Source organism: Sander vitreus, chromosome 5, assembly GCF_031162955.1.
Source record: "Sander vitreus isolate 19-12246 chromosome 5, sanVit1, whole genome shotgun sequence".
Taxonomy (NCBI): domain Eukaryota; kingdom Metazoa; phylum Chordata; class Actinopteri; order Perciformes; family Percidae; genus Sander; species Sander vitreus.
In genome coordinates this window covers 4,720,799-4,864,977 of record NC_135859.1, presented here as the reverse complement: position 1 = coordinate 4,864,977, position 144,179 = coordinate 4,720,799, and the positions used below count along the sequence as shown (strand labels likewise).

The following is a 144,179-nucleotide window of genomic DNA, read 5'->3' as shown; positions in this document are numbered from 1 at the left end:
GTTTTTAGTGTTTAATTGTGGGTGTTGACTGTTTATATGAAGCTCAGCGTAAATTCTTTCAGGAAGACTTCATTCACTTCTCTCTCTCTCTCTCTCTCTCTCTCTCTCTCTCTCTCTCTCTCTCTCTCTCTCTCTCTCTCTCTTCCTAAACTGATCAGCTGATTCGGGACGTTCACTTTTCAGTTAAACCAACCAGAATTGGCCATGAATTCCACGAGCCAATAATAGCATTGCATCCCTGCTTTAAATCTGTTCTCTGCTGCTGTCAGCTGTCATTTCCAAGGGGGTAAGCGTCTCCTCACAACCCAACCTCCTATGGCGCCATTTTGATGCTAATAAGCACTCACCCCCCCGTTAGCGTTCCATTGACTGCCATTCATTTTGACGTTACTTTGACAGCGAATAACTTTACATCTGAAGCGTTTAAAGACTTTATTTGTCCATTGTTTATTTCTAAAGAAACACGACAATGTATAAAAGGCTCCATTACCTTGTACCTCAGGTTATGCTCCCTAGCAGACGTTTTTGTAAAAATAGGCTAACAATTGTGTCATAACCACGGGACTTTCTGTCGCATAGTAGAGGAATTACCGTATGTACAGGAGAAGCTTGCAGACAGTTTGGACTTACATTAGCTATTTAATTTAAGTGTAATTACTAATGTTAACTAGCATTTTAGTTAGCAATAATTAGCCTGTGTCCATGTTATCTCCTTACATATACCTACGCTCTCCGTCTCTGCAAGATTGGGAATGATTGAGATTTCTCTCGGCACAGCTACCAGAAGACTTACAACTTACAGACAGGTTGCTCACGTCACATTTACGTCGTCTCTCTCAGTTGGAGGCTGCGCTCACCGGAAAAGTGCTTCTAATGGCCTTCACTGGTCTCCGTCCAGAGCAACGGGATCTGTTGGTCCATTCTTATATACTGTCTATGGTCATTTCAGGCAAAGCGTGCAACCCTCCTCCTCCCCTTTCACCTCCGGTCATCGTCATCCACGGCACCCTGGGTCCTCCTCCAGCGGACTGCTCCTGTCGGCTCCTTCCATCCGGTCTTCAGGCTCCTTCACCACCACCAGTGTCTAGACTCCATCGGGGGATATTGCCCACTCATGGCTTCTCTACCCCGTCTAAAATGATTTACATAGCGATGGAGTCTAATCACCAAAGACTTTGTACATTTCATATTGTGCACATGTAATACATTTGCAACGAAGTCTCTCCTGATTGAAATGGACATGTAGCTGAAAAGCAGTCATCGTTCATTTGTATGTTCAGTAGTTCACCCGCTTTAAAAGATGGCGTAAATTCAATGCAAACTCTTTATCATGCAATTAAATAAATGTTTTGACATAGAGTGAATACTAAAATCGACTGACTGGCCCCTTCTCACCATGTTTCTGCAGCCCTGTGTCACAATTACCTTCTGGGCCAAAGCATCAGTGTCCACCATCAAACGTTCTGGCCAACAAAACCCTGAAGTTTCTGCATTTAAATATGTTAAATCTAGGGCTGTCAGCATTAAGGCGTTAATCGCGATGCGATTAAGGGCCGAGCATAACGCATTCATTTTTTTTAAACGCATTAATCGCATGCCGCCATTTATTAATTTATTTTACACTTCACTCGGCTTCGCGTCCTGCCTAACAACGCCCCTTAGCTGTTCTAAAGCTACTATTTTGACCCTTTGCCGCACCTTTACTTATCATCAAGCTGCCATACTTCCTCGTAATACATCAAGCTTGAGCTACCACCTACAAGCTAAGCATAGTAGTACAGTTAACGTGACTCAGATTGATGCTAGCAATGCGTGACGCTGTTCAGTCGACTTTGCATGTGGAAATACGGATTAAACTGCAAATATGGGTAAACCTGCAATAAAGAAAAGTCTGTGCAGCAACAATAAACCAGGGAAGTAAAAAAGACGTGGGTTAAGCCCGTCAGCTGTGACTCAACAAAAGCCTTCTGTACTTTATGTCGCAGGGAATTTTCCGTTGGCAATGGAGGTGAGAATGACTAGACTCAACATGCTTCCAATGAAATGTACAAATTAACAAACTATTATTAAACCTACTGTATGTTTCCAAGGCACGAGTTGTGTATTAATATTGAATTAAAGTGCTCATATTGTGCTTTTTTGGCTTTTTCTCTTTCCTTTATTGTGGTATATATATATATCTTTTTGTGCATGTTACAGGTTTACAAAGTGAAAAAAGCACAAAGTCCACCCCAAAGGGACTTACCATCTCCAACAGAAAACACTGTTCACAAACTGCTCCAAACAGCTCTGTTGTAGTCCAGCCTTTACTTCAGAGACAAACGTGGTCACTTTGTAACACACGTTATAATGCTCGCCTAGCTGCTAGCATAGCACGCCCTCATACTCTGCTTCTGACTGGCTAGTAGTCCTTACCTAGGTACTGTCAGGGCACGCCCTCATACTCTGCTTCTGACTGGCTAATAGTCCTTACCTAGCTACTGCGCATGTGCGACTCCCAACAAAGATGGAATAGAAGTGTGATGCCTCACTCTGTAGTTACAACAGAGAGCTCAACACAATGGGTGAAAAGAGGAGCTGCAGCAATGTGCAGTACAACAAAAATATGGTGTTTTTTGAAAATTAAACCATGTAAACCTATTCTAAAATATAACCTCTAAATACAATTATGAACCTGAAAATGAGCATAATATGAGGTATTTAAGAGATTAGCTATCATTATGAGAAATGGCTTAAAACAATACACTGTATATTCCCACAAAACCATATACCCGCAATGCTTTTGTCCCCTTGTTCATAGTGACAAAGTTGGTAACTGTGTGTTACTGCACATATACTGAAACCAATGTTTTCAAAGCTCTAAACACATACGCTGTACATTGTGAATACAAATACATTTTCAATTTTACTCACTCATGGTATTAACAGTAAACATTGGTGAAGAGTTCACTATATACAGTTTATTAGCAGCACAGGTACACTTCTACAATCTAATCTAAAGCAATTGATGCAGTCTAATGCTAAGAAGAATACATTACAAAAATAAAGTTGAAGTACAGACAAAAAATAAACACTCTAAGCTTCACAAAGGTACAAGAGGATTTATTGCATGTATTATATTAGATTGTACATGTGGTCCTAATAAACTGATAGCTCGGTGTACATTAATATACTTTACAGACACAGAAGCACACACCTCTGCACGTCTCCTCTGTTACACCCGTCTGCCTGCTGTGCCCGGTGGATTGAAGATACTCTTGGGGGCTTCACATGCAGCCTTTAGCTTACAGCCAGGGCTGCATTTTTATTGGATGAAGTCATGCATGTGTCACAGCGAAAGAAGAAGTTTGATGTGAGCCGTAACGCTGTCAGGGAGTTGTCCTGCGATGATGAAGTCATCCATACACTTAGGTGAGACGCTTATTTTTCTTTAACATATCACTTGGCTCCTCAGGTTGTTCAACATCCTGTAAGTGAACCTAAGCCTCCTCGACCCCCAAACCCTCCCCACACACACACACACACACACACACACACACACACACACACACACACACACATTCCAAACTCACACATACTCTGCTGTCAAACAGTAACACAACACTGGCAGTTATTTGGGGTTTGTTTGTAATCTTTTCGGGCGCTTTGTCAGGCAGGCACAGTGATATTAGTGTGAGTGCACAAAAGCCCGCGAGTGGTGTCACGCACAATTAATGTCCCCAGGTAGCAACTCCATTAGTCTTATGAACTCAAGTCGCAGTGGGGAATGCTAATGGTGGAGGTGCCGTAGGGCATTAGGAAGGAGTGCAGCCAAAGCTACCACTTTACCCTTCGATTTGACCAGTGTGCACCTCCATCTCACTTTAGAGCCCAACTACCAACACCCCCCAACCTCGACACTTTAGCGAGACACACTGTCAAGTAGCAAGCAGCCTCTGAAGAGTCCACCGGCAATGTGTGCCACTCACTTACACAGCGGTGTGCCGTTCCTTTTAAATGATCATTTATACGGCATCTTATCCAAATGTCTCCAATTACATAACACCGATTACGGAGCCTTTTGAAAGTCCATATTTCAGTTCTATGTGACAAAACCCTTACGTGGCTAATCATTGTCAGCTTTCATAAATGTTGACTTCCATCTAAGCAGCCTCAAATCCCACACGGTGACGTGACCTCTTCCACCACAGATCCCCAGCCTGACCTTGCTGGTGTAGAAGCATGGAGCGGTTCATTTGATTTAACAGGCCTGCAGCTGAGCTAAAACCCAGCGGTGAGGCCTGCCTGCTCCCCTGCTCCATGCCCGCTCTAGCATGGATGTATTTAGGAAGGCTGGTAGCTACCTTTACATCACAGCTCAATAGCATCGTGTTGCCTGCCGAACCTACATGTCAATTCCGTGTCACACAGTCCGCGGAGCGAAAAAAGAGGTAGAGGTGGTCTGTGATAAAGAGCGAGCTGACAGAAAGCAGAGCGATAGAGAGAGAAGCGCCTGTAATTTTGGTAGAATGAACCCACATCGCCAAGCAACCCCCATCCAGGCATGAAAAACACAAGCCTGCCATGACAGTGACTGCAAACGGAGAGAAGTCACTCTGAGCCTATTCACAGCCTTCATTACATTATCAATTACAGATTATAAATGTACTCCACATGGTCTGGTTTTCCGTGCCTTACTCCATCATGTTGTGCCGTCATCACTCAAACTGAGGCCCACACGGTAAGGCCGGCGGAGCTCTCAGGTTCCTAGGCGCCCTCTCACCGTTGCTATGGAATGCAGTGGCTGTTTTATTGCTTGTGGCAGTAATTGCACTTACATTTGACGACCTTTTGTTGAGATAAACCCCACAGCTGGCTCTCTGTTAGACCCTGCTGGAAGCCAATAGAGTCACAATGCTCTTTAAACATGTGTCAACATACCAACCTAGCACCAAATGGACATGTTTTACCTCCTGTGTGTATGGTACAGATAATAGTTTGCTAGCATGTGTGTCCTTCTTTGAGTCAATGATTCCTCTGCGTTAAATAGTCTGCTGCAGTCATTTACTGGAAGGATCAGAAAGCAGCTGTTTGAAGTCCACATCTTTGATTTTACGGCCATCCTATGAATGAGACGAGCAAGTGTTCTTATTGATTTGCACATTAAATATATTAGTAATAAAACAACATCCTGCTGCAAACCAATTGTAAAATCAATAGTAATTGGAACCAAAATATTATGAGTTCTTGGTCTGCAGTCTTATTGTCTCTATAACTGACCAGTGAAATCCTGTACGTTTGCGTGATAAATGCGATAAATATTGATGACAATGTCAAATGAATGTATGGGTGTAATTCTGAGAGCCTAAATATAAATTGAATAAACTCTGGAAAGATAGTCTGTGATGGAAAATCAGGAGGTTAACAAACCAAACCAGAGCTGAACTTGTTGAACTTATACAGCTACTCTTATCGATCCACAGAAAATGAGAAAATTTAAGAGGGAAATACAGTTTGGAAATCAGATGAGCTCACACTTAATACGAACTGTTAGCACCTGAACATTATATTGTAAAACTTGATGTTATCGACTCCCGGGCTTAGCTCTGACAACATGGGAGACACTTTCTAAATATAATAACTTGTTCACATCCTCGGGTAAGAAAAAAATGCTAATATACATCCAGCACAGCTCATCCTTAGACATGCAATATCTGACTTTTTGGAAACTTGGAGGCATCAGAAACAAGTTGTGACTGTAACACTGACATGTTCTTACCCGTTAAGAGTTGCTTATTTACACATCCAGCACCAGCAGTTATGGGTTAACATTCATTTTCAGTTGTGTTTTAGGCCACATGCAAGTGTAATTCTCTCTCTTTTAGCTCTGTTTTTGGTCTCTACCAACTCCTTAGGTAAATATTTGGCTCTTTAGCTGCTAAATTGTTGTATTAGTTCATCAGATAGCTGCTAACTGTGTCTGTCTGCTGTGATGAGGTGCTGAGCTTTACATTTTGGGAGACAAGCTAATTCACTTTATTGCCAGAGTTGGCAGATTAATACTACCCTCACATCTCTTCATAAGCCTATCTGGAGGTATAGCAGTCTTGGCTTAGGTTAATTTAGCAGGGTTAGCTTAACAAGTTTGGAGCATAACCCTTGTAAAACCAGAAATAGTCTTTTAAAAAAAAAAGATATAAAATGTTAATTAGTGAGCTTTAGAGGTCCTGATAGGCTGATTTTGTTACTTTTGAACAGAGCTAAGCTGACTGTTTCCTTGTTTCTAGTTTTCATGCTATGCTAAGCTAACCGGATACTGGTGGGAGATTCATATTGTATTGTTCTTCTCATCCAAATTGAAAAAAAAGTTGAAGATTTCCTTTAACGCTGTGTGATACAAACTGCAGTATGCACTACCTGACTTTCTTGGATCTCTGTGTGATGAGCCTGAATTATGCACACATTTGTTAAACAAATTGTAGCCTGTCAGAATCTAGTCACCAGGAATTATCATTATGATTTGATACTTTTGAACACTTCTGGTAAAATAACTTTTTTACAGGCTATATTATTCCGCACATCAGAAACAGTGCATGAAAAGAAAAAAAAAGAAAAGGTTTCTTTACCTGAGAGAATGTGTGAACAGAGGTATATTTTTAATAGAAACAACTGAGACACTGCTCCTTTTATACTCTGGCTCTCCTCTGGTGTGGGATCCCGTGGAGCAGGAAAACAAAGCATGAGGTGTGTCTTATTCTCCATAGAGTGCCCTAGGGCCAAAGAAGTGAGCTTGCTGCCATCCTGGAGGCTTTGAGTGCTTTATAACAGCGTACACAAAGGACTAGCTTCCCACAGCCCAGTCATTAACAAGTGGGCAGCAGTGAAGGCAAAGCCGGAGAGGGGCCTTCCACCGTCCTGCCACCACACCTGCTTCCACATTCACAGAGCCAGACCGGCCCAGCATGAAGGATGACTTGTAGTGCGCTGAACTCCAGGGAAAGCAAGCCGCCTCTACTGTCTTGTTTGTTTGATAATTCAAGAGTTTCTGACAGCAGTCTACAGGTCAGGACCACAAAGAGTTGGATTCTGCAGCTTTGTCATCGTCAGTCCCATCAGTAAAGCAAGCAGGACTTTAACAAGGAGTTTTCTTTTATGCATCAATGCAATAGCAATTTAGTTTACAGTTTAGTACTGTACATTATATCACTGGTGAGTATTAAAGACGCAACTCTGATTTGGCTAAATCAGCCAGAGAGCTACTGTAACAATACAAATGTCACAGCCGTGTATTTCATAAACAAACTGTAGATAGAATAGCCTTATGGGTGTAACTTTGGTTTGAGAAGTTAGGGGGGGGGGGGGCACAAGACAGTTGGTCTGGGGGTCCTCTGCCAGAAAAGATGTTCTGATTTGAATCCCATTTCCTGCATTTCTACATACATTTATAAGGACTACGGTGATATATATAGAATCCAGGGAATAATGAAGAAGAATGAAATTATTCCAGAAAGAATAGTACTAAAGAAAAAAATGCCTTACTTTCTTTATTGCTTAAAATAGTAGCCAATCACCGTGACTTATAAATAAAATAATATCAAACTAATTAGAAAGTGGAGGGGGACAAAAACAGGATTTAATTTATTTTATTTAATGTGATCTTTATCTGGTGTTAGTTATTCACTATGCAGAATAACATACTGTAGATTGCTTTGTCTGTGAATTTTGGCAAACAACACAAACATATTTGTTCATGCATAGCCCACATTACATTTAAAACATGAAACACAAGGGATACACGTTTAATTTATTTATCTATTTTCCCTCTGTTAATGGGCACACATGAAAAAAAAACTATATAGTATATTGTGACAGTGACTTACATTGCATTTTTCTGAATGGCATCATGGTATACAGTATTTGAGGTAACACAATAAATAAACGCTACATTCCTCGTACAGACCTTCCTGTAACAAACGTGAATTTTTCTTCAGAATGACAGATGAGAATATGAAAGGCAACATTTATTTTTGTCCAGTTTGGATCAAATACCAAACCTGCTATTTACTCAGTGAACGCAGACACATCACAGACTGGACTGGACTAAATTTTGATGGATGTCAGTTGGGACTTCGACTTCAAGTGAAAGTGGACATGTGACATTTACTTACAGAGGCTGCTCGCCGGAAAGTCGCAGTGTTATGTAAATAGCACACCTGTCCGCTCTTTGACGTGCCTGGCTTATGAAAAATCTGTCTTTTAGGGTCGAAGTATTGTAAAACCATAGCATTTTGTACCATCTGTGAGAATATTCGGTAAGGGACTGTATGAAAATTATTAGGGGAAGGGAGGGGGGCTGAAATTTATGTTTCACTTAAAAAAAAAGCAAGGCACTTGACACTTAAATTGGAAAATAAACTGCAACACGGTATCTTACTGTAAATATATTTTATGAAATTCTATGGGAAACCCATCTGGTCTGACCACTTCTCATTTGCATGATTGCGTGTTCAATTTCTTTTAGCAATATAGGTCGATCAAGATCTTTTTCTCGTTCGCTAATAATTGGAAAGTCCAATTTATCCAGAAAATGATCTATTTCAGTTTGAACACTAGACTTTGAAGTGTAAAGTTCTTCCTAGGATTTCCTAAACTGCAACACAGTATCTTAACAAATAAAGTTAATTTGTATAATTCATTTCACAATAATAATCAAAAGAAGGCAAAGCAGACTAACATTGTATACCCTGATTTGAACCTTAATACACACATATAATAATAATGGTTACTTCATTCACCAGTGCACACTGGAACAGAAAACTGTCATTGACGCTCGATTTTTGAATAAAAAAAGATTCCAAATAAACTGTCACTGAATAATGTTAACTGCTAATTTATGAAACGCTCCGATGGGTCATAGAGGCTAGGAATAAATTACCAGTATTTCTGTATGGTTTGGAGGACTTGTTGGATATAACAGTAAAGTATATCCAAATCTTGCAACGTATCTCTTTATTCATTATCTTGCGGTTGACAGTATTTGCTGTGTAACATTCCATCAGTTCATCAGCCCTGATAGTACCTATGACAGCACTTGTGATTGACATATAACGACCTACAATGTCTAGTGGCACTGCTCGATTTTTATCCCTGCTCTGTATAGCTGTAATAATGTCTATTAGAATTCCAATATGCATTAACAAAGACAAATGCTGTCATTCTCCATCACAGTCAAGTTTTCATACTGAATACAATCACTCTCACTACCTTCTCCAGGTCCATCCTCTCTTTGAGGAACAGTGAAATATGAAAAATAGCTGACAAGGTGGTGATAGATCACAAAACCATCAATTGCATGATGGGTCCCTTCACAGGCAAGCCAGTCAGAGACATTTACATTGTTAATACCGCGTAATAATCTACAGCACAGGCATTGAATAGCAGTTAAAACAAGAATGGACTTTTTTACTTTTCCAGCCAGTGAAGCTGTATTGGCTTTACACAATAAACAATGAGCTCTCTTTGCTGTAATGGCTCTTAGGTGCCCCACTTGTGTCTCTCTAATTACTTTGGTTTCATCAGGTCCTACAGAAATCTCGTGAAGAGGAAAAACCCATACTCGATAACAATGAAAAATTCATATTGTTTTTTTTTCCATCCCTCTCTGTCTCTCTTTCTCTCCCCTCCTCTCACTCACTCACACCCTGCTCTCTCTCTCTCTCTCTCTCTCTCTCTCTCTTATTCTGTGATATATTTAAATGTTAATAACCATTCATTCCTGACACCCTATCTACCAAGCCCCAAGTTTAACAGGAAATCTATTTAATCTGAAGAATCTCATTACACGATCATGGCAGCAGCTAAAGCCCTGACTATTGTCGATAGATGGGAGGTAGGAGGGGGTGGCTTTTTTTTTTCGGGCGGTGGGTGGGTGGAGGGTGCTTGCAGAGAAAGAAGATGATGCGCAGAGAGAAGAAAAAAAAATGAATTCAGCAATGGATATTTAATTTGATCATTGTGCATGAAGCAACATAAAGGAAGCATAAAGAGTCTTGCTTCTTCCTTCATTTAGGAAGATAATGATTCAATGTTTTCTATTGTGCTGTACAGCTGAAAGCTTTAATCATTCCCAGAGTCATAGAAAAAAGCAGAAAAAGAAAAACATCACACCCTTAAGTGCATTTGACAGCATTCTAAATATGAACTTCTTTTAAGGCCATTAAAAGATTATCACTGATTTGACAAAATGTCTGTTCAGAGCATTAGCCACAGACGGTTCCCCCAAAACCCCTCAGAACATCATCCTCCGAGCTTCTATTATCTCATCCACCCAGCACTATTTAATTTCATTTCCATGAATATGCAATGAATTTAATTTTGAACACTATTTTCATCTGCTCCTGTAATCACAAAAAATGCCAGTGTAATTAGTTTCTAATTACTTGGTGTAATTGTTGTAGTAATCATTTTAATTACCTAAATGCAGAGACATTAGACGCTGAAAGGAAAATAATCTGCTTGTACCTCCTACTGGGTCTCTCATTCCTCCAGAGTTTGATATCTAGATTTTTGACATGGGCTGCTTCACAGTCAAATACAGAAGCAATAGAGGACTGCTGTGCGTGCATGTTTTACAGCGCATGATATGGAATGCTTGTACTGTATAGGAGGGAATGTGAGGGAGCGAGAGAGAGAGAGAGAGAGAGAGAGAGAGAGAGAGAGAGAGAGAGAGAGAGAGAGAGAGGGAGAGGGAGGGAGAGACAGAGGCAGACAGACGGGACCAGACTTACATTGTAGCATCTCTGCAATCTGCTCTGTGGAAATTTGCATGCCCCGAAAAGCCATTAAGTTAAAATATACAGTTATTGTACCTTTCTGGGACCAGCGCCATACAAATGCTTATTGCATGTGCTTATAGCTCAGTCTACCAGATGGTAAATCATGAAATTTTATGAAATTATTGCACCAGTGAGGTGTTTTGAAAAGGAGCAGCTGTGAGGGAGATGGGACATTATAAACACTCACAGGTGTTCTGTCTTTCCCCACCGCCAGCCACAACATAAAAAATTAAATTATAAACAAACCAGCAAATGTTGTAATCTCCTTCACAGATACACTGCTTACAGGAGAAATTGCTCAAACTAAGCTAAGAATTTAATTTTAATTTGCATAAAATATTTAGTGGCTAAAAAATGTCATAGCAGGGCCCACTCGTCTGCCAAGTTGGGAAACTGGCGAAATGTACATTCCACTAGCATCTCAGTGCCATGGATGAAGATCCATTAGGGAAGGCTCTAATGGGCACTTCACCCAAGCACATATGGGCAAGTACACCTAATAAGAGGGAGCTGGTCAGTGCCAAACACCACAACAAGCTTGTGTTTCTCATTAAGATTTTATTCCTTCCTTAGTATTTAATTAGCTAGTCTAGCACAGGGACCAAGGACGATAGCTTCACATTCACTATGTTGCCACCTTCCAAGTCTCCAGAATGTAAACTGGAGGTCTCCTGCTCCCTGGTTTACAAGTACTGTATCATATCAAGAGTACTTGTTGCTTGGAATAGAGTCTGATCCTCTGCAGAAACCCAGTGGCTCTGAGGTACAATGTGCAGACTTGGCTTCCCTCAAAATAAGCTGATTGCTACATTAACATACAGATGCATCTTCGCCTTGTGATCAAGTGGGGTTTGAGGCCATGGCTGACAGAAGGGAGACAGAGGGATGGTTGTAACAAAGGGATGGTTGTAACAGCACCACTTTCACCAAGAAGGGTTGAACTGAGAGTCATGCGATCAATTTCATGTATGACCACTTCCTTTCTGACCTTGCATGTGAAATTCCATAGCTGTATATAGAAGTTTGCAGATTTTACAGCCAAAACACAAGTGCTGATACTGTTGAAGTAAGAATTTTGTAACTTGGATTACTTCAAAGAGTAGTCTCTTAAGGTGCTTACACACCAACCAGACGGCCGACCGTCGGCAGAAAAGGCAGTTGGACTGATCAGTCGGGTCCAAAAAAATGCCTTAAAACACACTGAGGCGACGCCGACTTGAGCGTACGCTCTGCGTCTGCGCGAAACGTAATACGTCTCCATAGCAGCAGGCGGCGCCTCTCTGCATTTTTCCCAGAAAATGAAAACCGGCAGCTGATAGGACGAACGCGTCACGTGGGTCTTTTTTCTCCGGAAATTCACAGCCAGACTGTCATGGCGGCTTGTTCAGAATACGATCTCATATTGTACTAAAATAGTTCACCGAAACGTGTTTCTAAAAACATTTTAAACGAGAAATGCCGTGCAGTTGCTGAATCTGTCTTCATTTCAGATCGACAAAGGTTAGTTTAAAAGATTTTCATCAGATTTTGAGAGGCTCATCCGCTCACCATTTCCGGGTGAGTCCCGACTGCCCTGTCTCCAACTGAGCATGTTGGGTCTGCCAAAATGAAGGCCGACGGCTGCTCCGACGGATGACAGCACGAAACACACCGAAAGGCCGATTATCGGCTTGGTGTGTCAGCTCTCTTAGGTCAAATGTGAGGTATGTCATCTATGCTAATATCAAACCACCTTCTACAGCTAGCCAAACAATGGCTGACAGGGGTGGGGATAGTTGTAACTCCTTTTACAACTAACCCGCTAATGACACACATGCATATAGACATTCATATGTAGAGATCCATACATATAGTGCATTATGTTCTAGAAGAATGCTCTTTGAGTTTCTTTTGTTTGTTGACCACTTGGTGAAGTTGTGGTGTGGTCTCACCAATCGCCAAGCTATGTCCAAAGGTAACACAATTAGTCTATCAGCACTTCTAAATCTCACAAATGTGTTGGATTGTTTACTGTAAGTGTGAAAACAACATTTGCGGTTTTACAAAAGATGATGTGCCTAAAACAAGCTAAGCTAACCTAACTGCTCACGGTGGATTCATATAGTGTACAGATATAACAGTGGCATCCAGCTTCTCTTGGGAAGAAAGTGAATAAACCTACTTCCCAAAATGTTAATATTCAAGTGGCAGGGTTAGCTCTGTTGGTAGAGCAGGTGCACATATACATACATACATATATATACATACATATATATACATATACATATATACATATACATATATATATACATATATATATATATATATATATATATATATATATATATATATATATATATATATATATATATATATATATAGAGGTTTACTCCTCGACGCAGTGGCCGTGGGTTCGACCCCGACCTGTGGCCCTTTGCTGCATGTCATTCCCCCTCTCTCTCCCCTTTCATGTCTTCATCTGTCCTGTGGAAATAACGGCCTAAAAATGCCCCAAAAATAATCTAAAAATAAATAATTATATTCAAGACTATTTCTGTAACAGCAGGGATTCAACATTTCCAGACAAGTAGCTGAAAAACAAATGTTTTGGATGTTTAAGAACTCTCAAACGTCAAATTATACTTAAGTGCAATCATTCACATCTGTGCTCTAAGAACTTAATGTCACTCCGAGTTGTTTTTGGGGTACTTCACCATCATTTACCCATTAAAACATTTTCATGGACATGTATTTATTGTGTATGACAGGGCCTGTAACATATTCAAATGATATGCATGTGTATTCTTTCTCTGAAAAGGCTGGTGCCTGGACTCAGAGTAGTGCTGCAAGGGTAGCTGGGATAGTCATGCATATTCAAATTCACTGCTGGACATGGCTGCCCTAAATAGGCGAAGAGCGTGCAGCACTCAAGGGTGGTTTGTTTTCCATGTGTTTTTTTACTTCTTCTTCTTTTATCAAGCACTTCCAGCACATTATGATCAAGGCCCTTCCAGGCATTTATTTCACATTAGCTGTAGGCCCTGCATGCCCCTGCTACCTATCAGCATCACCGTTGAATGGAGCAGTGCTTGAAAATCAAAGAAGGGATTAAGCAACATAGACATTCCATCTATCTATCTATCTATCTATCTATCTATCTATCTATCTATCTATCTATCTATCTATCTATCTATCTATCTATCTATTTATCTATCTATATATCTATTTATCTATTAGAAATATAGAAATTAGAATCCAATATTTAAGGTCACACTACGTCTTCTCAAGCTTCAATGACTTTCTATGACACAGAATTTGCCAAAATGTAAACAAATAGGTTATAGGCTACAAGCATGGCGGTATAGACAATTTTAAGTTACTGTAATTTGTCATAAGTTTTCCCCAGAAAAGTTTTTCCGTTCAGAATGAAGCTTGCATGATGTTACACATGTGATTAATACTAAAGCAAAAAATAAATGTCATAAAAAAGTCTTAAAAAGCATTACATTTAAATGTACCATACACGTAGTCACTCTGTTACAACGCTAAATATGAGTAAACTGTTTGTGTTACTTGAAAATCAATGCTTCTTTTCATGTTTTGAGAGATAGAACCTTATTAATCCAAGCAGAAAGTAAGATTTTAGATTTAGAAGGTTGTAACTGCATTTGACCGGTTTCAAAGAAAACCATTTACAAATTTTCTAGGATTTTGACATTATACATTTAGAATACATTTAGGGTGTCGGTCATTTTCATGTATGAAAGACATTTAGACTCCACATATCAGTTTTGCTATTAGTAATACAAAACCTTAAAGCTCAGTATCTCATAACTGCTCAGAACGCAGATGGAACCATATCTTTCCAAGGTGGTGAGGTGTTATTTTTACCTCATGATCTAATATTGAAGAGAGCTTTTCAGATTTTCATTTTCAGACTTCAAACAATCCAGATTGTTTTGCCTACGTACACAACTCCCAGTTGTGAATGTCAATGTCAGTAGACATCCGGTACACATACATAAAGTTATTTTGCAATATAAACACATACAGATAGTAGTGAAGCATTATATACCTACTATCTATCTGTCTATCTATCTGTCTATCTATCTATCGATCTATCTATCTATCTATCTATCTATCTATCTATCTATCTATCTATCTATCTATCTATCTATCTGTCGATCTATCTGTCTATCTATCTATCTATCTATCTATCTATCTATCTATCTATCTATATGTTTTTGTTTTTTGATTTCAGCAACTTCAATTTCCCACATGAACATTTGTACCACTGGTATCTGATTAAATTGGGGGGGTGGGGTAAAAAACTAAACAAAATTAAAAATGTCGTCTTGAGTAAAACCAGAAGTTTAACAAGGTCTAACATCCAATGGTTACTCCATACGAATCCGAACCAACTCTAGACTTATTGTTCATTTAATTGCAGGAGCATTATTTTACTCCTGAGAGGATAAACAAGGACACAATTATTCTCTGAATAAACAAGTTGAAATGATGGATAGAATACAAGAGTGTGCGGCCGATCCTTTAGGAAGAGAAAAGCCCATTGTGGCATTTTGTTTATGAGGTTTGAAAACGGAGCAGCTTCTCACACCACCAAACAAAGCCTCTCTCCAGGAGAATCTCATTATGACTCGTAATGACAAATTCACCCTTTGCAATTATTTGCTGCCATTTCAAAGCTCTATCTTGTGGGGAGAGGGTTCAGTTTGTGCTTGGTTGGCCATAAACCTGGTGAGGTAGTGCGCCAGGCAGGACGGTGATATACTTTCTATTGGCAACATTGCTGACAAATGAAATGGTGTACATGGGACATCAGTGCTGTCCTTGTCTCGGCGTGTAGAAACCACTCTCTAACTGCAGACCTTTTAGAAGTGGTAGGCAGAAGTTTTCTTTAGCTCTTTTACGGTTCAAATATTAAGTGAGACGATAGAAATTCTCTCACGAATACGAATCTTAACAATACCCGTGCTACACGCTAATGGCGAATGCAGAATATGGTAATCAAATGTGCTTGCAAATTACCTCAAACTCATCAACAAGAGCTTTTAATGAAATAACATCCCTATATGAACAATGGGAGAGAGTGAAAAGTGAGCAATGGCTTTTCAGGGTAGTTTGAATTTTTAATTGCCTGTCGGGAGAATATTAGATAAAGCTTGATTAGAAATAAATTGAAAATCTCTGCTGAGTGCAGCTACTGATAGACACACTAAAGGACACAGGCAAGGAAGGCAGGACATCCATAAAAATAAAAAATAAAGCCTTGGAGGACATTGGAATTGATTGATTTACTATCTATTAGTGGTTTTATTTTCTTAATATCTTAATAACCAGCTTTCACACATGCACACCACAATTACAGAACAGTGTATATGCTCTATATGAAGTGATGGCTCCCTAATATCAGGTACATGCACTCAGATGCAAAGCCATTATACATTACAGTGTCCAAACGTCTAAAGTCTAACACTGTTGTAACCTGATGATTTGGCTGGACGTTGATGAGAGCTTCACTGGTCTGCTGCTCTCTTCCTGTACATATGTCTCTCTCATGCAGGTGTCTGACCTTTGACCTCTCATTCTGATTTATCCCGCATGTCCTGCAGTCATCATTGCTTCCTGGGCCACTGGTAATACTCAATTAAACCCAAAGGTCTACAGGATGAATCAGACTGGGGGGAATTTGAACTCCACTGTATTTAATTTCCACCTCTAATGGCCAATATCGATACTCCAATAACTTATATATTCATTTAACCTCTGATAAAAAGCAGTGAGTCACACCACATTTCTTCCTATTGACTGGATAACAGGAAGTTAACATAATCCATATCTCATGGCTGTTTGGTTCTAGGCATTTGATTTTGCTGCTCATTTCAAACTATAAACCTTACAATTATTGTGACATTTTATAAGGTAATAATTACTTTTGTTTGTCTTGGACGCTTATGAGGAAAATATTGTCTCAGTGACTTTCAAATATAGCTTTTCTTTCATTAAGACTCGATTTTTTAAATGTTTTTTTTAATGTAAATCAGAATTATTTACACTGATGGTCACTCATTTTTAAAGCAAAGCAAATGTTTTCCCTGCTTCTCAGGTTTGATTTCCATTCATTCAAATAAGTGGCTTTATTTTTTGTCAACATTACTTTATTGTGTGGTAATGCAGCTCAACGGTCAGAAGGATTTAGAGCCACCGCATTAAATCACAGAGCTTTCATGTTCTTTCTGCTGAGAAGCTTCAACACCCCAGATGGCGAGGGTCAAAGGCCAGAAAATGACACCCAAAGTCACACTGCAAGTAAACCTGGAGGTTAGGAGAACAGATAGTTTGCTAAACTTGTATACAATTAGCTTTAAAGTAGCATTCATGATGTACTGTCACAACAATAAGTGTGTGAATGAAAAATAAAAGACAAATTGAATGTTTTTTGGCCAAAGGTTGCTAACTTTCCCAAAGTAAAAAGGAATATGATACACGCTGTGATATTTTAATGTCAGTCTTTTACAGCTGGATAGAAATGAAATATAGCTCCTGCACACTGTCTTGCTTTCTGGCTTTCATTTAAAAGGTATCGGCCTATGATCTTCCTTAGGTAATATGGACATGCAGTACAATAAATATAGATGCGGAGTATATTATCCAATCACAAAATCACAAAAAAACAATCGGTGAATGAAACAATTTGACATGACACACATATTGCCATCCAGATGATATATTATATAGAATATAAACATAACATATCAAGAGCACTGTTACTGTTACTGTTACAGTAAATCAGTGAGTGCAATTGCAATTTTCCACTTTTGAAGTGGAGGAAAATATATAGTAGAATGTCTTTCTTTGGACATGAGCTTCAATTGCCATCTGCTGTCATAGTTGACTGTTAATGGATGTATATACGCAGGGTGCGATTTGTGAAAAAAGCAGGGGGGGGGGGTTTAAACATGCGCAACAAAACAAAACAAAGAATTAAATCCCCCTTTCAATACCATGGATATAGTGCCACTTGGCCAGCCATGCCAAACACTTAAATGTGCACTCCTATATTGAATGGAAAAAAATCTCAAAATGAAATAGCACAACATGGCGTCAACATAAAACACAGCGCTTTCAAGAGTTCACTTCGCGACCAAAACAAAATACTTTCACCCAGGAAACGCTCGTCCGTTTCTCGGGAGTGTTTTAATCCAAACCACAATCTTTTCCCTAAACTTAACGAGTCCTTTTGGTGCCTAAACGTAACTGTCATCGCCACATGACACTTTTCCTGGCTAAACTCCACTACCACGGCCCCTGAAAGGACCATCATCTGGTGGTGCCTGTAGCCGTCTCACAGTCACCTATTGGCGGCTAAACAACTGCCTGCAGCTCTGCAGCGGCTAAATACAACCAGCAACTGCCGCTCAGATTTTATCGTTCTATGGCACTATAGACTAATCACATTACAGTGCTTTACTTAGTTTAAAATACTTCTGTTTTAGGTATATAATGGTCTATTGGTGAAGTAGCATTGATCACTTTGGGGGGCGCGGGGGGGTACATTTTGTCCCCACCGGGGATACAAATAAGTCAGCAGAGGCAGGGATATAAAGACCAGAAAGGGGGAAAATCCCACACATTCCCCTCGGAAAATCTCACCCTTTATATACGGGTGCATAGACAATAAAAAACCTCTATATGAAGTCAAATATTGCATTTAAGTCCATTGCTCAAAACTCCTCCTGGGGTAATCTTTCTAATGATTATTTTCAATAAAAGAGCAGCAGTGAGGGAGACCATCTATATGAAATAACTGCTTCCAGATAACAGAGGCCATCACAGTGACAGGCGGGTCAAGAGGTCGGCAGACTGCAGAGCATGTGCATTGGGCTGTGTGAGATAAAGGACACAGGGGACACTGGGCTCGGCTCATCTGACCAGCCTCACAATATAGGCTGTTCTTTACTCACAGCACAGAACAACAGGATAAACAAACCTGGGATGAAAACACTGCATTTCACTGGATACAACATGGTGCATACACTGTTCTTGGTCAGGGCTTTGAAGCATTAAGAGTATGCAATAATTATCATTTTATTACAATAGTGGTTTTTTTTTTTTTTTTTTCATAATGAGCTGGAACTGTGCGACAAAAGGCACAGGCTTCAGAGCCATCACTGTTAGGCAGGTCTACTGAAAAGAAGGCAAGTGTTTTCATTTATTTGGATCACTCTTGGTACACTGTTTATTGCTTGTTTTTCATCTATATTGAATTCTGCCTGAATCCAGACAGCTGGGAAAAAAAGCTATTCAGAAAAACATCAAACTGCTTATTCAATCCTGAACATCGCAGCAGTTGCATGTACAGACATCGCAGCGAGCGTTGGTATGTGTGGCGAGAAGAAGAAAATAGATCTGTTGTTGAAATGTGTCTGTGTTGTTTCATATATCATTGATTAGACAAAATAAAAAAGCCATAACATTGGGTCAGGAGAACACAGGGCACGGGTGCTGACATTCTATCACAGCAGACACATATTGACTGGCGCTCTGAAAGTAGTCACTCACTCATCAGTGTGAGGCAGGCTGATTGAGTTGCCAGCAGCCACTAAATGAGGCCTCCATCCACTGTGGGTCGAAATGAACTGCAATCTTTTTAGACCTTGTTGCAGCCAAGAGACAAAGTGAGTGAGTGTGTGTGAGAGAGAGAGAGGGGAGGAAAGAGAGGGAGAGGTTTAAAACCCAGGGGGATTTCAAATAAGTTTACTGGGAATAAAAGGGAAGAAAACCATGAAAAGAAAGCAAGCAGACTTCTGAGCCAACATGCTCTGTGTGTATTATCCCAAAGTAACATATTGTGCTCTCCAGTGGTGGAAAAAGTATTCAGATCCTTACTCATAGGTGTGATTTGGGCGTAACGTGCAATAAACCAATCAGAGCATTATCTCCTGTTCCCTTTAAAAGCAGGCGCGCTTGTTCCATGGCGGATTGCTATTATAATGGCGGATTTGCTAGGCGCACGCTCTTAATACATCCATGGGCGCACGCCAGGAGCGGCTCACAGCCGAGGAGACCGACGTTTGCTATTGATTTTGCTTTTTGTCAAAATGTAAATAAAGAAATGTCACAAAAACATACTTTCCGATGTTTTGGGCTCACTCTCACTGAATCACGAGGTTATGAATGCATGGTGATATTGTTGCAATGTAGTCTAACGTTAGACCAAGATGACCTCACTATAGACGATGCAGCTCTTCTGTCTCTCCTCTCCCGTGCTGCTGCTGGGGCATTTGGGTTAAGTGGCATCGGCACATGCAGTTCAACATCACATCTCCTTGAGTCCTCTAATACTTCCTCATTTATGTCATCAACACATCCATGATTCAGGGAAATGTTGTGTAAAACAAGGTCATATTTTTCCTTGTATTTATGTATGCTTTGCAAAAAATGGGAACTGCTGGGTCCGTTAGATGAGAGAAGCAAAGTGTACGCACGGTGTGCACACTCTACATTACGGCCAAGCATGGGCCCTTAAAATAGCATCTGAATAACGGGCCACTGACTTTAGACTAGGTTTTTCCTGGTCTGTGGCGGAACTGTTTTCTGAAAATGCAAAATAGCACTAGGGAACATTTGCGCCGGAACACGCCTCCTCTTTTTGCTGAACCGCCCTCGGGAGCGCAAGTTCATTCCCTAATTTACCGAGGTGAGTCTGTTGAGGGAAAAGTCCGCTGTGCGTCGGGTACAAAATAGGAATGATACATGCGTCGGTGTACAAAGTCAATTTCGCTGGGTGCAAGATAGTGCCCAAAGTGGCTATATGTAACTTTTAGTTTGTGTTAATTCTAGCGGCCGCTTTGGACAAAAGTGGTAGTGTTTCTACCACATCTGCTGTCTTAAAGGTCTTTTCTTTAAGGTGCTGTATTACCCACTGTAGATTACTGAGTTAGCGTTACGGGGAGGTCATATAGTTGCGATGAATATTTTGCTCGGACAGAAAATCATTCATTTACAATAAGAGAATACGTTACAGATGCATCGTTGCAATTCAAGTATTGCGTACAGTAACTTAGCCTACTTTGGATGTCTCGTGAGCTAAACCGGTATCACTATCACTGTGTCACGAGCCAAAGCAATAAGAGTTTGTTGTAGCAACAAACGTGATAATAACTTAGATTCATATAGCGCATTTCATGAAATCCACCGACGCTTTACACAAGTAACGTTGCAGGGGGACAAGGGAAAAGAAAATAATAAAAAAATAACATCAAAAAGTTACGCACTAAAGCTTTAAGACCATTGTATGAAAAATGACACAAACATTGAAAAGTGACATATAGTCACTTTAAGTAAATATACTAATACCACACTGTAAAAATACTCTGTCACAAGTAATAGTCCTGCAGTGAAAATATTACTTAACTAAAAGTATGTAAATATCATCAGGAAAATGTACTTGAAGTATTTAAAGTAGGGCGGCTGGGTAGCTCACCTGGTAGAACGTGCGCCCATATATAGAGGTTTACTCCTTGACGCAGTGGCCGCAGGTTTGACTCCATCCCTTCGGCCCTTTGCTGCATGTCATTCCTCCTCTTTATCCCCTTTCATGTCTTCAGCTGTCCTATATAAATAAAGGCCTAAGATGCCCAAAAACATAAGAGTGACATGACACTGTCATGACACAGTCATGACACATGAATCCTAACCCTAACCATAACAATAACCATAACCATAACCATAACCATAACTTGTCATGACAAAACCGAATGATACTTACTAAAAGAAGTGTTATGTCATAAACGTTTATGACTTGTTTATAATGCTTTATGACATGTTCATGACAGTGTCATGTCACTCTTATGTAGATACCTTCAAGTAAATTGTAACCAATATTTCTCTAGTAGAAAGTGGCATGAAAAGAAAAGACTCGAGTAAAGTACAAGCCCCTCAAATTTGTACTTAAGTAGAATGCTTGAGTAAATGTACTTAGTTACAATCTATCCCTGGTGCTCTCTTTGTGATCGTACGGATTATTCTTAAACTTTCTCTCATCAAACCATGCAAAGACTGAAGAGGTCAGTATAAAAGGGACACTCTTGTTTCGCATGTCTGCACATCCTTACCCTGAGTGAGTCTCAACTTGAACTCTCTTGGCATTGCAAAGACAGAAAGCATGCAGTTAATTATGGCTAATGAAAGCTTGTTTGAGCAGTAGGGGAGGGGTGTACATTAGGGGGGAGAGAGTCAAGCGGCTTGAACCAGAGGGTTCCACGCACAATTTGTTTGAACCTGGGTCCTCCTCACTCTCTGCATGCTAATTTACCTTGGGGCTGCACCGCCTGTTTTTAAATATCGTTAATTGACTTAAGAGCTCATCAACGTGCTTCGTCTTCATTAGGTTAATGAAAAGGCCCAGTGTTTATTTTTCGTAACAGATTGTGGCAATGACATAATCTAATCGGTTACTTCCACTTCCTGAAGGATTGAGTCCTTCTGATGGGAGCTGTTGGAGCCGTTCAGATGTTCTATGTTTGTGGGTGTCTGTCTCTGACAAAACAGAGACGGGGGAGGAATTAGAATAAACACATTTAGCCCTTGGCATGAATCTATGTTGCCCTTCTCTAATCGACAGTGTGAACTAACAAGAACGTAATGGTAGTTTTGATGTGTGGGTTGTCGGGGAAGGCTGGGTGAAAAAGAGGGGACAGCCTCTGAAAATGGGAAGATTGCAGATTTGTCTCTGTAATCCTAATGGGTTGAAATAAATCAGCCACGGTGGAATGTCCATGACCCATCTCATGAACCTAAGGGGCCTTGTAGGATTCTGAGCAGAAAAAAATAAAATATTTCCAGCACTTCTATGGGCGAGTATGCACTCTAGCACTGTAGGGTACAATGAAATGAGAATACAACTGGTATAAATATTCATTTTGATATTCTAGACAACTCATCTAAGAGCCTGTTTTGTCACACGCTTGTGCTCTATGAATTTCAACGTTATTGCCAGACCAGAACGTTGATAAGCGATTATTCTGCAAATGTTCATTTTTATCTTTGTGCAAGGCAACTTAGAATCTCTAAGATTTTCATGAAATCAAACCCCATTTTTAAAACAATCTTTTTTTTAGCAGATCCAATCATTGTGTTTACTCTCAGTAATTACTACTCTACTGTATATAGTAGTACTGTTAGTGTCGGAGTCCGCCATTACCCTGGTGGATTCAAATTTCCTACCTGAGGACAAGGGATTGACATAAAACGTTGCACGCATGCATCCTGCATTACTGCTGGTAAAGAAGAAGAAGAAGACATACGTTTTTTTAATGATCCCTAAGGGGAAATTACATTTTTACACTCTCTTATTACACATTACACAGAGGCCCGAAATACACAAACACATGCACAAACAGGACCTTATACATGTACTAATGGAGCGATTTCAGAGTGTTATCTCATTATATTGGCCACACTGTTTACTGTTCAAGCTCCTGCAGCCGTATCAGAGCTGTACAGCAGGAGCGGACATTTTCTACCACTACTGCTACACATTTAACTGCCGAAAAAAAAAGGAGGTAGCTTTAATTGTGAAGCAGTCACAGGAAACGCAGTGTATTCATCACCACTGTTAGCGCTGACCACGATTCATAATAAATGATGAGCTTCAGATAACATTCTGCACATTTCCAACTCCTCTGCACGGAAACCAACTTACTGTGACCGGCTGTTGTGTGGAAAACTACCTGTGCCATGTGCAGCATGGAATCAGATCACAGTTGAAATTATTTTTGACTGACTTTGGAATGTGGGTTTGTTTGGCTGCACTGTAAACAGATAAATCTAGTTAGTTTTCTCTTTTGTTATATTTCAAAATAGCAGCACAAGGAGTGTTGGCTGCAGTATTAAAACTGCACTTGCTTTTACAACCAGTAACCACCTGTCTCGCTTTGGACATGAGTCTGAGACTGAGATTATTTCAAAGGATACTGGGCTGATGAATTAATAAATATCAATTCCTGTCAGCATTCATGTTAACAAATAAAAATACACATCAGTGACACAAGTAACTACGTTAAAAACTTGATGAAATGAAAGATAAAATTGTCACATTATTAGCATATAACCTACTTCTGCCCTCTCTCTTTTGTAATGACAAAGGATTTCAAGATATAAATGCAATGCTGTCATTTAACCTTTGACTTCCTTCATGCATCACTGGGATACACATAGTGTCAGCAGCCCGTAAATGGTGAACTCTGGCTGCTGCAAACATCCAAAGCCGGGAGTTGGTCTGAGCTGCTGTAACACTTAGGCAAAGCGTGCTGATCTTCCTCCTGAGGACAGTAACATTTGAGGCCATCTCTAGTGGTGTGGCCCATAAAGAGTGACATGGTGGTAAAATAAATCACTCCCTCGACCCCGGACCCCCCATACTCCCCACCCCTTGCCCCCCTACTCCCCCTGCTTCTTACTGTCTGGCCCATGTGACCATCAGAGGGCTGCAAAAGCTCGTCAGTGAGAACTTGGGAATCCTCCCAGGAGCTGTTCTGGGGTCAGCTCAGCCTCTCCACGCCATAAACAGCTCCCCATCTCAGTCAGGTTCATCACTAACTGTTTCCCCCCCCCCGCACTTTTGCTCACTGTCCATCCTTGCACTCCCTTTCCGTAGCGCCCGATAGCAGACGTTTCCAATAAATCATTTGACCCCTCCTCTTGCCTCTTGTCTAGGAGCGCCTGTCTGTCCCCGACTTGGCCCGAGATGATGCGTTCTGCTGAAGTCACTTAAATAAAAAGATCGCAGGGGGAGACATAATGTGTTAAAGTAATAAGATGGTCTCGGGCAGGTCACGGCCCCTTTCCCTGCTCCAGTGCTCCTGTGGAGGCTCTTTGAGTTAATGGGCTGTGGTCAGTGCACTGGTGAGCCATAAAGGCTGCCCTCTGAAACTACAGCCCTATTCAGAACAGAGGATCCTCCAAAAGCCACTAACTGGCCCATCTAGATAACAGCACATCCAGCACTATTTCCACAGTGCACCTGACACTCCCAGGCCCTGTAAATCTCTTGTATTTATCATCTCCTCTTGTAACTCTTACCCTGACTGCCACCCTTACACAACTGTCCTTCAGTGTCAGCTGTTGGCTGGATTTCACTGTTTGTCCGCTGAAAATACAGAGACATGTATTTCTTTCCCAGCACTTTTCCCGACGCGTCTAAATGTGCTCGTTGTGATTTGACCTGGATCCAAGCCACACATAATACCCTTTTCCATTTAAATCTTACAATCATTAAAATGGAAGTATTACGATTGGAAAACTGCAACAAATGATCCTGTTGCGTTTCTACGGCAGGTTATTTTTGTGACGGCTAGTGTGACTTCACTGGGCTGTGCAGGCTGGCAGAGCGGAGGGAGTGACCGTTAATGAATGTAGCTTAGGGGATTAATGAGAAGAAGCAGGGGACGTGTCATGGAGAAGTGTTCTGGCGTCATGACGACGACACCGCAGCCCCCCATCCTCGTCTCCACTTACAGTGATTACATGTGAGCCACTGTCATGTGCTATAAGTGGTTTTATGAAATTGTATTAAATGCCGTTGTTTATGCCTCACTTTTCACTTCCTCATTGGTCTTCCGCTTTCCTTGCCTGGACTTAGCACGCTTCATTTAAGTCTCACTTTAGGTTTCATCATCAAGGCGTTAGCATGTTAAGTCAAATTAACCAATTTTTCCTCATGGCACATTTGTGAGACCTCACTTTTTTTTTTAGACCATTGAATCCTTTTGCTTGTGAATGATTAATATATATGGTTCTCTATCAGTAGCAACAGCAGAGAATAACTAGCTTTGGACGGTAACCCATTTGCTGAAGCAGGTGGATTTACCCCAGCAAAAAAAGCTTTAGCACTAATAAGGTTTCTGGTCATTTAAGCCTGCAGAACAACCCAATAATTGTTTTTTTTTCTGGTGACATGCTTTAGAGCACAGAGAAAATAAGAACTAACACCAATATTTCTCAATGTGTGGCTCAAGAAAGCCCCCATGGCGGGCTGATGAAGAAAAGTCCAATGCATAGCAGACCCAAATCAAACTAACATTTAAAGCTTCACTCCGTCACAGGTCTGACCAATTACTGTTTCATTTTACATCAGTAAATCATTGCTCAAAATACACTTTTTGTGCTAAATGTCTAAATGCAATCTATGAAAAGTAAAAACATTGGTGAAAATGCATTCAACTTCAACTCACGGTTTGGAGATTTTACATCTTTCTTTAAAAATATTTACCTGGTGATGAAACACATCTGATGAATCTAAAAGTATATATATAAAAGTATACCCTGTTTTTGAGTAAAAATAAAATGAAACTATGAATTATTTTGACTTAATATTATTTTGACTATTTGACTTATCACAGAGTGGTATATGTCAAAGTTTAGTGAGGATGCTGTTTTTGAATCATTTGAATATTTTTAATGGCAGCCCATAATCACATCCATAATCACACCTGTTGTCCTCTGGGGTCAAATTTGACCCCATCTGGTTTTACTGTTATTTAAAGAATATTTAGCGGATACGTCACCTAATTCTGTATTACACCTTTAATTAACAACTTCATTAAAAACATATTAACACCATTTTTTTTTTTTATTCCATTTGAAATTTAAGGCCAATAAGACAGGTCAAAAGTGGACTTTATGTCATCAATTTGAGACCTTGCATATATGGTGGCTTGTCTCTCTCTTTGCTGTCAACATGCGTCGTCCGTCACTGGGAGGGATGGAAGACCAGATCAATGTTTCATCCTTTTTTTTTAAGATTATTTTTTTGGGCATTTTTAGGCCTTTATTGACAGGACAGCTGAAGACAAGAAAGGGGAGAGAGATGGGGGAATGACATGCAGCAAAGGGAGTCGAACCTGGGCCGGCTGCGTCGAGGAGTAAACCTCTATATATGGGCGTCCGCTCTACCAACTGAGCTATCCGGGCGCCGATGTTTCATTCTCTGACTGGAAATATTCTTCTATCTCAGCATTTATATTAAACAATATCTCGCAAGCCTCCTGTGCAGTATAGAGCTTCTGCCTCCTCACTGTGCTGCCTGTCTCTCTCAGACTAAAATGTGAAATGCCCCAACACCTGTGAGAAAAGACCTGTTTTGTTGTTTTTGTTGTTGTCCTAACCATTGCTTGACCTCACACATCAAACATCCATGATCAAAGATGTTTTGGCAAGCAGTATGGTGTGACAATTTGCTGCATTGAACCACTTTGTGCTGCGGGGACTTTTTGTCCCCAGAGGACAACAGAAATTATTAAATTCAGGGAAACACCGATAATTCAATCAAATTACTTAATAATTTAGAGCATAGTATTAAACAACTACCATTATTTTCAAACCATTTGATCAATAAAAAATATTTTGACGGCAAAAGATTTCATTTGGGGTCAAAATGACCCCCAGGACAACACGAGGGTTAAACCAATCACAATCAGTCATGGGCGGCGCTAAACGCCGAGCGGAGCCACGGTGCCGCTGCAAAATAGCCTCGGGAAGGAACTTGTTTCGGTATAATGTGTACGTTCAAAAGTTATTTTTGCCTTGCAACAGTAAGGTCAGATTGGACAGATAGTCTAGCTAGCTGTCTGGATTTACCCTGCAGAGATCTGAGGAGCAGTTAACCGTAGTCCTCACAAATCCACCGGTTTAAAATTCCAACACAAAGAAAGTGGAAGGTAATGGACATATGGCCGAAAGAAGGACATAGGGCGGAATTTCCGGTGGCAACGAAGCAATCCCGGAAGTGGAACGTTAAGGATCTAGACTACCTGAAACACAACTCTAATTCAACGCTAACGCTGGTCCGTAACTGTCCGTAACTGTTAGCTAACAAGTTCACCATGTCATCTTAAAAGATGATTGCAATCGCATATCAGTGTTGTGTTCAGCTTTTTTTATCATTTAATGCAAAAATCATTCACTTAATCATTTCCATGTACTTAATGGCAACAAAAATGAATAGCTTATATTTATTGAATTCAATCACTTTGTATCAACAGAAGGGTAGCAGTGTTTACATGTGTTCCCTAAACATTTTTGACTCAATATCTTCCCCTATCTGTGAAACATATAGACAAATACACAGAGAGAGAGAGAGAGCGAGAGCGAGAGCACAGCAGAGTAGACAGACGGGCTGCCTTCCCCCAGCATGCCTATAATAACCTCCTGGTGTTGGAGCAGACTCTCTGAGAGATATCCTTGAGCCTCACCTCCATCTCTCTAACAGGTCACGCCGAGATCCAGGAGATAGTGAGCTATAGTTAAGGTCCAGATCTGCTATCTAGACTTGAATGATGGAGGAAAGCATGTGGCGACATGTTTATTGTCACACAGATGGTCCACAATGCAGTGGCTCGGCAAGCCACATCCGTCCCTAATATAATTCATGGGGTGGCACCATTGTGGGGGTGACTGATAAGGCCTTCACTTTGCCCTGCACTGGTCACTTGTCTCAAGGAGACTCCAAAGAACCTTCACTGTGTACAAATGGTGGCCAAAGTATCCAATCCCACCAAGGGTTGCACTTTGGTGCTAAAACTCGTAGCGAGGTTACTGGGCTGAGAAAGGCCATTTATAATCGGAGAATTCTCTCTTTACCATTTGGCTCCTTGGACGAATTCTTATTTACAGAGAAAAAGCAATTCTGTGTGACAAAACAGTGCAGGAAATGTAGAGTAGATGAGAGAGACTAGAATAACTCAAGCCCACCCAGAGTGGGACTCGTAGGCAGTCGTGGCTGTCCACACTAAATTAGGCCCTCAGAGTCTTTCGCCTTGGCATGTCAAAACATTTTGGCACCTTCAACTTAAAGAATTTCACTCCGCAGTAAAAAGCTGAGAAAATGTTATTCTTACAAAATATTAAATTGCGGTGCGTTTCGGGGACACTTTGATAGCGAAGGACACCATCAAACACGCATTTCAGCAGGGAAGGTTAAATGGAACCAAATGCACAGAAGAGAGCAGCGTGGTCACTGATGAGTAAGATCATCAGCTTGGTGCTGCCGTGATTTCTCAAATGTGTTTCCCATCAAACCGTCGTGATTCAGATTCTCCCCAGACATTTCCTCTGACAAGGAAAATGTGTATAACTGCATAAAGATATTTAGAAATCTGGTCACCATTATCATCATTCTGTGACGTGAGTCATATATGTGTTATTTCCCATTGTTTGTGCTCTCAGACCTTCAAGCACTAAAAACACAATTGTCAATGCATGGCAAATTGTAGATTTTTTTTTCCCACCTGGGCATAAAAGACGATGAGAATAAAAATAACACTCTTTTATTCACTGCAGATTACAGCTTCTCAATAGATTGTAATAAAACCTCATGAAAATTAGCGTCGGCGTTTTTTCTAGTAAATGTTTTCATAATCACATGGCATTTTTACATTTTTAACTTACATTACAATGTAATTATTTAGTTTAGTGACTGTGATGTATTCATATTATCATCACGTGTAGCTCAAGAGTATGTATCCTCTAAGTATACTGTATCTTCAGTGCAGTATAAGGTAGAGGTATATGTATGGCTCAGTTAAACATTGTGTGTCTGTATCCATGAAGCCCTTCAAAGCCATCTCACATATTTTACCTGATAAATATTAATAATTTGTTATCACCCTTTCTCCCCTTCAGCCTTCACCTTTTCATTGTTTCCGAGCTATTGCAGCGTCAACAAAACACACTAAACACAACAGCAAAACACACTGAGCGACCTGAAAAATACCTGTTATGATGCAACCGAGTGCAATACAGAAGTCCTGCAATGAATACTTCCCTACTTGTTTGTGTATTGACTTAACTCTGTGGTACAATCTGAGGCAATATTTTGTGATGGTTTTACTTGTTGTTGAAATGTTTTTTTTGTGAAACTTCATTTACACAGATGCAGGAACAAAAAGATCTATTACAGCTGGCCCGTCAGAGATTAACTAAGGTAAAGAGTACACATTTGATGTACATCAATACATTGTGACCTCCATTCTTAACTAATTGAGTTTGTTGTGAAAAATAACAGGTGGTGTTAATAGGAGCTTACAACTTGCTCTCCTTTTGGTCTGCAGAGCAAAAAGTGTTGCTTGGAATTGAAATCCAGGCATTTTAATGAGAGAGTATGAAAGGAGTATGTAAACAAACTAATAGGTAACAGTATTTTATGAAAGGACACTGTTGCCAAACACAACAGGAACTGCTAGATCCGGCTTCCCTCGTCTTTATATGCAGTGCAAGTGTAAATACAAAGAGCCAGAGAACGATACAAATGCATTTACACAAACACAAACTGCGTTCATGCACTAAAAGATTCAATAGGCATTCATAAGTGAACGTCCAATCTACATCATCAGCCGGGGCTTATTTTTCAGCAAGACCAATAGCTGGAGTTGTGCCTATCGAAGCAGCATCTTTATTCGGATGGAAAATGAATCCTCAAGGAACATGGCCAGGCGCTTGATTGTGTATGCAGTGTGTGGCCAGGTTCAAATTGGCAATCAATTATCCAATTAAGACTGACAGAAATGCACATCAGGAATTCCAGCCCATCAGTCCAAGCTTCTGATTGGAACACGATTAGAGGGACTTAATTAAACCCTAGGTGCTGGGTGTTTAAACATCATTTGTGCGGCGTCGGAGGGCTTGGAAAATATAAATCTGGTTTCTGGATTCCCCAATTTTACCCCAGATACAGAACAGAAGAAAAAAAACGTGTGTCCCTTTGACTCCATGCTATATGGGACCGTGTTCTTTATTCAAAGAGGTGCAAGAGGCATGGAATTGTAAAATTAAAATACATGCCCTTGGGAAGATCAGAAGAAAGAGGTAAATATTTGTCAAAATTGCATGGTACAATGCAATAACAATAGCGACCATGATATTGTGCCACATTAGTCCTAAAACCATTCCCACGGTTTAGCAGGCTCTGAATAATTCAAGGACATACCAGACCATGGAGAGCCGTATAAGTGTGATGTGTAGAATGAAATGCAGCTTGCTTCTTAGATTCTAAGGGGCTATTTTCTTACTTGCCCAACCTCTTCTCCTCCTGGATGGTTGTTTAGTGCCTGTATTGATTTCTGAGCTGTTTCTTCCTCCTATGTCAGACAGTGTGAAATGGAAGGCACTGCATTTTAATATTGGGTTGTGAATTAATCATTTTTCCTGATAGCAAAGCTCAGCTCTGTCCCTGTAGGAGAACACCTTATCACAGCAAATAGGATTCAAAGGGAGAGGAGCAGTATAATCCACAGCTAATTGGATGAAATGGCTGTGCTCTCTCCCTCCTTCCAGGGGCTAGCGTCCATGCAGCCCCTTCCACAGGGATCTTGGAGCCACCGAAGAGGTTATTACAGTGTGTCCTAAGGGAGCATTAATACCTTAGCCCTTGTTCAGACATGCAAATAATCTAATTCAAGGTCTAGCTAATTAACAACTTAGCTACAGTAAAGATAAAGAGGCTCAATAATAAGCTGGAGCTTTTCGTAGGAGGGCAATGCACTACCTACCTCAGATACCCCAATTTCACAAAAACAGGAGGCGCACTTGGAAATTAGCAAACAACCTTGAGAAGAGGGCTTTGAGCAAAATGTAGAAGAATTGCCATGAAAGGCTGATGTGAAACTTGTCACTTATTAGGGACTGTATGAAAATTATTAAGGGAGGGGAGTCTCCTTTTTTTTAGGAGAGTGGGGGAGGGTATGTCAGTGATTGAATGTTATCTCTCCAGAGAGCACGTCATTTGTCACTATCTTTTAGCAGCGTCCACCTCCACTTTATTCTGCATCTTACTAACTGGAGGCAGTAAAGTAAAATGTGTCAAAAAAACGTAAACAGGATCCATCATTTTATTGTATTTGCCATAACTTGGCAACTGCTACTGATACTTTTGTTGTGCGATTTTGTGGCTATGTGAAACAAAAATTCCAATTGCAGTATACCATTTGTATTAAAGATATTTTTTAAAGTGCTCATATTATGCTCATTTTCAGGTTCATAATTGTATTTAGAGGTTACATCAGAAAAGGTCTACATGGTTTCATTTTCAGAAAACACCATATATTTGTTGTACTACACATTGCTGCAGCTCCTCTTTTCACCCTGTGTGTTGAGCTCTCTGTTTTAGCTACAGAGTGAGACATATCACTTCGGTACCATCTTTGTTGGGAGTCGCACATGCGCAGTAAGTACTGCTAGCTTGTCAGTTGCAGAGTATGAGGGGTGCCACGCTAGCAGCTAGGCGAGCATTATAACGTGTGTTACAAAGTGACGCCCGTGACGAAGTAAAGGCTGGACTACAATAGAGCTGTTTGGAACAGTGTTTTCTCTGGAAGATGGTAAGTCCCTTTGGGGTGGACTTTGGGCTTTTTACAGCTTAGAGGGAGACAGACAACATGCAGCAAAGGGCTCTGGGCGTGAACCCCCGGCCACTGCAAGGACTCGGCCTTGATACATGGTGCACCCGCTCTACCAGTAGAGCTACCGGAGTGCCCAGGAGTACACAATCCTATAGTCTTTGTGCACTTTTATCAATGGCAAAATTAGTTAAACATTTAATAGTGTTACCTTGCTTTAAGATATTTTCTCTAAGTCGAGGCGAGAGGCCAAAGGACTTAAAAATAAAGGTATTGCTTTTTAAAAGTGAGTGTAGCACAGTGTTTACCCCGCCCCCCTTCCCACCCCAATAAATTGTGTACAGTCCCTAACAACACAGAATGAAGTCCAGTAAGACTATAATAGAAGTATAAAGAGAGAGAGACTGTGCTCCTCCGAAAAACGCTCCAATAGGTCGTTTGTACAAACAATAATTACGATATACTGTATATTTACATTCATAGTGACGCTGCCAACTATTGCCCATAGTAATTATGACAGGAGGAAAGCAGGAAGTAAGGTGACAAAGTATAAGAGTGCCACATTTCCACATAAGGAGGCAGATTGGGGTGGTAGATGGTTCAAACACTTTCACCCAGGAGAGCGAGGGTTCGACTCCTGCTTGAAAATAAAAGTAAACTGCGAGTTTTTATTTAACTTCACGAACGTCACGTTCAGCGTCACAACGTTAAAGATGTGAAATTTTTACATTCAAAACCATGACTGACGTTCTTTGGTTTAGATATGAGAACGAAAATCGCTCCTGTGGGTCGCTTTATAGGGTAGGGACAAATGACCCGTATCGGCGTATGGTTTGGAGGACTTGTTCGACTGAAAACCTGCTGTTGTTTTACAGAATTGACACAGAAAAAGTGTCTTTTCTTTCAAAATAACTTCTCTAATATATTCATACACGTTTATTTATGCACATATCCTTCCTGTTTATTGAACACATGGTTAAGTTGTGTATGACCCTTGGCTGTTAACCCCTCGGATTCATATGCTCACAATATGTAAAGTGTGATGTTTTCAGCGAGTGATCAGATGGATATGTCAACATTTTTTTGACACTTAGCACGCTTAAGTCTAATAAGAGTTTCTCCTTGAGTGCTCATGCAGCATAGCATGGGCACTTATTTGAATAGCCTCTGTAGGCTGTTGTCTCATAATACGTAGCAGAAAAATGGAACATGTTTTAAGGCATCTCTGGCTTTTCCATGGTAAAATGTTAATCCAGCTTTAGCAAGGTTACATGGTCAAGGTTGCCAAATTACCAACAAGCACTAATCACCCCTGCCTGGGAGCGAGTCTGGCTCAGAAGCAAACACTGTGAAACATTGCTCCCAGCCCCCGCTGGAATGCTTCACCACACTGCCTTTCCTGTGTGTGAAATTGTGATTTACAACTTCAATTTACATCTGCCAATACCAAATAACTTTTCCTTTAAATACAGCAGGTTTTTGCTCCAAAGGGTCTGTGTTCTGCCGCTGAGGTTGTTTAAAACATAATGTATGTGTGTACATCAGACTTAAACAAACATAAAGATCGCTGACCTTTAGAAATTACAACATGACCGTCGAGAGAGGATCAGCATCAATTAAGACTGAAAGATTTCAGACTGGCGCATTTGCACATATTTACTTTGTTTAGATTATTTTTAAATTGACCATGAACAATTGTACAAATGTGCTCATGCAGAATAAGAGGATTGACATTTTGAGAAAGAAAAAAAGAAACAATATTCCAATTGATTTACTGCTGTCTTTGAAAGGTTCAAGAAAGAGCAGTATATTGCTACCTACCATAGATTCTGGGTTTTGTACATATGCGTAAATGCATGCATGTGTGTGTGTGTGTGTGTGTGTGTGTGTGTGTGTGTGTGTGTGTGTGTGTACCTGTGTGCATGTGCAACTCTAAGTTGTTCCCCTCTCATCCGTGGGATAACCATAAGGAAGGTATTATAAGGACCACTTATGTTCACCCTCTAGCAGTGTTCCTAACGACTGATGAGGATTGTAATTTGTTCAATATGTTGTTAAGTAACAACAAAAAGACAAACCTTGACTCACCTATTCACTGTTAAAGTAAAAGGTTGGTGATTTCTATATTTTCATCTTCAACAAATGCCAATTAAAGACCAAAACCAACAAATTATGAATTCATTATGTAATAATAATAATGGATGTACTGTAGGTATTGCTTGTGTAGTCAAAGCTTGATATATATTATTCCTGAGCTCATTTGTTGCACAGAACGTATTACAAACACATCAATGAGCCAATGAAGGAACTGTGTTAATGCTGTACTGTTAATCCTGCCGTAATGACAAATGTGTTGAAAATAGTCCCCAACAAATTCACTATTTACTGTTTTTACACTACAGTAGCCAGCTGTTTAAGAAAAGCAGATAACCTTTTATTAAAATGAAACTTTTAAAGCTTTACGTCTTCATTAGGAACCAATGGGCTTGGTGCTGAGTTGCTGAGTGCTACAGACAGGGTAGGGAAGTCAAAAGGTTGGCACTAATGCATTGTTGTTGGTTTTTTTAAAGATTATTTTTGGGGGCTTTTCCCTTTATTTGAAAGTGACATAGTAGTATATAGTAGTGCTATAGTAGTGCATAGACAGGAAAAGTGGGAGAGAGATGGACGATGACACGCAGCGAAGGGCCGCAGGTTGGACTCGAACCCGGGCCGCTGCAGAGGACTCAGCCTACATGGGGTGCATGCTCTTACTGGGTGACCTAGAGGTCGCCCCGGTTTTGGTCTTTTTATGGAATTTGGTGACAACAAGAATAATATAGAATAACATCACCATTAACCTTTAAAAACCTGAATTTCAACAAGATGTACCGCTGATGTGGTGATATCTTCTTGATATACATTTTATATAAAAGTACAACTTATCCTTCAGACACAAACAACATTCTGATTCATGATGAATCATTCACAAGTTGAAGGAGCTGATAGGATTACCTTTCAATGGAATTGTACCTGGTTTGAAAATTACAAATTGATTGAATGATTAATTGATTGAGGGATTGAAAGTATAAGAGCGCCAAATTCCATGTAAGAAGGCAGGTTGGTGGGTCAAACAAACAGGACTTTCACTCGGGGCGACAGGGGTTCTTTCCCATGTGAAACCAAAAGTCAACTTGTCATTTTGAAATGAATTGAAGTTTTATGTACAGCACCTTAGTCCGTGACACAATGACGTTCGTGACTTAACGTTACTAATTTTACACCAATCCCTGATGATTTACCAAACTGTACTGTTGCCTAAACTTAACGAGTTTTCAGAACTACATGTTCTGTGCCGTGCCACAATAAATAGGTGTTGCTTTGGAAGTCTTTGGAAATCGACCTGTGATGTCATTTAGGTATGATGATGTGTTGATTTAAGACAATATGCATAACATGCACATACTATGCATATTGTGCTTAGTAGTATGTCTATTAGTTCCTCTTATTAAAAAAGTTTTATTACAAAGGGTTAATGAAAGTATAGCATAAAATATGGTATACCAAGTGTAAGAGTCCAATCACTCTTTTTAATAGCTTTGTAGCGGCCAGAAAATCAAGTATTCATGAAGATTGAGGAAGATGATCCAGTGAACTTCAATTTAATTGGTGCAAATTAAAACAATCCATCTTTGCAGCTGTCTGTCTATCTGCTATCACCACTTCACTGCTCGTCTTGCACCTTGATTACAATTATCTTTTAATAGCAAAACTTGTCAGCAATTTCTCTCCCTTCTGATTTACGTCCCGGCCCAACACAGCGTTGTTCCACTCATATTATTCATGTTTTAGTGTAATGTGGAGTAGGCCTCCACTGGGCAGACGCAAGATGTATTGACACCGTCACCTCATATCTGCTGGGTGCTATGACATATGGCAAACTGTCTCTCTGCAGTATAGGCTGCAATCCTTCCCCCATTCATACAAAAAGAGCATGTTTGCATGCCTGGGGTTTGGTCCCTGAAGACTACGTTCAGAGTGAAGCACACCAATGGATTACAAAATAAATGCATATGCAGACACTATTTTTTGCAGTTTCCAATAATGGTTCCAGGCAATTAGACCGAAAGATGACACTCTGACTTTTAATTTGGGACAAAGTGATCTCTCTCGCTCCTCTTTCATCCTCCCCTGCCTCTCACCTGATATGCTGAGCTAAGGTCTTTCCAAAGATACATAGCCGCAGTCTTATTTTATCATAAAATGGGATCTTGCCATTTCCTTGCAATGACTGGAAGTTGAAATGCTCGTCTTAAGTGACTTAAAATTTCATAGATGACACTGGCGGTGGTGCTTCGGGAATGGAAGGCATCAATAGCTGTTGAGCTAAGCAGAACATAACGTATTTGCAAGATCCAAGCAAAACAGCAACTGAAAACACCATACAATACTGCGAGGTGGTGAAAACATGAGCTCTTTTGTATTCAGTGTACGCTACTGACTCCCTAAAGCCAAACCTAAGTATTCCTCTGCAATATAGTAGTAATAGTTTGTAACTTCCAAGTGAGGCCAAAGCGTTTGTCAGAGCAGCCTTCATCAGAAAAAAAATTATATTTTGTCTAAATCTCCCTTCCAAAGTATCAGCAGCAGACTCATTGTTGCGGCAATAAAATGTATCCAAGTCAAGAGTTTCAGCATTTGAAATTGCTGGACATTACAGCAAATGAGCCATGCATGAGCAATAATCAACACAGAGATGGAGGAAAAACAGAGCAAATATTCATACTTCATAAGACTTCATATCAAGATATGTGATCAATGGGAGAAAAACCTTTGCTCTCTAGTATTCTATTGCCAATAATTATTCACTTACCAAGCAATATAGATCCATCACTCTCTTACAATTCCTTATAAACTCAACAATTAAAAAAGGTACTTTAGGAAGGTAGAATAGATGAAAAATGAGAGTACAAATTTACAATGTTTATTGGATATCTCTTTTGGTGAACATTAGTGTCCCCCTCCCTTAAAAAAGAAAAAAGAAAAAAATATCTGTTGGTGCTTAAGGGAATTGTTCAGCCATTTCCAATGTGCCCCAAATAAACTTGGATTTTCTCCATCCATCAGGTGACTACATGGAGAGCTGACCTGTCATAAATCCACTCTGTGGGGATGATGACAGGGCCTGAGCCAATCTTCATGAAAGAATAAAAAAAATGGCCCTAGATTCCCATCCCCCCCACTCCCTGAGCCCCCTTCCAACCCCAACTCACCCGTTACCCTTAGTACTGGAGAACCCTCGCACCCTATCTTCCTGCCTATCTCTCTCTCTCTCTCTCTCTTTACACTTACCAGGCTTTCTCTCTCTCTCTCTCTCTCTCTCTCTCTCTCTCTCTCTCTCTCACCCCCTTTTCTCTCCATGGGTAAGCAGGTAATCATGAGCTGTCACAGAAAGGTGACCCATTAATGTGATGGATACGGTGTGAAAAACAAATGGTGTGAAACGTGTGGATTGCTGTCCTTACTGCACCTTGGCCTTTTGTTCTGTCATATCAATATCCACACAGGGCCTCATTACACCGCTGCACTACACAATGAGTGGAGCGCCAGGGTCAAGACTGCGCCACGCTCCCTTTGACTGGCTCCGACTGGGCTTTTCAGCTCAACCTCACCCCAGAGGACTCCCAGGTAAACAGGAAGAGGGGCCACTCTGGAGCCAGAGACAGCACACATCATCCCAGGCTAAATAAGCAACCCCCCCACCAGTCCTGTATCCATCAGGGGCCCTGACTCTGACACCTATACAGTATATCCAGTATGACTGCAGACATTCCTGACAATAATTGCATGAAGAAATCATTTTCAGTCAACTGATATTTTGGTCCACTTTAGGTCTATTTTCAATCTTTGGTCTTGGCAGCCTGGACATCACTTGCATGTCTAAAAAGTCAACTGTCTACAAGGTCAAAAACGTCTATTTATTGAACACATGCTCTTGGTGTCGATGTTTCACATATTTTCTTTATTTCTTTCTGCAAACTTCCAGGTTCCCTGGCTATAGATCACATTTTTCCCAGACAATGGCAGGTCACAAAGTGATAATTGAAACTCTACATTGCCAGACTGTGTGAACAGCAGCAAAATAATCAATAAGTTGGACTTATATGAATGTGTATGGACTCCTAAATTGCTTCAGGCATACTGTAAAATGGGCACTTAGATTTTCAAAGAGCCATACTGCCAGTCAAGGTCAGTAGGGGAGGCAGTGAGGAACTACTGTATCACAGTCCTGGCCTAACCCTGCACTGTCCATTACACTTCCACACTGGCTGCCCAAGCACTTATTAAAAATCAAGGCTGATTCCCCTGCCAGGACCTGTGATCCACAAAGTAACAGCGAATCACCAATTAAGAAATATTATAGATTATAATCAATTGATTTTATGTGCAGGATATAGACTTATGGGCCCCAGAGTATTGTGCCTAAATCTTCAGAGTTTCTCTGTGGGCTTCAAATGTACTGCACGCAGAGCAGTTTTTAAAACTGATGATCCATATACATGCTCAAATTAAAGAAAAATAAGAGAAAACAAATTCTAATGGCAGAAGCTGTGAAAAGGCTTTGGTTCCTTGTAGTCAGTTATACGGTGGAGGAGAAATGCACTGCAGTGGTCTCCACAGCCAGTACAAGAGATGTCGATACACCCTCTGTGTTCCCCCTGAGGTCTACAGTGGTGGTCTAGTGGACACCTCCGATGAAACGCTGGAGACTCTATTAAGGACAGTGGTTACGGGCCACAGACTAATCTAGTATGACAAACTGGAGGTGTCCTGTTATTTCCAGACCCGGTGATGAATCGAGGGCTGGAGTCCCCCATGCTGTCATGTCAGAGTGGAGCTGAAACAGATTGAGAGGGAGCCGACAGTAGATTGATGTTGCAGGCTTCTTCCGTCTCTTCTAAAACACACCGAATCAGTCCATTACCCCTCCTCCCATTTGCCTATCATTTTACACAGGCAGCTGCCCCCACATTTAAATCTGAGACTCACCTAGGGGCTGAACCAAAGACGTACTGTACAGCAGACCAGTGAAGTCTTTAGCTTCCCTAGTTCGGTGTTTTTTTCTTTTCTTCACATTTTACAAGCATTTCTTAAATAATAATTACAATATTTATTTTAATGTAAAATCGTGTTTTTGCAGCCTATACTGTATTTGTGATCATTTGTTAGCTAGGTTTTCCACAGAAAGAAAATAGGCTCTGCTTCATGGGAGAAGATGCTTTCTTTACAGGCCTATTGTTACATTTATTAAAACACACGAAGAAGAATTCAGTGGTTTTGGTGTCAGAATGGCGCCATACACAATAAAAGAAGACAAGAAAAGACTGAAATCTACAGAAAGTCAAACTTTAAAGGAATAGTTGGACATTTTGCTAAAATTTAGATGAAGAAGATTGATACCACTCTGTCTGTTCAATATGAATCTACCGCCAGCAGCTTTAACTTTAGCTTAGTTTATGGAGTCACTGGGCCTAGCCAGGAAATACCCCATGTAAAACTACGTGTAGTTTTTAAACTTGTTTTTGTAGAGATTAAGTAAACATGTTACATTGGTGTGCTGAAAAATTGGTGGATTTTGTTACCGTTGGACAGAGCTAAGCTAGCTGTTTGCCCCAACAAGTCTTCCAAACCACACGATCATATAGGTCCTTTATTCCTACCCTTTAATACGACCCATAGAAGCGTTTCATTAATTAACTGTTTGTTTGACCCACCCCCTCACCCCAACCTGCCTCCTAACGCAGAGTTTTGCGCTCTTACTCCGGATTTCCACTGGATGCGGAACGTCTGCGGAGCGGCTCCGCTGCGGAACGGCTGCGTGCTCCGCCGTCCGTCAATACCCACCAGGTCCGGATTGACAGCTGTAGTCACGAGGACCCACAAGATCTCGCGAATTCACGTAGAATAGGTGTAGTGCAGGGAAATATCATCCGCCGTGAGCACGGTGTATTTTATTTTGAAAATTAACCGGATGTTTATTTTGTTTCTGTGCTCGACTTCCTGTACTTAGGTAAATTTTTCACGTATCTGTACTTTACTTAAGTAGAATCAATAGTGTATACTTTTGACTTTTACTTTGTTTACATTTCTACAACGAATCGAACAACGATCAGTTTTTCCCCACTGCCAAAACGTCTTCGTGATTGTCACACGTTTGTCTCACCACTGAAGTTTGGTTGCCATAGATAACGGTAGCGAGTAGTATGAAAGCCTAGACTTTCCTTGTAGCGAGAAGTATGAAAGCCCAAAATTCCGCGTAGGATGGCTGGTTGGAGTGGTGGATGAGTCAAACAACAGTGGACTTTCACCCCAGAGACCGGGGTCCGTGTCCCACACTTCCCTTTTCCTAAACCCAACTGTCTCGTTCTTGTCTCGTTCTTCTTTTCCTAAACCCAACTGTCTCGTTCTTGTCTCGTTCTTCTTTTCCTAAACCCAACTGTCTATTTCTTGTCCCGCGTGTCACAGAAACGCCCCACGATCTTTTCCTTGACCTAACTGCGTTAAAAGTGACGCAATAGTCCCAACCAAGCGTGTTTAGATAAAACGCTAAAGGAGACATGTAGCGTCAATAACAACGCCAAAGGCACCTGACCAAGCATCCGTATTTTCTGTGATGGGATTTAGAATGTGTTGCTAATTTATGGCAAAAAAGCAAAAAAAAACTATTTTCCCATTATGTCAATATTTCTTTAACAGAAAAAGACAAAACAATCTCAGCCATATCTAATTGAACATATCATTGCTACTTTGAAGTTGCCAAGAATAAAACCATTTGACATGTCCTGTAACGCTTAACAATGTCATACAATTCAAAAACGTTCAATTTAAATCGGGTATGCATGCTACATTTTAGAATAGGTTTCATGTAGTTAACTGTTTGCTGTACAACCACTGAGCTGTTAGGAGGCTATAATTCTGAATTATTTACACTGATAATAGAGGGAATCTTCAGCCAGGGGTTAACTATGGTTATCTTTAATGGAGGAATGAAGACAATGACAGTGCCTCCCCCCCTTCTCACCCCCCTCTCCCTGCGATGACCGCATCCCAACTGTAATGTACCTGTGTGTGTGAAGGACATCCCGACCGGCAGGGCTATCACAGACACAATCTCACAGCACTTTAATAACTTTGAGAGCGGTCAGCACCCTGCGCTTTAATAACACTCCCTGTCAGCTCACCCCACACTGCGCAAAATTGTCTCGTTGGAATTCTTTATGGTGGAGGCCAAAGAACTCGGGTGATGGGGATGGAATATAGCCACGATCAAGCCGCTTCTACCTCTAAATGGCTTTCCAAGAGTATGTTTTTATCTTTGGCTCAAAACAAACGGGAGAGAAGACAAGCACTTGCTTTATGACGCAGCAATAAGCTTTTCAAATCAGCACTGTCACCATTGAAAAAAAGAATGTAGGCGTTGAGCTCCCCTTAAGTTCACTCACTCGTATGATAAAATTGTCAGAGCATGGCATAGCTGTTGAATGCACATAGACACGCATTGAAGTATGTTCCTACGGAAAGCTGCTATCAATAGTACTAATTTATAGATTAAACCTTCCTTAAGAGGCTGTAACAGAAGTGTCTCTTCTGAACTATAATTGGGATGTTATGCTACAATATTTGCCCCCAAACATTCCTGGTGAGGTGCAGTATGTGCACCTATCTACCTACATAAATTGACAAATATAAATGTATGAGTGACATATATACGTTTTCCGAGTGTTGGACCGTCCAATGATCTTGTTGTGTCTTTGGTGCTATTTGGCATCAAGCGTGGCTAGTAAAAGCTGGAGTGTTTGAGTTAGTTACATTACGTGATTTCCAGATCTCAAAGTTTAACTGTTTCCCTCTCGCTGCCATTTGGAGCTGCCGATATGCAGCGTTGCCTGGTGTAGCTTCAGTTCTTGTCATTATGCAAATATTTGATTATCTGTAAAGGGAGATCACAGCAAGTAACTTCACAAATGCAGCGTGTTTATCTCCAGTATACATATTAAAGGAAAATTCAAGCTGAGCATGTGAAGTGTAAATCACCCTGTGCTGCACACAGTGTGCAATAGCTGTGTTTCAGAACTAATGATGGGCTTGGGCTGTGTTTTTCTGATGCGTTTGAGATTATAGCTTTCTCCTGCAGCAGTGGGGAAGCGTTCCTGGTCATCACTGCCTGGTACTACTGATTAACATAATCAGCCAACATTAGTTATTCATGTGATGTGCAGAAGCGCTCGGGGGTCAAATCTTTGCCCTGTCTAATAACCTATGTTAAATATTAAAGAAGTACATGGGCTGCCTGATTTACATGCCTCTCATCCTGCCTTTAGATGCAGAAGTAGTAAGAAAAAAATCACCCTATGCCTGTGGTCCATTACTTGGACCAAGAATAAATATATAGCGTGCTGAAAATGAATCGAATGAGAATGTGATGTTGTAACATTACAATGCACAACAACTGTATCCCATACGAGATCATGTGCAAGAGCTTCTATTCATGTTAACTTATTACGTTTGTGTGTACAGCATAAGAGGCTTTTTCCACTCGGCTTCATCTGACTGTCTGATAAAAAAGGACCCCACTGGGCATGGGTGCACTGACCTGCTGCATCTTTATGCCTCACACTTCTTGATTAAAAGCAATGAGCAGAGAGAGGCTAGCTAAGCGCTGAGCTTGAGCTGAGGGGGAGACCCTATGGGCTGCAGAGAAGGAGGTCGGCTAGGAACCCCGAGGAAGTCATTAGGAGACCAGTGACCTCACTGGTGCAGAGCTCAAAAAAGCTGCCCACTGGCATGATGTCATACTTCACATGTCAACCTTCATCACAGCGACACAGTGAAGAGTCCAAAACTGTAAGAACTAGCAGCTTTAACTCTATTTGAGACACAGCAGTGGCCTCACCAATGACTTTAAGCAGATGAACATCACCTGGGGTACTGAGCCAGAATCAGTAATGGAGTGTAAAGTATATCAATTTCCTAAGGATGTATACAGTACATATGCTATTCTGTAGCACAACAATACACACATCTGGGTGATGAAGAGAAATCTGCCAGTAACTCTTCTATAAACAGCATTACTAAAAAAAAAAAATCAATGTCCATTTTCCTAGTGTTACATTTAAAGGCTATTACATACCTGCTAGTCTTTATTTCAGGAACTCAGCTGTTCTCTCTGGGAGTTATAAAAGTCCCCTGCCCTACAAAATAAATACAAACAGCAGCAGGTGGATCTTAAAGGTGGCGCTCTATTCCAATTCCAGATTGGGCCTTTAATGACAACTTGCACTGTGGAGGTGAATGGATGTGCAATTTATCACCCATATTCCCTCACCCTGGACCAGGAGGACCAAGCGTGTAGACTAATGAACTGCAAACTCTCCTCTAGGCTTCCCTTTGTAATGATGGAACTACTCAGGATTTTCTTTCTTTCCTTATTCTTTCTTTTTTTAATTTGGTCCTTTAGAAAATAACAATCCTCCTTGGCCCTGCTCATTACTGTTTGGCTGGCTGTGATGACCATTAGGAAATGAAAATAACGTTGCTCATTTTGTGCAAAGCAAAGGCCTGTAGGCTGAGGGTCTGAGTAAAGAATTGAATTTCTAAACATAACTTCGGTGCTCACAAGCTGTTCTCACATAAAGGAATGGTGTGATGGGCTATTTACACGGCCACTGGATTGCAAATAGAATCATTGCTTGGTGCGGAGCAATGAATAAGAGATTTAAATGAAAACATAAAAAACTTCATTGTGCATTTCCTCATTACCCTTTCGTGGGCAGAACCCAAGCTGCTGTATGTGACTTTGCAAGTGAGATATGCTGGTTTGATCGCACCATGAAATGGTTTCAGTTGTTTTTAGCCCATTGGATGTAACTTGTGGGCACCAACAGTGGGTGAAGGGAGCCACACCATATTCCTTCTCCCCATGATCAGTGGTGGAATGTAACTAAGTACATTTACTCAAGTGCTGTACTTAAGTACAAATGTTGAGGTACTTGAGTCTTTTCTTTACAGGCCACTTTCTACTTCTACTCCTCTACATTTCAGAGAGAAATATTGCACTTTTTACTCCACTACATTCATCTGACAGCTTTAGTTCGTTGTTACTTCACAAATTAAGATTTTTGCACACAAAACACATGTAGTTTATAAAATACAATGTTTTATTATGAATTGAACTAGCCAACAATATATAGGCCTCCAAGTACAGCTGAAATGATTAGCCAATTAAACACAGAACTGTTTTGATCGTTTCCAGTTTCTAAAATGTGAGGATTTTTCTGCATTGAGTTTACTTTTAATACTTTAAGTACAATTTCCTGATGATACTTACATACTTTTACTTAAGTAGAATTTTCAATGCAGAACTTTTACTTGTAACGTATTTTTACGGCATGGTATTAGTACTTTTACTTAAGGATCTGAATACTTCTTCCACCACTGACCATGATGCTGTGGTTGTGAGAACTGCATCTGTCAGTCAGTCAAACATAATCACAACTTCCCACAGACATTTTTTTACAATAAAGGTCTGGATTCACTAAGCATCATTGTGGTGTATCATTGTAAGAATTAACAGCTCTCATAAATAATCCTTGCTGCAAAAGGATCTATCTGACATCACAGAATAATGAAACTCATTTTGCCTTGACTGTAGGGATTCATCAATGTATTGTGGAATTTAAAGGTGCTGTAGGTAGGATTGGGAAGATCAAATACTTTTTTGAACATCGACAACTTCTCAGTGCCTCCCCCCTTTCTGCTAAAGCCCAAAACGGTCTCCTAAGCCCCTCACCCCACAAGGGAGAATGAATGCGTGTGTATGAGCAGTTATTGACACGCAGTTAGACACTAGAGTCCGGCTCGGGCCGAGTTATTATAACATGAATAACTCTGCTCCGGTCGCATTTACACGTCTGCTCCTCTTTCTCTATCTCTCTTCTGACCAGCTTCCACATAGACACATACACACACAGACACATGAGCTCTCTTAAAGGAGCCGCATTTTACAACAAATGTCTTATCACGCTGATGTGACCGAGCCCGGCCCAAACCCGACCATAATTTCTAAATATCTGTCCGAACCCGGCCCGACCCGACGGGTCCCGGCGGGTCCCGGCGGTATCCATGCCTTATTAGACACCCCTGGCCCTGATTGGTGCATCTGAACAGGGAGCGGTGGTGCCAGAGGAGCCGGATTATTTTTTTTTATTACCTGCTTCATGTAGTTCTACTCGAACATAGGGTCAGTTTCAGCAAATATGACAGAAAGTTAGTTTTATAAGTCTTGCCTACTGCACCTTTAATGGCTTGCATCATTCAGTTTTACCAAGTAAAACCTTGAATTCTGTTAATCTTTACAACTCTAATCCATTTTACTTTTTATTGTAAAACATACACAACAAAGTCAACATGCCATTAACTAACTAATATTAAAGCAAGCTAGTAGTATGTAACTCTCGCTGAGGCAACTCTAGGCAAAAATGTAGATTACAGAGAGATGCTAATGCCAACAATATCCATCCCTGTCAACTGGTCATACCAGACAAAGTAATGATGCAGCAACACAATTCTTGACCGCATTGAAGTGAGCAGAGGTGTGTTTCGTTGCTTATGAATTCAACTTTATATTTGCAAAAAATAGCCCTGTGTACAAACGCACTTACTATATAAAGCCAGGTAGCAGGTAGGAAGTTTGAATTCATTGGATTCCACACTGTGACACAGCACTGAATCTGCTCTTGTCAATATATGTGTTGAAATGTGTTTTGTGCAGTGCTAAGGGAACGTGGCACACAAGCATGAAGTCTCACGGTGCTCGTACACCATCGATTCTCTCACTCCAAACACAAATGTGATGGCAAGCACGACGTATTTGGCAGAGACCAATGTCCAGTGGTTACTGGATGAATGGGCCACAATATTGCACTGAGTGAGCGCACTCCCACATCGAGGCTGGACTGCTGTTTAAATCAAGCGGGCGGTCACACTCGATGTGTACATCACCACTGAGGCATGGTGAGCAATGAGACGCCTGTACAAGGCCCCTGCTGGCCTATTGCAGGGCTGGACTGCAGAGGCCCCTGGGCTGCCTAATCAAATCTGAAACCATCACATTCACTAGGCTCTCAGGCAAGGATGCATGTATGCAAAAAAAAGAAAAAAAAGACTACATCACCAATCATACCCCTCCCCCACTGCTCTTAAATACCACAATTAGGATGGCATTACAAAGGAATATGTAAGTAATGGAAGTATAGCATTTCATTTATTTCTACTGGTTTCCCATCAGGAAGTAGCTTTGTGGTTAAACAGACGTCTGCTGGTCGATCCAACTGGCGCAAAAGCACTTGTGATGTTCAGTACAGTATCTGTATCATCAACCATACGCAGCTGATAACTACAATCTCTAACTTTCCAGACCTATGAAATTGATGTGTTTATTTAGCGTGTCCAAGCCAAGGCAGAGCAGTAATAGCCTTGTCTAGGGGGCGAAGATGGAATCCCGTCGCTTTACCATCGATGTAGGATAATGGTTTCCTTTGATGGAGATTTGGGCCATCTCAACATAATTAGGCAAGCGTGAACAATGATCTCCATAAAGTGCAGAGTACTAATTAAAACAGTTCAGCTTTACAGCATTTCAAACATGACAATAAAAATAACAAGAGGACCCAAATGGATTGCACACTGTGCCAATAGTTGCAAGGAAAACACTGGATCAGATATTAAAAGGGCATTGAATTCACTCTAATGGAAGTATGGCTGAGCAGAAAAATGTGATAATTATACAAAGATATACGTGTAATAAATGAATAATTTCTCAGTATTTTCCATTTGTCGCTGTTTTGCTGTGAAATGGAAACAAAATTGTAAGATTCCATCGCAGACATGAATACAAAAAATGGCTGAATTCATCAAGTTTTCATGAGTCGGTTTTGTATAATGATAATATACTAGTTACTATGAATGCAAACTGTATATATCATGTTTGAGTATTATGTTTTGTTCACTGCTTAAACCTTATTTTCTCTCCCAACTAACATGTTTTATAAGTGTTGAATAAAGCACAATTACACGGTAGCCTTCAAAGTATCTGCATTCCATTAATGCTCGCTGTCTGAAAGTATTTAAAGCTCAGAAGATCAGAATAATAACCAAAAGGTTTGCAATTGTGTGCGTGTGTTTGTGTGTGATTCAAATAGCCCGTCTCTTGAGAGGCGCATTGATTCCTAAATGAATGCAAGGCTAGAGAAAAATGGATTTCTTCCTTAAGATGTGACTTTATATCTCTTCTTTAAATCCCTGCAGCACGGTATGCATTTGATTACACACTGAGATGGAGGAAATCTTTGCATCTTTATAAAATATTCATTGGAGTGGATGGGTGAGGCAAGGCTCTGTATATGGTTGCTTGGTGATGAAGGAAATCTTTGGAAGTTCAAGTGGATAGAAACAGAATTTGGTGTCTGCTGTGTAAATCACATAAGTAGGTCAGACAGTTTAATGGCAAAACAGCTGAAAATCTGTTGGAATTTTGTACTCCTCCTAAAGAGATGGTGCAACGTATTTAATGAAGTGCTCTTTTTTTTGTCCTTTAATAAATGCTGTGCATCTCGTTAATGAGCTGATCGAGTGATTTACTGTTGTGAGATTGCTTTTGTTACAGCATCTTTCATCCATTTTACGCTGACAAAAGATTGATTTAAGATATGATCGTGATTAAATTACAGCTGGATCCTTTATTATCCACTTGGCAGTCTATGTGCTTTGTTGTCACTGTTAGTAGGAGCCTTCTTTATATTATTCGAGTCTAAGCCTGTGGTGACAGTTCCTGCAATGGTCACACATTTCCAGTTACAAAAACTATCTCTTAGGATATCTCTTAGTATATGTCTTACAACAATGTTCTCTTTATGTCCTCCACTGGCTATCATTTCAGTCGGTACCATGTGCAAAAATACACAAACAAATAAATCACAAAATTGGTCTCAATACAGATTGTTGATCAGATTGGCAGACAAAATGAATGGTGAGTAATGAGGTCTTAAAACACAAATGCTAAGGCAATTAGCTCGTGTCCTCTCAGGAGTGCATGCTGTTAATTTTTTGGCACGGATATGCAGGTACAGTATATCTCTGATAAACTGAAGATATGGAAGTTGCAACAGGAAATTGTTGCTGACCTGACACCGTTTCTGTTAAAAAGAGCTCTATAAGATTTGTATAAGAAAGATCTTCTTAGTCCCAACAATGTGCACGTTTATACAGTATGACCACACATACCTCCCCTACCTTTAGATACTTTAACTAAGTAATAATTCATACTATTCAATGCAAAATATGACACAATGTGTTCCTTAGTTTTCTTAGTTGAACTTGAATGTGACGCAATTGAATGTGTATCAATTACAAACTGCATAAAGCAACAGCTGAAAAATGTAAACGGTTGGTTGGATTGTCTCACACAGAAGAGTACAGTATTTAGTGCAAACTAGTCCTTTGCAGATAATACAAATTCTGCCTGTGTAGTGTACATTTTAAGGGAGAAATATGCCTTTTCAGAAAGGCCTTTTCAGAAAGCCAGAAGGTGTCACTGTTCATGCAACACTTCCACACTTGATCCTTGAAAGTTGAAATCACCCCTCTCATACAGACTGTGCATGAATTACATTTAAACATATAGTTTAGAACATCACATGGGATGTTTTTATACACTATCTCAAGGTCAATCAATTGCCTACTATCTTCAAACAGCTCAACGATTGTAATTGTCCAAATAGATACATTACGTATCAATAAAAGACATTAAGTCCTTACTTTTTTGGGCTCTATTGTTTTAAGTAAGCTACTATAATGTAATATACTAACACTATGACATACGTATCAGTCTAAGTGTTAATATTCCTAAATCATTTTAAGAAGTCAGATGTAAACAAACAAAGAGCTGATGTGAAAAAAAACAACTATAAAAACAAAAAAGCCAGAGAAAGAGTAGACAGAGCAGAAAAGACAGACACAGCACACGTACACACACAAACACACACACACATGCGCACACACACACACACACACACACACACACACACACACACACACACACACACAGATTGAGTGGAGGGACTTGTCAAAGGACTAATACCCCTTGCTTGGTATCTTCAAAACTGACTGGATGACAAACATGTCTGTCAGCGCTGTGCCAATATAGTTTAGGGCCTCTCGTGATGGGGTACACACCCGATGACAGAAGCAGGTCATTTCCGCTCCCTGGCATCATAAATCCAACGTCTGGCCCCTGTCCGGCTGCTGATGCTGCAGAACACCACACACGGTGGACCTGTCGGAGCATCGTGAGCTACTGCGCTATCCCCATGGCACACCGAAACACACACACACACAAACACACACACACACACACACACACACACACACACACACACACACACACACACACACACACACACACACACACTGCAAACACTCTTTACGTAGGAGTAGTTGTGGCCAGCACAGCATCCCATCTGCTCTTGTCCAGTATAGCATCTCAGGTGAGTGAAACAGATCTATCTATCTATCTATCTATCTATCTATCTATCTATCTATCTATCTATCTATCTATCTATCTATCTATCTATCTATCTATCTATCTATCTATCTCAGTGTTCTTTTTGTTAAATCTAACACAGCATCGTTCTGGATTTAGTTTTTCCTTGTCAAGTAAGAAAGCAAAGCTGCCATGTCCTTTGTGCAGAGCCTGACACCTCATATTCCCGTCTGCAGTAAAAACTGCACTTAATGTACAGTAGCATGGCAAAAATACAGTGCGAGCACGTCAGCTGGGGGATGAGGGATACTGCGCGTAATATATTCATGTTTGCTTAAATCAGACTCAAGGTTAAAACAACACCTATTTCTCTTGGCGTCACATCTCTTTGGCAGAACACAGAGTTTTGATGGGCCAAACATGACACCTCCACTCACTAATACAAGAGAAATAAGGGATGAATGATAAATAAATCTGCATTTTCACAACCTTCCGCTATTTACCTCACCCTCATGTTCTTCCTCCTCTCCCAGGCAGAAATGCAAATAGGTCATTGAGCTTCATCCCTCTTTTTCCCTAACATGCAATGACAGTCTTTAAATTTCTGTTTGAAGCCTCTCCCCTAAGAAAGAAAAGGAATATAAGAAACTCTCCCATTTAGCATGAAAAGGTATGCATGTAAGGTTCGAGATCAAAATATGTGCTTTAGGGAAGCCGTGACCGCTTTCAGGAAGCCATGGCCAGGGTTGTGCGGAATGCTAAATGCCATACATCCTCAAGGTTATCTCTGAAGACAGAGCCCTTTTGGAATCTGCCTCTGCTTTATTTTCTTGAATGCATGCATCAAGCCAGCAGAACGGAAAAAGATGAAGGTGACTCCTGGAACGAGTCAAACGCTCTCTCTCCGTGCACTCTGCCTGGTGGTTGTAGGATGTACACTTCGCTGTGTTCGCAATGAATGGTTGTAATTTGGCGGGTCAACACCAGTCAGTGCGCACTCTCTCTGTGCAGTGTGTGCTTCTGTCTGTGGACTGGGATTAGGCAGAGGTGCAGTAAGCCAGGGGCTAATACAAAGCACTTAAATGTGAAAAGTGTCATTTCCATCCCCAAGTCCCTGAATATTGAAATGAGGTCATCAGTGCAGCAGAGGCCAATTTTCACCCTCATATATCATGGCTGCCCCTGCACCCAAGGTCTCATTACACCATACATGGTCAATAAGCCATTAACATGCAGCAGACAACGTGTAATGTTCACACAAAGACAATGTGTCTACTGTACAGTAACTGTAGTGAGTCAGTGTTTGTGCCATACAATAATTCAGGGCAGAAAATAAGCATTTTACAATAATGGAGAAAGATAACTAACGGTCATCACTTGGAGTATTTTGGATTGTTTTGATGCTCATTGCAGTTTGGAAAGAAAAGGGAGACGCTTTTGTATGCAGAGTCCTTTTTTCCAACATCAGTTTACCAGTGTGATATTCATTTGTTGGAAGCTGTGCTGCATAAACAAACAGCGCCCAAGGCTACCACTGGCTGGTTAAACAACCACAGGCTGTTTTCTCTTTTCTCCACCATAGCACATTGTAAATTCCTTGTTGGACCACAACATGCTCTGCTATGTTTATTTAACAAACAGCCTACATGTACTGACAATTCCACATTATAATATTTACACCTTGCACCTTATGTATGTTTTATGTTCAGGGTTTGATTAATTAATACAAGCATGTGAACAGATTGTAGAACTGCTTTTGTAAGAATTGACTGGTTTGCACAACACAGCCTCTCTAAGTTGTGATGATATAAACGTTCCTTTGTTTGTCGCCATCCTACATTTCCCTGCAACAAACTGAAAGGCATCAACATTCTTCCAACAAACCAAAGGCAGATTGAGGCCCCCTGCCACCACTGTAACAAATGGGCCAAATCATTGTCACTACCCATGTTTCTTTCTGCTTTAACGTGGTTACACGACTGTACTGGGACATTTATGGACTGCCTGATCCACTGCTGGCAGATTAAAACAAAATCAAGCCAAACCGGTTTAAACCTCTTCTGTGACGAGTCTTCCCAGCATATTGTACACCAAAAAACAAACATTTTATTAACAACAAAACATTGTTTTATTTTATTTTCTCCCTCTGATTCAATCTATTTTCCTCAACATTTTTTCCCCGAGTACCTTCTTCCTGCTTGTGAAAATGGGGTTTGTATTGATGAGCTGGGCCCAATATTGATTTCCCATCATTCCTGGTGTGGACATTTTCTGGTCTATTATACTACAGTCGCAGCATATTCCCCTAGCAGCCGTAAAGTGGATATATGGACAACCTGACCTTGGCAATATGGAGATAATGAAATATCCTTAATGACCCTTCCTGAAAGATTTTACAGGCTGGACTATAGACTGCCAACCCATGTACAATAATAGTTAGCGGAGGAGGATTTTAGAGGCCCAACTAAATCTACAGCTCACTACACACGTATTGGGAGGACTGTTAACTTGTCTATTTTACTAGGTTAATGTAACCATTAAGGGCTCACAGTTATATGATCGCAGCTAATATCAAACACCAGTTTAGATTTAAGGGCAGTGTCAGGCCCTTGCTCTTTGACTCACACCATAGACAGAGCCAAGTTTCCTATGAAAACAAACCAGTACTGTTTGTGCATGTCACATTATATGACATTGGTAGCAAATCCATAATAGATATGTTTGAATAATAAAGATTTTAATAAAACAAAACGTATACTTTATTTGAACCTTTGTATGTATATAGTAAGCAGTTATAGGCAGTATACACATACTTAATAAATGATGTATAACTTACTATAATGTGTATTAATGTAATGTAACTTCATGAAAACCCTATAACATATCTGTAATCACACAGTATATAATGATGGTAACACTATATGTATAAGCACTATAGAAACAATTAATACATCATTATAACACACTGTAATGAAGTTGAAAAAAGATATAAGGACATTTGAGGGATTTATTAATTTCTTTGTTAATAACTATAACTGCTATGGAGCACTCATAACTGGTATATAAACTGTAAATGTGTAATTGATGACACAGTTGCCCGTAACGCACACGTACTTGTATATAATTATGTCTTCAGTCTTCTGAAGAAAAGAAAAAAAGCCATGAAGAAAGAAAAATCTTTCTCAAAGTTTTTTTTTTAGGGAAGCTATACTTACTATTAGTTCAGATTATATGCATTTGTGACATTCTGAGACCGTCGTTAACATGAATTACTGTAAGTCCTCTTTTCAGGATAATAAATGGTTAACAAGTGTGTTTATACCACAATAATACACTATATACAATGAACGGCGGATTAGTCCCCACACTACTTCAAATCAAATCAAAAATGTCATAAATGAACACGCTTTACGGAGCTGTCCGCGCCACTGAACACAAAATGAACGTAGGTCTGCCCTCTTTCCACTTTAAGGGTGGGCGACTGACAGAACGTCACTCATTCGCGATGCCATGACAACCAAATAAACATCAGCATGCATGAGTACTGCACGAGTTGCTACCATAGACTGTTAAAACTAGGTTGCTACAGAGCATTGCATTACAGCACCCACACATCGGCCAGTAATCCGTACACATTTTTCAGTGAGACATGCAACACATCTAATGTTAATAATGCATAAATGCGCTTCACCAATGACAGTACTAATATTAAATATTATTACTGTCATAGGTGAATGTACTAAAATACACTTGCAGCAGGAAATGTTTTCATCACTGCATAGAGTCTGTACAAGATGAACCTAATAGCATGTTTTGTATCAACTTCAATGTATTGCACACTTCTGACAAGTACTTTTTACATTTTATAAACATGTTTAGTATTAATAAGGCAAACAAAATGCACACTTTTGGATTATAGGTCCCCTTTTAAGTGTAATAAATTGTTAACAATTATGTTACCACAACTTTACGAAGCATTTATGAATGCATGTGTCCGGTTGAGTTATTTTATATATCGCCGTTGTCTCTATCAGCAGATATAGTAATAGCTTATTTTATAGTGCTTCATCAGCATTTATAAGGTGGCTGTTCACATGTGCAAAACCTTTGGGTTGGAGCTTGAAATTGTTTATAATGAATAATAATATGAGATAGAAATTATATAAATAATCATATACTGACTTATACCAACTTCACACTATGTAATAAAACACTTATTAACTTGTTGTACACATGTACAGCAGGTTTAAAGTTGTTTATAATGAAGATATATGATTACAACTATGTTACACTGTCTTATCAGGCATGTCTTGACTGCATCAGTTATAAATGCTTCATAGGAGGTGTTATAATTATAAGAATTTAACAAACGTTATATTTGCCTACAACTTTGCACATTGTGTGTTTAGGTGTGTTATAAAACCATTTATTAATTGTTTATGAAGAGTTTATAAGTGCAAAGTTGAAATTAAGTGTTACGTTTTGTCTAAAACTGCAGCCAGTGAGGAAGGAATGTCTGAACTCTAGTAGTACTGCAGGAGGTATTTAGGTGTCAGACTTGGTTAGACGTCAGCAGGTGAAAAAGGGAGATCATTATTCCCATGTCATGCTGACAGTTGTTTCAGAGATTCGCGCCGATAGCAGCTGATAATCATCCCCAGAGCGAAGCAACAATGAACTTGCCCTACCACTCCACTGTCTTCAGAACACTTCAAACATGCTCCACTTCAAACACAAAAGCAGCCATCTCCTTTGATGTCATTGTCAAAAAATGAGTTTTGTTCCGTCGTATTTAAACTCCACCCCCTCTGCTGAAACCTAGACGGGAGACGTGCGAGAAACAGATTTTGAACATGAAAAGAGCAGCTGTGTTGTCTGATACAGCCCTCTATCCTCGGGCTGCCATACTTCTCCCCTTGCCTCACCAGAATAGGAAACACAGTCAGAGCTGCATGCGCATTACCGCAATGCATTACCTTTATACAGCTTTATACATGGAGCCACTCACATTAAATGTAAATAATGTTTTAAGAATATATGGCACAGAATACATATGTATTAGTAATTCACTCCCATGTTACGGTAAGCCAGGAAGTGCATGAAATATCAGTATCAATATGGAGTATTTCATCTCCAGTGTACAGCTCCTTCGTAGAGCTCCTTTACTAAACAGGACCTGGTAGCAGAGGCAGCTGGCTGAGACTGTCTGCTCCTGATGAAATCTCACTACAGACACGGCTGCTTCATAATGACTATAATCACAGCAGATAAGCAACTAGTGCATAGGAAGGAGGGTGGAGATCAGAGGGTGAAAGAAAGAGAAGGAGAGAAAAAGTAATTGAATCTTTTGGAGGCACATTCAGATGAAAGTCATTGGCTGTGTGGGAGATGCTTTTCACTGAATGACATTTAGATTACAGAGGTGCCCTGTTCACCATCACGGTCAATACCTCCTTCTTCACAATAGCACTCTTAAGTCTCAGCAATACTGCTCTCAGAATAAAGGTGTTTCAGAACTGATGCGGATTTTGGGGATACAGAGTTTATTGTGTGAATATGCTCGGGATTTAGGAGGGCAACACGTGCGCTGCATCAAAATATGTTATCATTTCTACCGTAGTTTATCTGTTTTGATTGCAATGGATGATCATCGTCATTATCACTATTGTCATGATGCACACTCTTGTTACATTCACATGTAAGGATTTTCTGTTCCTGCTGCTATGTACGACCATTTGAAATATTCATTGAACCGCCTTATCAAAATGTAACCCACGGCAACTTTCTCCCCAGCACCCCCGCCTGCTTTTATCCTTTCTATCTCCTGTATTGACACAGACCAGCATATTCCTAATATTAGATGGATCACATATTGCCCCGGTGACACACTTCAAATGTATCTCAGATTAATGATATATCACGGCAAGGGATCTACAAAAACCATTAGTAAGCCTGACACTTTGACATCAGATTTTAAAAAATTTCCAAGTAATCTTTTTGATTTATGAAAGTGTGTCCAGGTTCATCGGGAGTGATTCCAGATTTATCACATCCTGGTTAGAATTATTAATGATTTTCAATTTGTAAATCTGATGCTGCCATGTTCGGAGGAGCTGCGTGGAATCACCAACGGCTCATATCGGAGTCCAAGCTTTGCTCCTGAAGCATGATTACTTTATCAAAATATTGCTACCTATGACTTACATTTCACTTATTTTCCACTCCTGCAGAGCCTTTCCCCGTCGCCTTCATTTCTCTCGCCTCACGTACGAGTGCCACACACATTTTTCAAAAAAACGGCGTCTAAACACCAGAGCAGCCACAGCTTATGTCGTTGCTTGGCTAATCTTCTGAAGTTAGACATTGTGCTATTAGTTCCGACTTCCTGACACATGCACTTTTAAGGACCTACTGTGTCAACATGTCAAATGGATGTGGCACGCAGACAGCTGTACATTGCAATCTTTCTCACTGTTGATGAGAAGCACAGCCAAGATCATCATCACTTTCCAAAGATAGCCAGCTATGTGTTGATGTCGACGTTTGCTGTGATGTCATGTCAATGCATCAGTACAACTTTACTTCTACTTACACAGTGACTAGAGGCCATTCTGCGTGAGGGGTCCTTTGTGTGGCATATGCCCACTCAGACATGAGTAAGACTGGCACTTTGCAAGTAAGCACTATGACCACATAACAAGATGTATATGGGTGTGACACCTTTTGCTGAAACATGCTTTTCCCATTGAAGCCATGCAGAACAAACGTGGCTTGTTTTGTGGCAGCGCCTCAGTAATTACTTTAAATGCTCTACAGGATGACAATTTTGCCAACGTTTTGTGCTGGTTGCTGTTCTTGTTCTTGCATCTTTATGGTGCATCTCGCTTCAAAAGGAATCAGTGGATGTGTGAAACTGTTGATAACCCTCTTCAGTCCCTGTCCTGTTCTCAGATAAATACAGCCCGTCACCACATCCATGATTCATGCTGATAGTGCCAACATGAATGTGTTAGTAATACCGCTCTTTACTTATTCAAAAGACTCGGCTGCATTGTTTCCTCCACTGAAAAGCCTACCACAGACACTGTGGCAATAGCAATACTTATAAACTATGTAAAATGAAGAAATAGCTTTAAAATGTCTGTGGGAAAATGTGCTTATTTATGTTTGTGTTGGATGAAGAAAACAGTGCCAATCTGTCCGCTAAATATAGGGCAACAGCAAGTTTAGCTTAGCTTATAACTGGAAAAAGGGGGAAATAGCTGGCTCTGTCCAAAGGTAATCGTGAAGGTTGTGGGTGAAAGAGCAAACAAAACCGCCAGAGAAACACAGTCCCCGGCCAAAAAATTGTTTAACTCCCGTAAAATATTCTACATTTTAGTTTAGGTACAGGTAATCAGTAAGCTTTAAGGTACTGCTCGGTGGATATGTTATCTTTGGACAAAGTCAAGCTAGCTGTTTACCCCTGTTAGTCTTTGAACTTTTCATCTTTGAAGTTTAGCTAATCAGCTGCTCGCTCCAGATACATATTTAGCATACAGATACATTTGAGAGTGGTATCAATTTTCTCATCTACAGTAGGCTAACTCTCATTAAGAAAACTATTGCTTTATGGTGTATATAACATCTGCATTTTGATTTCATTATGACATGACAGGGTTTCTTTCACAAACAGGAAAATAGGAACTATGCAGTTTATTCTCAGTTTAAAGGATGTTTCTTCACCCTTGCAATGACTGTTTCTCTTTCAGCATCATATTAGCAATCTGAAGCTAATTTATTAGGCGTGTAACCAAATTTGAACTCTGTAGGGGACAATTATCATGTTTTCCATAAAGAGTTTCCTCAAACTCTAGTTTTAGATTATTCAGTTTCTTCACATTTCATGGTTGCTGTTTTGTCTTGGATTTACTGTAGTTAATTTAATACTGAGGCAGAGAAAACATGAGATTCATATTTTACAGTGCACTACACATTTTTGCGCTCTGACTCTATTGCAATGTGCAAAATCTCACAAAGCATTTATTACATTATGGGTGCAATGGTTTCCGGGGCAATAAAACAAATTCAGTGTTGCATGTATCTGCTTTCATTTGTTGAATTATTGTTTTACGTTATTTGGGAATAGTTCATTATTTGATATACTCATTTTTCACAACAAATTCACCTGCATACATGCATGCTTTATTTCACAACTAGATCATGCAGAAAAGCAGCCATGTGAAATGAGAGCACAAAGACCTGGAATGTGGCAGCAAGTAAATGGCCGATTATCTTCATTGTTTTCTCTGATTTTGAAACACAACCAGCAGCCTGGCAGACAGTGTTGGGACTAATACAGAGAATATTGTGTACTTTTGGTCTGTAAGTGAATTTGGTCCAACTTCAACACGCAGCACGCTGGCTGGGCTTTCTGTGGTAGCACTGTAGCAGAGAAATATATGCCAGGTTGTCTGTTTACTAGTTAGTACTCTTGTGTTCCTCACATACAGACATTTCAGTGTTCTGCCGTTGACGATTGTGTGTGTGGGTTGCGGAGGAAGACGGGTCATAATGGAGTCATAAGTAGTATATTCTCCTGTAACATTTCCGTGATGGTAATACAGTAGAAAGAAAATTGTGTTTTACTAAGCATGTTCTTACGTAAATGTTTTACAAAGCCTACTTTATAGTGCCTAGTTTTTGTCATCCCCCCCATGAAGAATTCTAAGTAATGACAACAACACTGACGGCGCATCCACAGGACGCAAGCCTTTGGTGATTGCGCACCACCCCCACCCCTCCTCCATGCAGTGGCTAGTAGCGTTTATCCCGTCAAAGTATGTCTTCTTCTTCTCCAAAGTTAGTCTATATCCACGACGTTTCATTTCTGGGATTGTTGCCTCCGTCTATCTCTCACATCTGATAGCACAGCCATTCATAACCTGGTTACATCACGCATTCATTATTGTAATTCCCTTCTCTATGGTCTTCCCTGCAAATCCATACACAAACTTCAACTGGTTCAGAACTCTGCTGCTCGCATCATCACCAGAACTCTTTCCATTAATCATATCACTCCTGTTCTTCAGCAGCTTCATTGGCTCCCGGTTAAATACCGCATTGATTATAAGATCCTGCTTCTCATCCTCTCTACCTCACTGATCTCGTTCACATCAACACACCCAGCCGTACTCTCAGGTCTTCCACTTCCATACACCTCACTCAACCCTCTGCCCGGTTGACCACCTTTGGGCTCAGAGCATTCAGTCGCTCAGTCCCCTGCATCTGGTACTCCCGTCCACCGAATATCCGCAACAGTGACTGTCTTTCCAGTTCCAAAACTCACCTACAAACACACCTTTTTAAACTGGCTTATGCTTTTGATCACTGTATACTCTATATGTTCACATCAATTGCTGGTCTGATTTTTTGCTTTGTAAATATGCCCTGTACCTTTTATGAACGATTGTTGTATTGTCTTTAACTTAGTACATTGTTTATTCTTGTAAGGTGACCTTGAGTGCTTTGAAAGGTGCCTATAAATAAAATGTATTAATATTATTATTATTATTATTATGAATATGCACCATTGGGAGCACACACACACAACTGTAATAGGTATTTAGTTAGGCTATATCAGATGTCTATTACTTATAAACAGTCAATATCAAAGCTATTGTCATACTTATTATGTCATTTCAAAAATGAAGGCGAGTAGAGCATTTATATGGTGTCTTGAGGTCAACTACATTCAGAAAAGTTAAAGTGTTACCAATCAGAGCGAATGGGTTTTCTGGTTAATTGGTTACTTTTATTCTTGTTTTGTTTGCAGTCGTTTGCCAATTGGTGAGTCAGTGTGATACAGTGTTTATTGCATTTTGGTAAAGAGCCCAGGGGAATCTGTGTGTTGCTGTGGAAGTCATTAATGAGATAGAGGGGAGGCAGCAAAAGAATTTCAAGTGAAATGACGGCTGACTCCCTGCTATCACACATTTACATTTTTCTCTCTGCAGCTGATTTTTTGTGTTTCCTCTTAATGATTTTACTTACTGTATTACTTGCAAAGCTATTTTTGGATCCCATAGGACTCTGATGTTAATATTCCTGTATGTTTAGTGTTGACTGTGTCCAGGGCTGGACTGGGGTAAAAAATCAGCCCTGGACTGTTGAGACCTAGACCAGCCCACCACAATCGGACGTACACCAACCGTCCTTGCATGAACATGAACATATGAGCAGGGTTAAAAAATACCACCATCTATTAGCCAAATGCTGGTAAAATATGTAAGTGGCTGGTAGATTTGCTTGACTCACCAGCCAAAAAAAGTAACATTTTGACATTCACTAACCATTTAGCTGGTGGACAAAAAGTTAATGTTGAACCCTTCATGCCAGCCCCTAATACTCTCACTTAGCTGAGTGGTAGGCTAAGTTATGCCCCGTTTACACGTACATGGTTATTTTGAAAAACTGAGACATTTCCCTTCGTTTGTGCTCTTCGTTTACACTCAAATGGAGAATTCGCCTCTGAAAACGATTCCTTCTAAAACGTCCGGCCAGAGTGGAGATTTTGGAAAACTTTGTGCCGAGAGAGAGAGAGAGGAAGTGATTTGTTGCTGTTGTTGCTGTTTTCGGGATTCTGATTGGCTAACGTGGGCTTGAGCTTCTCGTTACACTGCCACCTACAGGTTTGGCATGCTCTTGACGGCATTGACGGCATAGATACACGGGTACATGTAAACAAACACTTTTCTGAAAACTATTTTTAAAAACTGAGAGGTTGAAATGTCCGTTTATGAAAATAGCCTGCCACGTGTATACGTAGCATACGAGAGTATGATAATGTACTCATTGAATCAAAAAGTCTGCCTGGCTCTTGATGGCAGGATGGCTAAAGGCTGAGGGTGGAGCATGGCTGTCATCAAGATGTCTTGTATAACGTTAGTTAATAAGTGTTAAGTCTGTAAGTTAAGCTAAAGCTGCATTTTGTACACAGTATGTAGCTAACACTTGTGCTATTGTGAAATGTTGATAAATCAGAAAGCTATAGTACTATGTTTGCAAGTGCCTTGGCTTGCTAATACATAACTAACATTAGCTTACTAACAGCTAACTTGTCCTCTCTGGTAGAAAAGGGTGCTAAAAGCATCGTTTGACATGCTTAAATCTCATGTTTTAGCTAGCTACCGGCACTTTGTGGAGTTATTTTCGGAGTCGGTGTGGACCTAAATGCACTCTTTCTATGGTTAGATGGAAGTGGGCCATAGAAGAATGTGATTGGCCAGTGTTCAGATGAGAGACAAACCAGTGGGCCAATCATGTGAACTCTCTGTTCTCTGTGGGCCGGTCAGTCAAAGACCGGAGTGCAGCCCATTCAGCCCACGCAAATAGACTGGCCCACCGGGAAATCTCCCAGTACTCCCTATGGCCAATCCATGCCTGACTGAGTCAGTTCTTTGGGCAGAATGCAAAAGGAGTAATTTCTCATCCCATTCCCATTATGTGGGCTTGACTGGGGACATATGACTGGTAACCCTCAAAAGCTGCCCACAAAAAAGGCCATAATATGTGTTACTTTGTTTCACTGTGTTAAAGATTCAAATGATCTAGACACGCTTAAGAGAATGTGTACCTGAAGGAAAGAAGGAGAGTCTGACTCATAAATCACACCAAAATCTCTGTTTTCTGCAGCTAAAACCGTTGCCAATCCCACCTCTTAAGAGCATTTTTCACCCCTTATTCAATTTTACTTCGTAAGCATCAAAGTTGCATTTCATTTTAATTTGTGTTGTAAAAGCCAGATGCTCAGAGAAGAAACAGAGACAGGTGGATTCCTCCCGGGGGATGAAAATGGTGAAGGGAAACATGTTGTCACCAATCCTGCTTTGAAATGGGGTTTTAAAGCCAAAACGGCATCATCATCTTACATTTTGGACGGTGTAGAATTCTGTCTATAGTGGTGTCATGTATGGTCTTCCCGCTGTTACTTCACACTTCTTGAAAAAATGCATATGAAGGGAGAGTGTACGACAAGTATACTTGCAAGGACAATTTTACATTTTGGCTCAGAGGCAAACAAGAGTTTTGTGGGCATTCAAGGTGGAATCAGAGTGTGAAAATCGTCTTTCCTTCTCTCCCTGCCAGTCTGTGCAGTCCTGACAGGTTTTGACAAAGGGAGCTGCGAGCTAACAGACTTGACAACAAGTGCCTGCGACAACCATACAAATTAAGGATGACTTATGATGAAGTATTGCGGTCTGAGAGGCAAGACAGAAAGTACCAGGACTTAATTTGTGTCAGACTAGCAATGATGGTAATGAATTCCTGCGGTTGGGTTGGACTCGGTGCCAAGGTCCCTGAAATTCATGCAGTGAAGATCCTGCGTGTAGATTCCAAACACAGCGCAAGCATTTATTGTATTAAATATATTCCTCTTGCTCTTTTATGGGAATCATTTCTTCGATTTTACGTCCTTGTCAATTTTGTAAATACTGTATGATTTTTGGTCAAAGCTCTGACCACGATTTTTCAAGTTCATTTCATGCTATAAGGTTCTCAGGCTTATAGAGGCTGATCATTTTATCCATACAGTAAATGACCTTTTATTGAGAATGTCAATAGGAGGATTTGGTTACCTATGTTGAGGGAGAGGGAGGAACTTAATTGCTCCCAGTGAGTGCAGTCTGAGGACTTGATTAGACCTTCAGCCACTTCTCATGTTTTTCATTTGTGTGGTGACGACCTTCCTCCTGACTGAAATCAGCCCGGGCTCATTCCATGTCCACTGCTCTCTGGAGATTCATGCTCCAGTGACTCCCACTGGCTGCTGGAAGGAGGAAGAAGAAAAAAATCTGTTAAAAGCATAGAGTTCATTATATCCATTCTGGGGGGGAAAGGGATATTTTATTTATTTTTTTAACAAAATGTGTATTTCGGTTTGGAATAAACATATTTAATCAAACAATCAGTCCAACCAAATATGTATGGCGCTTCTAAATCTTGAATTTTGATTTTAACTGCAAACCACAATTTAATTTGCATATCTCATCCTAATGATATGGTAAAACATGTTGATGGCACACAGAGCTGTTTTCTTTTGAACCTGGTTGTGCTATTTTTTTCATTAGATCAAGGAACTACAGCTACACAAAGAGAGAGAGAGAGAGAGAGAGAGAGAGAGAGAGAGAGAGAGAGAGAGAGAGAGAGAGAGAGAACAGAAATCACAATTATAGCGCTCAACTGACCCACCTGCCATTAGCAAGATGAATTAGCTGGGTCCATGCTAGTGACAACAGCTACAGAGGGAAAATGATCCTGTGCCTCATAGACCTGGGCTCCCAGACACCACCAGGAAGCAGACGGGGGCCGCTCGGACCCCAGAGACCCAGGGAGGGAGGGAGGGAGGGGAGGGAAGGAGAGAGAGAGAGAGAGAGAGAGAGAGAGAGAGAGAGAGAGAGAGTAATAAACAAGATAAACACATTTACTAAGGTTGCGATTGTGTCGAAGAGCGATCAGGGTTTTACTTCTCGTGCAGTAAAATAAATTATGCAGCACAGTAGTGCAGACTGTAGCCCAGATCAACATAGTAGCCGCGCCAGTTACACTGCCTTCGGAGGTGATTCTTGAAACACATTCAAGCTTAATGCAGAGAAATGTGAAAAGTCTTGAGGGCTTTTTGATGAATGCAAATGTACACGGTGTTGTTTGAATGCTACCTGGTTTACCAGTAAGCTTACAGTTTTTCTTTCTCTGGTTTAATCATGATCGTGTCAGTCAGTTAGTCAAAGGGCTTCAGTTTTGCTATTGTTCACAACAATACTTTTCGTAGCTCCATGTACGGATGGTTCATGAGCCTGCCTGACAACACACTGTACAGTTGTTGTCTGTGGCTATAAATGACGTTTAATCTGAGCTTGCTTGATGACCCTTGTCTAATGCGGTACTCTGAGGGCTAATGCACAGGGAAATGCTTACTGAGTAAAAATATACAAATGCAATGTACAATTCATTAAAATAGTTGGATATATACATCCTATTTATGGTGCTACAGTGTATAGAAAAACGTGTATTGCTGCAAACATGTAGTAACATGTAATGTCCCAGAGGAATTATTTGGGCAAACAGGAAGTTATGTGTTACAACATCAGTAACAGCAGTTCATATTGTAAAGGTTGAAATGCATTTAGGTATTTTTTCCCAAATATCACCCATGATGCAATTCAAGCTGGAACCTACACTTCCCATGACGCAATTTAATCCCATCTTTTGCCCTGCCTGGTAAATGCCCAGGTCTTTCATTTGTTCTTCAGGAGAATCTTGGGAAATGTAGGCAAATTCATTCTGCCTTAATCCACTTGTGGCCACAGTGGCCAATGCCCAGCGAAAAATCGACATGATTGTCTTAAATGGGCTAATCACATATTTTCTGATCACATATTGTGCATTGAGAAAACAACAGCAACATGGATTGGGTTGAATCATACACTTTGTAATCCCAAAGACATGGTTTAGGCATGTTCAAAGGTCATTTTTTAAAGACCAGAGTGTCCATCTCAGAAAGATTAACAACCTGAATATACAGGGAGTTTATAACTGCAACGTCATGTCTATAATCAGTTTACAAGCCTGTTATTTCTCTTATAATATGAGGGATTGTTCTGGGCACCAGATGTGCTCTAAGGAGTGTGGTGGATGATGTAGCCCAAGGGTTGTCTTTTTTTGCACATCACTGGATTAAAGTGACAAAACGTCATCACTGGAGATCTGTTGCAATAAACACAAAATGCCCACATAAATGTGAGCTCACTTTAACACGTTTGCTCTTCATGATCTCAAATGGTCAATATCTGTGTGCTCATCAGGTGTGATGGCCAGGGGTGGTAGAATGACTGATGGCATGTAAAATATGACATCATGCCAGTGGGCAGCTTCTTTGAGCGCTGCACCAGTGAGGTCACTGGTCTCCTAATGACTTCCTCGGGGTTCAGAGATGGCCTCCTTCACCCCTCTCCCCATTCACCCAGTGCATGGCCCTCCACACTTCCACTAATTGTTCCTAATCTATAGTTGAGACAAAAAAAAGCAAGATCTATACATTTATGAAGGACTAAATGTTACATTTTCCATATTTTCCACCACATGAGTGAATTTCCAAACATTTGACATGAATGCTTTTATTATGTTAACTATGCAATGACATGCATCCTGGTGACTCATATAGGATTAATTGTCCCATTCAAGTCCCTGTGAGAGACGTGATGGTGTATGGTAGCCAAAATTCTGGTTGCTGGACAAATATGTCCTCAGTATAACCGCCTCACATCTGTATTTGTTCTGCTCTAAATCATAGGTGGCCCAAAGCTGTCTTGATAAATAGCTACTCCAGGCAAGTATGGTGTATGCTCTCTGACACTATAGGTCACATAACCTTGTTGTCGGGACTAAGACTAATGCAATGTGAAGTGTCAAGTTATTATACTGAAACTAGACTGCGGAGCGGAACCTGAGCCACTGTGGTGATAGCAAGTAGGTGAAACAAGGCAAGGTGAATGTAAAAAGGTCATAAAAGGAGGAGATGCTGAGCAAATGAGAGGGTATGGAGGGGAAAATATTCGACACTAAGTGGGTCTTGTTGGTAGTGAAAAGGGGCACCGAGGTTCTTGGTAGCCGACGTAAATCATAATTGGCTGCTCCGAGCAGAAGCGATGCAAAACACAATGCTGACTTGGTAGTCGCACATGATGCCAGGAAGGGAATGTGTTTGTTTATTTCAGGAGAACTAAATAATGCAGTAATAATCCTCCTCATCGTGTCTCCCGAGCAAATGCCTCAGCACCTGTCAAGAATTTGCAGTACGTTGTCTATTGAGAGAGTTGCAAGAAGAAAACATGTTATTATTACAAAGCCAAGTAAACTAAAGTAATTGTCTGCAGATGGCAAAAACAAGCCACAGCTGTTAATACAGTGTGAAACATAAGATATGAAATATAAATGTAGCAGCGAGGGACTGAGAACAAACTGCATCAGACCAAAAGCTAATGACTTCCCATTACACAATGTAGCCTATAGCCACACTGCACTAGATAGTGCATAGAGGAGGGAAAATGTGTTGCAAAAATTAGTTGTCATTTCAAGTAATTACCAGAATCAAAGCAGCTGGATTTCAGGTTTGGATTGATTTCAGATAAATTAAAAATGGAACTTTGTTTTCTTGCTGAGAGACAAATGAGATTATTGTTACAACTCTTTCTGTCCGCTAAATATAAAACTACAACCGGCTTAGCTTATCTTAGCTTAGCACTGGAAACAGCCAGCCTAAAAATAATACCTCTACCAGCACCTCTAAAGCTCACATATTAACATAAAAAGTGTAAAAGTGACCGTTTGCCATTTTATTGGGAGTTCATGCGTTATTTACGCAAATCTGACTGCTGGACTGCTTGTGCAGCCCGTGGTTATTCACCCCAAACATCCAATGAAGCAGCTGCTTTTTCCACATTTTCAATGTGTGCAGATGCGTCTTTGTGCCATTTGCGCCACCCTGGGCGTATTAGTGTCTATTTTGCATGTTTCCATTGACTTTGTATGCTGTGCCAAAATATGCCTTGAATGAACACAGTCAGAACAAACAGTAACTTTAGTTTAGTAGTAATTTTTGGTTTTATTATTGTTATGAACTGAGACAGAATGGTCATGTGGACCAGCTTCGACTAATTTCATAAAATCAAGACCGTATTGATAGTAGTTTATGATTTCATGATGCCTCCACAGTTGACACAATACAGCACAAAAGAACAAAACACGCAGTATGGCTCACACAATATTACACAATACAGAAGTATCTCACTGCACTGTAAGCAATGATGTGTGCTGCTGGAAATAAGCACTGAGATGATAGTTTCGGTCCATAGTGTGCTCATTTCAGAGTCTAGTTGCACTAAAACAAATGGCTGCTCTCTGCAGACTCTTGGAAATGCAAACCTATTGCTGAAACAACCCCTGTGTTGCAGCAGCAAACAATGATGAAGGCGAACAATAAGGTTCATCCGGGTTATAAACCTCAAATATAACTCTGACTGTACAGTTCCTATAGCAGCTCAAAACTCCTCTGAATGCTCGCAGAAGCTTTTGATAATCTTCCAAGCATGTTGTCATCTTTCTTTGAATCAGCCCACCTCCGGCATGAGAAAATGCAGCAAAGGATATGTAACAGGCCATTTTATGTTTTGGTGGAAGAAAAAAAAAACATCAGAGCCGTGTTGTCACAAACATCTTGTCACTTTAGGTAGACTTGTCACTTTATAGATTTTTCTTTTTTAAAGCATGTACATGAATTGTGTCTGTTGTCTGGTATACTTATTCAATGACCCATATGCCAAATCTTGGATTACAATTTGATTTAGCCGCTTTATCTTCTTTCCAGAAGATGACAACAGGATCATTTGTTCTTAAATGTCAGGATGTATATCCAAGCAAAGACAGGGAGACAGAGAGAGAAAGAAAACAAGACAAAAGCCTGGGTGGTATTTGAACATAGCACATTGAATTTACATGTTATACTTTAGATCTTTAAGCCAGTCAGTAGAAGCCAAATTCCCAGAGCACCTATTTCCAATTGTACTTATTATTTTTTACAGTTTAAGCACCCTCAACCCACAGATATCTGTGTGTCCCACTCTTATGCCGTCACCGGATCATCAACTTTAGGGTGTTCCCTTGACTCAGCACTTGTTTTACCATGCCCTGCCAACCTAATCACATTTTTCCATCAGCCTTAACAGTTATGCAATTGTCCATGGGCATGCCCTGCCAACTTTTAGCTGACATACAATATTTTAATACCAAAAATTCACAGTTAATACTCACGGCCTTCCTGAAATGTTGTCCTTGAGTTTTCTTTACAAAACCCTGTACAAGACATTTAGAGCCCAGTGAGTGCATTATCTAGCATTGATACAGTTAGTCAATTCAGTTCAATTCAATTTTATTTATAATATCAAATCATAACAAGCGTTATCTCAAGACACTTTACAGATAGAGTAGGTCTAAACCACATTCTATAATATACAAAGACCCAACAATTCTAGTAATTCCCCCAAGAGCAAGCATTTAGTACAACAGTGGCGAGGAAAAACTTTCTTTTAGGGAGAAACCTGGGACAGACCCAGGCTCTTGGTAGGCGGTGTCTGACGGTGCCGGTTGGGGGTGTGATGAACAGTGGCAATAATAGTCACAATAGTAGTTGTAGTAGTTCATGGTATAGCAGGGCACTGCAGAGAGTAGCAGGGTGTAGCAGGGCATAGCAGGGCGCGGAGCAGGACCACCAGGACAGCTGCAACCATGATTTAGGTGACACCCTAATCCAAGGAAAACTGCTGGACGAAAAAAAACATAAGGACTCCGGGGAATAAGCTCCCCAGAGCTAGGTTAGTAACAAGCATTTCATAGTCATGGCTAAAATTCATTGTGGATATGAAGATGAAAATAAAATGCCTCCATGTCATGATATGTACATTAAAGGTCCCTTACAATTTTCTTGTAAACAATCAAAACATATATTTACAGTCAGTGTTTCTCACCAGAATGCATTGTGTGCATGCTTAAGGTCTAACAAATGCATTTCCTTCCTCATAAAACATTTGCAAAATGAAATATTTTAAATTGTCCATTGTTTACATCCACATTTGCCATCTTACAGTCTTCTTCTTTATTATTGGCTTTGGCCACGCATTGTTACCTTTGTTGCTGCGTTACTGTCGATCAGATGTGAATACTGTCACCCGTGTGCATCGTCATGTGTGCGCACATTACAAATAAAATGGGGACCCATTCATAGAAACAATGCTCCATAGCACTGCTAGTGGTCAAAACTCCACAGGGTACCTTCAAGTAACAGCATAACTTAAGAAGTAACAGCAATTTCAGCATGATTTCCTTGTAAAAATGTATTCAACTATTTTTTTTGTCTGAACTTTGCTCTAACTGTAAACTGATAATCTGTTTATAAAATGATATTGCAAATGACCATGATTACTGGATTGTTGTTTAGAGGTGTTGTCGTTCTGTTATACCATATTATCAGTGTTAAATTGCTTCATTGTTTGTTTGCTTTTTTAACAATGAAAACTTTGTATCTTATGCAAATATATATTTTTGAACTGAAAATAACATCAAAACATTTCTCTGCATTTAAATAATAACCAGCATTTGTTTATGCTAACAATTGCGGATTGTGGGTAAATACAGTGCTTATTGAATTTCCAAATATGATATCTAGTTATTGAAAGTTAATAAAAAATGCAATGGAAGAATCCATCTTCATGTGGTACTGGCTTCCCAGTTGTTCCAGTCACAGCACGATGGAAACATTAATCTGAGCGTTGGGTGTAACTGGCACATGAACCACCATTTTAAGAATGTGTTCAGGGTGCTGGGTGCCATATTTACATTATGTCAATGTATGATATCCATAGACAGTAAAACTAATGGACAAATCGACGCCGTAGACTTGCAACGGAGAGCCGTGAAGTCTATTAGAAGCACTTTCCCGGTGATTACTGCACAGCGTCCAACTGAGCTTTCCGACGTAGATGTGACGTGAGCAACCTGTCTGAAAGTTGTAAGTCTTCTGGTAGCTGTGCCGAGAGAAATCTCAATCATTCCCAATCTTGCAGAGGCGGAGAAAGTAGGTATATGTAAGGAGATAGGCACAGGCTAATTATTGCTAACTAAAATGCTAGTTAACATTAGTAATTAAACTAAAACAGCTAATGCAAGTCGAAACTGCCTGCGAGCTTCTCCTGTACTGTACGGTAATTTGTCTATTATGTGACAGAAAGTCGCACAGAAAAACGTCTGCTACGGAGCCATAACGTGAGATACAAGGTAATGGAGCCTTTTATACATTGTCATGTTTCTTTAGAAATAAACAATGGACAAATAAAGTCTTTAAACGATTCAGATGTAAAGTTATTCACTGTCAAAGTGAATGGCAGTCAATGGAACGCTAACGGCGGGTGATGGCTTGTTAGCATGAAAATGGCGCCATAGGAGGTACACTTTGTGGACGCTCCCTTACCCCCTTGATGATATCCCTGCCTCTTAAACACATCCTCTGTATTATTTGTTAATTCATAGAAATGTCACATGTATTAACATATTTCTTTCTTAAATACCAACCAACTTTAATCAAAAGCAGATGCTGCACCTCTATAGATCAAATGAATATAAGTGCTGCCACAAGAACCAGTTTTATATTACCGTGCTTGAAGCTTTAGTGGCTTTATATGAAACTGTGCTCCATGCTGTAGGTTACATCTATCATCTGCCTCGGTGACATGCACCTGCTTTTTAAGGTGTGCACTTCAGTGAATGATGATCCCCTCGGCTCCGTAATGAAGTCTTTATGACGGCAAATTAGAAAGCTCCAAACTTTAAATAAACGCAGCTATTGGTTTAATAAAGTTACATGATATAATAATTGAATTTGTAATGTGCAATGTGTGTATGTGAGAGAGACAGCCAAGCACAGGTTCTGTTTTTTATACTGTTTTCTGGTTTTTCCGTGACTTGGTGTCAGTATATTTGAGCAGCACAAAGGCAGCCCTTGCTCGCTGACACGCGTCTGCTAAGAAGTAAGGCAAACATCTGTCTCCTGTCACAAGCCTTCACGTGCTTGCTTTTGCCCAACAAACTCTGATAAGCCACCATCAGTTCAGAGATGAGGCTGCGGGTGATCGTAAAGCAATCTTCCAGCACCAAAATGGGCGATTGGGCTGAAAATGAAATTGAAAATGAACATCTAAAAGATGTAAAGAGAGGTAGGATCAAATGTTAATTAACTCCACTGTTTTAAGCTCAAAGGCCACTCAGGACTCATTTCGTAATAGAAGCCGTGAAGGCAGTCTGTGGTCCATTATGCTCCTGCTGAGTAAATCAAACTACTGTACACTACTCTCAGGCTCATGGCTTTATGAGCATCTCATGAAGCAAGCTCTAACAAAGCAAAATCATTATGCAAAGGGGCTATTCCAGAAGAAATGTAATAGCGAGTTAACCAAGTCTTGGAAAATAAATTTCAATTATACTTTTCAAGTTTCAAATATACTGTTAAGGGACTGTTCATTATTTATTTTAGGGGCTACTGGAGGAGTTTTGGGATCTTTAGTCAAAATAGACTTGACCCTCCCTTCGCCAGCAATACATTTTTCTATGTCCCTCCAAAATGATTGGGAAAAGAGGCATGACCCTCCCAAATAATTTATTGATGCCTTCTGTACTGGTTTGCACTTGGCAAAGATGTACGGTAACAGTTAGCCACTGTTTATTTACAATCATGACATACACGACGTAACCTCTGCTTTCTCATCTTACATATCACACTCCACTGTTATGCCATTTCAGTAGATTTACTCACTAACATTGTAGTGGAAACACAATAAGCATGGAAACTAAATGCACACTTGCATTACTGCATCCAGAGACCGAGTTGGGTCAGACATTTGAAAGTTGCCAGAAATTCGACCAGGTATTAATGTTATGTTACTTACATTTGACATGGTTTATGTTCCTAGCGTTCTTCTGTTGGTTTGAAGCTTTAAACGAATATTTACTTGCTAGGCAACGTGAAACCTTTGAGTTTGTCAGCTTCATATCAGTGACGATACTTTGGCAACAGGTGGCGCAGTTAGCTGTAGGGTTTTTTGTTGGGTCAGACCCATCTGCCAGCGATGGGGGGCCGAGACTGAGAGCTACATGGAAAAATATGCACCAAACAAGCCACTTTGAAATTTTGCTGTTTTCATGAAAACAAAAGTTGGGTGACCCTTCCCTCAACAAAGAATAAAAAGACATGATCCTCCCCTATTTTCCTCCGTTGGTCCATTCCATAAATACTGAACAGTCCCTAAGCTAGCCCTGTTCCAGAAACAGGGTGTCCTGTACAAATGTATCTGTGTAAAGTCTTGACAAAGCAACTAAAGTGCTTAATTTTGATCCACAATTGAAATAAAGCACATCGTTTTAGATCAGCATCACACTTTGATGGTAGTATTCACACCATTAACTCTCATTCAGATGGGCTGAGTAAGAAAAATAGAAATGTAAAGGGGAAGTCAACCAATTTAAAGGGTCCATTTGAGTCATTTTCACTGTTGCGTCACCCGTAGTTGTTAAAGCACAGTTATGTTCAAAGTTGTTCCTTCACAGTTTTTAAATGTTTTGGTAACACTTTACTTTAAGCAGTATTTAAAGTGGATATACGCGTTCAACTCCCATACTGTAAATGGAGGCTGGTGTGTAAAGAGATAATGAATGATAATACAGTAAAACATATATAATTGTTAACACTTAAAAATGTCCTTATATCTGCATACATTATAGTGTGTTATAACACACCTAAATGTTTGAAGTTTATAAATGCTACAGGGGGAATTAAAGTAAAATGTTTTCCTACCTGTAAGCTAAATCTTGTCACTTCCAGTATCCACCATGGAGTTTTTCTCATGCAGTATAAATGTGTTATTTTCGCCTATTCTAAAAGGGTGTATTTGAATATTTCTGCATACTGGGGTCCCTAAACAGTCTTGGAATTGCATAAATTGGGTATGGCTGGAAAGCTGACACTCTTTTGGATTCATTGAGCCCAATTATATTCATGTGTGATGCTGTTAGTCCCCAAAGTAGCCAATTCAATGTAGTGAGACTCTGTCTCTGTGTAAAGTGACCAGTTGTGACCCCGAGGATAATCCCAGCCTCATGAAACTTTACAACCACAAACAAGAGACCTAGGGCATCCAGATGATGTAGGGCTTTCCTAAGTGTATTGCATTTAGAGCAGCCCAGATTATAATGGGTTGGATTCGAATGTAGCAGATTTGTCAGCTAAACATCCATTCTGTGAACTCTACTCCAGCATAGTATAACACAAATAGGTTTCAAGAGTCGTAACGCTGTTGTATGCCAAAGTCCTACCCTACCTATGTTAGGTAACTTAAAAATCCTCAGAGTCATCCTCAACATTTGTTGTGTTATGGTTTTAGAATGATGAAGACAGTTGGAGAACAATTAGACACATCATATGGGATGTAAGCTCTGCAACATGATTTGTTTCCTTGTTTTATGTACAGATTTTTAGGAATTCTATTTTCAAATAGTTTGACAAATAGCTGCCGTAAAAGGGAGAAAAAGTCTCCCCTGGGGAAGCATGCCCCCAGACCCCGCTAGGTTTGGGCTGAGCCCCGAATGTTTACAACATCTGGCGCCGCCCCTGGCATCTGGCTCTTAAAATCTCAGTCTTCTGGTGTTCAAGTGTTTAGATTGTTGAATTAGCCTGATCATGTTTAGTATTTAGATTAAGAAACTACGTCAAATGAATCAGCTCTGTCAGCTTCCACAATAACCTGCTTTCTGGAATATTCCCCAATGTGCTTTCTAATGACTGTACATGACCCAAATCTTTGGTCAATGATCAAAGCTATAACTGCATATTGTCTTGGACTCCACTCAGACTATCTGATTTTATTCTGAGATCACTAAGGCTTTTAGAAATTAGGAATGATTCACTAAGTGAAAAAGAAAGTAGACACAAATGCTGTTTTAAGGGCTGTGTGTGTGTATATATACTGTAAAGTCACATTCAAGAATGAAAAATAGATATGTGCCAGCTTATGAATTTCAATTTGAACCTTATACCAATTAGATTTAGCGACAGTGTGAGGCAATTACAGCTTTTAACATTTTCATATAAACAATCTCAACATTGAAGCACAGTATAACATGGTTCTGTGAACAATGCGCTATAAGCTATAAATCAAACCGTGAAAGAACATTACATTTTAAAGTTAATCTAATATGAACTCCACCTTAATAATACAAATGATATCTTTCTCTAATTTAATTGGCACCAGCTATGTGCATATTGCTAATATCATTCTGGATTTCCATATTTAATGATGCATGCTTTTCATGGTGAATTTTACTTAGAGAATGTCGTCTTTAATGAACCTTAGAAAAATCTCTAATAGGCATAATCTCGGAAAATGTAACTTCTTTATTTAAAAGGTTCTGGGGCCAATTTCGCTGAGTGCAGTACTTAAAATCCAATAGTTGAAGTCCTAGGGAAGCAAATGTATCTATTTGTAAAGGAAGAATGAGCAAATAGATTGTAAGTCAAATGGCAGGGTACCGCAGTACTGGACTTCAAACTCGAAACGCTTTCATAATTCCTGTGAGAGGAAATAAGCATGCACATGCACACGCCTCAAACAGCATTAAAATGGAGCAAAGTAGCTTGTGCAGACGCACTAAATGTTAAATAAAACAATGTTGCAAAACCTCCCTCAAGCAGAATCCAATCCTTATTAATAAGCATAACACACAACAGTGGTATGCAAAGTAGTTTAAAACCTCGTTCTTGATTGACCTCAAAGGCACTACTCTTTTAATTCAAATTGCGATGGAAAAAAGAAAAGAAAAAAAAAATGCATGTGGACACGTGTGGCATGGGTGTGTGAGATCAGGATAAAGATATGATTTCCAGAGAAAGGTGTTCAATGAAGTTCTGCACTGGTTGAGTGGACAAATATGCTCTCCCGGGAAACCGTCTGTGCTTTGCGCTTGAATTAAACTCATGCTACGCTGTAACATCTCTTTTTGCCTGTCTATCTACACTCACATGTTGGAATCAAAACAAACACTAAATGTGCACACACACACACGCGCGCGATTCAGATGAGCTGCACATTGTGAGTGGTGGTATTCTCTATTTGCAGCTGTGTTTCATCCCTGACTGAGGGACACAAACCCTGGACACGAGCACAGGAAGGAATACAGGAATGAAGAAGTCTGCTGAGAAAATGAGAATAAATGGATGTCAATCTCCATGTGGAATTGGTAACCAATGATCCATTAAGGCAGCCTTTCCACAACAGACAGACAAAACAGCCTGAATTAAAAGTGCCTGACATTTCAGTTAATTGCGCTAACCATGTCAGCTCCACAGTAGCTGCAAACCAGGTTAAGTCTTAACCTTCTATTCACCGTACAAAACAGGAGCAAAAGGCCTCGTGCAGGGCTTATATATGCAGGGATCACTGCATGCAAATGATGAATAAACGACTTCATATATTAGAGGGAATTTATATTTGATAAATGAGTAAGCATGAGAAGCAAATGTAAATAAGCACTATAAAACATGAAAATACATGACGCTTTATCACTGATGAGGGAAAAGAAGCAGCAGATGTACAGGCCTAAATGAATTGTCAGTCTGTGTTCGCCTCTCTCACCGACTCAACAAAAGAAAGCACAACTTGCTGTGTCATGAAAGCAAAAGGTTTATTCATGTTTGAAATCACACAACTACCACAAGGAAGACTTTTCAGTCCAGGGTGTAGTCTGGTTAGAAAGTAACACTAAACATCTTTAATACATTAGAATCACTGCCACAAATCATTTGTCATGACTTTTTTTTTCAGTTTCAGAATCACATACAATAGAAAAAAGAGAAAAAAAGACGTTTTGAACCCTGTTGGACAGAGCTGGGAAATGTACAGTTCTGAATACTGAAACCTCTATGCATTACAGTTTTTATAGTGATTTTTTTTTCTCTTTTTTTCCGCATGATTTAGTAACAAGATGAGCAACATTCAAAATGTTTGTTTTTTTCTTCTTCTTCTTCAGTATTTACAACAGTTTAACTGTTTGGTGTTAATTTATCAACAATGTTCATCGCACACACCCTCCTTCCACCCCCCCCCCCCCGACCCTCCCCCCCCCCCATCGTAAAAGCCACAGACCAACAACTTCTCCTTCACCGTCCCACCGACCCCACCCCCTCCCCATCTCTTTTTCATGGTATTAATATTGTTATCATTTTCATTTTTTTTATTTTTTGTCATTTTAAGTTGCGGTACAGCAACGGCATTTTATTAAAAGATTAAAATATACATTAGATTACATAGAGGATGAAGAGTTTACAGTGTTACAAGATGTCTTTAAAGTAACTAGAGGAAAACATTAAATAAGGGCAAAAGAAACTATGGTGGTGATATTGTTTAGAGGTAGTAAGTGAGCACTCTAAGCTACAGAAATTGGAAATTATTGTTCTTTTTATGAATTTGAATGAGGTAATAAAGCTGTGTTTTGATTGGTGGGATGTATAATTACTCTTAAGCTATATTATGTACAACTTTTCCTGCGTAACGGGGCCTGCTCCTGTGCGCCATGAAGGAATGATATACTGTGCATTATTTGTTGATAAGCAGTAAAAAAAAAAAAAAAAAAAAAATGTTTACATATGTACATACTAAACATCAAATTATAAAATATGGAATGGTGTCATGTTATAGTCAAGCAATCAATTACACGTCTTTGTGTTCCAGAGTTTGAAGCCATTTCCTTGTACTAATGTATACGGCTGTAAGGCAAAATAAATCTTGAAAGTAACTACAAAGCTGCCATTGAGCTGTCAACAGTAGCATTGTTGAGTTGCTGGACAAGACTGCAAGCACATTACAGTCAAAGAAACAGCTGCTTTAATCTATGTATTGTAAGAAGTGAAAGAGAACCCAATTATCAAAATGGCAAGTGGTAATTAAATCAAGAATCAAACAAATGGGCGTTTAAAATGTCACATTAAATGCGCAAGTGTCATCCAGTATTATAAGTTCGGAGGAGCTAATTATCCTGAAAGTTTGTTTTCTGTATGTGTGTGCTTACCCCTACGACATACAAACAAGAGCATGGAGATCACATCGGATTTATGGAGACAGAAAGAAAAACACTGAACGACCAGGAGAACACTGGGTGTTAATGTAGGAGGATGTGTTTGGCTTGGTGGGTGGGGGAAAATGTTAAAGTACAGCGAAAAACCAATCTGTTGTGAAAAGTTTTTTTTTTGTGTGTGTGTGTGTGTGTGTATCCTCTGCAGTTGGTCAGCCAGTGAAAATAGTCCCATGCCCAGCTTTGAGGAGAAGATGCATTAACAGCGGATCAATTCGAGGTATCGGAGTGCACACTTCCGGGTCCTTCTGTCGGAGATATCACAGAAGACGGAGTCGCTGCATCTTGCCATCCCCCATTAGCCTGGTACACAAAAAAAGGTTGAGATTACAATCACATACTCTGCAACATGAGCTCGGTACATTTTTATCCCCCCCAAAATGTAAGACAACACTCCAAAAAAATAAAATGGAAATGAGACTCGTATAGATTCTGGTTGCACTAATGTGTCAGCTGATATCAACATGTTTATGACGTGCGATTAGTCTTTGCATTACAGTGGCATCAGCATCTCGGAAATTTGTCTCGTGTCCCGACCAATGGGAGCAGTCCCTGAAATCGGTGTCTAAGCAGATTTTAGCAGCGGCGGACAGCTTGTCTCTACATATTCTCCTGTCAGTCAGGAAGAGGGAGGGCTCGGGCCGGGTGAGGTGGGGGGAGCTGAGTGAAAGTGACAGGGCAGGGCCACTCCGAGAGACTTTGCTTTGCTCCAGGCGTGATCTAGCCTTTACTGGATCCTTCTACGTCACCACCGACGAAGCTAAAGGTTAGTCTATGCTAATGTATCCATGTGGAACTTTTAGCTTTGTTGCTACAATATAGGAGCTTTGCCACAACTCGACTTATTCGAAAACTGTTCCGTTACTATATTTCGCTCTGATTCTCTCCTGTCACGGTCGCTCAGGTCTGCTGTTTTCGTATAGGGATCATGCAGAGCGTTGCATGGTGAGCCAGCAGGCACAGGTCTACACTGTGCATGCAAGTGAGAAACCTTGTGAGAAAGTGAAAAAAATCACTTGATCCTGGTAGGAGTTGACATGTCTAAAGAGCTTATAGCAATAAGGCTTCAGCAAAGCCAACATGACACCAAAAGCATGGAATGCTGGCAACAGCCCCTCACCATTTGTTTACATAAAATGTGTTCATTCTTTCTTTACATAAGTACTTTTTTTGGGGGGAATTTCAAGTTACACTGCTGCAAATCTAATACCTTATTTTTGATGCTTAAGCTTTAAATAATATTAGACAGTGAATATGCGTGCGTTTTGTCCCCAACAGGCATAAGAGAAGAGAGCAAATACTGAGGTTGTGATATAGTGCAGAGAGAGAGAGAGAGAGAGAGAGAGAGAGCTGTCTGATACTATTTCTCTCTTCGTCCCTCTCTCTTCATCCTCCCTCATCAGCGGAATTAATCTTTACTCTGATAGCTTCAAATTGTGCGCTGCTTTACAAAAAGGAGCCATATCAAACCTCATCAAGGAAGATGGAATTCATGTCTGGGAAAGGGCTGCGGGCGATCACGTGTTCATATGTTATCATGGAGATAAGGCTATGGAAAATTATGTGAAGCATTTTGAAAAAAAATAGCTAAATGCAACAGATACTGTGCGGCGGGAAAAAAAAACAAAGTATTGAAAGCTGTTTAATAAAGTAAAGCTGGAGGTTTGATTCCCCCGGTGTGTGTAATGTGTTCTATTAAACTTTTATTTGCATCAGGTGACAAAGTGACAAGATGCTACGTCTGCTTCGGAGTAGCTAAAAACACATGGATGGTTATGTCTCTCTGTATCTACAATAATGCAATCTAATGTACTGTTCCTTCATTATTTATACCCGTGCAGCATGTAACCAATGAAAGCTCTACTCACATTTAAGCCGTGTGGACTATACATTGTGTTCCCCCCAAGAGCATCATTGTATCCTGCCGTCTGACTGATAACATGGCGCAGGGTATCCACCTAAAGGGGGACAGACAAGGTGGACAAGCTGGTCAACTCAGTGTCTCAAAGCAGGTCAACGCTAAGTGCAAACATGCTCAGTGAAGCAACAGATACTGACTAGTGTGAAATCACAAAGGGACTCCTGAGACAGCACATGTGTAACACAGCTAATAGATTTCCTACCGAAACAACAAAGGCATACTGACATTACTAGCATGCTCAAATCTATGACATCTTCTACAGCGGCTACGGTATAACAATGACAATAATGTTCGAAAATTAGCTTTTATATTTTACTTTGATCATCAATAAGCATAGGTTGTTTGTTTGTTTTTTTGTTACATGGTAGCAATTGTGTGTCAGTTGTGCAGCTGCATTAAACTCACAAAATGGAAGACATCAACAAACTAAAACAAGATGACACAGGAAGATAGCAATATATAGAAATACAGAAAGAAAAAAAAAAGGGGGGGGACACACAGTACCAAAAACCCAATACCAACCCAAGAGTTCAAGTCAAAGCCAAATGCATTTGCACAATTCTTTTTTTTTTATTTTTTTTTTTTTACTTGAGATGTTTGGAATAGTGACCAGGAAATTGCTTCGCGGCATTATTGTAGTGGGGTGGGATTATATTTTGGCTGCCAAAATATTCCATCCAAAGCGAAATAGTCAGTAAACACTTCAGTCAATCGGAGGTTAGAGGTGGCCTCGCTGTGGTCATTTAAACTGCTTTCTCGCATGAGCAGCGTGTTTTTTGAATCCCTTTTTTTGGTTTTGCTTTAACGTGCTTCAGACTGCACTGTGGATGGCTCAGTACACAGGCAAGACAAGGACAGCTCTCTGCGCTGGTAGTCAGGAACTGTCCCTGATTGTTGATCCTACCTGTGACTGTACATTGGCTCCGACTTGTGCCCCTTGGTAAGAATCCCCATTCAGACTCTGCATGCTCAAGAACATGTCCCCAGAGTTTGGGAGGTTAAAAGAACTTGAAGAACCTGGAAAGGGAGGATGTAAGTAGCTGAATACATGAGAAGGCTATAAAGGGAAAGCACACGCACACACACACACACACACACACACGCACACACACACACGCACACACACACACACACACACACGCACGTGTCTGCATACACAGACCCACAACTCAAGCAGACAAATACACTGAAGAAAGACTCCCATAAAGCAGGTGACTACAAGGGTGAAGGAGGGAAAGGAAGGGAAGCAAAAAAGAGAAGCAGAAGAGGACGATATGCAGAAAGACTGAAGGGGATTTTACAAATGCAGTAGACACAAATGAAATGAAAATCACACAACACAAGGACGAGGGGAGGCTGGCTCTATATGTGGTTGGTCGCTTAAGCTCCCAATTGTTCCACATCACCTACTTCCAATCTAATGTTGGCAGGGAGGTATCACATGGTAAATGACAAGGACAATAAGAAGCTTATGAAAAGACCAGTACCAGTAAACATGTTGGTTAAAAGAGTGTTTTTGCTCTCTGCAGAATCCAGCTGAAACTCCTCATCTTTCATCTGGAATCCTGGGTGCAAGAAAAAGGGACCACTTCATAAGCTTACCACATCCCGACGCAGGTCAACCTAGTCCAAACTCAGCATCACATTACTCATTAAACCGGACTAAACATGCCCTCCATTTAGGCTTTGTGTTTGTACTGTATATGACTCTTATTCAATATGAACTGCATATAATGCCATTTTGATATAATACTATTACTGTAGGTAAAAATGCTCCCAGCTATTATCTGTCATTTTATTTAGCGAATAAATGAATAAAAAAAGCACTACCATGCAGTGGGACTACATACCATTACATTACAAATGACAGGAAGTTGACAGAAAGTCAAGGGAAAACAAATCCCACTGGCATCCAATCTGAATTTTTTTTTTTTTTGCCAAAAATACATGTGTTCTCGGTTCACAAGTCAGGAACGCTCTCTTTATGCATGAGTTTGCTTGGCATCAACTGTCTTATAGACAGGAGACACTGTGATCCCCAAGCTGGGAGCAGAGCCTGTCACTCTCGCCTGTGTGAATGGTGCATGAGAGAGTGAGGCAGGTAGGCAGCGGGTTAAGGGCTGAGGTAGAGGGCAGGTCTTTTTTCTTTTCTTTTTGTCTATATGCAGGAGTGCCTACCGGAGTTAGGTGTGGTAGGGGAGTTGGCCTGGCTGTTCTGCACTGCAGCGGCTGCAGCGTGTGCTGCATTTACAGCAGTCTTGGCGGCATACAGGTTGGCTTCTTCCTGAAACTTGCCGATATTTTTCTTGTACCGGATCCTTTTGTTGCCAAACCAGTTGGATACCTGTGTGGTAGAGCAGAAGGAGGAGGAGCAGAGGAGTCAGACGTCAAGCAGCCACAGCACCGTGCACTGAGCAGTGTGATTGTTTCAAGATGTCATGTTTGGGTCCATCAAGTACCCAATTCCCAGCCCCTGCAGTAATGTCCGCCGGGTACACAAGCTAATTAAGCCATAATCAGGAGCCACTTGTGTCTTCTCATGGATGGGAGCATGACATGCTCTCGGATCTGTCTCCTGACAAAACTAAAACACAAGGGGCTCCTATCGCACACTTAAGTCAATGTATTATGTATATATTTCTTATATCAGGCCTGGTATGATACAAATCCTAACATTTCCCTCAGTGAAATATATAAATGTTCACATTTTACCCTCTAAAGCGCACTGATTCCAGATCAGTGACTCTAGGTGATTGACACCTTATGTAAATACAATTATAATTAGTTAATTTAAGTGATTTAATACTATCGGGCAGAGTAATGTAAGGCAGCATTTCATAGTTCACAGAAAAATGAAAAAAACATTGTATATCTGTGTTAAATATTTGACTAAAAGTCCTATTAAAGCATGCACACCACCTAAACATACTATACTATAATAAACAGTTGGCCTTAATTAACAGCTGGCCTTGGTAGCTGTGCTTTAGTTTGAAAATAGCAAAACATTAATACAGCAATAAAACACTGTGTGTGTGTGTGTGTGTGTGTGTGTGTGTGTGTGTGTGTGTGTGCATGCTCAGTGATTCGGGAAGCAACTTTTGTTTGTAATTATCAAAAACAAGAGTTGGAGGGTAAAGACCTGCAGACATGTGAAGCGGTAAACACAGCTTATCGGGGCAGTCAGTGTTAATTGATGTGTTGGGAGAAAAAAAGAGAAGAAATATTTTACCAAAGTAAAATTGAACTCTACAGGCTGAGCTCGAAATGGATGTGTGAAACTGGGTAGATTCAGATTCAGAGCAGTTGGGAATGCTAATTTAGTTGAATTGAAACGATGACATCCAACATCAGTCAGACGCTCAAAAGTTGTATGAGGGGTGAACCTTATGTGTGAGTGCTGGCTCCGCAATAACAGTGGAATAATAATGAGATGATGCTTGTTTTTAATGGTTCTATAAATTAGAGTGTCTTGTCGCTGCGCTGCTGCCCCCCTCTCAGGCCCTGCAGCCCACGGCTGGACCAGCCAAAGAGCAGCTGCCCCTAATGACGCTTTATTTAATTTCCACCCATGTGCTTAAATTTTAATATCCCCAGCAGCCCGCCAATGCTGTTGCGTAAAAACTGACTGGATTTGCAGGACATCAGATCATTTCTATCCTGCACGTCTCTGTGCTCTAAATCTTTAATATCTAGGCAATTAAAATTAATGACCATTCAGGCGAGGCCCACTGTTGGCAGGGTTTCCTTGACATCAATTGTTTGATGGGTTTACCTAGAGGTTAAACTAACAAGCAAGGTTTAATTGGAAGCAATGAAAGCCCTGGCCATCATCCTTTTTACTTAACCTGCTTATGGTGGATTGCAGAGCCGAAGACGAGGCAATATTCTCGCTCTTTCAGACAGCTCACAAAGTGTCCACAAACCCCTCGAAATCAAAGAAAACGTTTTTTTAAGGCCCATCGGTCTGTTTAATTTCACAACATGTTCATGCAAACAGTGTATTACACAGAACTACATTTATTAAAATGTCAGTTGGGGTGTTTGCACATGAAGACATATTTATATCATTAAGTCTGAAAGTTAACAGTGGTAGATAGACACCCAAATAGGGCAGTGATGCAAGCTAATTCTAGCGGTTTATATTAAAATGTGACTATTTCATAAGTTAGGAAAAGTTGAAAGATAAATTTGAATTACTTTAATCTGCTTTTCTTCTTTATGATAAAGTGTGTCATGACTGTATTCCGCCACTATATGGTGTTACAAGCATGGACAGAGTCAGCAGCGTTGGCAGCAAATCCTCTGGACGTGACACAGCACCCTGCTCCACTCTATACACGCACATTTCTCTCCTGCCCACTGAACTCTGGCTCTAGTGATCCTCGAGTTCAGCTAAATATTGAACAAATGCACAGCACTGTAAGGTGTGGAGCACAACCCAATCTACAGAACTAATTCCCTTTTATCTTGTGGCAGGCCATGCATTCAATTGACTCCTATGTGTGGTGAGAGCCAGGTTGTGAGATTGAATTACCTGACATCAGCAGCCTCAAAGGCAACGATTGTGTAATGACCATGCGGACTCCTCGCAAGAACACGATACCGTTGCCTTCATTGCTTGCTGCCCACTAGAGAGGCCGTGGAGCTGCAGTTAATAATTCAAACTATTTCACCCTATTTCAGGTCAATACTCCTCGCTGGTCAATGTAAGGCAATGCATAATCTGTCTATGATCTCAATATATCTGAGAATACAATGCCCTGAGCCTTAAATACAAATACAAAAGGTGGTATCACTAGCTGTGATACCATCAATTATACAGCGAGAGCTCAAGTCTTAGCTTCTCTGGATTCACTACGATCTGAAATATTGAAAAGTGTCACTCAGAAGAAAAATGAAAGCAATGCAAATGAGTCTGCACAGGAGTCTGCGTAAAATGTCGAACATTTGGCGCACATTAAATCAATAATAGCCTCCGTAAACCCTGACACAAACCACAGCCATGCAATCCCACGCCTTCATTCAGGAGCCCAGCACAGTGACAGAGGGACGGAAGACAAAACCCTGCATTCAGAGAGCCACTTGGGTAATTGTAACCATGACAATAGCTTATTGTACTTTTAGGGTTCAGTATGCACTAAAATCAGACACATTGACGTAGTTTTATTTTTTTCTGTTCAAGGTTATCACTGCAGCATTTAGACGGAACTGAAACACTGGCGTTGAGCTGCAGGGATCTCCTGAGGTAAAGAGGCTTCGCTCTCAGGGAAGATGACTGTGCATCACTCGCATTTTAAATGACCCCTGCTTAAATGATGCCGGGTGTTTCGTCAGCGATGAAGTATTGAGCATAGCTGCGGACCAATATTGGCATACCATTCACGACGGATGGTTTTTACTTAATGAACTGCTTGTGTAATCAACAAAGCCCGCAAAAAGTATTTTGTGGGTGTTTGAAAAATGACTCCGCCGAGCCCTCAGATTGGCCACAGCGAGCGGTTTTGCGACTCTGAAAGGCCGGGGCACGGTGAGGGATAACACACTTACGGCGCACTCTGCATCATGTCGAGCCCCCGACTTTGTTACTCACTTAAAATGAGCCAAAGCACTAAGAATAAGTCAATAAGAATGTCTGCCGTGGCCTCCGCCGGTCGAGGAGTTCGCCACTAATGGGGCCTGAGATGAGTTCAAGTGAATTTTTAAAAGCCCTCTAATTTCTGCATAGACTGATTTGTTCTCATGGGAACTGGAACGGTGACCTGTTTTTGTGAGGCACTCAGAAAACAGAGTGGAGCTCCATTTGTGATGGTCGGTGGCCATTTCTTTAACCGCTATAAAGCACGCAGCGAGCACAGGGCGAGTAAGGGGGGCTAAAAATGACTTCAGAGCTGAGTTTGAAGATTCAAAAGACCACACAATTAGTCGACGCTCTACGACAAACAAAAGTAATTAAATAATGTGGTAAACAATAGCCAAAAAGTAAAAAATTCATGTGACACATTTGTACACACATAATATGGTGATAACATGGGTGTAGTTCATAAAAAATATGAATCAATCAAAAATAGTCTGTTCTTGTGTGACGTAAAGGTGGGATGTAAATGCTCATTATCCACTTTTTATTCAAATAAAATACTGTAATTCATGATAGCATTAGCATTGATCCAGTGGTGTGAGGGAGGGAGGTTCTGTGCAGTGGAAAACTGTGAGGCTATTACATACATAAACAAAAGAATGAAAACAGTGGATCAGGAGAAGTTATGACATACCTGTGATACTGTGATGGTGCTTCCCACCCCCTGAAGGCAAAAAAGAATGGGCTTTTACAGTATCTGACTCTTCATGACTACACTCAATATACCCCTCAACACCCCCTCCCAACACAGAAAAAAACACTGCAGATTATTGTATAGATGCATGTTTCTGTGATATAGTGTCTCATGAGGACAACCATAGAACAATAGAGTATCAAAAAAATCTAGCTAGTAGTCACAATCACAGCAGAAAAAGAGGACAGGATAATAATACTGTGGGTGTAGGGGGAGAGGGGGGGGGTTAGGTGCGAAGAGATAATTGCCTTCAGGTTTATATATAAAGTGGGGAAATAATATTTCAATATTTAATCTTAATTATATCATTATTATGAATCATATTTTTGTAAATCTGTGTCTCTGTGTCCCACCCAGCAGCGGTAGATTGGGTTGGGATTGGGGGGGGGGGGATTTGTAGGGTCTAGAGTGGGGTCTAGACCTACTCTGTCTGTAAAGGGTCCTGAGATAACTTCTGTTGTGATTTGACACTATAAATAAAGTTGAATTGAATTGAATGTCAATATAGCTGAGAATTAGCAGAGCCCTGTGAGGTCGCTTGAACAGCAAACATACAAATAAATAGCCAGTATCATGTTGAAGCACAAGACTTTTACTGCTTTTCTTAAAGTAATGGACAATGCCATTTGTCTTCCCAGCTTATGAGCGACTGACCAGGCAACAGAGAGAGAGCACACATGGTAGATGGGAATGAGAGGGGAAAATGGCAGGGGACCCAGCGTTGGGGCGGCTAAGGAAGGACAGCATAGTGCTTTTGATTGAGGCCAAGATGATATAGGCCTCCCCTCCCTGTGGCCCTGCTCTGACTGACTGGGACCAGCCTTGACTGAAGCATCATTAGGCAGCCACAATGTCAAGGTTAGCTAAAGACATTGTGTCTTGGTGGTGTGACCTACGGTAACTATCCCTCTCGGCTTTAGCCTTTTCCCACCCTGATTACCCACCAGCTACTGTTAAGTGAGCACTACCCACCTGGGAAACTGTGATGCTGCACTTCTTGGCCAGCTCCTCTTTAGCCTCCTCGCTCGGATAAGGGTTGCTGAGGTGCGAGTAGAAATATTCGTTCAAGATTTCCGTCGCCTGCTTGCTGAAGTTTCTCCTTTTCCGCCTGAATGGGGAGCACAACCAGAGAAAGGCAGAGCGAGCCTATTAGCGGGACCGGGCATTAACTCGTCCATTTGGATCGCACAAATTGCACAATCAATCTCACACATACATGGTGAAAATAATGAGGAATGGGCTCAAAGGGCCCTCAGGAGCAGAATATGGTGTCCTGCTCCAAGACACAGAAAAAGAACAGACTCCCACCAATAAAGTGGCAAAGACATACACACACAAACAAAGAAACACAGTCACAAAACACATTCAATGTTTAATTTGGTCTGTTGGTCTCCCATCTCCAGTCCAAGCGTGTAATGTGTATAGTTTAGTGCAGTGGATGGGTGGGCTTTGTGATGGAGCGCAAAGCCCAGTCGGAGTGCATCTCGGTACATTATAGAAATCACGGCATGCACAGTTGAGCATTGTTCCTGAAGTGCCACAGCCCCAGGGATCTTGAGTAGAAACAAGCAAACTCTAACTGGATCTGGGTCCCCTTAACTCCCAAGGGCACTACTTATCATGTTGGTGAGCATTTGCGTATTTTGCCTTGTTTACTGCGTTTCACACAGGCAGCGGACATAGCAAAATGTGCTTCCACTTGGCTTGTTTGGCCCCGACTTGTGGCGCTCTCCGCAGAGCGCCACACTGCACCACACTGTTAGTGATTAGAGTAATCCACAACACCTGCTGATGACCTCCCCTCCATCCATTACACATGACTCGGCCCCCACTTCATTTGGTCTTAACTGTTCTCAGGTGCGGGGGCCTTGATTGTCTTGAAAATGGATAATGCATGGAACATGGACATAATTAAAATCATGCATCTCTGCAGTGCGCATACTGTGTGCTGTGCTAGAAAAAAAAGTGAGAGGAAAAACAAACTTCGGACCTGCACACTGTCTAAAAAAAAATGACCTCGCCTACTGGATTTGTTGAAATAGGTCATACGGAAGCAACACACGTGTCTAGATACCAAACACACACACACACACACACATACAAACATATATATATATATATATATATATATATATATACAGTATATAAATACACTACACAATCCACTGACCTGGCATCAAGGAATCTGGAACGCAGGATCATGACAGCCTCACAGGTGCTCTGTTTCAGTTGCATCTGGATGGAGCTGAATTTACGGTGGATGATTCCCACCATGCGCTCAATCTCTTTGGGAGAAATGGGCCGCGTGCGAGACTGTTCCCGCAGCAGGTTCATCACATGGGTGGTGAATTCGTTACATGCCTGCCAAGTGACAAAGAGACAAAAAGTGCAGCCGACGTGAGTTCTGTAAATGTCCCAAGTCACAGCAGTGAACTTAGAAAAGCTCTCTGACTGAGACTCTAAAGTTTTATACATTTTTCATATCGGGAAACGAGTTCATTACACGCAAGCTCTTTTTGTCAAAAGCTTTAACGGAGTGCAATGTTTGTGCATTACGTTGATGACATAATAGGTGATGTCATCTTTGACTATAAATGCAGATTTGCAATTTGGCTTGGCCCTAATGCAGAGCGAATTTAAACAGCTTTTCGTTAAACCAGTAGTTCATACATGATTAATTAGAATAACTCATTTACGTAGTGCACACTTTAGCTCATTACTCGGAGTAAAATTCGTTAAGTATTTACATTTAGATAATTAAAACCTGGAAACACCCTTAAGAAAGATGCATTTACTCCAGGCGAAGTGTTGTGTGCCCCCACGTACCCACCTCCTCTCTCAGAGAGCCCGGAGTAAATTAGTCTAATTTACCTCACTGGCTTGCTGAGGCATCACTGTTACACCTTCTATTTTCACCCATAATGCCTGTGTTTAATGGCAGGCTCAAAGTGCTAGGTGAAGGAGCTGATCATACTCTCATTTAACACAGATGACTAAGGCTCTCCTTTGGATCTCTATAATCAGCTACAACACACTGAATAATACTGTAAGTTTTTTTTTTTGCCAAGCTGATAACACATTCTCCCCTATCATGCATATTCTCCACAGTTTTCTCGCTAATGCAGTGAAAAAGCTGTTCTGGATGCTCCGAAGCAATGAAATACAACTCAATAGGTCAACACTGAAAATTGAAATAGCTGGTAGTCGCACGTGGTTATTTAAACCTTTTGATGGTGAAAGAAGAACAAAATTGATGTTATTCTCCTTTTTCTTGGAAGTGAGGAAGAGCAGGAGTGGTATTTCAGGTAATGACAAAAAAAGAAAACTGACTCCTGGAGCTGTTCTAGGGAAGATCTTAACCTCACCTGTTCGTATTTCTCCAGCTCCGTATGGTAGATCTGTCTGATCTGGGTGAGTTTGGCTCTGTAGTCAGAATGTTCGATGGAGTTGTCGGCCGCCCCGCCAGAGGCCGCGGCTGCAGCTGCGGCGGCAGCGGATCCGCCGCCTTTCTCTGGTCCCGCCACGCCTTCTGCCAGCAGCATGTTGTCTAAACGCATGAGCTGGGGGTCTGGGGGGTCCTCCTCCTGCGCACCACGGATGCTGAGACCTGCAGCAACACACAACACAGGAACAAAGGGGTGAGCTAAAGCCTTCCAGCGGACAGTAAAACTTGAACAAATAATACTAATAATGAATAATAAAACAGATCAAATAGGCCCCCACTGAATGTTTAAAGGTCCTATATTGTGAAGAGTGTGATTTCCATGTATTTTATTATAAAGCAGGTCAGGTGCTATATGAATACTGTGGAAGTATTAAAACACTCAATCCACAGAGAAATGCACACAGCCCGTATTCAGAAACGGTGCATTAAAATGAGCCGTCAGAACTTCCGTACGGTTGTGATGTCAAAACTAGATTATATATATATAGGTAGAAAGTGCCGCTACAGTGCCGCTACAGTCATTCCCTGGCTGGGAATGACGGTGCAGAGACTCTGAGAGTGCAGAAATGTTGACCCAGAAATGTTGACCAACCAGAGCGGATTGGGTTTTTCAGGAGGGGGGCTTAAAGAGACAGGCACTAAAACCGAGCGTTTCAGACAGTGTGACTACAGCCAGTGTTGGGGAGTAACGGAATACATGTACCGGCGTTACGTATTCAGAATACAAATTATGAGTAACTGTATTCTGTTACAGTTACAATTTAAATAGTTGGTATTTAGAATACAGTTACATTGTTGAAATCAATGGATTACATGACGATACTTCTCTGTTTCATGGGTTTATTCACTCTCGCAACTCCATGCATTTCCCAGAAGCCCCAATATGAAAACGAAAAAATTTGCTATTTGCGTGATCACTGATAGAGGTAGAGATGGAGGCGGAACCGGCACAACAGAGCCAGGGCAGGAATGCGTTTCTATCTTGGAAATTCAAACAGCATTTCACATTAAAGAAAGAGATGAGAGAATGAAATATAACTGTGCACTGCAGTGCAACTTCCTTTCAGCGTCCAAATTACTCCACCTCCAACCTGAAGAAGCATCTTAAAGTAATTTATTTATTTAATTAGCCAAGGGTAGTCGTCTGCTGTAGTTTTACTGGTCACCTTGCTATTTTATAGTTGACGTGCGACTTTACATTCTCCTATGTGCTGATTTACTAGCCCCAGAGCCATTGAAAGACTAGCCCCGTTTGACATGTTAGCTAACGTTAGCTAAAATTAGCTCATGGTAGCTTAGACTGCAGTTAGATTTTTGTAGTATGCAGTTCGGGACTACAAATACAAAAATCTATCTGCTTGTTTAGGTACACATTCAGCCAGTTAGAACAGAAGAACACACCAGAATAGGCCTGTTTAGTAAGCTGTATGCTGTATTCCTACTTATAAAATGCAATTCAATGTGGAAGTAATCCAAGTATTCAGAATACGTTACTCAGATTGATTAACGTAACGGAATACGTTACAAATTACATTTTTGGGCATGTATTCTGTACTCTGTAAGAGAATACATTTTGAAAGTATCCTTCCCAACACTGACTACAGCTATATTTAGACGGACATCATGAGAACAATAATGTGTTTTTTATGATGTAAACATGTTCTAGCAGGAGCCAAAAATATAAGTATGAACCTGATAATGAGTATGATATATCTCCTTTAAGAGAAATTAAAAGCATTATGTCTGTGTAGTCTGCTATAGTGTGATATTTCCCCTTCAGGTATGAACTGGGTGCCTCCTGTGTATGTGCTGTGTTTCTGTCGCCCATGTCTATGCCTGTTCTCTTTTATTTACACACTGCGCTGCACACTGTGTGTACGGGAAGGCTGACATGACAGCAACATCCATAAACTGACAAATGCTCAATGGTGAAGTGGCACTTCTACTCTGCGAAAGGATGCTAAACAGAAAACTATACCTCTAGTGGGTGTCTCTGTCTTTGACACAGTGAATGCTGGGAACTCCAAAAAAAAGTAACATCATTTCTATTTGCTTATACGGTTTGAATCGTGTATTATTTTACTATCCTGATTTTGCAATATTCTAAGAAGTAATACAAATGTGCTGGTGGAGTGAAAATCTACATACGGCGAAATGAATGCAGAGTCAATTTATGTAAAGTGCTCATTCATGAATTCTGCTTTGGCTCTCAGACCCTGCTGTTTATTTCCTCTGGTTTTCTGTCTCGCCGGTCTGTCAGCGAGTCGTAATCACCCAGCAGATAGTGTACATGCACACCTTGATGCATTGGCAATGCAACCCCAATGCCAGGCTTTACAGAGAATAAACAAACAAAAGAACACTGCTGGAGCAATCCACTCTAATAAGTGGATAAAAATGTAGCTCAATGGGCAGTAAATACTGAGTGGCTACTCGAACATTATGATTACCGGAGATGTTTCAATTCAATAATCCCTCCCGCAATTCAGGGATTTTCAACAGCTCATTACAGCTTCATTAAGATATGGCCAGCCACTGGATTCTAAATAAGAAGATTAGTGGCTCTATTGTGTCAGCCAGTAGGCATGCAATCAGAGGAGCCCCTTTACCACGCTTTGACCGACTGACCCTGCACACCATCCCCAGGACGAAATACTACAGAGAAAACCTTTTCTTTTTTCTGTCTTCCTTATAAACACATTCTTGAGTAAAACAAATTAAGCAACCCATCATATTGTAGCCACTCCCCTGATGTTTTCATCGCTGTTGGTGTTTTGTTCGACTGCAGTGCTGCTGAAAAAACAAGTTTGCCTCTATTTATGGATCGGCTGGCTTTGGGTCTTTGAGGTGTAATGGTGTGAGAGGAGTGGATGAATGTGGCTATTTGTGTTGGAGACATTGAGACGCTGGACAAGGCTCCATCAGGCTAGCAGATCCAAGCCAAGCCATCCATGTGGACAATATGCCGCTGCTCCACTAACCCTCATCCACATCACACTGCATCTGCGCAACTCCACCCAAAGCTCTCGTTCTGGACAGGCTCGGCTGTTTTTATTCCAGTTTGTGCAGCATGAAAACAAAATGGCACATGATTCAAATGTTGACTGACCAGATGCCTGCATGGCTACATATTTCAACATGCTCTAATAGCTAGTAGTTTGTCTGCCACTACAGCTCATATTTTCCTAATTCAGTATTTACTCCCACTTTCTGATTCAGCTCGAGCTCAGCAGGCTGCACTTTGTGCTGCGGCTGGTGGTAAGTAGGTAGGTATGTTTTTCATGTCAGGTATATTAAATATAACTCTGGGACGCAGCGTACATTTCCACACCAAACCCAGTTGTCACTTTCACTCCACTCACTCTATATCCAGGGAAAAGCAGCTGAGGGAATTTACAGGGCTTTTCAGCTAAATGGGCATAAATCACTGGTTTCATTCAAGCTAAATAATCACAGGCCATAAAGAGCTACTAGTCTCTTTCCATATATTACCTCAAAGTTCCTGTGTGCAATAATGTGGCCATTCATGGCAAAGGAAAACAGAGCGAGACTTTAGAAAGTGACATGTAATCCTGTTAGTCCACTGACATGCCGAGTGGCCGTGACATTTTTATCATACGTGTCCATTTCTATTTGGGAAATCAGCAGGATAAAAATGATTACTGTGCGGCCCCGAGTAGCAGATGGCCCTGCAGGAGTCCACCAGGGTGTATTTGTGCCACAGCAGCTACGGCTGGCCATTCATAACGCACATGTTGGGAGGGATGATGCGTCCGTCTCAAACGCATACAGTAAATACTAAAGAATTAGAAAAATAAGAAAACATAGCTTACAGGAAAAAAAGAAGATAAAAAAAAAAAACAGGTGCAATGTATCTCTGTCTCGCTGTGCGCCTTTGTTGGTGGAGCTAAAGATTGGGGATTCACTGTCTAAGCTCGGCATCATCACGCGACTTCCACAAAATAGGCTCGAGCAAGATAATATCTTTAATTTGCTGTGTGGTTGACAAATCTCTATAGTAACTTTGCAAAGCCACAGTCACATTCTAGCACTGCCAATGCTGCTCGCCTGCTCAAATCCTTATCCTGTTTTTGTCTGATGATATGGGTATTAAAACAAGTTTGGAGACCCGAGTTGAGCTCTAATCCACCTCCACAGTCAAAGTGGGATTAATCTCAGCGCAAAAGGGAAAGTGCGGGCGGGAGTCGTGTCACCTTGGTAAAGCCTGCGAGCAGTTGGAACTTAAGAATGAAAAATCTATACATGGTCTGGTTATTTCAAATAACTCTGATGATGCCCGCTCACTTAATTACAAGAACGAATTTAATGATGTAGAAGAAAGAGAGAAAAAAAAATCAGAAATTGTTATAATAACGTAACATGTCCTTAATCTGCCTCATTTGTCATTCAACAATACAGGTGCAGTAGCTGGGGAAAAAAGGCACTTGCCTATATGATTGTTCCTCATTTCTCCTCTGTGGCTGAGACAAAAGGAGACACTGTGATTAATCCATCCCTATCAGTCAGGGGCGGCTCCTCTTTTCATTTTTTACAGGTTTCACCGTCAGTATCAGATCCGAGGAAGTAAAAAATTTGGCACATAAAGACAATGCAGCCCTTTTCCCCTCACATACACTCCCCTGTTCTCTGTTTATAATCATTTCCGGTTCTGGGCTCTCGTCTCGTACATCATTCCCTGCTTGAAGCCCTGACAGTGATCTGAGCACTGCCTCGGGTCGCTCTCCTTTTCCTCCCACCTCTTTCCCCCCCTGTGCCCTCTTTTATTCTGTGGGCTTAGCTGACCTTTGGCCCGCTGCTTGTTTACTCTCATCACTGAAGTGTGAGCAGGAGAGCCATAAAGGCAGAGCCCTGCTGGGTTAATGTGGCCTGCTGAAGAGGGAAGGCTCGGCTCTGGGCTTCTCCACTTCATTTGGCTGCACTGAATGCACTGTCAGATGCCAGACAATACACTAGAAGAGCAGCGCATTGTGCAGATAAAGCCAGAGATTCAACTTTTTGGGGTATTTTTTTTTTGTTGCAATTTCTCAATGCTTTTCTGCGACGCTACATTAAAATGTTGCCGCTTGCGGAATGTGGTCCTGTCTGTTTAACCGTGTTTGACGATAAGCGCCATGTCTCCGTGACTTCCGCCGATGTTTCCAAAAACATCCTGTTCATTACAAGTAACCCTGACCTCCTGCAGCCCCTCTCCAGTGAAAAGCTCCGGCCACGTATTGACATGCTGTTCATCTAATTGCATTGATCGGCAAAGGTCTCCCAAAGCTAACTAATCGAAACAGAATTTATTTTCTGTCAATATTTGCAAAGGTCATCTCTCTTAAAGCAGCGGAATAGACAGTGTGAGCAGGGAGGTGGCTCAGAGGAGGAGGAGGAGGAGGAGGAGGAGGAGGAGGACCGTGGTCTCTAGCCTGTTACTGAGGCTCGTCCAAGGTGAGCTTTAACTCTGGCTTGGCACTCAGGATCCAAGGCTTCTAATCCACCGTGTTATTAAAACCCTCTGCCAAAGCAACACACTAGAGACTACAGAGGGCTTAGAGTATCCATTTCACAAAGAGGCCAGTGTCACTACAGTCGCGTTCCACGTCTCCTTTGACTTCATATCATCTCCTTTGTCATGGCGCCTGGATCAGTGACTTTCAGCTCCAGGAGCAGGGGGAGCTGGATCAAATTACCATTGAAAATCTTTTGTTCTGACAAATGAAACATAAGGATCCTCTTTCATCGATGTTCTTAAAGGCTTTTTTTAAGCTTGGCCTACATCCACATGGCACAAAAGAATCTGAGAGAATGCCTGCGGGCTCTCTCTCTCCAGCATGTACAGTAATTAACATGCCATTAACACATTAATACACATTAACTATTCCCAATGTTAATGGCGGAGTAATTACCATACCTGATACCACACTGTGGGAAAGCAAAAGCACATTTGCCACTTAGTGAGTTTCACTTTCTTTGTTGAGTGAGCTAAAAAGAATCATTTGGGGAAGATGGCTCATTCTGCATTTCCTTTTGCAAATATCCATGGATGTGTCTGCAATGTAGAGCAGTGCTTTCACACGCATAATGTGGCTGTTCTGATTTCACTACAAACACGCCTGAAAGGAAGAAAGTTGTCTTTGAAAGGATTGGCTTTAGGGGTGAGGCTGAAAATACTGGAGGGGATACAGCGCCTGGTGATTAAATGCAGAGTAAATGGCAACAGGGAATGAGCCCTAAACTGGGGAATCCCTGTCTAGAATGATGATGTATTTCCTCCCAGTGCGGTGAGTGATAAGCTAATCAGCCGCGCTGACAGTGAAGTGTTACAGCCCCTCAGTGCTAGGTCAAGACTTCTCCCATCACACACCACCAGCACACACTAAACAGACAGCGGCATGGAGGTGGTGCTGGTGCAGAGTGGCTCTGGTCAGGAAAGAAGATCTCTGTCAGTTCAGGTAGCCTTTGTCCCTCGATGATGATGATGAGCCCCCCCAACTCCCTTTTCCTGTGACAGTGGGGGGCGGGGTGGGGGGGTGGGGTTTGCCACTCTCGACCCACGACTTCCAAGACATGCGGGGAGCGGGGTTGGGCTAAGGGGGTGGGAAAAAGACAACCCAAACAAACATCTTGAAGACATTTTGCCAAGCACACCAAAATTAATCACTGTCCCATGGTGGCACTGACATTTGTGGGAAGTGACACACAACATGACAGACTAGAGGGAGAGGATGAAAGGAGAGTGAGGGAGGGAGGGAGGATGGGAGGGCTGGGTAAACAAGAGCCACCGTCACTCGCTGTGCTCATGTGTGTGTGTGTGTGTGTGTGTGTGTGTGTGTGTGTGTGTGTGTGTGTGTGATGTGTGTTTATATGTGTGACGTGTGAGTGTCCGCTTTGTTTCATGCCCTCTAAGACTCAATGTGGGCAAACGGCCAAGTGCTGCAGTGATGGCTGACCAGGCCTGGCGGTGGCGGCCGCACGCAGCGGTCGGGGAGACTGGCCAAATGAGTGGACAGGACCTCCGCTACAGATCAGCACACTGACTGACCCTACAGGACACATACAGCATGGGGCTCCAACATAGGGCTCACATGGTTCACATGCTCTGCTAGTCACAGAATGAGCCGCAATCACTGCGACGCTGGAGTGATACTCGGGCAGACATCCCATCTCTAAGATGAAAATATACTCCATAGAATAGTCAAAGAACATTTTAATATCCGTGCCGTATGTAGACGTGGACGGTCTGAGATAGTTATTCTGTCTCGTGATTCAATATTTCATTTTATCCCCCTATATTGTGTTAGCATGTTTTGCTTATTTCTTTTTTCTTCTGTTTCATTTTATATTTCATGTACTGATGGTCCTTAGCTGCTAGCCTCAATTTGCTGCAAAGGTAGGCTGATTTGTTATTCAGACCGCAAGCAAATAATGCAAATGTGGCACTGAAAGCCACTTATGAAATACCCAAAGGCAACTAATCACTCCTCCTCTCGTTCCAGCCTTTCTGCAGCCTCCTAATTAGAAGATGGAGATTGCATGAAACCAGGTCACACAGCAGGTCTTGTACACACCGATAACCAGGCAAACACGCAGGCAAAACTTCATCCAGACACAAAGCCAAGCATGCATTATTTTAAAGGCTAGAGGTGGAAAAAATAATGCTATTCGCGTTATTAATCCCATATATTTCACTGTATGTGCCCAAAGAAAGGATTTAGGCTTCAAGCACTTTGTGTTCTGTACTTGTGTGTTTCTCTGTGTGTGTGTGTGTGTGTGTGTGTGTGTGTGTGTGTGTGTGTGTGCATACACTCATGTCTGCATGTGTGCGTGTAAAGGCTACATGCTCGCATAAACAAAGAAACGGCATTGGTAGCATACAGCCAACCATGATCCACTGCCAGAGAGATTATTCTTTGCAGTGGCATTTCTGCAAGAGAGTTGACAGTCCATCATTTAGATTTTGCAGTGTATCCACGAAAAGGCTGCATTGCCTGAAGCAGAAGGAGCTGCTCTTTCCTTCAGTGTCTTTTATAGAAGAGAATTCAGCTCCAAATTGTAAAGGCAGAATCCTTTGCTAGCTGCGCTAGCGTGTAAGGACTCTGCTACGAGGCAACTGAGGTTATACCAAGACTGTGCTTGACGTGCGGATTCTCCGGGCACCTCTTGGTGAAGACTGCTGAAGCTCAGAAAAACACATCCACCTCCAGTGTCGCTTAGGTGGCACGCACCTGAACGAGAGTGCTCTTTCTGCAAGCATCCTGAGCCTGATGTTGCAGGTTACTGCTAGGTCTGCAGAGTGCAGTGCAAGGACTGCTGTGCAGATCAGGTCCGGGCAAAACAACAGCTTGTGACAGAAGCAGGCCAAAGAGGATGTTGAGACATGCAGAGACTTAACAGGCAGCCGGCCTGCCATCTACTCTTTTTCAGCTTTCCTTAGACTCAACACATCACATCGGATCCATCGCAAAGAGTGTCTCTCAAAGAAACATGGGCAAGAATAGAGTCTCGCATTACCATGAGAAAGGAGTGAAATAACTGTGGAGTTTTCAAAGCGACTGAATGATCACTGGGAGAATACCATCTACCTCATTTTATTTGACCATCGTGTTATTGTACACCTCAAGATGACAGTCCACCAATTTTGTCATGTTGTGCGATACTCCAGCGAACAATGTAGCAAAAAAAGGTTATTTGGTGCTAATTATTCCCAGCATGTACTTTTACACACCATTTAATGAGTTAGACTGGAGGCGTGGCCATCGGCTGTGACTTGCTCGCCCAGTTATCCAAGATGAACAGTGCAATCTCCCTCACGTCACCCCTGTCATGTGCACCAAGTCCCCCTCCGCATCCAATTCCCTGCTAGGGCTTCACTGGAGCAGAGACGAGGCGCCACTGAAGCAACACAACAGCTCCCGTAGCGTCTCCGCACACCGGCGAGGGAGGGGCGGGCGGATGGGGGAGGGTGGCAGAGCTGGGAGCTCACCCTCATAATTACAATAATTAACAGTTGCAAATTTAATTGGAAGGGAAGGCATTAACAGGAGGAACATTGTGGCGGCGCGTGCAGAGGGAACCTTCGCTGCGAGAAGCTTTTGTCTTCTCTGTACCTAATGGTGCCTTGGCTGCGGTTGGCGAGTGCTGACACGACACATCACAGCCGAGCTGTGGGTTCAGACGGTGGGGCTTGTCAGGACTCAGACTGGAGGCAGATAATTAGGTGCCAGGTTAATGAGAGCACAGGCTCTTGATGGCATTTGGTTACTGTATGTGGACAATTAATGACTTTGTTTTTGTGTTTTTATTGCCCACTTGAGTGAAAAACACAATACATTATTCACCTCAGACCTGTGTATGTGTATGTGTGTGTGTGTGTGTGTGTGTGTGTGTGTGTGTGTGTGTGTGTGTGTGTGTGTGTGTGTGTGTGTGTGTGGTGTTTGATGGAGTAGCAGTGACTCTGGCTAAAGAATCAGTTCCATTCAAAACAATGCAGCGCGCTACATGGAGTTGGCGGAATGAAATCTCCGTTCGGTCCTGGCTACCGCGCGGTCTGACCTTTTCACGGTGTATTGCCTCGTGTCAAGCAAACATTGAAGTTGCAGGTCAGGCGCAGGACGACGTAGCCACACAAAAATAAAGAACACACCAGAACAAAGAAACCAAACCCTGTGGCCATAAGTGTTCAGTTAATTCAGCGTATCACATTTCATAATGTATTTGCAAAATTCCATAGCCCCCCCACCCCCCCACCCCCTCCCAAGAAAAGCCCTGCTTTCATTCCAGAGGATTTATTGGCAATGAATCCACTGAGAGGTCTTTAGACATTCTCTTCTTTAGCCCAAGCACTCGACGCCTCCTATTTTGGAGTTAGTTGTTCTCTTGCCTGTGGTGGCCAATTAGAGTGCTATAAGATAAATGGGCACCCACAACTTTGATGTCCATCTTTTTAATAAGCTTTGGTTAAGATGACATCTGTGTGAAAGAGTTCAATATCTTCACAGTGGGAGAGAAAAGAGGTTTATTCTAAAATGAAATATCATCTAAATACTGCAGGAGGTTTATGCTGGGTTTGTGTGTGTGTGTGTGTGTGTGTGTGTGTGTGTGTGTGTGTGTGTGTGTGGGGTGGGGTGGGGTGTTGGCTGTGGCTTTGGTGCTGGCATTTCATTATCTTCCGCTGCAGTTGTGCAGATTAGTCAGCGAAAGAAGATTTTTAGAGCCTCCTTGAATCTATGCGTTTATACAACCGGATCAGCTTTGGCATAAACGCATATATTCGCACGTTTGCTAGTTGTTTTTTTAATGCACTTTTAAAATAGAGAAAGCCATCTGATTAGCCTGAATACAAACACTTGCGTTGGGAAAATGAAGCCGTGATAGAAGTAAAGTACAGTGTAACAATATCTAAAATGGTGGGGTAATAAAATGGTGCATGAGTATGTGTATGAATGCAAGGGCGAAAGGGAGGTGGAAAGGGAGAATATAACCTAGCCTGCGGACGTGCTCCTTTATACGTGTGTGTAACTCAGTCAGGAATAATGTAAATGTCTGGAGAGTCTTAAGACTAGCAGGCCCGTATAAAAGCACCCTGTTTCAGGCTAGTAAAACAAGTCAATAAATACAGCGGAGAAACCGGTGCTGTCTGCTGCACTCTCCTGAATGAAAACAGAGGTGAACTGCTTATGTTCAGTCTGGCACCAGAGGTTGACAGCGGCATAATGGGCGCTCATACATTCTGACTATCACTCGTCACAAGCTATATCTGTCAACATTACACTCAAGTGCATTTCTGATGTAAAACCAGCGTTCCCTGGGAAGAGTATTTATGACTGGACGTGGTCAGCTGCTAAACGAACTTTACGCTTACGACCACAATATGATGTTTTTTTAAAAGACTTCTCTTTCCCACTCGATTCATCAGTTTGTCTTTTTTTTTGTTGATTCTCGCGGACAGAACAAACACTGAGCCCCGCCAGGCCCGCCACTTACTGTGTGAGAAGGCAGATACTTTCCTGCCTGTGCTCCAAATGGGAAGCCGGTGACACACGGACTCACACACAAAATGGAAACGCCATTAGGTAGGCAAACACTTCGCTGCGATAACTGCTACCTGATTACAGCGGGAAAGCGCTGCCGTGGCTCTGCTTCTTTTTTCTTTTTTTTTCAGACTGTGTCAACACTTTGGGAAAGCAAATATTTCAGTGACTACCCTTGCTGCGCTTTAATCCATATGGTGCATTCTGTTTGTCACCACAAATGTTACACTCTCGGGATGGGCTTTTTTTTTTTTTTTTTTCAGAATAGTAAGAACTACTCTTGTAAAAGCAGTGGCTCACCTGCTCCGTGCTACACAATGAATACACAGAGGTCACACACCGTATCACACCGGGGCCAGCGTCAATCCTTTATTAAATTACCTCGCTATCTCTTTTTTTCTGTCACAACACTGATACGCAGGTTATCTTTTTCATTTATGTAGCGGATTTTCAAGGGATTATGCATTAAAGATTACGGGTGTGTATAACTAACACCTCAGCACAATAAAATGCAATACCTCAGACAGCATGGCTGATGTGTGTAAGGCAAAAAGAGGTGCCATAAAACAAATCTTCAGCAGCCAGAAGCAGACAGGGTTTATTCTCCTCAGACAATACAAGCTGTGACTATACAGAGTGTTTCAGCCCTAAAATACTGTGGTAAGCAATACAAATCCCTTGGACAAAATGAAATGTATTAAACATGTGGATTTCATAAATCTCCCTTTCCTCGGTCTGGGTCAGAGGTATATTCACTGTAGAGCTCAGCAGGCACTTTTCCCTCAGCATTGTTACTCGGAGTCGCAAGTGCTCCGAGTGGTTTCAAAATGAATGTCAGCAAAAGCTGCACGTGTATGGCAAACAGCAGATCCTCACAGTGAAACGGTTCAAATCACTTACCGCTGTTACTTTATAAGAGTATTACAGCGGTGTAGGGATTTAAAAGTCTGCTTTGGAAATATTACAGCATGAATAGTGAACTATAAGGTCTACATTGTACATGTAAATCAATGCTCCAAAGATGAACAGTTGTGTGTAGTTCTCCAGGTTCAGTGCAGATAGTGTCAAAAAAGTAAAAGCCATTCGGATCCGAGCACAACACTGTTTAAACACCCAACTGGGATGCCTTCAACCTTGAGTAGCATAGCAAAGGTAAAGGCAGCCTTGGGCTATGGGGGGACTGGCTACCACAACTCCCAGTGCCATGCTGTTCCACAGTGGGGGCCCAACATGGCCAGATTGCCGGAGAGGCCAGCAGAGGTGCATGGTGCTACAGAGTCGAGCAGGAGCAGATCATTCATCTGCTGCACCATTCGTTTAAGTCGCTCCGTTATCTATTTGTTTTGTTGTCCACAACGATTCTTTTTTCCGGTCACCTGGCTGAGGCTAAAAAGGCCGCGTCGCGTTTCACCTCCTGGGTGTGCTAGCATCTGTCGGGCGGCTCGTTCGCGAGACATTCCCCCGCTAATTATTCTGCTGGCGTGATGGATAATCTCTGATCATTAAAGATCAGAAGAGCTAAGAAAAGATTGGGAGTAATTATCATTGCTCTGTGGCTCCCGCTAATAAGCGAAAGGGGCAGCAAGTAGCATGGAGACACAATTAAATGTCTTTTAAATACTCCACCAACAGGCTGTGTTATTTTGATCCACATCAAACTTAAAAGCTAGTAAACAAAGTATGAATGATGTATGAATGTTATACATAGCTCTGCCTTGTGTACCGGGGGAAAGGGGGGGGGGGGGAGATGGATAAAGATGGAAGATGAATTAGTGTGTGCAAGGATATTCTTTCCCTCAAGCTCACGTTAGGACTGAAGCAAAACAAAGAACGAAGCCTACAACATATGTGTCACTTCAACCCCATTCTATAATTCAATCATTTTCGCGACAGCTGACTATTACTTCATCATCGCATAAAGACAGATTTAAAAGTTGTCAAATTAAATATTAAAGAGGGACTGCAGGCATCGGTGAATTTTTAAAGGAATAACACAGATTGGAGATGAAATGAGGCACCTATATGCATATTTCATGCCATAGGGTATGAATGCATATATTTTCCTCTGGGCCACCTACTCTGTAATAAAGAATAGCGAGTGTGTAGATGTGGTAATGCAGCACAGCGGAAATGATATGAAAGAGAAATTGGTTTTACATAATGATGTCAAAAGGAATATGGCTCTGCATGGTCATGCGGAATAAAGATAAGATTCTTCTGTCTCCGTGAGTGAATATTTCGTTAATGGTTTCTTCATTTCCTTAAAGAATAAAGAAGTCAGGCTTTGAATGAACCTTGAATGAGGTTTCTATTGAATGAAGTGAACATTTATCTTTCAATAGCGGAAGAGATCTGTTGAAAACACCCACGTGTGGAGCAGAATACTGAATGTAAAAGCTTTGTCATCTGTTGAAATTAAGAGAAAGTGACAAGTGACAGTAACGCTATCACATTTTCAGCCGAAAGGAAGGTTTGAAGAGGAGAACAAAGTGGTGAAAAAAATGTGACGACGCGAAGAGGGTTAAATCTCTATGAAGAACAGAGGCGAGGGTGCATCTCACAAAGTCGGCATCGATTGGAGTAAACAATGACTGATCAATACACACATAAAAGCATCCTTCCAACAAAGACTCGCATGTAGATTTCATATATCATATCTCACAAACTGATACTGCTTTCTCAAGCCTGTTGAATCAGCTGCAGTGAACCTTTTGTATTAACACTGCCCCCCCACCTCCCTAGCACAGATACACCCCTGTGTCCATGCACACTTACTCATGCAATAAGCATCATTGTCACAGAGGCTTCCTTTCCAAATGGTTCAGCCTCCACCATCTGCAGACGTTCCCAGACACACCGCTTTGAGTCTGCCATAATGATGCATGACTAAGTACAGTTAAAGTGTTGCAGTCTGTTGGCAAAAAGCAGTCAAGCACTTTGCTATAGTGTCACTACGGATAAACCATACAGCTGAAGGTTGACGATGGATAAAAGGCAGTGACAGGCCTGGTGATGTGACTCTCTCTCTCTCTGTGTGTGTGTGTGTGTGTGTGTGTGTGTGTGTGTGTGTGTGTGTGTGTGTGTGTGTGTGTGTGTGTGTGTGTGTGTGTGCGTGCGTGCTAGTGCGGATTCAAATGCGTATGAGAGGTTAGAAACCATGGCACAGCAGATTTGTAAGTGTACTTAACCAGGATGTGAAATAGGGTTGGACACAGTGAAATAAAATGTTGTGCTGCTGTTAGAAACTGGGACACGGTTTAAAAGTTATTCCCTCTGCCAAAAAGCATGCTTCTCCCTCTACTAGGGAGGGGGTGGGGGGGATTCACCGAGTCATGGATCGCAAATATAGTTTGTCACGCACGTTGCTGAAAATTCTTGTTAGCCAGCACGTTATGAAATCTTCAAATGCAGCATATTCTTTTAACAAACACGTTTTTTTCCTTTTCTTAGAATCTGCCTTCTGAAAAGCATCTTAGTTTTGGATTCTTAATGAAGCTCATTAGGCAGAGTGTGTGTTCTCTCAGTCAGTCCAGCTCTAGCAGAGCACCTTTTATTTGGCCTTGCACACCCAACTCTCTTTGGTTGAATTCAGCAATAAGGGACTCAAGCCTCCCTCTCAGCTCTAACCCAGTCTCTCTCCTCATTTCACTGTCTCCTCCACTACTCTTCAGGGTAGATATTCAGCGTACAGTGAATACAGAGGAGACAAAGAACTCTCCATTATACTGTACTCTGTTCGCCAAAGTCTTAAGTGTCAAAACGCTCCGCAGACTTTGCTGCTGCTTCGTCGAGTTCACCGCTGCATCCGCTTTCATGTAAATGATCTTGAATGCTATTTTTCTGAAGAATACATTTTAAAGAGATATTCTCATTTCTGCCTCTGCATCTTGTCACAAACCCTTTTCTCTCCTATCTCCTCCCCGCTCCCTCCCGCCTCAGCCGTAGACTGCATAATTGATGCAAATACTGTCACATGTGTCAGGAGTGGAGGCTCTTCTAGTTTACTTCTGTGCTACACTTTATCGGCGAACATTAAGTGGAGAAAGCAGCCTCATGCCACGGGTGGAAAATCAGCTTGTCAGTGGTCTCATTCACGCAGCCATTGCTCCGGGATTGTTTCATCAAGGTGATTGAGAACAAAAAGTGCGGCGGCAAATTCCAGCTTATGTTCAAGGAGGCCTGCCACATACATTATTTATATTTGTTGCCCACCCATAGTCTCTCCAGCCATTGGAATACATCATTGCCTAATTCTCAAATCTTTCTTCATATTTCCTCCTATTTGCGCTACATCCTTTCCACATCAACCACGCCAAACCATTAGGCTTGTACAGCACGCTTTTTTTTTTTTTTTTGTGTGTGTGTGTGTGTGTGCGCGTGTGTGTGTGACATAGACCTGAAATTATAGATAGCTGCTTTCAAGGAGTGCTAGGGTCTGATGGGAAAGCTGTAATGGCTGTAGAGTGACTGGAGTGTAGTCGGAGACAGAAACAGGGTTTCATTTACAACAACGATACAGGAGGAATTATGTAAAATGGTAACATTCCATGCCATTTAATGAGCCATATTCACTAATGTCTAAGTCTATGGTCTGGCGGTAATAAAACGCAGCGCCTGCCAGAGCTCGTCTGCTACACTGTTTCTGTCTATTTCCAGCTCCTGTATGAAACAATGGTGCATAACAGAACAGGCAGACATTTGCAGTTCTTTACCCTGCGCGCTGAATGCTCTGCCCCTCAGACAGAGTAAAGGCGATTGTCTGCTACCCCGCCCACCCCCCTCCTCCTCCTCCCTCCTACCTCCTCCCACTCCCATGCTCTCCCTGTCCTCTTTTTTTTCTGGCCCTAGTCTGTGCTACAGATTAAGTGACTTGATCCTGCAAACATCTGAAGAATTCAGTTCCACAAAGGGGTCAGACAAAGGCCAGGGGATAGCCTTACAGGTCCTCCTCCATTAGCCGATCCACAGAGGTGTCGTCAGCAAGGGCTCTGCAAGCAACAAAGACGCCTCAAAAAGAGCAGATTGCCAATTGATGTTTATCTCCAGACTCATTATTAAAACACTCACTGGCCTGCGTGTATACTTGGACATCACATCTCGGAAATTAATGGGAAAAATTGATTAGCCTCACATGGACCGTGCACGTGTCACCCATGATGAGTTGTATTCGTGGACTGTTAAATGGCTGCCTCTTTGCACCGAGTCGAATCTTCACAGTTCCGCAAAACAAGTTCTCGCTTGTGAACTGCGATACTAAAGCTGCAAATGCTGACTGTCTCTTTGTTCGCGTGGCTCTTGATATAGACAAACAAATAAAAAATAATAAAAAATACTCCATATTTCCCAGCATTCACAAAGAATATCTGGGGCTCCTTGAAAAAACATTTCAACTGTAATAAGCTTTCTCCGTGAGAGTCTGAAGCATTTCAGAGGGCTGCTTTGAAGCTCTCACTGTGTTGATTCTTCATATGTAGACAGTGCTTGGAAAGCCTGAGCGCCATATCACTGTAACCTCTCAGTGCTTCTGCATTAATAATTAATTGCCAATGTGAGTAAACACCACTGTAGATACAAGAATGCCCCTAACAACACACACTCGGCTGCTCCCACTTAAAGCTGTACGCTCAACACATTTAGACTCATCTCCAGATACATGCTAATGCTGCACGTAAACTCCATTCTGTCACATTTATCACGGGGAAAAAAAACAGTTTGGTTGAACCAAAAGTTTACTTTGCTGAATTCTGTAAAAACCTCCATACAGGGGTGCCTAGGTAGCTCACCTGGTAGAGCGTGCACCCTTATACAAAGACTCTGTCACGGTGTTTGGTGTTTTAAGCCCCCAACGTCGTCTTAGGCAAGGGTTACGGTTAGGGTTAGGTGCCTTGAAGTCGACGGTCGCAGCGCTGCCTTGAAGTCGACGGTGTGGGCTTAAAATACCATCGAGCCTCAGTTACAGACACAGCGGCCGCAGGTTTGGCTCAGACCTGTGGCCCTTTGCTGCATGTTAATCCCCCTTCTCTCTCCCCTTTCATGTCTAAGCTGTCCTGTCAAAAATAAAGGCCTAAAATGCAACAAAAAAAACTCCATACAGGACAGGCGATTCATGCAGGTGGCTCCATCTTTCTTTCTCCAGACTTCCATGGAGGCTATGTACAGCCCGCCCTGCTCAGGAGGAGATTCGGAGGCGTTACCCTTTAGCTTACAGGCAACATGCTGTGAGTTTACGGCTAACACAACCTCATTTATATTACTTATAGTGAGGAATGTATGTGCGGGGCCTGTACAACATGCTGACCTTGTCACCGTTAGCAGCATCCCCCCGGCCCCCCCGTGCTAGCGAGAAGCCTTGCTGGTGTTCAGGTGCCGTGTTACCCAATCGCTCGCTGGCTTCCTGCTCGTGTTATACATAAAGGAGAAGTCTCTGAGTGCAATAGCAGAGCCGTTGCTTATTGAATGGCTGAGGAACATAACATGGCCATTGAGCTCTGATTAAAAGATTTTATTACATATACACTATGAGTGCATAGCATAGCAAAAGGGCATATCTGGTTGTGAGGCAATGCAATTTATAATATTATGCAAAGCGCAAACACTAATCATTTTACTTATGGTTGTGTATGCATCACCAATGAGCCTCGTTTTAGCTTTCGGTGGTGGAATATGAGTGGCTGTTCAGATTTCAGGAGCAAGGAGAGCGTCTTTTATCTCACTATAGATCCTCATTATTTCTAATAGCACTTGCGAAGGCTAAAGAGTAGAGCAGAGCATGTTCTCTTTATTCTGCAGTCACTGACAGACATGGCCAAGCACTATGGGTTAATGTAATATCACAGTTGGATGCCTCCTCAACTCACTTACATTCCCTGTTAGCTTAAAAGTCCTTCCGTGGAAAAAAAAGAAAAAAAGAAAGAAAAAGTATGCAATGCATGAAAGGAGGTGACGACTGCAGGAGCCGATAATGGCGGAGGGAACCACAAAAGTCCAGAATATGTGTGATCGATTAAAATCACATCACATTTAAATGTTTTCAATCAAGCAACACATTATTATAATGTTGTAAAATAACGTCGGGAGAAAACAAAAGGCTTAGAAAATTCACATCTGTGATATCCATAGTCCCATTTTGTCATGGGGAAACGTTAGTCTAAGAATAGAAAAATGGACTGTAAAAAGTCCATGGTTCATCTACTGAGACTGGCATATCAATTAGGATTGTGAATAAGAGTGTAATTGAAAGCAACAGGAGCAGAAAGAAGCGGAAATTCATCAAGGCAAGCATGGAAAAGCACAAATGAGTTCCGAGCGAGACACGGAGAGCCTCGTCCCTATTCTTCTGCTCCGTCTTTGCGCAGAACAGATCCACCTAATCTCTCCCGCCATTACCCAAACAATGAAATCAGCAACCAAACAACTCTGCCGGCTGTAGTTTCCTTTAATAATTCTAAGCAGGCTAATTGTTTTATTAGAGGTACAAATAGATATTTCTTGGAGTGTCTCTCCTTCCAGCCACAGCAGATTCATAAAGTCGGTGTTAGGAGCACATTGGGTGCTAAAGTCTGCAGCCTCGGGGGCCCCAATAATTGGTAAATCTAGTTTTATAAAAGTGAGCTCTGTGTGTAGCATTAACCACTTACTGTTAGCTCATCAGTCACAAGCCGTTGAAGTGGTTCACTACCTCTTAGCATGTAATTCGGAGCAAACTAGGAAATGTAAGCGCTGGCGAGGTCAGAGGTTACCTCGCTGGGACATTTATTGTTGGGTTTTATTGGGTGTGTTGGCGCTCTGTGCCTGTGATTGCTTTCCAAGCCTGGCTTACCGTTGAAAGGTTCACTGGTCAGCAACATCTGTGTCTTCCTATACTCTTATCTCTACTGGCAAGCGAGGCCTGCCACACAATCCCTGCACCACGGCTCCGCTGTCACTAAATGGCACGTTCTCTCAGCCCCGGACCTCCTTTTTTCCTAGGCACGGGCTTCTCCAGCTGCAGCCTAATTTCCTGTGACTTGCCTAATTACTGTAATTAAGGATTAATTGCCATTAATTATTCACACATAAGCTCATCGCAAATCATGGGGTAAATGTCTTATGAAAGCTGCCATACAAGCCATGTATAAACACACTAGGATGCTCCAGGCTGCTGAATCGATCACTCAGCCCTCCAGCAAATCTCCACGCCACATTTAGGAAAACAGCGATAACTCTCCTCCAAAATCAACAGCCTATCCAGGTGATGGAGGAATCAATTCACGTGCTTTATTCGTCTCAGCTACATTGCGTTGCTTCGAATAGTGATTCCAGGATCTCCAAGACATGAAGCAGACAGAGAAAAATGTCTACGGAATGTTGTGCTGTGAAGTTTTGACAAAACAGAGTGTAATGTCTCGGAAACACAAGATAATGGAAAGGGAAAATGATAAGTAAAGGCTAATTCCACTTTAATCCACTCCTGTCGTCTTATCCTTACTGTCAGCAGCAAACAAATCCATTCGATCTGCAATCACAGCAGAGGGGTGATGAACATGAAACTCTGGGAGAATTTGTCGTGATTTCCTGAAAACTGGTAGGAAATCTACTCAGGTGGCACTTTATCTTTTATTGTTTCTCTAAATTCTGGGAAGTCCACTTAAAGCTGAGTGATTGATTTTGGGTCAGGGACAAACATGTCATTAACCCCAGCTGGGAGAGGCCACTGATGTCTGAGTCTGGGACCTTCCAGCTTTTAGGTGGGAGAACAAACTCAGACACAGCGTAGGCAAATATTTACACTTGCCAATACTCTCCCAAGCATTTTTTAGGGAAATAGTTTTTTTTTTTTAAGGCTTCAGCATCATAAAATCATAATAATGGCCATAATGTAAATCTGCTGAGTATGAAATGTCTTCCAGGGGCCCGCATGCAAACAGTATTTAAAAATGAGACATTTTTACAAGGCTTTAACTCAGCCGTGGAGCCATGTGTTGATAGAGAGAGAGAGAGAGAGAGAGAGAGAGAGAGAGAGAGAGAGAGAGAGAGAGAGAAAAAGAAGAAGTAAACTGTCTGGTGCTTCACCCCACGTCTGCAAGACCTCAGTAACGCCATGAACAAACTCCATTATAATATACAAGACTGACAATTATTTTCTGAATCCTGGTGGGGTCTCTGGAAGCTGCTGCCTCAGCAGCGACATTGGGCACCACATATCTGCTACTCCATGTCTTTTCTTTCTATAAACACAGGCCACTGAGTGAGAGGCGGATGGGATGAGAGGGGACAAATTTTCGGACCAAAGGCAGATGTGGCAGATTAATGCGAGAAACATCTTCATTTTGGGCGCATAAGTTTTGTGCGTCTGATTTAAACATTTATGTTAATGGACCTTCTGGCAGCTCTTTAATGCTCTACACTCTCTTGTAAACAGCCTCTTTGCAAATCCATCATTGGGCCATCCTGCTAACAAAAAAAACCCCCCCAAAAAAAACCAACAACTCCAGGCTGCACAAGAAGGGGAACAGATAACACCATTCCACATCAAGACGAGGGGATAACAAGACTTCAGACATGCAGAGGCGGCTTGAGCCAATGCTGGCAGAATTTCTCCTGATCAGCATTATTGCAGCCAGAGTTTAATTTATAGAGCTGAGCCAGTCTGGTTTTATGCGTTTGTTAGATTAATGTGCAGAGCCATACTTTCTTTTTTTTTTTTTTACTGCTATAGTCTTTGATCAAGTTCCGTTTATTGGGATAAACCTGAGGTTCAAGCGTGGTCTGTGATCCATTTTAAGTCATTATAAAAAGCCTCTATTTTCTCCAGCTGTCATTGAGTTTCCCGTCCTTTCCTTATAATTAAACACAAGTTTAAACTGTCAAACCTGTCCTCCAATTATGACGATTCTTATTTTGAACCAACTTTTATGCCTTTTGACTTTGCGACGTGGCCCGTGAATTAGCATGTGTTAATTGTTACCTTATGAGCAGCGCAGTGCTGTGATAAATGCTACTTTTCAGTAGACACAAGAGAAGTGCCTGATTGCGCTGTGGTGTTAATGTGGAAATGTGTTGTACAGTCAAACTTGTCACCGCGCTGTGTGACTTACAAGACCCCACAGCCTGTGCAACTTTCTGTGGACCCTGCTGCCCCCACACATTTCACACTCCCACCTCCCTCTGCGTGTCACCTCCCAGTACGCACATGCATCATCGCGTCATTGATGCCTAATTGATACTTCCCTATTTATTGTCACCTTCCCTCTCTGTCAGCTTACTTGGTTCATCCGTGTCGCTTTGCATTTATGGACTCCCGGCTGCCTTGATCTCGGTAATTAGAGTTTATGTGCTAATTGGTGTAAATACAAAGATGGGAGTTGCGGGCGAACACTTCACACCGCAGCTATAAATTGTGGCTCTCATAAGTGTGGGTTGTAGTGCTGAGGGGATAGAAGTGTCTCTCGGAAACTGATATTTCTGTCACCAGCTCTCGTCCTTCTTTACACATTCAAAGCGCAGTACAGCTTGGGAAATATTTGGACAGCTTAAGACATCCATGCATGGTCTGGCTTCTGAATGTCAAATGTCACATTTAGAATTTCAAGACTAAGTTGTCAACCTAATTGTCAAGACACCGAAAGTGTTTCCATTATGGATTAAATAGTAAAAGGTTATATGGTTCTGCATTTTTGTCAGAACTTTAACTATTAACATTCACACAGAGTAATCATCAATCAAACATATACAGTGTTGGGAAGGTTACTTTGGAAATGTAATAGGTTACGATTACATGTTACCCTATTTAAAATATAATTGTAGTGTAACTATTTCAATTCATTTATCAAAGTAATGTAACATATTACATTTCATTCCTTTTTGATTACTTTTCTAAATTTCGAACGAATGTTTTCAACTGTTAACCATTTTCAAATGTTTAAACCTGGCACTGTTAACCCTACAGCAGTACTCAACACTGACTCCCGTCACATTCCTTTTGAAATCCTTCATCACATGAATTAAGATTATAATAATTTCATTTTTTAAGAACCGCCAGAGGTTGGTTATGTTAGAACCCTTCTCAAAATTTGTATGAATTGTTTTTTTTATATTTCCAGCACTGAAACGGGTTTTTATCCGTAGCGATAGCGGCAACTCTCAGACAGCTTGAGAGGCACTTTAACTGTCAGACGGGCGGCGCTGCAGGAGAACCAATCGAAAGCATCAGAATAGCATCAAACTTTACTCAACGGCTTTGGCTGGAAATGGCAAAAGAAGACATCGTGCACATGAAAAACATGCAAAGCAACAACGTTCATATTATTCAACATATAGCCTAGCTTTTTACAGAACATATTCAGATATAACCCCCCCAATGTCATCATTTAATTACACCTTTTTTTTCCAAGTAACTGTAACAGATTACAGATTGCCTTTTTGTAATTAAATTACGTAACGCTGTTACATGTACCTACTTACATGTAACTAGTTACTCCCTAAAACTGTATATACATATATTATTTTTTATTATTTGTTTTTTTTATTTGTTTTTGTTTACTGTTTTCAGAATAGGAACATGATGGTTTGCCTCTTCTATGTATATTGTACAGTTACTTTACAGCAAACCCCAGTCTCCAGAATCCCCCATTTGGATGCAATAAAAATGTAAATGTATTGTAGCATTGCTGAGAGGAGAACCTGAATTTAACAACTGGGTGATGCTTTTGAGTGTAAATAATGAGATTATGGCATGATGAGGACTAGCAACAGGAACTGAAAATAACTTTATTATTAATAATAATAATAATAATAATAATAATAATAATAATAATAATAATAATAATAATAATACATTTTTATACTTATGGCATGAAAACTAAGAATGATTAATGACGTCACGTCTCGGGCTCTTAGCACTGTATGGTTTAATGTGATGTTCTTATTCAACATTGTGCATGATCATCAAAATGAATCATGAATGGTGACTTAGACCACTAAGGCACTCTGGATCAGAAGGCCAAAGACAAAAATGTTGTTAATGTGGTTGGCTAAGTCAATAATGGTTGTTACAATAAATAGATTTTATTTTACTTTCTACTTATTTCTGTAAAGTTCTTACAAAATGCAACCGGTAAGTGTAGACAGAAGATTAAGTCACCGGCCATTAATCATTTTAAATGTATAACAGCCTTGACAACAGTGCAATAGAAAGAACTTCAGACGGAGTACAGTAGCTGCTCAGAAAAAAAGAAATACCAGTGAAATTAAAATGTTTATGATTAGATCCCTTGACGGGTAAAATAACATGAGCTCAAACCAAAACAATGAAAAAAAAAAAGTCTGTGTGATTCTTCCCTTTACTATATACTATGTTTCTTAAGCCATCTGCTTCAAAATGCTCAATTTCACCGAAATGTAATATGCAGATATCAAATAGCAAACTTTTGCGCTGATTAAAATCGGTGAATCGGCAGTTGAACCATGTGCTTTTCACATGCAAACACGCAGATGTATGATCCTTTCCCCCTCTTTTCATTTTCAACTTGGTTCTTTTTAAACTCTGTGTTGTCAGCAGATGTCCTTCTAACGGAGACAAAGAAAATGAGAGGGGGCTGGATATCATCAGCATAGAAATGAGCTTCCTCTCGATGCCCCTTCTCAGGCACAGCCACAGCGCTGCTCCAGCCACTGCACTACCTTTTCAACTTGCAAATGACAGTGTCACCAAATGCTATCCTTCCATCAATCAAGTCGAGGGGGTCATGAATATACAAAAGGCAAAGCGGAGACTGGCTGCCTCCCGCAGCTCTACTTGGCCCAATTATACAGGCTCGGCTTTCTCCTGTGAGCTTCCACTTTTTGTTTCAGTCTAAAGGGTACAGTCCTAGGCAGCCTGGGGCTTAATCAAGGTAGGTCACGCATACTGGACCTCTCAAGTGGACTGCAAATGCAAGTTAAATGTGGACACCAAATGTCATCTTTCTTTTACATCATTACTGCTGGGGGGCAAAGACAGCAGGGGTCAGTTCGGCACCCCTTTTTTCAGTGCACACTCTGCCACATCCCATGTACTGAAGTCCTCCCCTTTACCCAAACACAAGACCAGACCACGAGGCCGCTGCAGCCCCCTCCCTCTCCCCACTCTGCGGCAGCCTGCTTGCCCCTTTCTTTACCCCAGCTGTCAGATCATAGTAGAGAATTAGCATTCTAACGGATACGCCTCAACCCGCGGATGAATTAGCACACAGGAGTAACTAATGACCTCCCTGCTGAAAGTGGACCTTATAGTCCATGGCACGGCTGATCAATACTACAGCTTCAGCTCCCCCTTACCCTCTCTTTTCTCTTTTCTAGTTTTCACTGAAACCCTTTCACGGCCTCAGAAAGATATGAAAGACATTAAAAAAATTTAAACCAAATTATCATAGGAGCCACATTTATGCTCATTCCATAAAAAATAAGAAGCCTGAAACACATCAATACACCTTATTGGGGACTGCTGAACACAAAGTGCGTCGGTCAATAACGTCTCATTGTTACATATTCATTGTGATGGAGAATGTAAACAAGGCAAATCCATGTGTTAATGTAAGTAATGTTACCTGATAGCATCAATCACTGAATACAGTGATTGTGTTCTTGCTCTGTGTTGACAAAGTGTTTTGCGAGAGCTGAATAATCAATCATCTCATTAAACGGATGATTCTAATTGTTTTTGATGAGTGTGTCACTGATGCAAAGGTTAGGACCATTTTGTTACATTGAAAGCCAGCTCGTTGCATTGATGCGTCATAAATTTGTCACATAAAAGTGTGACACTGATGAAGCAGAGCTGGACTTTCTCACCACAACACTTAAGAGTGACTTATTTCTGAATAAACTAAACATACAATGGCTATTTTCTGCCTAAGACAGACGAGCCATTGACACTATATACTGTAAAAAACATGAAAAGAACTTGCTGTCAGTTTTGTTTATTATTATTATTTAAGACCTTCAGAAAACAAATTTGCAGATAAAATATGTCCAAGCTCGAAATAGATGCGACAAGCAGTTTTGATCAAGCTTTGATCAGCTTTTTTGATGTGTTAATGTGTCAGCTGAGGCGCAGCAATGAAGCCACAATAAGTCTCGGAGGAGTGTGAGAAAGCAGAGGGTTAATGTGGGCCTACGGCTGAGAAAATAAATTACTCTAAATATGTAAGTGGACGTTGGAATGGGCCCCGGTAAGAGCGGAGTGGGTTTGGGTAAACCAACAGTCTGTCCGCAGTAATTTATAGACAGCTATGATAAATACTATTTGTCCATGACAGTCACATGAAATAATAAACCATGGATAGCGATAAACATTACTAAATCCTGACACTATTGATTTATAATGTCTAACAGTGACATCAAACCAAACAACTGACAGAAACAATGCCAGGGCTTTAGGAGCAGTTTGTCAACTATTAATTCTGTCAAAGGGGGTTTCGCTCTAAGCCGAAAGAGCTTGTCTTGCAGTTGTCAATCCCTTTGCTGGAAACGACTGCAGCACGTCCGCGGGTAACGGCCCTAGGCACTGCTCCGTTAGCCCTAATTACCCCCATCCCTGCTTTGGCAACGACAAGACCAGCCTCTATTTAAAATGCATGTTAATTATGCAAATTATTAATTGGGCTGGTGCTTGAGGATTTGTGTTTATGCCCGGATTAGAGTTAATAACTGTATCAAGCTACGTTTTAAGACTGACCTATGACAAGTAATGCTGAGGTGCTGAAAGGGATATTTTCCAAGACATTACCCTCTCCTCCCTTCCAAGTCCATTCCCCAATTACAGCAGGCTGAACAAATGACAAACAGATTATCCTACCTCGCAACAAGAACCATACAGTTTGGATCTACACCGTGCACTGTATAACATCACAGTGCTGCGCCACAGTGCTATGTTAAACACTCTTGTGAAAGTACAGTGGTGTATATTTGCTGGTAACTACTATGCATACATACGCACACAAAAGGCAGACCCTTAAACACACACACACATACCCGGTCACATAAACAGTTGAGAGTCTTATTTCACGGCAATCCAGGGCTAGCTGTCAGGCTAATTGCACACACCTGTGATGGGGACCACACATGCTCTGTCACCACCTGCCATGGAGAAGAGTCAACAACAGTCTGTACTCTGGCCATCCAGTTATCATCAAGTTCAAATAGATATCATAGGAGAGACAAATGTCTGTTCCCGTCATAAAACATGCACAGTGGTCATAGTTGTTTGTAGAGATTTCACAAGTTAATAATGTAAGTACACACAGCACTAGCTCTTGACTTAAGGAAAAGTTGCAACATGTTTCTCCAATATATCCTTATATATGCATATGTACTGTATATGTTCCATGTAGTGGTGTTCATTAAAGATTTGCCTCAGCTCTACACAGTCCTCCATATCGTGCCTGAGCTTGACAAACCTTTGGGAGCTCTGGGAGCGCTCGCTCGATAGGGTTAAGCTTGAGTTTGTGAGCCGACAGTCATGCATGGACGCGGAGCTGCTACACAATACCCAAGAGGTATGAAAGAAGTATCAACTGCCAAAACCTTGGCATTAGAAGACCAGATAAACACTACATTTATCATTGTGTTCTCTCATTTTTTTTAGGTTGTTTCAGTTCTTTACATGTCAAGCCATGTCACACTGATTTGATGGTCGGTGAATAAAAGAATTGCCTTGTACTGTTGTCAGTTTCAATGTTAGCAGTAGCCATTTTGTATTGCAAACTTTTGCTATCAGTATTACAAGGTTAGCTAGATGTATTATGCCTAAAATGTACCCAAATTATGTGCACATTCTGTATGTGTAGCAAAGTAGGCTAGCAAGCTAAAAACAGTTAGCCTACTAAAACAGTTAGCTTACTAAAACAGATAACTTAGCTTACTAAAACGGATAACGTTAGCTTACTAAAACAGATAACTTAGCTTACTAAAACTGCTTACTGAAACAGCTTACTTACTAAAAAAAGCCAACTTACTAAAACAGATAGCTTAATAGCTTGCTTACTAAAAATAAAACTCAATCATCTCACTTCCATCCACTCTTTTTAAAACTTCTTAACAACTGTTATTCTGAATAATTTTTCAGAAAATCCGACGCACTTCATTAAACAATACACAGAACGCAGAGGATGCCGGCCCGACGACTGCTGACCGGCCCCAGTGTCAGCCAGTCAGCAGTCGTTCTACTTCCTGCCACGACTGAAATGGTTAAGGGCGCATTAAGCTGTTTTGCTCAATGGCCCTTGACCAATATGAAGAAGTACTGAGATAGCATGTTCTGATTTATGCCCTGTGACGACATTATGAATGCATGCAAGCACATGCATGAACACCAACACAGAGTCGCTGAAAAATAAAAATATAGATAGATAGATAGATAGAAATAAAATAAAACATAATCTGTGAGGTAATAATGTAACAAACCTGATAAAGAACAAAAATAGAATTGCAAATGGACTTTCCATTTGTTTTCAACACAACCTTTTGTGTGTTGGATCTAAATTATAGCTTGATTAAAGTCTAACAGAGGGCTACAGTAAATCCTGTGTGAATGTTTGCTGCAGTTCCTCTAAAATGGGAAATATTGATCAGTATGATTTCCCTGGGTACTAGGGAGCTGTAGAGGAAGAGTGAGAGACATTATTTAAGGGACACGGAGCCCAAGTCAAAAAAAAAAAAAAAAAAGAAAATGTGAAACTATGGTCCATGCCTTGAAACATGGCTTAGTCTGAGTGGCCTTTGATGGTAAGGCGAAAAGGTAGTTCATCATTGTCTGCGTGGGAACCAGGGGGGTGGTTGTCTTGTGTTGATTTTACATTATTAATTTGAGGCACACAAGGTCATTGGGGCCGCTATAGTCATGAGAACCAGTTGTTATCTTAACACAGCTGTCGGGCTGAATCTGCATTGACTGATTATGCCATTGATTGGTAACACTGTGAGAAGGGAGCCTTTAGGATACTGCTCTGAATTCAGAGCCAATGCAATGCCATGATTGCATTTGGGTACAGAAAACATCCCCTCAAAACAGGCCTTATTATTTGTATTATACAGTCTCTGCTGTGTTAACCAGCACTGTAGCTCCAAGAGTATTGTATACGCATGTCTCAGACACCTTCAATTTGCTGTAAGGAAATCAAATGTAAATGTCAAATTGTTGCAAACATAATGCAGGAAAAACCTGTGTGTGATGGGGGGGGGGGTAGAAACTAAATAGAAACTAAATAGAAAATAAACATTACAAAAACTGTGAAATCTTAAACAAAGGGGGTTGAATCCGGAGCAGCTGGCATGGAATGAACTCTTCTGGAGAGGGAATGCCAGTTTCAGAGCGCCCCGAGCATCGATTTGGAGCCAAGGCAGTAAACAGCTTTTATCAGCAATAATGATGGCATAATCCCAGCTAAAGAGGAAAGTAGCATATGGTGCAAAGCTTACAACTGCAATCCCAACAAAGTAGGGGGGATTTTCATCACTTTGTCCACTTGAAAGACACTCTGCCAATTCATTTTTCCCCTCCTTCCAAGAATCACAATCTACACAGTAAAAATGAACATAACTTGTGTAAAATACAGACATTTTTCTCATCCGTTGACTCTAGGCCAGTATGATTCATGGAACTCCACAATGTAAAATTGTACGGCAAACACTACAATGATAGGTACACATTAAAGTACATATAGGCTTTGCAAAGTGATGAGTATTGCCCTAGAAGCTACCAAGGAATCGCTGTATAAAAGAATGGTTCTAGAAAGTCATCCCATAGCAGCAAATTCAAAATGAATTTCAAACACAAGTGCATAGAGCTACCACCTATGTTGAAGTCAAACAATCTTTTCTGCAATGTCTATATTTTAGTTGTCAGTTTTATCCTCCTTCATTAAACCTATCAAGTCTTTCTTTTGATCAGACAACCAAGGCAACAAGACAGCTCTTTTCCAGGAAGAGTGCAATGCTGCCAAGTAGCACTCTAGACTGGCTTCAACCTCTGTCATTGATTTTCCTCCAAGCTGTGACCATTCATTGTTTGTGACATTCTCCTGTCGGCTCTTTAACACCCTTCAACCAAATCAATTTCATATTTTTGTCAATGCCTTGCAACTGGATGAGCCAGATGGGAAGGGACGTCACATGATTTAGGATGTCGATTTTCTGGCAACATTTTTCTTGTTTTCACAAGACTTAGAAAGCTGGCACGATGGGTTTATTTAAAGACATATAAGACAAATAAGCTGGCGTGCATTGTCGCAGAGCTGAAACAATTCATCATTCATCGATTAGTTGATCGACAAAAAATTAAAAGGCTAATATTTAATAGTCGATGAACCATTTCAGTCGTATTTTTAAGCATGAATGCCAAACACTACCTCACTCCAGCTTGTAAACTATGACAATGTGCTGCTTTTCTTTTGTTGTACATCCTACTTAACTAAATATTTCTGGAGTTTGGATGGTAACACTATTTTATATAAATGGATAATGAAAAAATGTATTAGTTGTAGCACTATATCGTGGTCTCTGATGTTTTCAATCATCAAAGCTCAGAGGAAAATTTGATGATCAGCAAAGTATTAATGTCAGTTATTTGTTATCTGTTACCATGCCTGTTATGTCAGCGTGGGCCAAGGATGAACCCATTGCATTTTAAAGTGGATCCGAATTATGGGGCGGACGCACAAATTATGTTTTACTTTCGTTAACACTGAGAGAAAGATCATGGCCTTGGCGGATGTCTTCACTCTCTGAGTGCCCTTCTAGTTATATCTGAATCCATTCATTCTTATTTTCCGACTGCAAACATCGACAGTTTGACAGAAAAATCTGATAGTTGCATCAACTAGCCAACATAAGGAACTGGCAGATTATCTGTCAGAAAATGGTATTATTGATGATGTTGCTATTGGTGCTGAGTGTTTTTTGTAGCAGTAATAGTCATGGACATGTCAAAAGAAAGCCAAACAGCAAACCACTTCCTTCCTCAACTCTAACAAATGACTAAATTTATTCTTTGCGTCTTCATAAGCCTTGCAGACCATCTGGCTTTGCCCTCTATTATCCTCCCAATATCACACACTAACAATGACAACAATAATAGCACCGCTGACCTTGACTTCCCGTCTGGACTCAAAGAATAATATTTGGTAGCAATATTAAGTGCAACAATAATGAGATGAATATTCCCCATTTAGTGTAGACAGCTTTAGGACAAATTCTGAAGGGAGAGCTGCCTGCTGCAGCTACATGCTGGTCACTCTTAGTTGTCAGGGCTGATTTATTGCCTCCTAGCTGTTCAATTTCACATTTTGTCCTCGTCATATCCCCGACTCATGATCATTCTGCACTGACCCTTGTAGGGCAGGCAGGGAATATTGATAAAACAATTATCTGCTTGCCGTTCATTTGATTTTCCATTTCAATTACGGATTAGAGGAGGCAAAAAGAAAAGATTGCGGCATTGATTTTTTTTTTTCTTCCTACCTTATAACAGGAAGGAGGCAGGCTTTGATGGGATGCTTTGGTGACATGGAATAGAGGCAGGGGAAGCGTGCATGAGCTGCAGGCGCTATGCCTCTCTTTTGCTGTTGCTTTGCTTTATGGACCGTTTCTGAATTAAGTATGATTTGCATGGCTGACTAGAAGTATTTCAAAATGTGCAAAGACATACAGACTATGCCCCCCCCCGCCCTTTTCATCTTATCCTAGAAACATGCATCCAATTTGACTGAAGGTTATCTGACTGATTATTGATTTCGCCGATTCAAATGTGATGAGTGCAATAGGCCGGGCTTTTCTCCATGGGGGACCAACATTTTTACATTGCTGCTGACCTGAGGTAAACACTGTATATGCCTTGCACTCTGGAGGCCAAAGGACCCAAAGGTCATAGCAGTTTGTCAGCGACACCATTCCACTCTCTCCCCCTTTTTGATGGTCTGCCACTGTCTATTTGTCACTCTTAAATGACAACAGAGTTGCATCATACTTGTTTTTCCTGCAGCACTGACACAATGCTCCACCACCTCTACATTGTGCAACATTGCACTGTGATGGAAAGCATAGTGTGGGGATGATAAAGGCACATACGAGACAACCGCCACTGTAACAGATAAAAATAAACCAAACGAAGGAAATACAGTACAAGATTCAGTTGGGGGAAAGTGCAAGTTAAATGCTGAATTTCTTCAGAGCAAGCCATGTCAAATGAATCCATTACCACATAAAGTAAATAGATTCTTCTGTGAATGATTTGGAACATTGGTAATGGGTAGGGACCTAATGGGAATCCTGGTAAAATAGCCTTTGGGGAGCCTGGGAAAATCTGCCACAGTGAAGTGGCCGGCTCTTGGCCAAAACCCTGTGTAGAGGGGAAGGGGAGGGAGACGGAGGGGGGCGGAGACTTCACAGAGATGACAGAAAGCAAGAGAGGGTGAGGGAGACAGACAGAGAAGGGTAAGAGAGAGAGCAAACTCCCAAGGAATCCCCATCCATGGATGAGGTTTAAGTTTCACTGTTGAGCATAATCGCGAAAAAAATAATAAATGCTGAAGACTTTGAAAGGGCTGACGATAATGCTATTGCTGTCCAGTGATCCAGCGCGGTCACAGGCAGCAGCAGCAAGGCACAGTGCTCTACTACTTCCTACACTGCCGTCCGCTTCGGCGAACACAGCGGCTCCCAGGGGATTTCACATGGCTGACCTTAAATAAGTTTGGCTTTGATCAAAGTTTAGCCCGATCGGCCTGCTTGCTACAGATCAGGGGATCAGGGAGATGAGACCTGGGCTAGGAGGTCCTGGCAAAGACTCCTTCCCAAAGCTCCAGTGCACCCTTCCAACACCGGATTATGGTGGACAATTAAGGTAATGAACTGGCTAACGTAACAGCGCATAATGATCCTTTTTATCCTCGTTCTCTAAGGTGCCTCTTGTCGTCTCTCTGACACATCTTTCTCCGCATCACTTAGAAACCGCTCTGCATTCTATTTTGTGTCCTGCTGGTTGGTGTTCCCCGATACAGGAAATGCTATCACAGGTTATTCAGGACAAAAGAAAACCTGCCGCTAGGTATGTCTGTGAGTAAAACGGACAGTGATCAGGAGTACACGTAGAACAGTGGAGCTCTTGCTCGTGGTTTAGGCAGCAGGGAGAGGCCAGAAAAATGAGCTTGGTTGAAGAAGTAGAGAGCACCTGTGTGGACAAGCTCATGTGCATTAGCCTCCAGCGTCCAGGCCTCGCGTCTATCTGTGTGGCAGCGAAAGCCTGTATACCAGTTCCCACAATCAACCTCCCACCCCATCAGTGCACAACTTGTCTGCCTGCTCCCTTTTCATTTGAACACATTTTCTAGCCAAAAATTTCACTTCAATCTCACCTCATCTCTCCATACTACATTAACCCCTGGCAATTGCCTTCCAAATGACCCCATTAAGCTGTAATTGCCTCAGCAGGCCTGCTCCCTCGCTTGTAATTCTGTGCAGCGAACCCACCAGACGTTCCCCCGGCATTGTTTCATGTTCTGGCTCCCATCAGCCAGTTCAGACGCTGACCCCCCCCCCCCCCCGCCCCTCTCCTCCCTTTTACTCCCCACCTCCTCTCTGCCGTGGCCGGAGCTGTTGGTGCTCGCCACTAGCAGTGCCACAGGCAGACTCTCCTCGTCTCCACAGTGAGCTCACACAGGAGGCGCCATGCCCTCACTTCCTCCCCAACAGCTACTGTCAATTACACAAGCACATACACTCGCTACAAGAGGCCCTAAACAAAATAAACCTCAACCTAGCTTTTTATTATGTCATTCCCCTGCCTTCATTTCATAAATACAGCCCGTGCACAGTGCCCTCATCTGTGTGACTCATGATGAATACTCGCAACAAAACAAGATATTTGCCATTCGGAATTTCTCCTCGCGTGTCAATTACAGAATTAATTGTGGCATAATATTTGTATATTAAACCGTCCTTCCTCTCTTCAGTTGTCATTGGGATGCTGTTGGGTTAAAGGGAGTACAGCCGGTGATGACACCCGCCGTGGCACCTCCCAGCACAACTTCACCTTTTCTGTTCCCACCGGGGAGCTGATGTCAAAACTGCTCAACTTTTTGACGAAGGCCTCCGCGGATAACTAACGCACAAATGCGGATAGGTGGAGAAAGCGATCCTGACAGTGATGTATTGCAACTAGTTGCAGGTGTAAAAAAAAAAAGATGCTCTGCCAGCCATTGGCGTGCATGCACTGTAAATATGCATGCATGCACACGTCTGTGGCCCTGCATGTTGTTTCTTTTCTGAACGTCCCTCTGCACATGGTGTATGTGGGTGCGTGCGCTCGCAGACATTTGATGTGTGTGCGTGTGTGCACGTGTGACTATTTATGATGCCTTTAAGCCTTTACATGTGACCTGCTATTGGGGGGACTCGTACTAATAATCCATTCAACACACCCTCCATCTCAAGCGGCACATCCTCCCTGCCGCCCATAACAGATTGGTTAGCTCATAAAGGCTCTCCGCTGCCACAGATTCACACACTGCCTCAGTCTGCCCGTCACCCTATGGTATGATCACACCATCTTCTAACATATATATTTTTTTTATACATTTAGAAAAAGCTCTTCAGGAATGTGGAACAACATATCGACGAAATGCAATTACACTGATTTTCTTGTTTTACTGCGATTTGAAACGTGGTTTCTAAATTCGTACACACAAGCTTTCTCTGAACACACCAACCTTCAGAAATGCTTTAGATCATTCCGTTCTCTCGTTGCCCGTTTATTTAAATTCATTTTTTTTTCTTCCTAAGCAAATGTTCCCAGGAATATCAAGGTGTTTTTGTTGCAAAGCTCTAACTGATCCAGGGGGATTTGCTTCCAACAGCCTGTCTCTCCCTCGCCTTTCAACACAAAACTCTGCGCTCCAATCAAAATGAACCACCAGGGACCCCCCCCCACACACACACACACACACACACACACACACACACACTCACACCCCCAACCCCTCCCCCCCCCTCCCCCCCGAGCAACGCCTGCTCCGAGTACTGTGATAGCAGCCTCTCTGCCATTGATCGCGGAGTTTAGCACAGAGCACGCATGCCACCGTTAGCAGAAAAACAAAGACCTCTCTCCCTTTAATAGTGGCGCGCGCCGTTAATGCAGCTAACGTCTTCTGTTTTCCTCTGCCCTGAAGAATGAATGAAAGAAAGCAGATAGCAATTAAAAAGGTTAACTAGGGTCCACGTCGAGTCACAACTCATCTTTTTCACACAAATCTTTTTACCTCATAAACGGATTGATATCTGATATGGGGGGGGGGGGGGGGCTCATTCACTTGCCACAAGTGATAAAAACACGCATTTGTGTCCTACTTATAATTGGGTTCCGCGTTGCAAATCCGATTGTAGACACTGAATTCAAAAAAGGAAGCGCAGCGTTATTGATCCACCTAACACAGACCAGGAGGACCTCATGAATTAGGAATGAGATAGATCACCATTAACCCCAGATAGAACCCAGCTTGTGGTCGACCACTGACACACCGCGCTGATCTTTTTTCTTAATAATATCGGGCTAATTCTTCCTGGCAAGGTATAAATATAATTCTTCAATGAATACAGCGTGTGTCTGTTTATTTAATCAAGGGCTGATTTACTTGTGACAGAGAAGAAATTCTTCTATTTTCTGTGAGCCTCTATAAAATTGCCATCATTTTTAATTAATTCTTAATTAAAATATATTACACCACAGCTTCTACCCATCTCTCTTGATATTCTAACATAATCAATTCAGAACCATTTACATATCATTAATTAAAAGCTTTCCTCTCTCATCCTTAAAATCATAATGAGGGCCGATTCCTCATTAGTAACCTATAAGGGAGAAAATAACAATACAGTAGAGAATGGATGGCGCATTCCACAGTGAGTCCTTTGTCTCTGAGTTTCTGAAAAAGCATTTTTTATTTCTTTTTTTTTGACGTTTCTCAATTAGATTTAAGTATTACTCAGTCAATTTTGTAGACTCAATGAAAATAAGTGAAGTAACACAGGCTCCCTGAGTCTTTATTTGTGCCTCCGTGCTGCTCTAAAAAGTGAAACAAAGTCAATCAGTGTCATCAGTCGTGTCGAATTTGGACTACATTCTATTTAAACTGCAGAGAATTTATTATTACGGGGGGTTTAAACAGGAAGTAATTATAAATGAAAAGTTTTGTCATTTGAAAAAAAAAAAATCCTACAGTTATTATAGACATCATTTTGATTGTGTTCTCTAAATAATACACCTGTGAGCAATGATGTAGGACTAGAATAAATAAATGTCCTGACCTTGGACATTGTTTACAATGAGCCTGCAGGAGGGTGGGGGGGGGGGGTACATGGCAATTTGAGTAATAAACAATTCTACATGAATATAAAAGCCAGTTCAGTACTTGTTGATATGCCATCAGACTACATAATTCAATTTCAGTGTACACTTTAAGTGCACCTATGCAAACAATGGCCTAAGATCATTTATTACCCAGACTCTAAGAAAAGCCAACACGTGCGTGCTATCTTTCCATCTTGAGCTCTCTCTTAAAGAAGAGTAATAATATCGAGTAATGATAGGTATTGTTATGCCGAGGATCAGGCATATCCTGATTTTTATCGCCTGTCTCTCACAGGTGCTGCGGCGTTACTTGTCAGGACTGCATGTCTGGGTCTTCCACACGTCAGATAAAAATCGCTGCACTTGGAGTTTCGGCAGCCTGACAGCAATTTATTTGAATGTTTTGTCACACTGGTGTTGGTGCATTTTGTGTGGGCTGCTCGCCAGAATGGCAACAGCTCGTAGCTTCCTGACACACACACACACACACACACACACACACACACACACACACACACACACACACACACACACACACACACACGAACACACATACCTGGACTAGCACAAAATCACAGATTCATAGTGCATGTGCTGCATGTCTACTTTGGATAATTAAAACCTGTGTATGTAACAGAAATAAAAATAGAGTGTTGGTAAACTGAATGTGTTCATTATTATTTAACACCCAATACAGCAGGTGACACTACATTGTTAGCACACTTAAAAATATACATATACATTTACACCTCCATGACCACACACACACACACACACACACACACACACACACACACACACACACTACCCTATATGCACCTAAAATAAAATGTCCCACTAGCCAGTAAACAGGCTATGACAAAATATAGTATACATTTATATGTAACCCTACTTATTTTGTTCTACTTTTCTACCTAACTAAATAAACAACACACTGGATTCCAAGCATGTTAAACCTCGCTGCAATCTTGTGATTCTCTGAGCTGACATGGAATATTGAGTAAGTTAATGAAATCCTCTCAAAGACAGGAACTCTATTTTTACACCATGATAATTAAAGTACGACACAGTTATAATTTACATCCCTCGCTTAATTGCATGGGAAAAGTAAAATGGGAGAGGTCTGAGAGGAGATTAAATGCGTGTGTATGTGTGTGTATATGTGTGTGTGTGTGTGTGTGTGTGTGTGTATATGTGCGTGCGCCCGCCCTCTTCACTCAAGAAGAGTGAACGTTAAAAGAGCTTCCTGTGCATCTAAACAACGGGGTTGTATCTTTTAGCATCATGGAACGTATCAGAGATTAGGTAATGAAATATGCACCGTCCTATTTTTCTGCTACCAGGCCCTTTGACAAATCGAGTACAATCCAAAATCTCCATAAATCACTATTAAAGACAAGTATATCATCACCAGCGCATATATCTTCCCTTCAGCCTGACCTGTAGACTAATGAGAAAAGGCCCAGACTATCTTGTCTGATTAATTAATTCAAAATGTCGGCTGTTATTCAAATGTGAGGCCGGTGTTATTTGAATAACACTTGACAGCGACGCCTGAAGAAATAATTTCTGGTTTGCGAGGCTGCTGCGGCATTACTGATGATGGCTCATGGAAATGTTAGAAGCCGAGGAGGATTTTTTTTTCCCTCTTCGCCATTCCTCTCGCTTTCCCTCCCTTACCTTCTCAGTCATGATAGCTCCAAGAAGTATTTCATTACTTCAACCAAACCCCCACCACCACCACCACTTCTTCACAATTATGGCTCTTACTGCTTTTTTCCACTGTCTGTCCTTTCTCTGTGTTTGTATTCCCTCCCACAGCCAGCCCAGATCTACAGGGCAGCGCTTTGGCTCTGCAAGAGACATGCTGGCAAAGAGGAAGGTCATGGTTTTTACAACTGCAGCTCCCCAATGCTGACAGCCCGCGCTGCCAAAGTGACACACTCTGTTTGGCTTTCCCACGTTCATAGAGCTCCACAGCACTTTGTCTTTATCACGGAGCATGCCACACACACACACACACACACACACACACACACACACACACACACACACACACACAACAATCTAATCAGCCTCAGAGCTGCATTTCTTGTCAAGTTGCAACAAAATGATCACACGTACAGACATAATCACAAAATATTGCAACAGACAGAAGTGGAAATTGTGGAAAAATCCTACTTGGTGGTACTTTTTTATGTTTTTGCTAAACCCAGTGGATTGGAGGGGAGGGGGGAGGTAGGGAAAAAAAGGCACTGGAGAAAGAAAACCGTGAACGTACGTGCTAGGGCCTAGGGGCAGTGCACACCCCTCTATCGCTTCCCTCATCAAGCATGGATTCTAATCAGGGCTGGGGAGATATAAGACGCTCAGTCATTAAATAAATTAACTCTGCCACTCCATGCTCTCCTTCAGCACCCCGCGAGAGGCCCGCCGTGCTCTGCATACATACAGAGGCGCCGATCATCACACACGCACACACACACACACACACACACACACAGGTTAAGAACTAATCTTGAATATTTAGAGAAGGAGAGAAACCACACCTCCTGTCTCTCAACAACTGATGTTTACAATCACATGGAGAGCTTTTTACATAATTGCATTAAAAGACCAAAAACCTCTGGGACATTTCCTGCAAAGAATGCAGGTATGTCCCAGAATTTTGCAGGGACAAATCGAAGCGTGGCACGAGTGATACATAATCTCTGAAGACCAATGCTGATTCACAGGGTCGGTGAGAAAGCGTAGACGTGCATTTTTTGTTTTTTTTTTCTTTCTGGGATCCGTGCTGTGTGCTGCCATTCATCAAGAAAGGAAGCAAGTGCAGTGACGAACAGTAAGACAGCTCAGTGTCGGCTCGGATCACTGACACAAACAATCAAAGCTGACACAGTCTCCATATAGCACCTGCCACTCCGGCAACACAAATAGATCAATATGAGGGGAACTCATTCCCGCTTTAAAAGTCATATCCTTGCACCCACATCATCTTCCAGATGTAAAAAAATAAATAAAAAAATAAATAAAAAAGTGCACGCTTAATACATATCAATCACTCACACGGAGGAAATGCTTATTTGAGGAGCCAACGTGAGGCAAATACGCCGTGTCAGCACAACGTCCATTGTCAAAACTTGCCATTTGAATTTTCAACCGCATCGTGCGGAGACAAATGTCCTTTGAAAAATCCCTCACATTGCAATTTATATCATTTTAATGCACGCTTTAATTCTCCATTACTACGAGAGGAAGTACCTGGGAGGGTGGAAACACATTAGGAGAATGTAAGAAATGAACAGAAGGGTCCGGGGATGTCACTAGCAGACACAATTAAATAATCATGTGTCTCCTCCTAGGACACAACAGATACAGATCATTATCACGGCAACAGCACACCACCATTTTGTTCACACGTTTTGGCTCCGAATCAATGTGTGTGCATAAGATTCCATATGAAAAGAAGACACCGTCAGATATCAACTCAACGGTATTACAATTAGAACTGCTTCTTTTTGGGTACAAATTATCACTTCAAATGATCCTTCGTGAGTTATGAAAAATGTATCTGCAATTATCAGTGTGATATCCAAGCTATTCATTATTACAGTTGAAAGTGTGAGCAGTGTGGGAATGACATACAGGTATGTGTCTCTGTAAGCCACGTCCCATGGGACAATACATCCGGCTCCCAATGTTGTGTGAATCCTTCCAAAATTCATTACAAGAGCTCGGCCCTTTCCTGTCTCCTGCTTGAGACACAAAACAAAGCAAGAGAAGAATAGCAGTAATGTACTCTGGATGACCTCCACATTCTAAAGAGAGGAGAAACCTTTTTCTTTTTTTTTCCTTTTCCATCAAAGAGGAGCAAAAAGGAGGGACAGCATTCCCCTGCTCGGCGTCATTAATCATAGCTTTCTGGGAGCAAGCGCATATTAATTTCTGTCATCCCAAACATCATTTGGTATTGTTATGCCACGGCTTAGTCCTCATTCACCAGCAGACGCCGGCCGTTCCTCCTGGTTTGAGGGAAGACAGGGCCTGTGTGGCTGTGTTTCAGAGCAAGAGGCCTTTATCCCTGGGGCTCTGACACCAATTAAGCCATTTCACCGAGAGACGAAAACAGGGCCCGCCGTTTTACTGTAACATGAGCCAGCATCTAGCTGCTGGCCCATCGCCATCTTTCCATTACTTCAGACACAAAAATTGAACTTGAAGGACTTAAGAAAATAAAAAAGATGTTTGCCAATCCTACTTTACTGACAAAAGTCACAAAAGGGAGGAATGTTCAGGTGTTTTGAACTGGTGCAGCAGCCCAGCTTTCCTGTCATTAGCTCCGGTAACATGATTTAAAATGATTCAAAAGACATATTTAAATTCACAAATACAGTGTGATAGCATGTTGCCACAACTTATAAGAAAAATGCTCAGTGTGCAGTTCCCTTCATATCCTTCTTTTCCCCCTAGTTGCCTTTTGGCAGGCAGCAGAGTGGAGCTTGTCTTAGGGCTAAAGCAGAATAATGCAAGGTTTGTTATGAATTAAATATTAGAAGTCTTAACACAGCAGCCAATAAGAATTATTTGCCTTATTAAAGCAGCAGAAGACGCTGATTAAAATTTCATTGTATTGCAGTCTTTTTCCCATTTCTGCCTTCAATATATCATTGTAATGTATGAAACATGTGGAACAATGGCATATGGAACAATGGGAAGAGGGGCTTCATTTTTAAGCTCGCAAATGGGGAAGAAAAGATGCCTTTTTTCTGCTTTTTGGAAAACAATCTTGTGTAAAGAAACGAAAGGTGACGACAACGTATCATTCTGTTTTTTGTCAAGTAACAAGCTGCAGAAGGCTGCAGTGTCAAAATGTTACACATGAGGTTTAAAATGTGTACATTTACAGACTTCTGCCTCTAATTCCTTCATCACTTCATCTACAGAAATGCATCACCTGTAGGAGCAACAGTTCCACACACACACACACACACACACACACACACACACACACACACACACACACACACACACCACACCAAAACAGTCTAAAATACAAGCATTTAACTGGTTACAAATAAACTAAGCAACAGTATATCTGAAAATAAATGAAATACAGGAAAGGTTACTTGCGCAATAGCGAACATCTTGACAAAAGCAGGATTGTTTTCAGTGTTCTTGCACTCACAAATGATAAGTCATTTAGTTGTCCACATGTAATGTGTACAGAGCAAATGAACATCACGGTGTCTACTGTCCCATGAGGAAAACTCTTCCCTGAAACACTAGAGCTAATGAAATAGGGACCTATAAATAGCAGAGTCATTACTGAGAGAGGACTTGCTTTGCACCAGTCTTTCACTCTAACCCTTTTTACACTAATAACTGGCTCCATGGCATCACATAGACTCGGCCATCGGGTGACACAGTAATGAACATCATGACACTGGAAACTCAGGGAAAAGTTCACGTTATTCATTAGCTGTAAATAAAATACAGGTTGAAGCTTAAAGCTGGATTACTTGCACCATTAACTTATCAAACAAAAATACAGAATTTGTTTCTCATAATCCAAAATTATGACTGTGTGTTTCTTTACAGGTTGATGGCTTTTTATTTTTTTTTTCTGGAGCCACAAATGACTAAGGAAGCACTATTCATATACATATATATATAAATCTGACTCGGAAGACGAAAAGTGAAAATATAAAAATAATTAAAATATGTGTTGTGGGCATTAACTTTATTCAGAGCAATCAAAAATTCCAATTTGCAAACTTCTTAAAAAATAACATTTGTTTTAACTTTGTCTGGCAGGTCAAAGGTCTTTTAATGTTTTGAATGCAGCCGCAGTGCTAGATGAGAAAAAAATGAACTCACTAACTGGTGCCGACAAGACAACAAGTTGCATCGTTCACGTTTAATCTATTCCTACAGGGGGGGTCAGAGTTTGAACTAGCTTCTCCCTGTCTGCTTCAGGTTTATATTTCTACATTCAGCGACAGACAGATGCCTCACAAAGCAAAAAAAAAAAAAAGGGCCATGCAAAGAGTCTCCAACAGCCACACTCCTACTGCTGTAAACTCATTTCAATCAATCCTTCCTTTTTGCATCCCAAGCAGCCTCTGCTGGCTGCCACCGCCTGAAGATAACTATTTCACCACCTCTGTCATGCCTAATTAACAACTCAGATGTACAATTCAGAAAATTTCGCAATTAACCTACTAAAATATTGTTGGAGGATGCTAATTGTTATGCCAGTTGCCATAAAGACTCATTTGCATAACGTATGTGCAAAAAACAATTATGAGCTGTTGATCGCGCAAGGAGCCCGCAGAAAACGCTCGGAGCGATAGAGTGGGAGCGAGGGAGACGTTTGCAAGATGGGTGCTCGTGTGTGCAGATGGAGGGACAGCACTGAATCATCGTACAAAAAAAAAAAACATACACATATGAGGAGCCGTGCGTGCAGATGCCAGGCAGCACCGGTGCAGAGGCATCTATCTCCACAGCACACACGCGTTATCCTTCCAAATGAAACTGATGTGGATACTCTTGTTTTCTTTGCTCTTTTTTTTCTCCCACTTTTGCTCTTTGTCTGGCTTTCCTTCTTTTCATCTTTGCTGATGGGGAAATGGAGGGTATTTGGGAGTTACTTAGATAATAGCCACATCTTCCCCGGTCCCCCTCGTGCTTTAGAGGAGGAAGCACTAGTGGCCCTGCCATTGAGCCAGTCAGGAACCCAGCTGTGTGCGAGCCATTCGGCACAACACTATCTAGTCACTGCAGCCGCATCACTGGGGCTCTCTGAGACAAAAAGCAGCCAAAGTCAATTGTCTCTCTTGCTGAATAGCTTTCTGTTCCCTGTCATGCATTTACTGGAGCTTTTTCAGCACCGAGGAAACCCACAAGGTAGAAAAATACACTCAAATAGAATCTATTTTTATGTTCCCTGACTTGTAAGAGGGATTTTTTTTTCAGCTGTAGCTGCTATAATAATTAATTCATAATAACAATAATAATAATAATCATTTTAAAAATTGGAATTGATAATAACAGCCCAATTGGAATGAGAGGGGTCGTTAACTTTGTCAGGGAACATTGGAATTAATGTTTCCTGTAGATTTGAGAAATGCTTACCTCCTAAGTCCTAACCCTATTTACTCCAGGTAATGCTTTTAGTCGGCCTTGCATGTGGTTAATTACAGACTCATCCTGAACTGTATTTAATTAACGCAGTCTTTCGGAGCAGAGCATATAACATGCAATGCGGACGAACCGACAGACACACACGAAAAAGCACGTTTAGCGCTTCTCAGAAGCCAAATCAAACATGTGCGACCAAAACGCCGACATTGGCTCGGACTGTGAGTGTAGTCCCTTCCTAATCCACTGCTTTAAACACTGGATCGGAGCATTTATCAGCCTGAATCTGCCACACACACACACACACTCTCTCTCTCTCTCTCTCTCTCCCTCTCTCTCTTTCTCTCTCTCTCTCTCTTTCTCTCTCTCTCCACTACCTCTACAGTCCCTGTGTTTCTGAACCTGATGTGTCAAAGGTCAGGGAAACAACAAGTCAATACGCAGCCAAAAGAAGAGAGAGAGAGCTGTGGAGAGGGCTAAGCCTCTCTGTGGCACTCCGTGATTTAGCCTGTAATAGTTTTCTGTAATCTCTTTCTATTGATTAAACCTCACATCAAAGAGGAGTCCTGCAACAGAACCTCTCTTTTTCCTGGTCAGAAATACCATATGGAGGTAATCTTTCACCTTTGTTATTCTTGCCGCTCCCGCTGCTGCTGCTGCTGCTGCTGCTGGGAGCCTCTCTTCCAAGCATGAGAGCAAGACAAGGCAGTAGCCAGCAGGATAGAAACAAACCCCAGCACAGAGGAATAACTGCAAAACTCATCTGAAATCGCAGGCAAATTTCCACTCAATGCATTCATTGTCTTGTCACTGCAGCCTGCAGGGGGAAAAAGGTACATGAATGTATCCTTTGTCCCGAAACAGTCAGAAACACGAGAATAAAACATTTGAATAGCCATACTTTATGCATGTTCCAAAATAAAATAAAAACATCACGTACTGAAGGACAAAGAGCTCCACTTGCTAACTGAATCTCACATTTAGCTTTATCTAAATGCAAAACCAAGAGAATTCTTTTTGGGGGGGGAACCCTCCTGCTAAAAACACTCAATTTAGTGACAGGCAAATGACTTCATGCTGCCACTTAATCTCATTTCTTGCCTAATGCTCTCTAATTAGCATATCAAAGTGAATTAATACTTCTAGGGCATTAGCAATGCAGAAATATGTTGCAGCTCCACAATAACAAGTTAGAAGAGTGCCTGAAACTTCCAAACACCCTTAACGCTTATCATTAAAGCAACTTGCTATTGCTCGACTTCACCTCCACAAGAAAATCAGGACCGTTCTCACCCCTTTCATTTTGTCTGACCACTGATCACACAATAATAATAATAGTTTACACATAAACACTAAAAAGCTTTGAAGCTGAACCCTGAACTCGCTATTCATCTGCACACTGAGACAATACGTCTGGATAACATGATACATGCGCGCAGTAATTACCCCGATGATTCTTGGGCCGCTTTGAAATGTATTATTAAATGTCACGTCCGGACAACGGTGGATCCCATGGCTAAAAGGCATCAGCGGCCCCTGTGCCATGTGAACGGAGATGAAAGGGCCAAGGAAGCCCCTGTGAACGATGCTACAGGAGCCAGTGAAAGGCTCACTGTGTGCTGGGGAAACAGGCCGGTCAGCAAGGCCACCAGACCAGCTGAGCTCTGTCAATGGCTAAGAGGGGGAGGCTGTGACTCTAAACCACAGGTTAACCATGCACACACACACACACACACACACACACACACACACACACACACACACACACACACACACACACACGCTTGTTCTCCCTCTCCTCCTCTGTCTCATCTCTTTCTCACACATACTCATTCCCGGGCACATACACTCGCTCACACGCATACACGTACGTATATTTATTTAACATTTTTGTCATTTTCATGCTACTTTGAGTGGCTTATTTCAACTCGCAGAGCTTAGTTCACAGCAGAAACATTCAAACTGGAGCCGTCATACAAGTTTCGACAAACAAACTGGTAAAACATCTAGTTAACTTGCAGAGTAATTGGAGCAGGTTTTTTTTTAGTACGTAGTAGTAACAAAAATTAAAATGAATAAAAAAAACACTTCTCTATTATTTTCCCTTCGTTCTACAGATGCAGCCATGCTTCTGCACTGGAAAACACTTTCACATCAAATCAGTGGTCGCATACAAAATAAAAGCTGCTGTGATGTGCGATCTGCAGCCTCTGGCTTTTCTCGCTCTGTCTCTTTCATTGTCTAAACTCAACAGGGGCACACAAACACACAGACACACAGACACACACACACACAGCTGTGTGGACCCTCTGTCTGCCCCTGTGGACGCCACCTGTGTTAAGGAAGTTCATAAACTTTTATGATCTCTCCCAAGCCAATTTCCTCATAAACAGCACAAAGGTCACAAATCTGACAAGGCTTTAGGTTGGCTAAATTACACCAAACCCAACAGCGTTGTTTTCTTTGTATACTCCAATTTTCTTTGACTGAGAAATACACATTGGACTTGGAAAATACAAAGTGACGCAAATAATTTTGAATATTTGAAACATATGTTCAACAGCACACAGGACACTAACATAAATATAAGACATAATAAACATGGTCTGTAAAAAACTCTTATCTCTAAAAATCAATTGTGTCTTCCTTTAAGAATTTAAAGGGATGCAGATTTATCATATGTCCAATACACATTGGGGATAGTGTAGAAACAACAATCTGTCTGTACAAAAGGTTACTTTCCAAAAAAAAAATACTATAGCAAAGTTTGAGCTTTGAGAAAACTTATAAGACATTATAGCATTTGCTATAATTTCAGCTGCCTCGCATATAAGTGTCCACGTAGAAATGTGCAGATTTATTGCTTATTAAAAGCGACGGCAACATTTTTTTGTTCCAAAATGTATTATATTTTCAATAATTTCCTCTCAAGCCGATTCTACAATTTGCATTTAACGAGGTTGAACTGCACACTTGTGTAGGACAGGAGTCTGCATGCAATTGCAATGCAATTATTGATTGAGAGTGTGGTTGCCTTTGTTTGTTGGAACCGTGGCAATTGTTGTCAGGTTATAAAGCATGAATGCATTGTGATCTCAGCTATGTGGAGCATATGCTACGGGATTTCCCCATCCTGCTCGGTGCTAGGGTAGTGAGGGTGAAAGCTGGAGCACGCTTTCTGTTCAAATCCAAGCAGTCAGTGCTGGAAAAAGATACTCCTGCCAGAAACAGTGAAAAAAAAAAAAATATGGACCTCTACTATGACAACATGACTGTTTCTGTGTGACACAATGACATATTTAAAAGAAAAAGAAAAAAAAGTGATTGATTCATTTGGGCAGAGGTCCCCTGTAACCTGGATGCAGGCTGCCATCGGATCACTGGGAGGTAAGAATTTCTGGGTGCTATGTTGTATTGAGGCTGCACTGTTATTTTTTTCAATGAGTTCATATTCAAACATTGTTTTGGACACAAAGATCTTACCTGTCTTTTCTTTGATTTCACAGAGAACGCTGAAGAGTGCTGGTTTCATTCTGTGACAGTTCAGTCCATGTTTCCTGTTTCAGTATAAGACAAGATAAAATACTGAAATAAATTCACTGATGAATCACATGTTAGATACTAACAAGTACATGGATTATTTAGGATGTTCAATTGAATTGCCACTATGACATGCCTTGCAATGTTCCAACCCACACACAAGTGTCTTTAAAAGTTATCATTTGCTACTATAAAGTCAAAAACGAACAAAATAAGTAAGTAAAAATAAGTAGCTCTTGAATGAGTAAGACTATTCTCTAGAATATAATGCTCCATTGTATATATAATGTCCATGACAGGTAATTTATATAATGAGCCTGCTGACATTAATTTCTATTTTTTTTTTTTTTTTTTTTCATTTCTGCAGATATATGACTATAGGACATGTGTGCACACAAACTTTTTGAACAGCTCTCTCAGGTTCACCTTGACACACAGGCAGTTTAAATAAAACGCTGTTGTTTCCACAGTGACAACTTTCCTTTATGTGTTAAATCATTGCGAGGCAGTAAATAGCCTACACCTCAGTGTATGATTATCATTAAAGCCACTCCAGCCTATTGTTATGCATGGGGGAGTTAAGTTAAGCGGGCCACATCTTAATGATGCATTCAGCGTTCTTTTCTTATTCTTTTGTTTTTTTTGTTTGTTTGGGGTTCTTTTTTTTGGGGGGGGGGGGCGAAGTTAATAAAACATATAAATCAACCAACTTTGCTTGCGCCTCGTCCAGACTTTGATCAGTTATGGTCATTATTTGATGGAGAATGTCACCAATGTCTTGTTTTCTTCCGTCTCCGTCTGTCCCATCGTGTCCATGTGGAGGCGGCAGTGCCATGCCTCCTTGTACCGAGTGGCCAGCCAGACTGACACCGCCGATCGACTGCATGATCCGGGCTTGATCGTCCATAGTAGCCGCTAAAGAGTCTGTGCACTGAGCCACACAAATTGAAAAACTCATATACGAAATCGGTTATAGCATGTGCCGCAGACAAGAGGGATGCACGGCTGTGATTCTTCAGCGACACAGAGCACACACGTTTAAAAAAAAAAAAAAGCCTATAGCAGTGATGTGAAATGTTTTAGCGTAAATCTTATGTCCAAGTTCTCGCTGTCCTCTCGCTTTTTTTTACGCGCGGTCCAAAGTGCCAAAACGCGTGACTGTGTTTGTAGAAAAATGCATAAATCTTGCTTCTTCTTCTTAACACTTCTTTGTCAAAATTGACGGTCCAACGTATCCCGCACGGATCCTCATGCCAATCTGTCTTTTCTCTGGGATTTGACGGGTGGTGTAGACAGAAACGCTCCTTGGTGATCTCTCATTTATTAGCGCTCTTCATGGGATTCCCGGCGCATTCCTTCTCCAAAATGTCCAAATCGTCCGAGTGAAGCACCGGCAACAAAAAATATCCAATGTGGAAGCGTGTAAACAAATAAAAAAAAATCTTGCAGGTGTTGCCAACTATAAATGTACAGAAATTGGTTCCCGCGACAACTGACAGTATTTTTTATTTTTTTTTTTAAAAAAAGAAAGAAAAAATAAATAAATACACAATCTGCGGCGTAAGGTGTCCAAATGTGACTATAAAAAAATATGAAATGTACAAAAAAAAAAGTTGGGAGATTTCTGTTTAAAAAAAAAAAAAAAAAAAAATCTAACCACGAGAAGAAATTAATTAGGACACAGCGCTGTATAGAAAGGCGATGCGCAAAAAAATATCTTGCCCCTGCTGAAATTTATGAGCTCCAGCCTCTGCCTGTGTGTGTTTTATGTTGTTTGATGGCAGCGGTAGTGAGCGATTGACAGTGTGCCAATGCCACTCACTCAGTGCAGACGTGTCAGAGCAAGGAACAGGGGTAGAAAAAAAAAAAAAATAGAAAAAAAAATACAAAATACGAAATGAAAATGCACGCTCCGCCCTGCAGAGGAGGGGTCTATATTCTTGTCACTTCTCGCCTGAACACCGAAAAACAAAATGTTAAGAGCTAGTACTTAGGATGGTGATTATATTGATGAAAGCACGGCAGAGTCCCCTCTCTCTTTCTTGCAGCAGCGGCAGCTGGGTATCCTCGTTTCCTCACGCGTGCACGTGCAGCTATGTGCATATTCTCTACCAATAATACAGATTTAGGCCTGCAACAACACAGGCAAATGCATAATGAGAGTTTTTATACAGTTTGATGTAGAACTGCATAGTCCCCTGTAAGCCTTGGTTCAAGCCAGGCGAGCAGTAGACATGTTTATATTATTGGAAAGTAAAGCGCCTCGACCAATCGCAGGCGAGAATGACGAAGACTGACGAGCCGTGTGTCCTATTACTGGCAGATGCATGATGCTGAGAGCCCCACCCACTCCATCCCTCCATCTTCACACTGCTCGCACAAAAGGATGGGAACTTCTGATTGGTCGTTGCCACGAGTGACATCCATTGCACAAGCAGGCGGCGCTGCTCCGTGCTCCTCCGCAGTTGCTATGGCAGCAGACAAGTTGTTGAGCTGGATGCAAGGCAGCAAATATAGTACCGTGCATCTCTACAATGAGCATCTAGATGGTGGATTTTATAAAGATAAAGAAAACAATAGGGCTTTGTCTTTATTTTAGGGGTATTTTTATGATAACCACGCATGCATAGAGAGTGTGGAGTTATAGACAGGTTGGATTTTCCTACACTGGAGTTTTATAGAATGAGAGCATTTCTTTCAAGGGAGGGCTTGTGCAATACACAGTCTTGAAGCTTGATGATGGTCATAATGTCAAAAACATAAATAGACTTTAAGGGTAATTCTGCAGCTTCATGTACAGTAAGCTCACATGTGATATGATATCTTACAGCAGCTAAAATAACCTTTTTTGAAGTAACTTCACTGTTTCTGCAGTCACCGATGGCAGAGAGCACTTTCTGTCAAAATTCAAGAAATAAAAAAATCTTGTCGGTAGTCGTCGGTAGTCTTGTTGGTAGTTTTATGTAGCCTGTTGATTACTGTTGTGCATACAAAATGTTTGTATGTAATGTTTTAACACACAAGGGTGTAATGTTTTCACTTTTAAAGGCACTATGTAGCATTTTTAGCTTACAGATTTCATTAATAAACACACCGTCAACAGGCCACTGGGCTTCACTGGCCGTCTGTAACTGTCTCTGGGCTGTATTTTTGCAATGGCTCCCTATGGGTCAGATTAGGCTTGGAATCTGCTTGACTGCTTTACAGCAAAAAGAAAGAACGTGTTTTTGGTACAAAATAGAGATCAACACAAATGGCGCATAGTCAAATCCATAGGATTGTGAAATTAGTCAAAAATATCTCAAAGAAACGCTGTGTGTTTATCCTCCTCAACTAAATGAAGTAAAAAGAAAACACACTTGCAGTGTGCCACTAAGATTAAGTGTAAGCATGCAGAGCATCATCTTTATGACAGAAAACGACTGGTTTTATGGAAATTTCTCACATGTCAGGTCTTATTCCTTTAATTATTCCAAGCTATACAGTGTTTTGACAGAGAGGTTACACTTTATAGTATACATGAGACTTTAACTCACTTTTCTCAGTAAAGAACATACATGGTCCTCAATTGTAAGAAATGTGGTTGCTAATGGAATACAATTTTAATCTAATTATATCAAGCGTACTCATTGCTAACATCTTAGTTCTTAAGAATACAGAGTTAATTGTAGTCGTTATAATACTGTCCTGGTGCTCCTCTGAAACACAGTATGTTCTTCTTGGTCAGTACAAAGTATAGATAGATCATGGACCACCTGAAAAGGATTCATCTTCATGAGTCAGAACTGAGTGACTGGATTAATCTTAAGAAAAGGAAGCAACTTTTATTAAAACTGAGATAGGGTGAGTCATTATTTAAAATAACTGTTCAGCTCTATTAGTAGAAAAGGAAGAGAACAGCTCCCTGTTTGTCTTTTTCTCAATTTGCAGTCCAGGAACTAGATGGGGATGAGTCAGAGATGTCTACAAAATAAATGAGGAATAACATCAGAATCAGAATCGGAATCAGGTGTATTGCCAAGTAAGTATATGAGGAATTCACCTTGGTGGTTGGTGCGTACATAAACAAACACACATATTGGACATTAATATGAAATTAACAATAAATACCGAAACAAAATATACAAAACAGCAATTTACCATAAGAAGTAAGAAAACATAAAAAAGGCTGAATGGATTGAGTGCATGATGTTGCACAATATGTAGTAGTTGTGCAATGGGCGGGGGATGTAGGTTAATGCAAAGTGTAGTGACTCTAAAAAAAAACTCTAAAAAAGTCCTGCATTCTGGAGTATTATGAGCAAAATGTACTTCAAGCAGAGGTGGAAATAAAGATTGTGTGTGTGTGTGTGTGTGTGTGTGGGGGTAGAGAGATCCATGTTTTTAATTTTTTAATTTTAATAGTCAGTAGCAATCTAATAAACTATAAAGAACTAAAGAACTACTCAATTCAATGAATAATTTGTCATATAAGGATATGCAATGATGATTGTTATGTATGTTGTCCAATGTCAAGTCTCTAGTTGGTCATTTTGACTAGGGGTGGGGTTGGGTGGGGGGGGGGGTTAAGAGTCAAACATACAGTAATTGTAGAACATTTAATTAGATCTAGGATAGAATCAAAATAAATTCAAATACATACATTTTTTTAAATGTAAATCTCTGCATCAACAGGATTAAGTTGGTCAAATTGCCATCAAAAGGCAACTTGAGGACATGACTGGACTTGAACTACCTTAAAGTTTACATGATTGCATGTGTTCAATATTAAAGTTGGAAATCTTAAACAAGAACACCCATTGTCTTTAGCAGTCTGTGTGGTTCTGCTCATTCTTTTGACCTTGTAGTATCGGAGCGACACACTCTTGAGGTTAGTGAACGGGAGTCCCAGGACTACTGCATTTATCATTGAAATACTGAGCTGTCAAGTCACACTACATACCTGTCAAGAGGGGCTCAAAGGTACAGCTCCGGCTCCTCTCCTCTGTTGCAGTGCATGATTCTTCATTGCATTGCATCGCAGGCCTATTCACCGTTGTTTTCAGCCATATGTCAACATAATTCATTTCCGTATGTGACAGCCTACAATAAGACACCGTGGCGCTGCAAGTTCACAAAACCATGTTTACATAAGCAAGAGGTTGTGCTATCCACTGTTTTCTGTACATTTCATTTCTAAAATCATATTGTTGTGAAAAATAAATAATCAAACAAAATGTCCTGAAAAGGCTGCAGGTCAGTTTCTCTGAATAGAAACAAACATGCACTGTATTAGGTTACATAAAATGACAATATTTTTGTAAATGAGCTAAACAAGGTATAGGAATTAGCCCCTACTAGTGTAGAGACAACACTTTGTCATCATGCTTCTCATTGTGACATCTGAAAAGACCCACAGGTGCTGTAGAAAGTGACTGTGTTGTCATATTTCATTTAGGCATCCTTCTGCAAAGCTGTAATTGCCTAATTAGCTTGTTAATTAGGAGATTAGCATTTACTGATAGAGTGGCTTGCTCTGTTGTGATGAGAGTAATACAGATTAAGTGAGAAGTTATGGGTGCATGATTTCACAATTTCGCTGTCCACAAAGGGGTCACAAATCATTCAAAGATTTGTGGAATCGCTGCGTGTCTTACATCTGAAGATGATGTTCGTCTTTTCTCTGAGCTCCCATGTACCAGAATTGGTGTTGGAGATGTTGAAAGATCGTTGGAGCCCGGGCATGGCAGCCTGTCACGCGTTAGCAAGATACCTCCTGGTTTGAGTGTCGCCTGTATGATCCCCTGTTGCTCGAGGAGATTGGAGGAAATGACCGAGCAGACGGTGCCAGAGACATTACTCACCCAATTATGAACAGTCCTTCATTTGGTTTGGATACTTTATTCTTATTTATTTCCTGGTATTTGTCGCTGGTGTGCATGCACTTTGTCTTCATTACAGTTGCACACGTGAAAGCAGAGAGGGGAAGCATGACTATTTGTTAACTGTGCTTCTTGGTTTCGTGTAGTAAACTAATATCCAAGGAATGGAGCATTTAACAATTCTGATGTATGTTTCAGAGCTGATATTCAAAGTATCAGTTGTTCATAAGAAGTAAGTAAAAATATGATGTTGTGCATTTCAGACAGCGGTGGAAGAAGTATCCAGATCCGTAGCATTACCACAGAGTACAAACAAAGTCCTGCATCCTGCAGGAGTATTATGAGCAAAATGTACTTTAAGCAGGGGAGTAAATATAGACAGTGAACTATTATTATTTTTTAATAGTCAGTAGCAATCTAATAAACTATCAAAAACAATTAATATGTATGTTAATGTTGTCCAACGTCAAGTCTCTATTTGGTCATGTGACGAGACGATATACACTAGCTAGTTTAGGCGCAAAACTTGTCAAGACGAGACGAGAAGCTGAGCACATCTGCAAGCCAAGCGAGCAGTCACGCCTTTCCAACATAAAAGCGGCAGTAACTAGCGTGCACTGGTGCCCGTAATAATAGCATGCACTGAGGCCTGTCATAATTACTTTACGCAAGGAGCTGACTTTTAATACATTATATACTGTTGTGTAGTTAATCTTCAGCAATATGTTATATTTCATGTGCTGATCATGTGTTTTGTAAGTAAAATATTAATGTCAAATAAATTTAATGGAGTAAACGTATAAAACAGCACAAAATAAAGTACAAGTATTTTAAACATTGTACTAGATTGTTTGCTGCTTTAAATCCAGCTCTGTGTCATGACAGTGTGGGCTGATAAACAGTGTGTGCCTTCCCTCTGTGGCCACAGCGCACCGATGACACAAAACGCGTCACGAAGGTTTTGTGTCATCTGGCGGATCTCGGCAGACCTCCATGTTCCGTCCATACACTGGCGTCACAGAGAAAGCTAAACACTGTTCATCTAAACTCACTGCCCACACAGAGATGACACAGAGCTGGATTAAAATCTGCTAAGTATCCCTTTAAGTACAGTACTTAAATGTGCATTGTTAGATCGCACCACAGATTGTGCGTACAGTAGTGTGCTTGAAAGGTAGATAACTATGTAGGAAATATTGCATCTGCTAATGAGTGTAGTTAACTCCCCCTGTGGTTATGAAATCATTTTAAGTGTTAGTGTGGGAGGTAGACTAATAAACTCTTAAGAATGTTAAATCCACAATTAGAGAGTTGAGATATCTCCAACATGTTGATGGGACAGGAGTACATTGCCACTGACTTAGTAGTTTGTTGGTGTGGACCAGCAGGAAAATATGAAGTGATGAACATCCAAAAGGAGAATCCTCCTTTCTCTAACTACTACCATCTAAATGTCCTTAATCAATACACTACACCTACCGTAACTTCAGTGTATAACTGCACAAATGTAAAGCAGGATGTTGCTTAAAAAAAATCAGCTTTTTGATAAAGTTTTAATCCCCAGAGTGAAAAGTATCATAACTATAGAATCAGTTTCTTTAGGAAGTCAAGACAGATGTGAGAGCTCAGGAGCAGGCAATAATCAGGGGGGGAAGGTGAGAGGTACACAGCTACACTGCTCACCGCGATCAATCATACTATACTTGTCCTCCCTCGACTCTCTCGCTGTTACTGTCTCCACTGAATGCACTTCTCTCTTTGCTTAAAATTATTACACAGACCATAAACCCAGAGAGGTGAGTGTCTTGCTAATGTGGCTACATGTAGTGGTTGCAGTAACCTTTAAGATTGGCCAGCGAGTGGTGGTGGCCTGGACACGGGCCATATATTGTGGTCAATATCAGAGACACAGATTGAATTGAGAAGGCTTTTTTAGGGCCTTACATTTTAATTGTCAACCAGGCTGCAGCTCAAATTGATTCTCAAGGGTGGAATAAAATCTGACCTTGATTGCAGTGCTTTTGTTGTCGTTTTTTCACACTCATTTGGCAACTTTTTAAGCCTTTTAATGTGACAGAAAGCTAGAGGATGGTGCTGGGGAAAGGGACGGATAGCTGTAAAAAAAAATCTTCTATCTTGTCACTCAAACCATAAATATCGACTCATGTTCAATTAAATCATTTAATGTTAATTTCTTTTTCATATTTTTATAGTCAAAATTAAATCCTAAGCTAAACTGTGTGCCCATTCTGTGAATCCGAAGTCTTCATCGAACTGCAGCAGGCCTACACAACATTGACTTTGGACTTTATCTTACTTATTTTATCTCCTTCATATATTTAATTGTAAAGATTTAAACATAAAATTTTACAACTTTTTTCTCCCTCCAACATCAATTTGTCTGGTAATGAAGAGAAAATCTCCGAAGAGGTCAGAGAGTAGCGTGTCTAAATCACTGTGGCCAGACTGCCCTCAACTCAGCTTGAGTATTGACATTATGCCAGCTATGACACCATAACTCAGCCCACTGCGATGGTCATTTGATAAATGGTATCATAAATTGTTGACAAAACAATTTGTGATGTATTATGTTACCGATGGGTTGTACTGCTTATCAAATCAAGTAATCTGGCAGGGCTCTCCATTCATCAGCAAAATGCAAGCGCTCGCTGTAGATAGTGATGACTTTGTTGCTTTGTCGACATGCGGTTCAAATGTAGTGTTGCTGGAAGCAAGGAGAGCAGCTAGCATCATAGTTTCATTATTTTTATGAGGCTCTTATGGAGGTGTAGTATTACTATCTTTGCTTTCAATTCAGGGACAGGGTGCAGTATGAGCAGTATATTGTGCATTGTTCAGAAATAGCTTGTCTTATCTAAAACTGTCATTGTATTGAAAATCTTTGGTGCATGAAAGAAAAGTGGGGTGCAAACAAACATCACATTCTGGATAAAACTGTAATGAAACAATAGCAAAGTGAAGACCATGTTGGGCTGAAAGTTGTTCTTTAGTCAATAAATTATTGGGAGCTGTAATCCAGTGTGTGATATCCTTTTCCATCAGTCATGTCACAGACTCTTGACATCGTATTTCTGTACATGGTGGTGGAACGCACGCCATGTGTAAAATGTACGTGCACCACGGAAACAATTTAGGTTTAAGCCCAGGACTAGTATTACCTGGACCTGTAATACTAGTCCTGTGATCTTAATCACATGCGAATCTGCCATGTCTGTAATTTGTTAGGTAAAAAGTCCACCCCAAATGACCTACCATATTTCGCCAAACACAAAAGCTGCGTGATAATATTAGTCCTGTGCGAATTGGCCTCTCTGTGATTTGGGGTTGTATTGGCTGTGTGAAAGCCTTGACATCATATGTGGGTGATAATTTATAGTGTGTAGTGTATAATAAAATAAATAAATAAAATACTTTGCTTATCCAATGCGGATGCGCCGCACTAACAGAGACGTGGGGGTGTAATTTCTAAATCACATGAGGTCCGCTGCTAATACTAGTCCTGTGTGAATAGGAACTTTAGGCAACAAAACTACTTGTTTAGGTTTAGGAAAAGATCATGGTTTGGTTTAAAATAAGTATTCTTGTTATGTAGATTAAAATAAGTCAACGTTGTCTTTTGGTTTTACACAGGACATGAACAGCAGTCTCCTGGGTGAAAGTCCTGTGTTTGTTTGACCCGTACATCCACCCCAACTGCCTCCCTAAACGGACTTTGAGACAGGGCTACTGTTAAACCAGGGAGATCATGTCTCAATTGACTTTCCATTGACATTGTTATCACCACATAATGCGGTGTTAAAGATGGAGTCTGTGATTCTAACCCAATGCACTTTATGTCAAAAAAAACAATTTTGTCGGCTAGCTGTCCGTTCTGTGTGCGCAGAAAAAAAATCCTGTGTTCATACACAGCTGGCTCTGCAAATGGGAAACCAACCGGACCTAAACTAATATTCTTGCTTGTGCACAGGACAAGGGAAA

The 144,179-nt window shown here is 41.1% G+C and overlaps 1 protein-coding gene across 6 annotated transcripts; it reads right to left on the bottom strand.

The window, feature by feature from the left end:
- Positions 1-76,107: 76,107 nt before the first annotated feature.
- pbx3b (pre-B-cell leukemia homeobox 3b) lies at positions 76,108-135,241 on the bottom strand. 6 transcript variants are annotated; one of them, XM_078249652.1, is made up of 10 exons: positions 135,030-135,226; positions 134,263-134,336; positions 88,166-88,407; positions 86,971-87,161; positions 85,773-85,908; positions 84,741-84,770; positions 80,650-80,815; positions 79,376-79,488; positions 78,419-78,508; positions 76,108-76,853 (listed from the first exon to the last, which is right to left on the bottom strand). In XM_078249652.1, exons 1-10 carry the CDS (start codon positions 135,224-135,226, stop codon positions 76,761-76,763), a joined length of 1,332 nt encoding a protein of 443 aa, XP_078105778.1. In that variant the 3' UTR covers positions 76,108-76,760. The 6 variants fall into 6 exon arrangements, with proteins under 6 accessions (XP_078105778.1, XP_078105779.1, XP_078105780.1 ...); XM_078249653.1 differs by lacking the exon at positions 84,741-84,770; XM_078249654.1 differs by lacking the exon at positions 84,741-84,770 and having other exon boundaries at positions 79,400-79,488.
- Between the last annotated feature and the right edge of the window lie 8,938 nt (positions 135,242-144,179).

Bases quoted from the DNA above. Each gene is read 5' to 3' on its own strand.
- pbx3b (XM_078249652.1), bottom strand. From the start codon at position 135,226: ATGGACGATCAAGCCCGGATCATGCAGTCGATCGGCGGTGTCAGTCTG. The intron at 134,337-135,029 runs GTTGGTTGATTT...ATACTGAAACAG, and splicing joins CTGGACGAGGCGCAAGCAAA to GAAACATGGACTGAACTGTC. The intron at 78,509-79,375 runs GTAGGATCAACA...GTCCCCCTTTAG, and splicing joins GAGCCAATGTACAGTCACAG to GTGGATACCCTGCGCCATGT.